This window comes from Stomoxys calcitrans, chromosome 4 (assembly GCF_963082655.1).
Source record: "Stomoxys calcitrans chromosome 4, idStoCalc2.1, whole genome shotgun sequence".
In the NCBI taxonomy this organism is placed as follows: Eukaryota; Metazoa; Arthropoda; class Insecta; order Diptera; family Muscidae; genus Stomoxys; species Stomoxys calcitrans.
In genome coordinates, this window is record NC_081555.1 from 36,757,697 (window position 1) to 36,888,650 (window position 130,954).

At 39.2% G+C, this 130,954-nt stretch overlaps 10 protein-coding genes across 19 annotated transcripts in view; 6 read left to right on the forward strand and 4 right to left on the reverse strand.

Moving 5' to 3' along the window:
• Positions 1-4,882, forward strand: part of LOC106085694 (Ca(2+)/calmodulin-responsive adenylate cyclase) — a 374,401-nt gene extending 369,519 nt beyond the window's left edge. For 3 of the 4 annotated variants that reach the window (XM_059368290.1, XM_059368291.1, XM_059368292.1), the window contains one exon: positions 1-1,102. This exon is cut by the window's left edge and continues 334 nt beyond it. In XM_059368290.1, coding sequence (XP_059224273.1) covers positions 1-34 — 34 coding nt within the window. In that variant the 3' untranslated portion in view covers positions 35-1,102. Of the gene's footprint in view, positions 1,103-4,271 lie in introns of those variants that run through there. The other variant, XR_009398222.1, reaches the window with a different exon arrangement.
• A 9,349-nt stretch (positions 4,883-14,231) lies between these two features.
• On the forward strand, positions 14,232-15,192 carry LOC106085691 (antigen 5 like allergen Cul n 1). The gene is made up of 3 exons (XM_013250040.2): positions 14,232-14,387; positions 14,445-14,836; positions 14,907-15,192. The coding sequence occupies exons 1-3, from the start codon at positions 14,268-14,270 to the stop codon at positions 15,157-15,159; spliced, it is 765 nt and encodes a 254-aa protein (XP_013105494.2). The 5' UTR covers positions 14,232-14,267; the 3' UTR covers positions 15,160-15,192.
• A 9,421-nt stretch (positions 15,193-24,613) lies between these two features.
• Positions 24,614-25,532, forward strand: LOC106085693 (antigen 5 like allergen Cul n 1-like). Its single transcript, XM_013250044.2, has 3 exons — positions 24,614-24,740; positions 24,809-25,200; positions 25,259-25,532. Exons 1-3 carry the CDS (start codon positions 24,621-24,623, stop codon positions 25,530-25,532), a joined length of 786 nt encoding a protein of 261 aa, XP_013105498.2. The 5' UTR covers positions 24,614-24,620.
• A 3,344-nt stretch (positions 25,533-28,876) lies between these two features.
• Positions 28,877-29,784, reverse strand: LOC106085682 (antigen 5 like allergen Cul n 1-like). Its single transcript, XM_013250021.2, has 3 exons — positions 29,648-29,784; positions 29,196-29,590; positions 28,877-29,135 (listed from the first exon to the last, which is right to left on the reverse strand). The coding sequence occupies exons 1-3, from the start codon at positions 29,762-29,764 to the stop codon at positions 28,877-28,879; spliced, it is 771 nt and encodes a 256-aa protein (XP_013105475.2). The 5' UTR covers positions 29,765-29,784.
• A 3,896-nt stretch (positions 29,785-33,680) lies between these two features.
• LOC106085689 (antigen 5 like allergen Cul n 1) lies at positions 33,681-34,639 on the forward strand. The gene is made up of 3 exons (XM_013250038.2): positions 33,681-33,839; positions 33,902-34,287; positions 34,357-34,639. The coding sequence occupies exons 1-3, from the start codon at positions 33,720-33,722 to the stop codon at positions 34,601-34,603; spliced, it is 753 nt and encodes a 250-aa protein (XP_013105492.2). The 5' UTR covers positions 33,681-33,719; the 3' UTR covers positions 34,604-34,639.
• Positions 34,640-43,665: 9,026 nt separating this feature from the next.
• On the forward strand, positions 43,666-91,740 carry LOC106085692 (NIF3-like protein 1). The gene is made up of 4 exons (XM_059366931.1): positions 43,666-43,939; positions 44,012-44,143; positions 44,206-44,350; positions 91,156-91,740. Exons 1-4 carry the CDS (start codon positions 43,773-43,775, stop codon positions 91,570-91,572), a joined length of 861 nt encoding a protein of 286 aa, XP_059222914.1. The 5' UTR covers positions 43,666-43,772; the 3' UTR covers positions 91,573-91,740.
• Positions 52,462-70,576, reverse strand: LOC106085684 (hepatic sodium/bile acid cotransporter). Of its 6 annotated transcripts, none has more exons than XM_013250032.2 (3): positions 70,513-70,576; positions 63,062-64,474; positions 52,462-52,911 (listed from the first exon to the last, which is right to left on the reverse strand). In XM_013250032.2, exons 2-3 carry the CDS (start codon positions 64,130-64,132, stop codon positions 52,537-52,539), a joined length of 1,446 nt encoding a protein of 481 aa, XP_013105486.2. In that variant the 5' UTR covers positions 64,133-64,474; positions 70,513-70,576; the 3' UTR covers positions 52,462-52,536. The 6 variants fall into 6 exon arrangements, with proteins under 6 accessions (XP_013105486.2, XP_013105487.2, XP_013105485.2 ...); XM_013250033.2 differs by having other exon boundaries at positions 63,062-64,467; positions 70,473-70,569; XM_013250031.2 differs by having other exon boundaries at positions 70,473-70,569.
• On the reverse strand, positions 84,124-85,780 carry LOC106085688 (hepatic sodium/bile acid cotransporter). Its single transcript, XM_013250037.2, has 2 exons — positions 84,533-85,780; positions 84,124-84,461 (listed from the first exon to the last, which is right to left on the reverse strand). The coding sequence occupies exons 1-2, from the start codon at positions 85,595-85,597 to the stop codon at positions 84,141-84,143; spliced, it is 1,386 nt and encodes a 461-aa protein (XP_013105491.2). The 5' UTR covers positions 85,598-85,780; the 3' UTR covers positions 84,124-84,140.
• A 490-nt stretch (positions 91,741-92,230) lies between the features above and the next one.
• LOC106092463 (actin-related protein 2) lies at positions 92,231-110,928 on the reverse strand. 2 transcript variants are annotated; one of them, XM_059366929.1, is made up of 7 exons: positions 110,630-110,928; positions 104,569-104,679; positions 104,326-104,340; positions 98,359-98,574; positions 98,079-98,288; positions 97,583-98,011; positions 92,231-92,699 (listed from the first exon to the last, which is right to left on the reverse strand). In XM_059366929.1, exons 1-7 carry the CDS (start codon positions 110,675-110,677, stop codon positions 92,529-92,531), a joined length of 1,200 nt encoding a protein of 399 aa, XP_059222912.1. In that variant the 5' UTR covers positions 110,678-110,928; the 3' UTR covers positions 92,231-92,528. The 2 variants fall into 2 exon arrangements, with proteins under 2 accessions (XP_059222912.1, XP_059222913.1); XM_059366930.1 differs by lacking the exon at positions 104,326-104,340 and having other exon boundaries at positions 110,630-110,927.
• A 975-nt stretch (positions 110,929-111,903) lies between these two features.
• On the forward strand, positions 111,904-114,241 carry LOC106092462 (serine/threonine-protein phosphatase 2B catalytic subunit 2). Its single transcript, XM_013259336.2, has 2 exons — positions 111,904-112,214; positions 112,272-114,241. The coding sequence occupies exon 2, from the start codon at positions 112,294-112,296 to the stop codon at positions 113,956-113,958; it is 1,665 nt and encodes a 554-aa protein (XP_013114790.1). The 5' UTR covers positions 111,904-112,214; positions 112,272-112,293; the 3' UTR covers positions 113,959-114,241.
• Positions 114,242-130,954: the final 16,713 nt, after the last annotated feature.

The following is a 130,954-nucleotide window of genomic DNA, read 5'->3' on the forward strand; positions in this document are numbered from 1 at the left end:
TCATAATCATGCCCCACATCAAGAACAAAGTTAATTAAAACGACAACAGCAGCTAAATTAAAATGTAAACTACTCTTAAAAAGAACTACCTACCAAACTTAAGGCAAATATACATCTCCTCTGTCACTCTCACATAATGGCGACAGAAGCAGAACATAGAGAGCCGATATCAATATGCGAACACATATATAGTAACTAAAAACTCCAACAACAAAAAGCAACATGAAAAATACTTTTGAATAATGTATGTATGTTTTTTTTTCAAAATTTATTAGAAATAAGTGTAAGGATTGGAAGAGATTTTTGAAATTGGATTACAAGATGCACAATGGGATGAGATGGGAGAAAATAATAAATAACATTGTAAGCTCTAAGTGCAAGGAGATATGAAAAAACAAATTCTCAAAAGAATTTATGGATGAAAAAGTCCCCTTCGATCACCAGAGACAGATCTGTTTTGGCAGAGTCGATTTTGCTTTTTTTGGGATAATTTTTTGAAGGACTTAAAAAGTACACCAAATCATATGAACTGAGATATCACAAAAGCAATTCATTTGTATATATTACTATTTCTTGACTCATTATGAATTATTTTTTTTAATTGATTTTTAGATTTAAGCATTCGAGTTTTGCACTTACTTTGGGTTCTTTCAGTTTGAAATTCCTTAAACAATTCATAAAAAATTAATAAATTGCTGTTCGGCTTAGATAGTTTTAAGAATTGGTTACAAGATGTTGAATACATTTAATATTTAATTTTCTAACATAAAAATTTTTCTTAAGATATCTCCTTACATTTAGGCTTTTCAAAATAATTCGTTCTTTTTTCAATCCTCTCCCATTACAAGTTGCTTCTGCCAGTGTTAAGATGCTCAAAGTATGGCAATTTAGAAATTCCCATGAAAATTCCTGTCCTTTTGTGTTTAATTTTCTTAGATTTTTTAAAACTTCAAAACGCTTAAAAACTCCCTATTCCATAGAACTCAACAACGCTAACTGACTTATCGGCTTTAATTTACTTACCAGCCGTAACTCACTTACCGGCTATAACGCTTTTACCGATTAACACTCTCTTACCGACTGTTACTCACTTATCAGTTATTACTTAATTATCGGTAATAACCCACCTATCGATTTTAACACACTTACCGACACGTACACTTGCCGATGAGAATTCCATCGGGTCAATCCGGTGCGTACAACCGGCTGCCATGGGATTGTAGCCGGTAGTTGTAGTCACTCTCGAACCCCGGTAGACGGGATGACAGGACCTTAGTCACTTTTGGCGAAATAACCGTGACTGATCCGAAGAGATGCGCCAGGTTGTTCAACCGTCAATTTATTGTGCATCCCGAGAGAGACAGGGCTAGGAGGAGAGCCATTCGCCGTATTCGTGGTCTCTCAGCCGATGAACAGCCATCACAATTTACCGTGGGCGAAGTTACGAATGTCATCCGTGGCGCCAAATTCTCTAAGGCGTTGGGCCCCCACGGAATCCCTATTTTGATGTTGAAGAATCTGGATTCACCGGGAGTTGAGACCTTACCACTGTCCTCAACCTGTCATTGAACACTCTTATAGTTCCCAATGTCTGGAAAATGGGCAGAGTGATCCCGCTACTGAAGCCTGGAAAACAACCAAGTTTCAGGGAGTCGTACAGACCGATCTCCCTTCTCTCACCAGTGGCAAAGACGCTTGAGGCATTACTCCTCCCGAGCCTCGTAGGAGAATTTCCATTCGCAGAGCATCAACATGGATTTCGAAGATTGCACAGCACAACAACAGCATGCCATCACCGCACACATTTGCCGTGGCTACAATCAGCCCAGGCCATGTGATAGGACGGTCCTTGTGGCACTGGACCTATCGAAGGCATTCGACACGGTCAGCCATGCCAAATTATTTGAGGACATCGCCAACACGTCCCTCCAGCCAGGCCTGAAACGATGGGTCGCGAATTATCTGTGTGATCGCCAGTCATTTGAGGATTTTAGGGATAAGAAGTCGAAACACCGTAGAGTGAAACAGGGAGTTCCCCAAGGTGGTGTGATATCTGCGGCACTGAAGATCGTGTCATATGCGGACGATTGTACGATCATGGCTTCAGGCCCCCACCCATTGATGACAGCATAGGTACTTGGGAAGGTAGATGAGGCGGCACATGAAGTGTTTGAGAGAAAAATCCTTCGTAAAATATATGGACACGTCTGCGTTAATGGAGAATATGGGCGCCGTTTGAACCATTAGTTGTGTGACGACGATAGCATAATGAAGCACATCAAAATACAATGGACGCATAAGCTCCAGCAATGTAGTCTTTTGAAGGCGACCATAAAAGAATACGCAAATGGGGAAGACCAAAACTCCGATGGAGTTGAGAGCGCCATCTCAAAACTGGCTGTGAAGCGCAGAAGATCGAGGTGCTTGGAAATCTATTCTAAGTTCGGCTAGAGAAATAAATTTTCTATAATGACCTATTAAAATTAAGTAAAGTACGTTTACATTGGACAATAAATCCGGATTTATGACCTTTTCCTGTTCAGCCATACGAAAGTAAGTCCATTATAACAGGATTTATTTTTAAATCCCAAAAAAATCTTTATCAAAGTCGACTTTTGCAAAAATTTCCCATAAGTGTTCGTAGACTTTTGTCATTAAGATATAATCATTTCTTTGTATTTTCATAAAGTTAAGTTATTAAGAAGAATTTAAAATGCAAAATTCTTAAAACCCAAGTATAACATCACGTTTTATGAACTTACAATATGAGTAACGAATTTTTATTCTCTATAACTTCCTCCATAAAACCCCAAAAGAAACACAAAATTATGTCTATTCTACCCGATTTTATGTATCCGGCAAAGACCATTTTTCAAAAATGAAATTACCCATGAAAAGAGACTGCCTTCACCAAATCGGAGTCGTATGTATTCTAAATTCCATCTCAGAAAAATTGAAAACAATTCTTACTTAGCAGCAACATAAGCAAAGCAAAACTTATATATCTGTGCAGTTTTTTTTTTCTTTGCAATTTTCTTTTCGACTATTCGACTTTTTAATCGTTGAAAGTTGGCTTCGAGTCGACTAATCGATTAGTCGAAAGTCGACTTCGGGATCCCTAATATATACGAGATGTTGATTTTCCCAAATTCGGCCCGGCTGAACTTAATGCTTTTTTTAATTTTTCTCTTCTACCCTCTTGTAGTGTGATAATGGACCTAAAGTCTCTGAGTGAATCCGCTAGCAATCGAGGTTGGTACCACCTTTCACTCCAACCTAACCAAATCTTGGTTACTCCTTAACTTTTTATTACTGCCTATACTAAGAGAAAATAACGTTAAAATCCAATATTATCGACAAATGGTAACATTATCGACATTAGTATGCACCGTGTATGTTATTATCGACTGTTTGCGTTATTATCAACCCTCGACAGTATTATCGGCGAATGGTCTATTATTGATAAATATATATATTGGCGACGATGTAAGGCCCTCGTCAGCTGATTTAATAATGGGAAAACAGATGATCGAGCAATTAAATCCGTATTTAAAAAGCAGTGTAAACGGGGTTTTAGGTTATTATTGGGACACAATAGTATCGAATGCACTTTAGGTTCATTATCTTGTGGTGCGATAATGAACCTAAAGTCTCGTAGTGAATTCGCTAGTAATCGAAATTGCTAGACCCTTCCTAGCTAGCTTAATGTATTCACTTTATCGATATTATTTTAATCTAAATCAATGTGCTTTTCGCTATTGATTTTGTTATGCCTCTCTGAGCACATTTTGTCCGTCTCTTAATCTTAATCAGATCTTTCAGTCCGTCGTTAAAATACTAAGAGAAAATACCGTTAAAAAGGAAATATTATCGACAAATGACAATGTTGTCCACCACACACTGTATTATCGACAGTTACAGTTATTGCCAATTATATACCGTATTATCAACATCTTATGTTATTATCAACTCTGGACCATATTATCGGAGATATATGCTATTATCGACGAATTACGCATTGATTATAGACGAATTACGGTATTATTGGGATACGATATTATCGACTTCAGATGAGGCTATTATCGACGGTAGTTATTAATGAGGACAGGAGTTCTTTTCAACAACTAATTTCTCTAAAAAATACTCTATTTTCCTTCAAAAAAAACAAAGTCTTCTTCTAAACCCTTAAAGAGAGTTAGTAGTAGCATTTCTCTAAGCAATAAAGTAAAAATTTATTAATTATATTAAAATTTTTAATATTTTTCCCCTAGTTGTCATGTTTTGAGCATCAACACTGTAATCATCATCAATCAAAACAATGTGAAATTCTAAAATCGATTGGTAATTAAGAAGGAAAATTTTTGAATATATATAAAATATTTATGTCTATGTGTTTAAGAAAAACTAAAATCACAACAAGAAAGTATTTTTTGATAGCAGTATATATATGTATGCAGTCTATATAAATAAAAACTTTACTAGAATTTAGTCATTGTGAAAAATGATTTGAGAGAAAAAGGTATTTTTTTAAGTTAAAAGGAAAAGAAAAAAAAGAATTGAAGATAAATTAACAAAAAATGCAATCCCAGTTCCCCAAAAGTAAAAACAAAAAGAAAACATAACCTTAATTAGATTTTACTTGAACTCTTGAATAGGATTACGAAGTGAGAAAAAAAAGCTATGGCATGAGTAAAGAAAAAATAAACTAAGAAAACTAATTAGACAAATAAAACTAAAAAATGTAACTTTTCATTATTATTATAATAATTGCTGTAAACATAAGAAAATGCTTTAAAGGAAAACCTACTTACGAAAAATACTTTTCAAAAAATTAGAAACAAGAATGGAAAAGATACCCCTGTGGCCCCCACCCATTTAAAAATTTGGAAAAAAACAAATCATTAAAAAATTATGTTTAAGATTAAAGGGCTTCATGACAATTTATTCTTATTTTTTTAGGAAAAAATTAATTTCATTACTTCTTTTGCTATCATATCAAAAACCAAATTCAGTTTTATAACTCCACCTTTGACACCTATAGCTTACCGCCCATATGCACAAAACTTATTGCAGCTTTAAAGTAGACAGGATTCACAGGACAGCCGACATACAGTTGGTGGAAAAAATAAGTTGTCAAGTCGAGCATTCTCACAAAAAAACGTCTCAGTCATTGTGTCCGTCATGACAGGTCATGATCGGAATCGGAAAACATGCTGACAGACTCAAGGTTGCCAGCAAGGACGTTTGCAGATGCTATGAGGACATCGAAGAAGAGGAGACTATAGAACACCCTCTGTGTGTGTGTCCCGCACTATCAGTCAGAAGGAGTTCCACTTTAGGTTCTCATTTCTTTGAGAACTTGTCTGATTTAGAGGATGTGAACATTCGCAAGTTATTGGGCTTTTTAAAGCGATCTGGTTGATTCAACGGTAGGATCTAGAAGGCATCTTCCTTCTTCTGTTCCTGTGGTATGACAATGGACAAAAACGTCTAAGTGAGTCTGATGGCAGACTGGCACTTAAACCTAACTAACCTATGTGATTTTTAAGAGGAATCGTATAAACTAAGGTTAAAATGCCTAAACTTAAACAACTAAAGGATGAAGAGGATGGGAGCAGCTCATACCTTCACGGTATAATCGAGGCGACGACCTGGAAGGAAGGGAAGAGATTTTCGATTGGATACCTGAGATGAACCTTGAAGTCGAGTGCGAGGCACTGCTGCCATCGGCACAGTCTTGGATTGACGGAACCCTAGTATTGCAATCTGGTAGATCATGTTACACGGATGGATCAAAGCTAGAGGACAGAATGGGCCTGGGGGTCTACATTGAGAACCCAGGGACCGAGATCTGTTTTAGACTTCCTGACCATAATACGGTCCTGCAGGCGGAGATCCGAGCGATCACGGAATGCGTGAAGTGGTGTGGTGCTAACGCGAGGACGTCGAGTGTAAACATCTTTACCGACAGTAAAATTGCCATAAGGGCAATAACAACCAGGACGGTATGGTCACCAACAGTCTTGCAGGGTAAAAAGGAGATAATGCCTTCTCTGAGGATGGCAAAATCTGCATCGTTTGGGTGCCCGGCCATAACGAAGTAAGGGGAAATGAACTTTCTTCAGTGTTGTTTCTGTTTCTTAACCGGTGTATAGATTTGAGTTTTGGAGACGGAATATTACAGCTTGTACAGATTTTTGTGAAAATGTTGTTTAGGTTTTTATTGAAAGGGATTCCATTTATAGGGATTCCATCTACACGATCACGTCTAACTATCCGAAACTTTTGACAAAAAATATTCATACACACTTTTTTAATAAAAAAAAGGGTGTCAACTTGTTCTCTTTATACCCAACACCACTACTGTGGTACAGGGTATAATAACTTTGTGCATTTGTTTGTAACACCCAAAATGGAAGAGAGATAGAGCCATCGACAAGTATACCGATCGACTCAGAATCACTTTCTGATTCGATTTAGCTATGTCCGCCTGTCTGTCCATGTTAATTTGTGTACAAACTACAGATCGCATTTTTCATCCGATCGCCTTAAAATTTGGTATGGGAATATTTTTCGCCCTAGAGATGAAGCCTATTGAAATTGGAAAAAATCGGTTAAGATGTAGATATAGCTCCCATATATATGTTCGTTCGATTTGCAGTAATACAGCAACAAAATGATCATTTGTTAACCGATTCTCTCGAAATTTGGCAAAAAGGATTTTCTCTTGACTCCTAATATTACTGGTGAATTTCATAAAAATCGTTGCAGATTTGGATATAGCTCTCATATATATGTTCGTCCGACTTGCAGTAATACAGCAACAAAATGGTCATTTGTTAACCGATTCTCTCGAAATTTGGCAGGAAGGATTTTCTCTTGACTCTCAATACTAATGGTGCATTTCATAAAAATCGGTGCAGATTTGGATGTAGCTCTCATATATATGTTCGTCCGATTTGCAGTAATATAGCAACAAAATGGTCATTTGTTAACCGATTCTCTCGAAATTTTACAAAAAGGATTTTCTCTTGACTCTCAATACTAATGGTGAATTTCATAAAAATCGGTGCAGATTTGTATATAGCTCTCATATATGTATATCGCCCGATTTTCACTCCTGGAGCCACAGCAAGCGCATTTATTGACCAATCTTCATAAAAATTTGGTACAACGCTTTCTCGACAACTACCACAATATCTGAGAAATTTGCTCGAAATCAGTTCAGATTTGGATATAGCTCTCATATACAGCGGTCAAAAAAAGTATTCATCATTCAATGTTTTTTTTTTAATAAGTCTACAAAAGACAATTGGAATAAAAACATATTAAACTAATGATGCAGTAGTGCTTGTGTGATATATATGTACACAATTTCATTGTTTTTAAAGAAAAAAATAGTATTTATTGGAACAAAAAGGGCCATTTTACAGCTGAACACAAAAAATTAAACAAAAAAAGTATTCATCATTGCAAAAAAACAAAAAAATAAATAACATAATTTAAAAAAATTAATACTTTGTTATTCGACCACCGCGTCTTATAACTTCTTTTAAACGGTTTGACATCGATTGGACTAATTTAGCGGTTATATTTTGGTCTATATTAGTCCATTCCTCCATTATCACCTGTTGCATTTGACTCTTGCTCGAAAAATTGGGCGTTCTCAATTTGCGTTCGAGATGTTCGCAAAGATGTTCAATTGGGTTCAAGTCGGGACTTTGAGGAGGAGTTTTAATGACTTTGGGGCAGTTATACAGCATCCACATCTTGGTATTTAAAGCAGAATGTTTGGGGTCATTATCTTGATAATATTGAAAGTTATTACCAAGCCCAAGTTTTACAGCACTATCTTTTAAATTCCTCTTTAAAATGTCAATGTAATACTTATGATCCATTACTCCATTAATAATTTCAAGATTTCTCGCTCCTGAAGCCGCCATACACCCCCAAACCATTAAACTACCTCCACCATGTTTTACAGTAGCAACTGTGTTTCGTTCTTCAAGCTCTGTATTTGGTTTTCTGTACACTATGACCTTTCCATCGCACCCAAAAAGATTAAACTTGCTCTCGTCTGCAAAAATGACTGTTTTCCAAAATGATTCGGGCTGTTTTACATACATTTTTGCGAAGTTTAGCCTTTTCACTCGGTTAATTTTATTTATAAAGGGCTTCTTACGTGCAGTTCTTCCTCTGTAACTATGCCTTTTGAGTGTATTTCGAATTGTTTGTGTAGTAACTTCCTTCCCTAAATATTCCATAGTGTTTTTACGAAGAATGGTCGCATTTGTCTTCGGAGTTTTCTGAACTTGCCGCACTAGCCAACGCACATCTCCAACTGAAAGTGCTTTTGGTCGACCAGATCTTGGTTTATTGTCAACAGTTTTCGTTTCTGTCCACTTTCTGATGATGGATTGTATAGTAGATCGTGGTCTATTTAATATTTCACTGATAGTTTTTTGAGTTAAACCATTCCTGTGGTGTTTTATTATCAAAACTTTTACCTCATCAGAAACCTCGTTTTGCTTACGACCCATTTTGACAAAAACTATATTTTCAATGAAATTAAATATTTGCTGTCAAGGGCAAAGCCTCCTTTACTAAATAAAACAGAAAAGGGGGATTCCCAAATAATATTTGAATTTGACTTTGATGATAGCACATCAATGATGAATACTTTTTTTGTTCTGTTTTTGGTGTTATTATATAAAATTGCATTTTTTGCGCTAATTAAATTTATTTTTTGAATTTATTTTAAAACATATTACGAAAAATAAACTATTGCATAAAACTGCATTATTTGTTTACTTTAAATTTTCTTCAATTACCCAAAATAAGTGAATTTATTATCAATTTTGCTAATGATGAATACTTTTTTTGACCGCTGTATATGTTCCTCCGATTTGCAGTAACACAGCAATAAAATTGTCATTTGTTAACCGATTCTCTCGAAATTTGACAGGAAGGATTTTCTCTTGACTCTCAATACTAATGGTGAATTTCACAAAAATCGGTGCAGATTTGTATAAAGCTCTCATATATATATATATATATATCGCCCGATTTTCACTCCTGGAGCCACTGCAAGCGCATTTATTGACCAATCTTCCCAAAACTTCGTACAACGCTTTCCTCGACGACTGTCACATTATCTGAGAAGTTTGCTCGAAATCGGTTCAGATTTGGATATAGCTCTCATATATATGTTCATCCGATTTTGGGTAATTTGCAATAATGTAATTATTTTGCTCGAAATTTGATAGGGATTGTTTAATAACACGTCTGAAAACATTTGCCGAGATCCATCAAAATTGGTTCAGAATTGGATATAGCTCCCATATTGTACTTATATGGTAGGTGTAGATTATTATACAGTCGGCTCCGCCCATCTTTTGCCTGTCTTTACTGGTTTTTTCTTCTTATGTTGTTATATATATATATATATATATATATATATATATATATATATATATATATATATATATATATATATATATATATATATATATATATAAACTTTTCGGAAGAACCTTTAAATAAAGAAGACAAATTATTATTATGTGACCTAATCTTCTATTAGTGAATCCTATAAAGTAGGTTTACTTGACAGTTCTTTAAAAGAAAACTGTCAAATAAACCTAATTTATAGCTGCAATAAGTTTTGTAAATGTAGGCCTAAATCTTTAATTCAAAATCTCTATCTTAAGGAAAAATATGAAAAAAACGATTTTATTTTTAAATTCATTTTCGACAAAAAGAGAATTATCCTCATCAATTTACTAAATAACTTAAAACCACAATCAAATGGTTTCTTTAAAAATTATTGGATTATATTTGAGTTTTGGTTAAAATTTTCAAAATTTTATTTTAAAACCTCATGATTTATCTTAGCTGTCATTCAAAATTGAATCTTTAAAAAATTATATTTTTGAAACATTCTCCAAGTTTATGTTTGTGGAGTTTTGTTCCCCTTTATTTTTGTTCTTCTTTCATACGCTTCCCTAAATGTTTTATGAGAAACAGAAAACTTTAAAAGTTTATAATACTGTCATGCTTTTGCTGCCAAATTTGAATCTTTGTTGGACGATGTTGAATTTTTTTTAATGTTTTCTAAATTATTTTTAATAACAAAAACGCTAAGCGTTTTTCCACTAAGTTAGTAGATTTATAGATGTTAATGTATGTATATATAATTTTGGATTAACTATAAGTTTCAGCTTTAATGTTAAACTACCTACTATACATATATAATTTGCCTAAAACGAAAACAAAACTAAATTTTAAAGCTTCCAATGAGATATGGTCAAACATATTGAAATATAAAGAAAAAAAAACCGAATAAAGTACTCCCCCCCAGAACTTGCATCTACAAAGCTTTTCCAAGAGCATCCAGGAGCTACGACCTCTTTTATTGCAACTAAATGATGAGTTCTAAAACATTTCCATCTCTCAAGCACAATTATCACTTGTCAAATGTATTGCTTTGATTTCGATACTTAGTTTCGTGTATCACAATAAATTGTATATATCACTCGTTATCATATATATATATATATTAAACATACTTATGTACTATAAATCAATACATTTACATATGTATTACTATATATGTACTATGTATAAATACATAAAATAATGCATTATGTAAGTACTTCCCATTTTAGTTGGTATGTTTTTTGCGATTTTCTTAACACTCTCTCTCTCTCTCTTTTTTGGAAATAATTTTTTGTAACGACTTTTTTTTCTCTTAAGTTTTAATACGAGATGTCAAACATATGATGATACTATACTAAATATTTACTTATACGGATGTATGTATGTACGAGTAGATTAATCGATCACTTCTATCTATTAAAAACAAAAAAAAATACTAAAACAAAGCAAAAAAAAACACAAACAACAACAATTATATACATATAAATAAACGCCTAAATCACTTACATACATACATACAACAACAAGAAGAAAAAAAGGTAAACTACTACAAGAAGATATGTATTATTCATGATATTAAGTTATTTACCAATAAAAATGGAATGAATATCAAAACTTACAAACATATATAAAAATGGGTATTTTTTATGGATAGAGAAAATGGGTTAGTAAAATTAAGACCTTCAGTTGGTGATGTTTATGTTTTGTGGTAATACTCGTACAAATATCTAAGAATTCTACATACCACTGCTGCACAATGCCTTTTTTACTTGTTACTTACAAAACAAGTAAAAAGGCGTTAAGTTCGGTCGGGCCGAACTTTGGATACCCACCACCTCGGCTATATATGTAAACCACCTTTCGTCAAAATGCGGTGAAAAATGCATACCTAATGCCCTATAGCAGCAATATCGAAATATGTTCCGATTTGGACCAAATACTAATAAGTACAAGTCATTGCTCCATTATGTAATACAAAATATTGGTCTTTTTAGTAGCTATATCTAAAAATAAACCGATCAGAACCATATACGACTCGGAAGTCGAGAAGCCTAACATAAGTCACTGTGTCAAATTTCAGTGAAATCGGATTATAAATGCGCCTTTTATGGGGCCAAGACTTTAAATCGAGATATCGGTCTATATGGCAGCTATATGCAAATCTTGATCGATCTAGACCAAATTAAAGAAATATGTGGAGGGGCTTAACTTTACTCTCTGTCTCAAATTTCGGCGAAATCGGATTGTAAATGCGCCTCTTATGGCCCCAAAACCTTAAATCGAAAAATCGGTCTATATGGCAGCTATATCCAAATTTAGACCGATCTGAGCCAAATTGAAGAAGAATGTCAAAGGACCTAACACAACTCACTGTCCCAATTTTCGGCGAAATCGGAAAATAAATGCGCCTTTTATGGCACCAAAACCTTAAATCGAGAGATCGGTCTATATGGCAGCTATATCCAAATCTGGACTGATCCGGGCCAAATTGAAGAAAGATGTCGAAGGGCCCAATACAACTCACCGTCTCAAATCTCAGCAAAATCGGAAAATAAATGTGGCTTTTATGGGCGCAAAACCTTAAATCCAGAAATCGGTCTATATGGCAGCTATATCCAAATCTATTCCGATCTAGACCAAATTGAAGAAAGATGTCGAAGAGCCTAACACAACTCACTGTCCCAAATTTCAGCAAAATCGGATTATAAATGTGGCTTTTATAGGCCTAAGACCCTAAATCGGCGAATCGGTTTATATGGCAGCTATATCCAAATCTGGACCAATCTAGGCCAAATTGAAGAAAGATGTCGAAGAGCCTAACACAACTCACTGTCCCGAATTTCGACGACATCGGACAATAAATGCGCCTTTTATGGGCCCAAAACATTAAATAGAGAGATCGGACTATATGGCAGCTATATCCAAATCTGGACCGTTCCGGGCCAAATTGAAGAAAGATGTCGAAGGGCCTAACACAACTCACCGTCTCAAATTTCAGCAAAATCCGGTTATAAATGTGGCTTTTATGGGCCCAAAACCTTGAATCGAGAGATCGGTCTATATGGGAGCTATTTCCAAATCTGGACCGATCCGGGCCAAATTGAAGAAGAATTTCGAAGGACCTAAAACAACTCACTGTCCCAAATTTCAGCAAAATCGGATAATGAATGTGGCTTTTATGGCCCTAAGACCCTCAATCGGAGGATCGGTCTATATGGCAGCTATAACCAAATCTAAACCGATCTGGGCCAAATTGAAGAAGAATGTCGAAGGACCTAACACAACTCACTGTCCCAATTTTCGGCGAAATCGGAAAATAAATGCGCCTTTTATGGCCCCAAAACCTTAAATCGAGAGATCGGTCTATATGGCAGCTATATCCAAATCAGGACCGATCTGGGCCAAATTAAAGAAAGATGTCGAAGGGCCTAACACAACTTACCGTCCGAAATTTGAGAGAAATCGGGTAATAAATGTGGCTTTTATGGGCCTAAGACCTTAAATCGGCGGATCGGTCTATATGGCAGCTGTATCCCAATCTGAACTGATCTAGCCCAAATTGAAGGAAGATGTCGAAGGGCTTAACACAACGCACTTTACCAAATTTCAGCAAAATCCGATAATAAACGTTGCATTTATGGGCCTAAGACCCTAAATCGACGGATCGGTCTATATGGCAGCTATATCCAAATCTGGACCAATCTAGGCCAAATTGAAAAAAGATATCGAAGGGCTTAACACAACTCACTGTCCCAAATTTCAGCAAAATCGGATTTTAAATGTGGCTTTTAAGACCCTAAATCGGCGGATCGGTCTATATGGCAGCTATATCCAAATCTGGATCGATCTGGGCCAAAGTGAAAAAGGATATCGACTGGCGTAACGCAAAGCACTTTACAAAATTTCAGCAAAATCGGAAAACAATTGTTGCTTTTATGGCCCCAAAACCTTTAATCTAGAGATCGGTCTATATGGCAGCTATATCCAAACCTGGACCGATCTAGGCCAAATTGAATTAAATTAAGTTCTTTATAGATTAAGGTTTTTTGAAGTTAAGACATTACTTTTTTTCAGTGTAAATGAAAATTTTGCCCATGAACATTCCACTAAGGAACAGGGGCAAACTTCTCACCTATCAATGAGTGCAGTCCGATGCAAGTTTAAGCTCAATGATTGGGGACCTCCTTTTTATAGCCGAGTCCGAACGGCGTGCGGCAGTGCGACACCCCTTTGGAGAGAAGTTTTACATGGCATAGCACCTCACAAATGTTGCCAGCATTAGGAGGGGAAAGCCACCGCTGAAAATTTTTTCTAATGGTCTCGCCAGGATTCGAACCCTGGCGTTCAGCATCATAGGCGGACATGCTATCCTCTGCGCTACGGTGGCCTTTACAACTATACAGTGTACAACTTTAAAATTCCGTATTAAATTTTTGATCAAATTCTTAAGTGATTGGGGCATCTCTCATTGATATAAGAAAACTCTCGGTTTCTTCATAAGAATTTGGTAAGAATATTCGCATATGAGTTAAATTTCTTTAAGTGTGCATGCATATGGCACACTTAAAATATATTTTGTTATAATACTTTTTCATAATTAATATTATAGTATAAAACAAATAAAATCAACAACTTAAATGACAAGCTTCGCAATAAATATTGTGGAAATATTATTTACCTTCTTTCACAAATCCCATAGAAATATGCTTTGCACTTTGTTTGTTCTACGTACTGGCCCAAGTATATAAGACACTTCATTTTGGCCAACTGTTATCAGTTGATATTCAATTGTTGGACTAATTTCTCTAACACAGCTGGCAAGAAAAGAAATGAAGCAAATTTTTGCATTTTTGGGTCTTATCTGTATGCTAGGTTTGGCCAAGTCTACGGATTATTGCGATCCTAAGCTATGCTCGGAGGGAACTCATATTGCATGTGGCCATAGTGGAGTAAGTTTGAAAATACCTATACTCGTTAAAACATACCAAATAAATACCCCTTTGCAGGAATTTGCTGCTTCGTGCCCTGCCAATGCTGAAATATTTAACATCACCGAGCCCTTTAAAGACTTTCTTCTGAAGTATCACAATGAGAAACGCAATTACATAGCCGGGGGCAATGATCCCAATCACGATGCAGCTTGCCACATGGGTACCATGCAATGGGACGATGAATTGGCCGCTTTGGCCCATTACAATGTGCTTCAATGCAAAATGGAACATGACGATTGTCATGACACTTTGGACTATCATGCGTCTGGACAAAATTTGGCCGAAAGATGGTATACAGGTGCTCCAAATATGGATAAATTGTTCCAGCAATCCGTTGACATGTGGTACAATGAGGTTCAATACAGCAACCGGGATTACATCAAGTCCTATAAACGCAACAAGGAACAGTAAGTTATTGTGGTTGTGATGAATGTCCAATGTGCCATGTTGATGTTTATCTCTCTCTCTGTTCCTCAGTGCCATTGGCCATTTCACGGTAATGATGTACCAGAATAATGTGCGCATGGGCTGTGCCGCTGCCAAATATGGAGATGAGAATCCCAAGAACAAGCAATACTTCTTGTTGGCATGCAACTATGCCAATACCAATTGGGTTGGATGGCCCATCTACAACAGCTGTAGCGAACCAGCTACAGCTTGTACCACCGGTACCAATCCAGATTATCCCAATTTATGTTCTCTCGAGGAATATTATGATTTTAATGCATAAAGCAAGCTGTGCTATGGAGTTTTTATGTGAAAGTACTCAGTTTGGGTAAAATTAGTTTTCCCTTTTTCCATGTGCATTAATAAAAAGATTTTTACCTAATATTAAAATTTCTTTAGGATTTTTTGGTTTGGATTGATGATGGCAATGCACATTTGACCAAAAAAATTCCATTAAGGAAAAGGGGCAAACTTCTATGTGGGAAGTTGGCCCCTATTCGGATTCATGATTAGTAGATGACAATTAAGCACCTACTTTTTTCATGTTCAGATATACACAGAAAAAAAACTCTTAGAAAAAACGAACGAAAAATATGCGTACTACCATGTAGAGCACAAAACTCCCATTCCATTTATGACTTGCAAACCCTGGTTCGAGTCCCCCAGTCAGCCAAAAATTTTTTTCTTTTTCATTGAACTTACTTTAGAAAATTCGGCATAAAAAATATGAATTTCGTATTCAGAAAAAAAAATCTCGCAAACAGTAACAAAATTGCCCGGCCATTTAAGTGCAAATCGGGTGATACATAAAGGGTGATTTTTTTTGAGGTTAGGATTTTCATGCATTAGTATTTGACAGATCACGTGGGATTTCAAACATGGTGTCAAAGACAAAGATGCTCAGTATGCTTTGACATTTCATCATGAATAGACTTACTAACGAGCAACGCTTGCAAATCATTGAATTTTATTACCAAAATCAGTGTTCGGTTCGAAATGTGTTCAAATTTTGACAAATTTTGTTCAGCGATGAGGCTCATTTCTGGTTGAATGGCTACGTAAATAAGCAAAATTGCCGCATTTGGAGTGAAGAGCAACCAGAAGCCGTTCAAGAACTGCCCATGCATCCCGAAAAATGCACTGTTTGGTGTGGTTTGTACGCTGGTGGAATCATTGGACCGTATTTTTTCAAAGATGCTGTTGGACGCAACGTTACGGTGAATGAACACATTTCGAACCGAACACTGATTTTGGTAATAAAATTCAATGATTTGCAAGCGTTGCTCGTTGGTAACAAAACATTCCGTGCCAAATTTGGTGCAAATCTGTTGAAAATTTTAGTTTCTACGGCCATTTAAGTGCAAATCGGGCGATACATATATATGGGAGCTATATCAAAATCTGAACCGATTTTAATGAAATTTTCCAAATATGTTTAGATCAGTAACAAAACAATCCATGCCAGATTTTGTGCAGATCGGTTGAAAATTGTAGCTACTACGGTCATTTAAGTGCCAATCGGGCGATACATATATATGGGAGCTATATCTAAATCTGAACCGATTTTAATGAAATTTTTCAAATATGTTTAGATCAGTAACAAAACAATCAATGCCAGATTTTGTGCAGATCGGTTGAAAATTGTAGCTACTACGGTCATTTAGGTGCAAATCGGGCGATACATATATATGGGAGCTATATCTAAATCTGAACCGATTTTAATGAAATTTTTCAAATATGTTTAGATCAGTAACAAAACAATCCATGCCAGATTTTGTGCAGATCGGTTGAAAATTATAGCTACGACGGTCATTTAAGTGCAAATCGGGCGATACATATATATGGGAGCTATATCTAAATCTGAACCGATTTTAATGAAATTTTGCAGGTATATTAAGATAAGTAACAAAATAATCCGTGCCAAATTTGGTGCAGATCAGTTGAAAACTGTAGTTACTTCGACCATTTAAGTGCAAATCGGGCGATACACATATATGAGAACTTTATCGAAATCAGAACCGATTTTTACCAAAATCAATAGCTTCCGTCCTTGAGCTAAAAAAGTGATATGTGCAAAAATTCGTGGTGATTGGGCAACAAATACGACCTGCACTTTGATAACAAAAATTCAAGGACTCACAGACGGACAGACGGATGGGTGGACAGACGGATGGACGGACAGACGGATGGACGGACAGACAGATGGATGGACAGACGGATGGACGGACAGACAGATGGATGAACAGACGGATGGATGAACAGACGGATGGACGGACAGTCGGATAGACGGACAGACGGACGGAGGGACATGGCTAAATCGAATCAGAAAGTGATTCTGAGTCGATCGGTATACTTAACAATGGGTCTAGCTCTTCTGCTTCTTAGCGTTGCAAACAAATGCACAAACTTATAATACCCTGTACCACAGTGGTGGTGTAAGGTATAACAAGTAAAACCGTGCTAAGTTCGGCTGGGCCGAATCTTATATACCCTCCACCATGGATCGCATTTGTCGGGTTCTTTTCCCGGCATCTCTTCTTAGGCAAAAAAAGGATAAAAGAAAAGATTTGCTCTGCTATTAGAGCGATATCAAGATATGGTCCTGTTCGGACCACAATTAAATTATATGTTGGAGACCTGTGTAAAATGTCAGCCAATCCAAATAGGAATTGCGCCCTTTGGTGGCTCAAGAAGTAAAATAGAGAGATCGATTTATATGGGAGCTGTTTCAGGCTATAGACCCATACAGACCATAATAAATACGTATGTAGAGAGAAACCGTTGTACAAAATTTCAGGCAAATCGGATAATAATTGCGACCTCTAGAGGCTCAAGAAGTCAAGACCCAAGATCGGTTTATATGGCAGCTATATCAGGTTATGGACCTATTTGAACCATACTTGGCACAGTTGTTGGAAGTCATAACGCAACACGTCGTGCAAAATTTCATTCCAATCGGATAAGAATTGCGCCCTCTTGAGGCTCAAGAGGTCAAGACCCTAGATCGGTTTATATGGCAGCTATATCAGGTTATGGACCTATTTGAACCATACTTAGCACAGTGGTTGGAAGTCATAACAAAACACGTCGTGCGAAATTTCATTCCAATCGGATAAGAATTGCGCCCTCTAGAGGCTCAAGAAGTCAAGACCCTAGATCGGTTTATATGGCAGCTATATCAGGTTATGGACCTATTTGAACCATACTTAGCACAGTGGTTGGAAGTCATAACAAATCACGTCGTGCGAAATTTCATTCCAATCGGATAAGAATTGCGCCCTCTAGAGGCTCAAGAAGTCAAGATGGCAGCTATATCAGGTTATGGACCGATTTAATCCATACTTACCGCACTTGTTGAAAGTGATACCAAAACACCACGTGCCAAATTTCAGTCAAATCGGAAGAGTATTGCGCCCTCCAGAGGCTCAAGAAGTCAAGACCCAAGATCGGTTTATATGGAAGCTATATCAAAACATGGACCGATTTGGCCCATTTACAATCCCAACCGACTTACACTAATAAAAAGTATTAGTGCAAAAATTTTAAGCGCCTAGCTTTACTCCTTTGAAAGTTGGAGTGCTTTCGACAGACGGACGGATGGACGGACGGACGGACAGACGGTCGGAAATGGCCAGATCGGCTTGAAACGACATGACGATCAAGAATATATATACTTTATGGGGTCTCAGACGCATATTTCGAGGTGTTATAAACAGAATGACGAAATTAGTATACCCCCATCCTATGGTGGAGTGTATAAAAATCAGCTCAAGTAAAACCCTGGCTGACCGGGAGATTTGCAACATTGGGAAAGAAGTCCGCGTACTTTTTAACACAGCACATTGCACAGTGGGGAGGCCACCGTAGCACATAGTTTAGCATGTCCGCCTATGACAGTGAACGCCAGGGTTCGAATCCTGGCGTTGCCAGCATTAGGAGGTTTTCCCCTCCTAATGCTGGCAACGTTTGTGAGGTACCATGCCATGTAAAACTTCTTTCCAAAGAGGTGTCACACTGCGTCAAGCCGTTCGGACTCGGCTATAAAAAGGCGGCCCCCTATCATTGAGCTTAAACTTGAATCGGACTGCACTCATTGATATGTGAGACGTTTGCCCCTGTTCCTTAGTGAAATGTTTATGGGTAAAATTTGCAATTTACGTTGCACAGTGGGCCAAACGGTGAAAATATTGGAAATAAGTTCACAACTTTTTATTTGCTGATCGGAGCGGTAAGATATGTTTCATATATTTGTAGAGGAGGATATAGGCTTTCAGGGCAAACGTTGAACGCCTGGGTTCGAATCCTGGCGAGACCATCACAAAAAAAATTTCACCGGTGGTTTTCCCCTCCTAATGCTGGCAACATTTGTGAGGTACTATGCCATGTAAAACTTCTCTCCAAAGAGGTGTCGCACTGTGGCACGCCGTTCGGACTCGGCTATAAAAAGGACGCCCCTTGTCATTGAGCTTAAACTTGAATCGGACTGCTCTCATTGATATGAGAGAAGTTTGCCCCTGTTCCTTAGTGAAATGTTTATGGGTAAAATTTGCAATTTACGTTGCACAGTGGGCCAAACGGTGAAAATATTCGAAATAAGTTCACAACTTTTTATTTGCTGATCTGAGCGGTAAGATATGTTTCATATATTTGTAGAAGAGGATATAGGCTTTCAGGGCAAATGCCCCACGTTTTCTCAATAACACGATTTCAATATTCGACAAGGTAAAATACTTAGGAGTGCTGTTGGACAGGAAACTGAATCGGAAGTGTCACTTTAGGAGCATACCGAGGAAGCTCACAGATGTTAGGCACTATGTAGGCGGACCTTAGCCTTGAAGTGGGGCCAGAATCGGAGGATGGAAAAAAGGTGCAACTTAAGGACAAAACTACAGGACGAAAACGACTAAATCTGATGGCAGATTGCTACTTAGACCTGTCCTGACCTATTTACGCCTCAGTAGTTTGGTGGACTGCGGTAGAGAAAAGGTGCAACTCAAGGATAAAACAACAGGTTCAGAGAACCTTTTGGCATAGGCTGTGGGGGGCTGATTAGGACCACGCTTTCTAGTGTACTGGAAATTATTCTAGATATCCTACCCACAAACATACATACTCAGTGTGAATGCGGCCACTGGGGCTTTGAGACTTAAGGCTATGGGAGTAAAGATAGAGAATAGTAGCAGGTCATAACATGGCGGTATAGTCGAGGCGACGTTAAGAAACCTGGGTGTAATGGAAGAAGTTTCCGATCGAATACCTGCGGCATCAGTTGAGATCGAGTGCAAAGCACTGCTGCCAGTGGCACAGACTTGGATTGGCGGAACTCTGGCATTGCCATCTGGAAGTTCATGCTACACCGAAGGAGCAATGCTAGAGGACAGAATGGGCCTGGGGATGTACATTGAGGAGCCAGGGACATAGATCTGTTTCCGACTGCCTGATCAAAATACGGTCCTACAGTCGTAGGTCCGGGCGATCACGCAATGCCTGGGATGGTATGGTATTAACACGAGGACATGGAGTGTGAACATCTTTACGAACAGTAAAATGTAACAAAGTACGACCACAAAAAGGTCTTGGAGTGTAAGGAGGAGATTAACGCCTTCTCTGAGGACGGCATGAACATCATCGGAGGATTAAGAGGAATGAAAGGGTTAACGATTTGGCCATGAAGGTCAGAGGACTACGGCCACATAGTGGGATGAGAAAAAAAACTAAGTGGAAATAAGTCTGCCATTTTGGAACGGATAGAGATATCTTCGTGTTTTCATCAAGAAATGTGGCCAAAATTTGTACTAATTTTTAAAAAAGATATTCATCTACAATTTTGTGAAAAATTAGAACGGCATCTTTAGTAGTTTTGGTTTTATAATATTTTCAATTTTAATTTTATTTTTCACAAAAGTGAAAAGAAAAATTTAAAATCGGACCATAAATGCGCTTTTGACAGGCCGCACTTTTATAGGGCCGAGGTGACCAACTTTGAAAGACCCCTGGGAATTCGGGGCCCCTGAAATTTTGCATATAAACTGGATAACACCTCAGCTATAACCATGTAAGATTTCATGAAGATATCTGTATCCGTTGGCAGGCTTATTTCCATTTATTTTTTTCCCATCCCACTGTGCGTCAGTAAATTTGGTTTATCCGAAGCATTAGGCTTGACGTAGTTTGAGTTAAGAGTGTGAGTGACAAACGCGTACGTAGTATTGTGGAACGGTCGTTAGTTTGTGTACAATGGCTGCTAACCTAGCTGACACCACCGGGAAGTCATTGTCCACAATTGAAATAAGGAAAGAACCCTGCATGACCTGGATTTTGCCAAGTTGAAGCTACTTAGAACCTTTGCTTGGTATCCCTCATCACCTGCGTCATCCAAAAAACGTATATGGCATATGTGGTATATTGATTTTATAATTAATAAAAGAATCTAAAATAAACTTTATCAGCACCTAATGAGCAGCAAAAAGTAAAAACGCACTAAGTTCGACCGGAACGAATTTTGGGAACCCACCACCATGAATTCTGCTAAAAATGTACACAAATGAACTTCGTTGAAAGGCATATGTCAACTTCACGTACCAAATTTCAGTAAAATCAGGGAAATTTAAAGTTTCTAGGGTCCGAAGAAGACTACTCTGCAGATCGGGTTGTATGGGAGCTGTATCAGTCTATGAATCGATTTGGCTAATACTAACATCACTAACACTACGTGTTAAAATTAGACAAAATCGGATAAAAATTGCGACTTTCAGGAGACCAATAGGTCAAATCAGGAGATCGGTTTATATGGTAGCTATATCAGGTTATTGAACGATTTGGAGCGTACTTGGCTCGGTTGTTGGAAGTCATGGCAGAAGACAATTTTATCAAAACGTTAGGGGTCTTAATGCTAAATTGAGGACTGTGTACCTCAAGAGTTTTAACTGCGATTACAAAATAAAGGATAGACTGCATAAACAGAGGGTGGAGTTCATAATTCCAGTTCATAATTCCATTCTTTCGGAGATGGTTGATGTTTCAACTTACTAGGATATTGGTATTCCTTGGTAGCACTATTTGCCTAACCTGTTCTTATATTGTACCCAATGCGGAACTTGGGATTTATTTATGCCATACCAATCTCATTGCTAAGGTATCTCACTTACTAACGGAGAGTTCTTCTTTGATTTGTATGGGTGACTTTAACCTTCCTAGTACTTAATGGATCTCCGGCGACAATGGGTTGGCCTATGTCCCCCCGACTTATCCAGTTGTATTCGTTGCCTTTTGCGATAAGATTTTTTTAACTTTTTTTATACCAGATAAATTTCTATTGAATACTATACACATTGATGGATTTAAGTTTCTCATCTTCATTGGATATTTCACTTTGTAGATGCCCTCCGTTTTTTATAGACCCTGAGGATATCTATGATCCTACACTCCTAATGAATCTTGAGTTGGGGCATACCTCACCCAATACTAGTTCTGCTAGGTCTTCGATTGGTAGATATAACTGTGCGAAGACTAACTTGACTCGACTACGTTCTCTTTTGTCCTGTTCCACGTGGTATCTTGGTAGTGACATCGATACCTGTGTCTTGGGATTTTACAAACAACTGAATTCTGCTTTGGATGACTCTGTACCTATAGTGAATCAGGTTGCTAATCAGGGTCCTGCTTGGTTTACACCTGCACTTAGACGTTTACGCAATATTAGAATTAGATTGTTCAGGAATTTTAAGAGATCGAATACTGCGGAGAATTACGCGAGTTTTTCATTAGCGAGAAGCAGGTTTAATACTAAGAACTCCAGATACAATTCTCGACATTTAGTCCATATGGGACAGGACCTTTTGCATAATCCCAAGAACTTTTTCAAGTTTGTTATACCCACCACCATAGGATGGGGGTATACTAATCTAGTCATTCCGTTTGTAACACCTCGAAATATTGATCTAGGACTCCCTAAAGTATTTATATTATGGATCATCTCCACATTCTGATTCGATCTAGCCATGCCAGTCCGTCCGTCGTAATCACTATAACGGTCGATCGCATAAAGCTAGCCGCTTGAAATTTTTCACAGATACCTTATATTGATGTAGTTCGTTGGGAATTGCAACTAGGCCATATCGGTTCAGATTTAGATATAGCTCCCATATAAACCGATCTGCCGATTTGACTTCTTGAGCCCCTGGAAGACTCAATTTTTGTCCGATTTGGCTGAAATTTTGCACGTAGCGTTCTATTATGACTTCCAACAGATACGCCAAGTACGGTCCAAATTGGTCAAGAACCTCATATGGCTCCCATATAAACCGATGTCCTGATTTCACTTCTTGAGACCCAGGAAGCCTCAATTTTCAACCGATTTGGCTGAGATTTTGCAGATAGTGCTCTGTTGTGACATCCATCAACTGCGCCAAGTACCGTTTAAATCGGTCAAGAGGCTAATATAGCTCCCATATTGACTCCCGATTGGACTTCTTGAACCCCTGGAAGCCAAAATTTTTGTCCGATTTGGCTGAAATTTTACACATAGTGTGGTCTACGGGTGCGGACTCATGGTTCACCGCCCCTACCGTCATGCGAGTTCGCACATGCATCCTTCAATGTCGCGAGCCGCTTGCTCTAAGATCCAACGCTCGCCTCCTGCCGTCCCTAACCGGGAAACAGACGCTTATATTGGCCATTGAAGGCACCAATAAGACGCCTTGTCATTTCAAGTATCATTGGCACTCACTATTTAAGTAAGAGTCAGTGTCACCTTGAAGGCCACCGTGGCGCAGTGGTTAGCATGTCCATCTATGGCGCCGATTGTGATAAGGATGAACACCACACAAGTCGAAGCTCATAGTTCCAGCCCGTGTGGTGCTCAAAGTTATCCCGTGTCCGCAATGTGTACTTTACGTACCAAATTGCAGCCAAATCAGGCAATATTTAAAGCTTCTAGGAGCCGTAGAAGACTAATCGGTAGATCGGTTTATATGGCAACTATATCAGGATATAGACCGATTTAGACCATACTTGCCAAGGTTGTTGGAAGTCGCAACAGAACACTACTAGAAAACTTTTCAGACGAATCGGACAATTAGGGTTTTCAGGGGCCCAATATTTCATTCGGGACACCGGTTGATATGGAGGCACTATCCAAATCTGAACCAATATGACCCATTTACAATCCCCAATGACCCACATAATAAGAATTATCTGTGCAAAATTTCAAGTGATCAGCTTCATTCAATCGATCGCTATCAAGATTTCGACAGAGGGACGGACATGGCTAGATCGACTTCGAATGTCACAAATCGATATTTCGAGTTGTTACAAACGGAATGAATTAGTATGCCCCCCATCCTATGGTGGTGGGTATAAAAATATTGGGTTGTCCAAAAAGTAATTGCGGATTTTTTAAAAGAAAGTAAATGCATTTTTAATAAAACTTAGAATGAACTTTTTACACTTTTTTTTCTAAAGCAAGCTGAAAGTAACAGCTGATAACTGACAGAAGAAAGAATGCAATTACAGAGTCACAAGCTGTGAAAAAATTTGTCAACGCCGACTATATGAAAAATCCGCAATTACTTTTTGGGCAACCCAATATATTCAAAATATTTATTAACTTCACAAATTCTATAGCAATATTCACCAAAACTGGGTTTGCTTCACAAGCCAAGACAAGTCTCTTTAACCAAGTGTTATAAGTTGGTATTCAATTGTTAGCTTCTTTAGTCTATCACAGCTGGCAGAAAGAGAAAAATGAAGCGATTTTTATCATTTTTGAGTATAATTTGTATAATAGGATTAGCCAAGTCCACAGATTATTGTAATCCTAATCTATGCAAAAAAGGAGCTCATATTGCTTGTGGGCATAGTGGAGTAAGTTGGAAATTTTGAACAATTTGACATCCTTCTAATTGAGTTACAAATTTTATGTCCTTGTGTAGAAATTTCATTCCTCTTGTCCTGCCAATGCTGTCCTATTCAACATCACCCAGTCCTTTAAGGACTTCCTTATCAAGTATCACAATGAAAAACGCAATTATATAGCCGGTGGCAATGATGCCCATCATGATGCTGCCTGCCAAATGGGAACCGTACAATGGGATGATGAATTGGCCTACCTGGCCCATTTCAATGTCCTCCAATGTAAAATGGAACATGATGCTTGTCATAACACCGCCAAATATCATTCGTCTGGACAAAATTTGGCCATAAGATGGTATAATGGCACACCAGATATTAAGAAAAGTTTCCAAAAAGGTGTCGATTCATGGTTCAATGAGGTGCAGTACAGTAACATGGATTTCATCAACTCCTATCGGCGCAACAACGAGCAGTAAGTCATTGTTGTTAGGATGAATGCCTTATGATATTTATCTTCCCTTGTCCCCTAGTGCAATTGGTCATTTCACCGCTATGATGGTACAGAACAATGTACGCATAGGATGTGCCGCTGCCACCTATGGAGCTAAGGATCCCAAGGGGAAGCAATACTTTTTGTTGGCATGCAATTATGACAACACTAACTGGAATGGCAATCCCATCTATGCGAGCTGCAGTAAACCAGCTGCTGCCTGTACCACAGGTACCAATCCAGACTATCCCAATTTGTGTTCTCTCAAGGAACATTATGATTTTAATGCAAAAAATCCAAAAATAAAAGCATAATAAATTTGTATTATGCATGTGCCAAAAATGTCAGTTGTCAGAACATAGGTGTTCATGCCAATAAAAATTAGTATTTTAGCCAAAATTGCCATTGAGTTCGCTCTTCAACATATTTAGGGTTGCCCAAAAAGTAATTGCGGATTTTTCATATAGTCGGCGTTGACAAATTTTTTCACAGCTTGTGACTCTGTAATTGCATTCTTTCTTCTGTCAGTTATCAGCTGTTACTTTTAGCTTGCTTTAGAAAAAAAGTGTAAAAAAAGTATATTTGATTAAAGTTCATTCTAAGTTTTATTAAAAATGCATTTACTTTCTTTTCAAAAATCCGCAATTACTTTTTGGGCAGCCAATATATCTGTATCTCAGAATAGCTATGTACTACATATTAGGCAAACATTTTAAAGACTCTCAGGAGTAGGGTCAAAGACCCAAGAGTTGCGGGCATCGTTAGGCTGCATTGAGTTTCCTGTCACTGCACTTCCTGTTGTTTCAATATTAGGATGTTTGCCTATACTAGTCTTCCAAATCTTGAGTAAATTGGCTTTTTGGGAGTTAGGTTCGAAATCCATCAAAGACCTTACAGCTGTGATGGCGGCATCAGACCAAAGTCCAAATGGTGTTTTATGCAGGCACCTGCCACGATGGCCTAATTCTGCAGGGTTCTTAACCCCGGGTGAAAACGATGCGTCTACCAACGCCCCCATACATAGCAGAAGCTAGCATGAGTTCCAATTCGAGTTCACATTGTCTGAACGTGTCCCCCCTTTTCGTTAGGAGCAGAGCACTATCCCAAACTCTTTTCGTTCAATGGGTCACGGCACCCGGCACCACAACGAACATCGAAATGCCCTTGCTGCGACTTTAGGTGTTAAACCACAGCCACCACGTTGCTCCCAACTGGGGCCTCACCAATAGTAAGGCTGGAACCGAAGCTCCAGGGGCTCCTGACTCCCGTGGTATCAGATTAAGGACTCTGGTTCAACCACGTAGTCCAACTTCAACCAGTTGAACTCCAGACAGTTCCGTACTGGTCACCATTTGGGATGATGCAAGCACCATTTCGTAGCAACACGTCATTCAGAAACAGTCAGAAATTAGGTGGCATAACCCGAAATGACTCAGTACAGGTCTGAGCCAAAGCAGGAGTGCACCGAAACATTCTCACACGCGGTATATAGTAGGGCTGCCCAAAAAGTAATTGCGGATTTTTTAAAAGAAAGTAAATGCATTTTTAATAGAACTTAGAATGAATTTTAATCAAATATACTTTTTTTTACACTTTTTTTCTAAAGCAAGCTAAAAGTAGCAGCTGATAACTGACAGAAGAAAGAATGCAATTACAGAGTCACAAGCTGTGAAAAAATTTGTCAACGCCGACTATATGAAAAATCCGCAATTACTTTTTGGGCAACCCAATAGTATGTTAGTCACGGGGAATTACATCGACACCCTGTTAAAACTTTCAAAACATCCGAAATCCACACACACCCACTCGACCAGCTCTAGGACTTCATGGTCCAATCATCTTCAACTCACCGACTCAGCTCGATGCAGCGTACTAATTGCTCATCCATTTATCGTCATTTGGCTTCACCCGTTCATCACCACATCCATCTCCTCACGACCAGCTCCGAAACTTCATGGTCCAATCATCTTCAACTCACCGACTCAGCTCGATGCAGCCTACTAACAGCTCATCCATCTATCGTCCCATCGCTTCACCCGTCGTCCTTCATGCCTTCCTTCCTACCAGGCAGTGCATTGGCATTGGAGGCCAATGTAGCGCAGAGCTTAGCATGTCCGCCTATGAGGCTGAATGCCTGGGTTAGAATCCTGCCAGGAACATCAGAAAATTTTTCAGCGTTGGTTATCCCTACTAATGCTACCGATATTTGTGAGATACTTTACCATGTAAAAACTTCTCCCCAAGGAGGTGTCGCTCTGCGGCACGCCGTTCGGACTCGGCTATAAAAAGAAGGTCCCTTATCATTGAGCTTAAAATTGAATCGGACAGCACTCATTAATTTTTGGGAAGTTTGCACCAGTTCCTTAATGGAAGTTTGCAGTACATTGGCGAGAGACTCAATACCGGCTAATGAACAGAGGCCCAACGGCGAGACCCAGACCCAGGCGTTCATCATCATACGTGGACATGCTAACCTCTGCGCTACGGTGGCCTCCGGTATGGCAGCCATATAAAAACTTCTACCCAAAGAGGTGTCGCACAGCGGCACGCCATTCTGGCTCTGCTACAAAAAGGAGGCCCCTTATCATTAGGCTTAAACTTGAATTGGACAGCACTCATTGATATGTGAGAAGTTTGCCAGTGTTCATGGGAAAATTTGAAATTTGACCACTAAACGGTCCTATAGGTGGCGATTCGGGCTATCACGGAAAGCGTGAAGTGGTTTAGAGTTAATGTCCGGACGTCGAATGTAAACATCTTTACGGACAGTAAACTGGCAATCAGGGCAATAGCAAGCAGAATGATAAGGTCACGAACAGTCTTGGTGTTGAGAGGAGATTAACGCCTTCTTTAAGGATGGCAGCCCATAGCGGAGTAAGGGGGAATAAAAGAACAGACGATTTGGCAGTGACGGCCAGTGGACTGCCCTCAATAAACTCGGTTAACGCGAATCCTTTAGGGTCGACGTAGTGCGAGTTAAGGGCGTGGGCGACGAACTCGTATGAAGTACTGTGTAACAGTGTAACGGCCGATAGGATGACGAAAATCTAATGGGGAGATCAGGATCGTGAGAAAATGTGGCTAATACTGAAAGGAAGTAAGACGGAGGTTAGTAGGTTTCTTAACGGGACACATGGGTCTACGAGCTCACTTATGCAAAATCGGTGCGGCAAGTGATGTGTAGGGCATGCGGGGAAGATGATAATGAGACGTTGGAGCATTTCCTTTGTCATTGTCCGGCTTTTGCGTCTAACAGATACCGGCACTTATGTGGAGACACAATACCAGACATGAACCAACTTAGGGGAGTGATATGGAAAACAATTAAGGATTTTGTAAGCAGCATGGAATTCCTTACTCAAAATCTTCTGTTTAGAGGTTACTTTATAGAGCGCACAACAAGCCGATTACTGACTTAGGTGTATGTCCATAGTGGCATGTAGTGGATTAATATCTACACCATCTTTTCAACCTAACCCATGGGCCATCTTGTGGTTTGCTATTGGCTTTAAGAGTAAAGAAGAGTCTTCGGCAACCCTAGGCATGTAATTTTAAATATTTTCCTAAAATTTTATTTAACTCTTTAGCCTTATAAAGCAAATAACAACAAAAATAAAATATTTTAACAAATTGATAACATAACAACAACTCTTATAGTCTATACAAACAAATTATTGACATCATAAGCTTCCGAGGTGGAACACAAATTGGTATACTTAGGATTACGTCCAGTGGTGCATTCGCTACCTCCCGAACTGCAGCTGGCATAAACGGGCAGAGTTGCCACATTGACTCTGGCATAGTTGCAGGCTATCAAGAAAATTTGTCTATCGCGACCAGTATCGGCATAAGTGGCTGCAGCACAACCCAGGCGTATGTTGGGCCCATTCATCATTACAGTGAAATGGCCAATGGCTCTGGAATTTGAGGATATTCAGTGGAAATTCTAAAATCGTAGGCAGTGCCATCAAACTTACGGTCCTGAGTAGCCCTGGGGGTAGGCATTGATGTAGTCCATGTTCATGTGTGCCACTTCATCATACCACATGTCCATGCCTATTTTTGCCAATTCCTGATAATTGGGGCTACCAGAATACGATCTCCAGGCCAAATTTTGACCCGAGTATTTAAAAGTGGCAGTATTGCGACATTTGTCATGGGCCATCTTGCATTGGCGCACATTGAGGGCAGCCAGATAGGCCAATTCTTCGTCCCATTGCATTGTAGCCATTCGACAAGCAGGCTGAAGATTGGGAGCACCACCACCTGCTACCAGATTACGTTTCTCATTGTGATAGTTTATAATGTAATCCCGCAAAGAGGGACTCATGTTCACTGAGGCGGCATTGGAAGGACATGAGGAATCAAATCTCTGCAACAGAGTCATTACAATTTACAAGTACATGTAGTGAATAGGTTTTTAACTTACCCCACTGTGGCCACAGGCTATATGTTGGGCACCGTTACACAGCGAAGGCGAACAATAGTCGGCCAAAGTGAATCCCATAAGGGCCAACAAGCCAATGGAAATAATCAAAGTATTCATTGCTCTAAAATTCTTTTAATTCAAACAACTGCTGAAGTTTTAATGATGTTATCTGCATAGCCACAATCTGCTTATATAGCAAACTTTTAAATGTGTTTCCGTTGAAAACTAAGTTACAAGGTAACAAGTGTTTTAAAGGCAGAGCATATCAATTACTAGGAATTTCCAGCCGTAAACATACAAACATAAATGATTTACAATTTTGTTGTTTTTTTTTCCTTTATCTAAGGTTTAGGTTTTATCATGTTTTGAAGAAAACAAAAACTATCAACATGTTTTCGACAACAGTTTTCTGAATTACTAATCTCAAGTAATTCTATAATTACAACTAAATAAAATTTTTCTAATAGGTGTTTTGTTTTGAAAATAAAATTTCTAAGATATGTTCTCTAAAGACAAAATGACTGAGCAAATTTTCCCTAAATACAAAATTTCACTAAAATGTTTACTAAAGACTATAATTTCGATAAAAATTAACTAACAAATACCACGGCCTTAAGTCGGTTCATGTCTGGTTTTGTGTCCTCACCTAAGTGCCATAGGAAATGCTTCAATTGTAGTCCTATGTGTCCCGTTATGACGCCAATAGCTATACTGACCTCCTTCTTAGGTCAGGCGTTTGTCGCCCACGCCCTTAAATCGGATTGCGTCGACCCGAAAGGCTTCGGTTTAACCAAGTTTATCGACGACAGTTCTCTGGCCTTCACTGCCAAATCGTCTGCCGTTTCATTCCCCCCGTATTCCGATATGGCTCGGCACCCAAACGATGCGGATTGTGCCATCCTCGGAGAAGGCGTTAATCTCCTTCTTACACTGCATGATTGTTCGCGACCTTACCCTCCTGGTTGTTATTGCCTTATGGCTATTTTACTGGCCATAAAAATAAAAATGTACGGACACCCTGGACGTCCTCGCGTTAGTACCAGAGCTGACTTACAGTCCATATAAATACTGAGTTTCAAGTTTCCGTAACGCTTCTAATTTGTACAGAGACGTACAGCGAATATGAACATATGCCATTCAGAAACAAGCATCCGATACATTTTTGGAATGATTTTTTTACCTCTAATAGATCTGGCGAAATCAATAAATCCATACAGATATTGTGGTGCCTGCGTGTAGATCAGTTTATGCAGGAAAGTAAGCGATCTCAGGTACAACAAGTGCTGTAAGGAGACGCCATACAGGGATAAAGAGTATTTAGAGATGGAGTCGCGCCGTCTCAAGCCAAATACATAACGAGTAACGCAATTAAAAAAGGTGTTTAGCTTACGTCTACTTACCGAGTCGCAGTTAGAAAACAACTCACAGCCGTAGAGAATGCCAGGAACAAGATAAGTCTTTGCCAAGAGAGACCTAATCCGCAGCGGAGTAACCGACTGAGTGGCCCAGAGAGCACGCAATTTTGAATATCCCTGACCAACGACAGAGTCAATATGATTACTCCGTAAGGGTGCTGTTCTGTTCCGCCCAAGTTCTTTGCATGAGGAACGATTTCCAATCTAGAGTCGTAATGAATATACCGACATCACATGAACAGCGAGACAGCCTGTTTCTGATAACAACACACTAGGACTTTACAGGGTTGAGACACAGGCCATTGGCTTTCGTCCATGTGCTGACTCTTGACAGATCATGATTAAGCAGACGTATGTTTTCAGCAATCTCATCCCTGGGACTTCCGATATATATCTGTACATCGTCAGCGTACATATGTACCTCACAATAAGACAATTGACTCGCCAAGTCGTTACTCTACAATGAAAAGAGAAGACGACCCAGAATTGATCCCTGAGGAACACCTTTTAAAACAAGCAGAGGTGACGATACAGAAGACTTATAACTGACGGACTGAGTGCGGTGTGACCGGTACGACAAAATAAGACGAACGGAAGTAGAAGAAAAATTGTAAAGATGTCTCATCTTATCACATAACAAGGAATGATCCACAGTATCAAATGGTCAAGAAGAACAAGGAAATTTTTCTTGTCATTCTCCAAATTGACCCTGATCCTCTCAGTGACCTCTGCCAAGGCAGTTACGCAGCTGTGATCGAAACCCGGACTGTCTCACATATAACAAAGAGTTCTCGTTGACAAAAGACGATTTGCAAATACAGCAATTTCTCAAAGACCTTTGACAAGTAACAAAGAATCGCAATTGAAATTCTTAGGCAGTGGGATAACCTTGGCATGTTTCCACGCTAATGGAAAGTAACTCGTGGTCAAACTCCTATTGAAAACATAGGTTACATGAGGAATAATAAGGGGCAGCAAGGGTCTTACAAATCTAGGATCAATGCCATCAAATCCGACAGCGTTAGACTTTACAGCCGCGACACACTCAAGGACATCGGCGGGACCAATACGGCTGAAGCCAAAACCAGAGTCGTCATCGAGATGGGTGGAGATTTTGAAGCCATAGAAATTGAGATCAACTGGGATCTTTGGGATATTAACAAAGGCATCATTAAGCCCATTGATGTCCAAGTTTGTTGAACATCTATTAGTATCTTTCCCAATTCCTATGTCTCGAATAACCTTCCACGTTCTCTTGGAGTCTATTGCAGAAGTAAAGCGTCTGTAATAGTAGTCTTTCTTTGCTATACTAATCAACTTATTGACGTGGTCTCTTGCTTAGCGAAGGGCATCATGTAACTCAGTCGTCCTGAAACGTCTCCACCTGCGATGCGACATATTCCACTCGTGAATAGCCGAACGAATATCCCGTGAGAACCACGGTTTCGATCTGGAAGACACTTCTCTAGTATTGAGTGGAACCGTAAGATCCTGTAGGTCACGGATATTCCTCTGTAGAAAGTCAGTTTGTTCAACGATAGTTTCCATACGAAATATCAGATCCCAGTCGAGGAGCACAGCACTCGAAAGCAAAAAATAATGGTCGAGACTGGCAAAATCTCTATATGTATAAGGTTCCCTAGGCCTGGTGAGCTCAAATTCATAACATAAAAAGATCAAGTCATGATTCGAAAAACATTAGGCTGACAGTTGGTCGTATAGGAGGACTTTAGAAGTGTCACTAACAAAGTATAGATCGAGAAGCGTGTTGGAGGATGAGGAAAAATGCATAGGAATTGTTGAATTGACAGGCAAAAGCCCCACGGAAAACATTTCAAACGTCAAGCCTGTGTCCTGTAAAACGTTAGAGTTGAAGTCCCCAGCAACCACAATGTCTGAGTAAGCAAGAGAGAGAGGTTCAAGGACAGAGAAAAATCTCGCGTATCCGTACGGTTGTTTCTAATCCAGCCTGTGATAAAGGTCTATACGATCTTTGGCTAGGCAGGATTTTATCTGGACTTTCTCGAACTTCTTCTGGGGCGCTCCAACATATCAATGCCCCATATGTCAGTATAGGTCACAAGATGAATGTATGCCTCCACTCAATCCTTTTTACAAAACACTCTTCTAAAGAAGTCGAAGGCTCTGCCCTCTGTATTCTTTTCCATGATAGCTTCAAATCGAAAGCATGTGCACCTTTTCTGTTATTTCTAAGACCTTAATTAGAAATCGTTTATTCAACTTGATCTTTCCATCAAAGTTTCGGTCTTCCCTGGCGCATGAGTCATCTTTCTATCCAAATTTGTTTCATAGGGCTTTTCAATGAAATTGTCTACACTCATGAATGACAAATTACGTTGCTCGTAAACATGGCAATCTTTACAGCTCGCACTTACTCAAACAAAAGATCAGCCCCAACTTTGTAAACACAATAAAACATGTTTGGGGGGAAAAATAGCAAAACATTTGGTTAATATAACCCTGAACTTCATGGGATATCTAATCAGTTGGAACAGCTGTTTACACGTTTTGTAATATAAATTTGTCCAAAACAAAACCTGCAAGAAGGTCTAATCCCAACTATAAAAAGGGGCACGCTTTGACGAGACAGCATCAGTTTCCATCTCCACCAAAGACAAAGAGTAGCACACTTCAAAATGTATCCCATAGCAGTTTCAATGTGCTTCATGGCCATTTTGGGCATGGCAGTGGCCACCGATTATTGTTCCTCATCACTGTGTGGAGGCAGTACCCACATTGCGTGTGGCAATAATGGGGTAAATGCTTAATTTCTATTTTTTGGCATCATTTTTTGAAAAGTCGTTTTCTTTTTTTTTAGCAATTTGCTTCCTCATGTCCTTCAAATGCAGCTCTGGTCGACATCAACCCTTATAAATCCTACATTCTTGATTACCACAATGAAAAACGTAATTTGATAGCTGGAGGCACGGTGGCAAATCATGATGCTGCCTGTCGCATGGCCACCACACAATGGGATGATGAGTTAGCCAAACTGGCCGCCTTGAATGTTCGCCAATGCAAAATGGCCCATGACAAATGCCGCAACACCGATACCTTCCATTATGCTGGACAGAATTTGGCCTACAGAACTTATTCGGGTTCGCCAAAATATGAGGAATTGCTGAAAATCACCATGGACATGTGGTATGACGAAGTGTCGTTAAGTAACATGGGTTATATTAATTCCTATCCCTCAGCAGGAGTGTAAGTATAGCTTTGATGAGGAGAAGATAAGTAAGATCTTCATTTTTCCCCCTTCTCTTCTCGCTTTAGTGGCATTGGCCATTTCACTGTTATGGTTAATGAAAAGAATATACGTGTGGGCTGTGCTGCTGCCACCTACGGCACCTCCAAGCAAACCTTCTTGATAGCCTGCAACTATGCCAGAACCAATGTGGCCACTTTGCCCACCTACACCAGCTGCGGCACTCCCGGATCCTCTTGTGCAAGTGGTAAAAATTCCAAATATCCCAACTTATGCTCAGAATCCGAATCCTATGATCCCAATAACTTGTCCTAAGGATTATGGACTTTAACGTTTTTTTTAAGTTTAATTTCATGTTAATTTTGTTGTTAAATAATTTGTAATTTAGAAAAATAAAAAAAAAATCAAGAAAAATTATATATGTGAATTATTGGGTTGCCCAAAAAGTAATTGCGGATTTTTCATATAGTCGGCGTTGACAAATTTTTTCACAGCTTGTGACTCTGTAATTGCATTCTTTCTTCTGTCAGTTATCAGCTGTTACTTTTAGCTTGCTTTAGAAAAAAAGTGTAAAAAAAGTATATTTGTATATACATTTTATATTATTAAAAATGCATTTACTTTCTTTTAAAAAATCCGCAATTACTTTTTGGGCAACCCAATATTTTATCCTTAAGAACCTTCATCCATATCCTCAAAATTAGGATAACGTGAAATTAACGGCTAGTTGGGAATGTAAAAACCCCAAGGGAGCTCTCTGTGGTTTCAGAGAAATGTCTACTTTAAGCAAAAAGGGAAGTCATTAAAGCCATCAAAGGACCTTCGAGCGTTCAAGCACCATACATACACCATGTCAGCCGGTTGTACTCACCGGATTGACCCTATGAAATCATCATTGGCAAGGGCTCCGTGTACGTGTTCGTTCTTTTTTCGTCATGAGAGAGGCATGTCCCAAAGTGCCTCCTCCTCACGCTTCTAGTGCGAAGCCAGAACTGCCTTCATCATCGGTCGGTGTCGGATAGGTGTACATTTCCGATCTTGCTCTGGCCTTACGTCATTACGGGAGTACAGTCATACTGAATATGTTGCAAGGTGCTGTGCGCACATAGACAGCGGTGGGTCACAAACGTCGTCGTCGTCGCCTTCTGCATCCTCGTAGTCGGACTATGTGACCCCCCGACCTCTCCCGTGCGCCAATATACGCAACAGCAGCATCCCAGTCCCAATATTGGCAGGCCAGTGCCGGGAAGTGTATATTTTGGCAATTGAATGGCAACGGTCTCGATGAGATTGGGGATTTTATGAGTCGGAACAAGTAAATGTGTGCTAAGATTATATAACCTCCACTATGGGTTGCATTTGTCGAGTTCTTTTCCCGGTATCTCTTTATAGGCCAACAAAGGATAAAAGAAAAGTATTGCTATGCTATTGGTGCTATATCAAGTCATGGTCTGATTCAGGACATAATAGAAGTCATTGTGTAAAATTTCAGCCAATTCGAATAAGAATTGCGTCATTTAGGGGCTCAAGAAGTTGTTCAAAATTTCAGCCAAATCGGATAATAATTACGCCCTCTAGATGTCAAGAACCCATATCGGTTTATATGGCAGCTATATCAGGTTATGGATCGATTTAAACTATATTTAGCCCAGTTGTTGGAAACCATAGCAAAGTGCCTCATGCTAAATTTCAGCCAAATCGAATAAGAATTGCGCCCACTAGCGGCTCAAGAAGTCAAGACCCCAGACCAGTTTATATGACAGCTATATCAGGTTATAAACAGATTTCAACCATACATAGCACAGTTATTGGAAACCTTAACAAAACACTTCATGAAAATTGTCAGCCAAATCGGATAATAATTGCGCCCTCTAATGGCTCAAGAAGTCAAGATTCAAGGTCGGTTTATATGACAGCTCAGGTTATGAACCGATTTGAACCATACATAGCATAGTTGTTGGAAACCATAACAAAACACATCATGCAAAATTTCAGCCAAATCGGATAGAAATTGCGCCCTCTAGTGGGTCAAGAAATCAAGATCCAAGATCAGTTAATATGGCTGCTCGTGTTATGGATTTGAACCATACTTAGCACAGTGGTTGGAAGTCAAAGCAAAACACGTCATGCAAAATTTCAGCCAAATCGGATAATAATTGCGCCCTATAGAGGCTCAAGAAATCGGGACCCCCGATCAGTTTATATAACAGCTATATCAGTTTATAGACCGATTTCAACCATACTTAGCACAGTTATTGGAAAACTTAACGAAAAACATCATGAAAATTTTCAGATCAGCTAATATGACAGCTTTATCAGTTTATAAACCAATTTCGACCATACGTAGCACAGCTGTTGAAATCCTTAATGAAACACGTCATGAATATTTTTACCCAAATCGGATAAGAATTGCGCCCTCTAGCTGCTCAAGAAGTCAAGACCCCAGACAGCTGTATCAGTTTATAGACCGATTTCAAACATACTTAGCACAGTTGTTGGAAATCATAAAAAAACACCTCATGCAAAATTTTAGCCAAATCGGATAAGAAATGCTCCCTCTAGCGGCTCAAGAAATCAAGATCCAAGATCGGTTTATATGACAGAGATATCAAAACATAAACGGGCTAACTTTACTCCTTCGAAAGTTAGCGTGCTTTCGTCAAATAGACGGACGGCTAGATCGACTTAAAATGTCAGGACGATCAACAATATATATACTTTATAGGGTCTAAGACGAATATTTCGAAGAGTTACAAACAGAATGACGAAATTACTACACCCCCATCCTATGGTGGAGGGTATAAAAGCATATTGGTTGCAGCGATCCAGGAGACAAAGCTGACCAACACCTGCAGCTTGCACAGTTGTCACGTATACAATGTGCTACGTAACCATTGCTTGCGGTATAGACCAATCTCGCGTGCGCCTGGTGCTAGTGACCCCTACATGGAGTGGATAAGAATTGCGCCCTCTAGTGGCTCAAGAAGTCACGACCCCAGATCAGTTTACAAGACAGCTATATCAGTTTAGAAATCGATTTCAACCATACATAGCACAGTTGTCGTGGATACAATGTGCTACGTAAGGATCGCTCAAAGAATGGAGGTGGGGGATTGGACTGCGTGATACACCATTCCAGTATAGACCAATCTCGCCTGCACCTGCACCTGGCGCTAGTGAACCCTACATGGAATGCATGGGGATAGCAGTCAGGTCCGGTACTGCCTAGTGTGTACATACCGCCGGTTGGTAGCTGTGTCCCAATTAAAGCCAAGCATACAACCCCGATATAAGTGGGTTACTATCTGGCCATAATCGTCTGATTCTAGGGGACTTTAATGCGCATCACAATTCATGGCATTCTTCCTTAGGAGACGGCCAGCAGGGCAGAGCAGCGAATGAGGATGCCGCTACTAGGATTGCGAAGAGGTGTAGCATATCGCCAGACATTTCCATTGCATCCCCTGATCTCCTGAGTGGCATATCCTGGCAAGCCGTCATTTCTTTGAAATGAGACCACCTCCCCATAATTTTCACCATCGACCGACCACCCGACTTCATAACCTCTGAGCGCCGGACGTTTATCACTCAAAAAAAGGCCGACTGGGTCGGATTCAAAGAGTACACCAATCACCGCTTCAGTGAAATGACAACCCCCTCGAATGTGCTTGCTGCCGAGAAGAAATTTTGAGACATCATTAATGCAGCAGCCGCTCGCTTTATACCAGCCGGGCGAATACCCCAAGTGCGGACCAATTTCCCGGCGCAGCCAGTGGTACTCGCAGACGAGCGTGATGGGATTCGTTGTACTGATTCCACTAACCTCAGAATCTACGGTGGCCTCCTAGAAATAAGGAGGCCACCGTAGCACAGAGGTTAGCATGTCCGCCTATAACACTGAACGCCTGGGTTCGAATCTTGGCGAGACCTCCAGAAAAACATTTTCAGCGGTTGTTTTCCCCTCCTAATGCTGGCAACATTTGTGAGATACTATGCCATGTAAAACTTCTCTCCGAATTTTCTCTCCTTCTCGCCGTCCGGACTCGGCTATAAAAAGGAGACCCTTATCATTGAGCTTAAATCTGAATCGGACTGCACTCCTTGATATGTGAGAAGTTTGCACCTGTTCCTTAGTGGAATGTTCATGGGCAAAATTTGTAATTTGCAATCTAGAAATAAACAGGTTAGTCAACGAACATAAGCAGAATTTGTAGCTGGAACACTTGGAGTAATGTGAATTAGGTACCGGTTTAGGCAAGCTGTGGTCTACTGTTATGTCACTCTCGAACCCCGGTAAACGGAATGACAGGACCTCAGTCACTTTTGGCGAAGTAACTGTGACTAGGATGTTCAACGGTCAATTTATTGCGCATCCCGAGAGTGACAGCCTTAGGAGCAGAACCATTCGTCGTCTCCGTGGTTTCCAAGCCGATGGATAGCCATCACAATTTACCGTGGGCGAAGTTTAGAATGTCATCCGTGGCGCCAAATCATCCAAGGCATTGGGCCCCGAAGGAATCTCTACACTGATGCTGAAGAATCTGGATCTACCTGAAGTTAAGCACCTTACTACTGTCCTCAACCTGTCTTCGAACACTCTTATAGTTGCCGATATCTGGAAGTTGGGCAAAGTGAACCCGCTACTGAAGCCTGGAAAGGACCCGAATTTGGGGGAATCGTACAGACTGATCTTCCTTCTCTCACCAGTAGCCAAGATGGTGGAGGCACTACTCCTCCTGACCCTTGTAGGAGAATTTTCATTCGCCGTTGCCAATATTTCTTCTTGGCTTCCGAAATCAACCAAAAGCGAACGTTGTATTGTGCATCCATCTCTTATATGTATATAAAAATCAATTTGTTTGTATGTTTGTGTGTTCCTTATAAACTCAGAAACGGCTGAACCGATTTTCTTGAAATTTTCACAGATGGTGCATAATGACCCCGTGGTGAAAATACATTTTTTTGATATCTAAAGGGTGGTGCGGAACCTCCACCTTACCCTAATTTTCAGAAACGCCAGATCTCGGAGATGGGTGGTGCGATTGTGTACTCTCATATAGTACCCTAAAAATAAAAATTTGATATCCAAATTTCGGATGGGGTACCAAGGGGCGCTGCCCCACCCTAAAACCTACCAAACATATATTATGACCAATCACGACAATATGGGACTCAAATGAAAGGTATTTAGGATAAGAAAACGTATCTTATATCCAATTGTCGGACCAAGTGCTAGGCGGACCACCCCAACCCCCAAAACACTCCTAAGTCGGACATATTTACCGACCATGGCAATATGGGACTCAAATGAAAGGTATTTGCGAGTAGAGTACGAGTCTGATATCCAAATGTGGGACCACGTTTCTGGGGGTCCACGACTTTCCCAAAACACCCCCCAAACAGGACTTATTTACTGACCATGGGAATATGGGGCTTAAATAAAAGGCATTTGAATGTAAAACACGAATCTGATATCCAAATATGGGACCAAGTGTTTGGGGGGCCGCCTCTCACCAAAAACATCCCCCAAAGGGTACAAATTTACGACCATTGCAATATGGGGCTCAAATGAAAGGTCTGATATCAATATTCGGGAAAAGTGTCTATGGGGCCACCCCACCCCCACAACACCAACCAAATAGTAAGTACTTTCTGACTATTGCAATATGAGGCTCAAATAAGAAGGCTTTTAAAGTGGAACACGAATCCGATATATATTTTCAAGGCCAACTCACTGAGTGGCCTCCCATCCCCCCAAGTCGGTCATGTTTGCCGACTATGGAAATATGGGGCTCAAATTAAAGGTATGTGGGAGTAGACCATGTATATGATATCAACATTAGGGGCCAACTGTCTAGCGGACGTCCCTCCACCATAACAACCTCCAAATAGGACGTATTTGCTCACCAAGACAATTTGGGTTTTTAGGGCCAATACCCCAAACCGGACATATTTGCAATAAGGAGTTTAAATGAGATTAGAAAACGAATTTGATATCCAATTTTGAGGGCAATGACTATATGGGGTTCAAATAAATGATATATAGATATATGAGAATAGAGCACGTGGGGGGACCACCCCAATCCCCAAAACACCCCTAAATCTGGCATATTTACCGACCATGTCAATGTGGAGCTTAAATGAAAGGTATTAGGAGGTAGAGCAAGAATTGATACCCATTTTCGGGAACAATTTTCTGGAGGTCTACCCCTTTCCCAATATACCCCACAAACATCAATTTTTTAGTGACCAGCGCAATATGGGGCTCAAATAAAGGTATTTGGGAGAAGGATACGAATTTAATATCCAAATGTAGGACCATATATTTAGAGCATCACCCCTTTCCCAAAACATTCCCAAAGGGGAAAAACTGTTCGTATTGTATTTGAGATAAGAAAACAAATTTGATAACCTATTTTGGGGCCATGTTTTGGGGACGCCTCATCCTGTAAGCCAATGGCAACATGGGGTTTAAATAAATGGTATTTTAGAGAAGAGCACGATGCTGATATTTTTTCAGGGCCAAGTATCTCTCCACCGAAAACCACCTCTCCACCGAAAACACCACTAAATCAGACATCATGAGATTATAGGGCTGAAATGATGTATTTTAAGAATGGAGTACACATTATATCCAAACTTAAATTCGTAGACCAATAAAGACCATATGGGAATTAGATAAAGGCACTTTTATTGTTAAGCTGTTAGTCAAGTTAGCATATTTCATTAAAAGATCTTTATTGTCGAAAATAAATATTCCAAGGAAACTTTTGTTCCATATAAAGTAAAAGAAGACGCTTCGGAGCGGGACCGGGTCTAGTCTTATATAAGCTTGAGCTTCATTTAAAAAGGTAAGTTGATGGTCATGTAGGACAGATTGATATTCTGCGTTAAGCTTGTCCAACTCGTGGCCCAGCACTTTCATTTTTGCATCCATTTTACGAATATATGCTACGCTGATGACGCTAAATGGTAAAATTCTATTTAGTTTTATAATCTTTCTTATATTTCCAAGTTTTTACTCTGTATTTCTAAAACAAATAATTCCAGATTACCTTTAGATCCTTGTTAAACTCGCGATACAACGTGGTTGGATATCTGGGTATTTTGATTTTCGGTAGTTCCCCGAGGTTTTAAACTGTAAATCCTAAATAATCGATTTTTGGCATATCTAATCGATTTTGTTATCGTAAAGACTTGAAGGAAAAAAAACAGAGTCCGCATTTATTCGATTATTTTGCATCATTCAAATACTTGATTCTGTTGAGTGTCAAGACCCAGGAACTCTGCGACTGAGATGGGGTGCGTCCACATGGATCTAGGTCTGAGTCGAGTAGGTCTGGCTGGGCAGTTATACAGGTGATGTGTATCGTGCGGTCCCTGGTTACAAATCTTGCACGCCGGCATCAATCCTTGCTCTGTAGGAGTTGAGGTGGCTGCGTCTGTCGGAACGTAATTGAGCCAGAACTACTCTGGTTTGTCGGGGCAGGTCACTTTCTTCAGGTGCAATGGGGGGCGGGCGTTCTCCAAGGACTACATACACCCGGTATCTATTTACCGCATCTGCTACCGTGTCTTCATGAATGTTTTTTAGACCCGATTGATATGCCGCTTGATCTAGAGGTTCTCTCTTGTAGCGCTGAACCTCACTCTCTAGATCATGTGGAGATCTACCTTAAGGCTTCTGGGCGGTGGATATCTATCCACAAGATGATGGTTTGGATGGTTTCTGCGATAACAGCCCAAAAGGTATTGCTTGGACAGCATGTAGAAATGTCTTCGCACTGCTAGGATCTTTGTCTCCTGATAGAGGTGGTCCACATGAGAACTGAGGAGACAGCCCGTCACAGTTCGGAGGGCGGCATTCTGACAGATCTGAATATTATTCCACTGCGTGTCACAAAGTTGACGAGACCACACTTGCGCTGCATAACTTACCACAGACCGGCCAATTGCTTTGTATGTGGTCAACAAGGTTTCTTTGTCTGCAGCCCAAGTGCTGCCAGCAAGTGACTTGAGGACCTTGTTTCTACTTTTGACTTTATCACAAATTGCTTTGGCATGTGAGGAGAATGTGTAAGAGCTGTCAAATGTGACGCCAAGTATTTTGGGACACTTGATGGTCGGAATGATTTCTCCATCGACCATCACAGTCAGCTCAGTATTCGCCTCAGGCGTATTTGTGGTGAACAATGTGGCTGAAGATTTGGTGAGAGATATCTTCAGATTTCTTGCAGCGAAATATGAGGCAATTTCCTTGAGGTAGACGTTCAACCTATCGCAGATGTCATCAACGGGTGGGGGGCCTGATACCATGATCGTACAATCGTCAGCATATGATACGATCTTTATGCCGTCTGGAGGGGGTGGAATGGAGAATAGGTATACGTTAAACAATGCCGAAGATATCCCCACCTTGTTTCACTCTACGGTGATTCGACTTCTTATCCCTAAATTCCACAAATGACTGGCGACCACACAGATAATTCGCTATCCAGCGTTTCAGGCCTGGCTGGAGGGACGTGTTGGCGATGTTCTCAAATAGTTTGGAATGGCTGATCGTGTCGAATGCTTTCGATAGGTCCAGTGCCACGAGAACCGTCCTATCACATGACCCGGGCTGGCATGCAAAGTTGTTGTTGTGCTATGCAGTCTTCGGAATCCATGTTGATGCTCGACGAATGGAAATTCTCCTGCGAGGCTCGGGAGGCGTCTTTGCTACTGGTGAGAGATGGGAGATCGGTCTGTACGACTCCCCCAAACTCGGGTCCTTTTCATGGACTGACTGGGGGAGTCGTACAGACCGATCTCCCATCTCTCACCAGTAGCAAAGGCGCTTGAGGCAATACTCCTCCCGAGCCTCGTAGGAGAATTTCCATTCGCCGAGCATCAACATGGATTCCGAATAATGCATAGCACAACAACAACTTTGCATGCCATCACCGCACACATTTGCCGGGGCTTCAATCAGCCCAGGTCATGTGATAGGACGGTCCTCGTGGCACTGGACCTATCGAAGGCATTCGACACGGTCAGCCATTTGCAGCGGGATCACTCTGCCTATTTTCCAGAAAGCATACGGTGGAAATTATTGCTTATCATCATTAGGATTTACAAAATGGCATTTTTATATGCTTTGACAGTAAGACAGCAAAGATCTGTTAGTTATTTTAATGCCGCCAAGTTAGACTAGTTGGCATCGCGAAAATACCCAATAATCGATGTACCTTGAAGTTTGCTTATTGCAAGTCTGTTATCGATAACTTTTCTCAACGACTAGTTTATACAATTCGTCTAACAGTGGGAGCAGCTGTTATAACACTTTTTTGACAGACGCAAGCGTATATTGTAAGCAAAGTAAGTCCATACTCCCCATGCCGATAATATTCATCATCTGTTATTTGTTTATTTGTAATTCAATTTTAGAATTTCGGGATAGACCCTCTTAGTCACATTTTTAATTCATGTGATTACCAGCGTACCTATGCTAAAGTCTGTTGGAAAAAATCAAAACTTTCTACGCTTTTACTCAAATATGGCACAAGGATTAGCCCTTAAAGACATCATCTCCAGGTTGGAGTCATTTGCTCCACTCTCCTATGCCGAAAAATGGGATAATGTGGGACTATTACTAGAGCCATACAATCAAGCGTAAGTGGAAAAGTTTAAAATAAAATTCCTTTCCTAAATTGTATTCCTATTGCGCAATCTTTTTTGTTTTAGTTCTGTCGAAAAAATCCTGTTGACCAATGATTTGACAGAACGTGTCATGAAGGAAGCTGTCGAGAAGAAGGTTAATATGATTGTATCATATCACCCACCAATTTTTGCTCCTATGAAAAGAATAACGCAAAGGTAGAGTTGAGCTTATTAAGAAATTTCCCATTATTGTCTAATTGACATGTGTTTTGTTTTAGCAATTGGAAGCAACGTATTGTGTCCATGTGCTTGGGTCAAGGTATTGCTCTCTATTCGCCCCACACTGCTTGGGATTCAACACTTGGCGGTGTAAATGATTGGTTAGCAAGTGCTTTGCCCGTTAAAGATATTCAACCCATACAGGTAATAAATAGAAACCTAAAAATAAAAACGATAATTGGCGTTTAGGGTAGGTAAAAAATCTTGTAGCTACTTCCCTCTGTTCCACTAAATAGGGGAATGCTAAAAACTTAAGAACCATAAGGTCATAAAAACTTAAAAATGTTCAAATGGTTTGATATATGCTTACACCGTTTAATGATTTCTTCTTTATATTATGAAGCTAAAGACCCAATGGGTTTTGTTTTTATATAAAAAAGCAACAGATTAAGCAAGGTTTTCTTTGCTTAATGAATTGTTAGACTCGGTATATCGGGATATCCCTTCAGCGAGGCAGATTAGATCAATTGTCAGATGACGTAGCTATAGCGTATAGGAGAATGTTTCCCGGCAATCTTCACGACATACTTCAGAGAGTTCTGACGCTGAATTGGACGGCACGGGATTGCTAGGAGCGCAACACAGGTAACAACTTTCAGCTCTGATTTGTGTTGTGTTCATCGTCATCAAGAAAAGCTACGCTGAGAGCTACGGCGCGTCTAAAGGTTTCAGTTTTCCCGGCACGGGATAGCTGTTAGCATCACACAGGCTGGAACATTGAGGTTCGATCTGTGTGTCATGCATTGCTGTCCCGAGAAGCTTAGGTGCGAACTACAGGGCGCGTCCACAGTTGGCGGATGGTGGATTGCTCTATACGGAGTAGCTGCAACGGCAGTCGCGGACAATCAGCGGTATCCAGCGGAGAGTCTCAGTGAAAGGTCGGGCGGCACCGACTCTTGCACAAATACTGAAAGCCTATGATGCTCGATATGACAAGGCGGATTATTGGGCCTTTAAATAACCAATGGTCACTCTGTTCCCGCGGCGATACGTCCTTAGAACCCGAACGAGCTTGCTCACCTATAGGAGCTTGACGAGGATCGCCACCTCCACATGAAAATGTGGTTACAACAACAACAATTGATATATACTGATGCTGAAGAACCTGGACCTTCCTGGAGTTGAGTAACTTACAACTGTCCACAAACTGTCTTTGAACACTCTTATAGACTTCGGGAACGTCTGGAAGATGGGCAGAGTGATCCCGCTACTGAAGCCAGAAAAGTTGGAGAATTTCCATTTGCCGGGCATCAGCATCAATTTCGAAGACTGGACAGCACTACAACTTCTTTAAATGTCACCACCGCACACATTTGCTGTGGCTTCAATCAGCCCAGCCCATATGATAGGACAGTCCTCGTTGCACTGGATCTATCGAAGACATTCGACACGGTCAGCCATGCCAAACTATTTTAGGACATCGCCAATTTTGTTCCTCCAGCCAGTCATAAGAAATCAAAACAGGACAGGTTTCGAAGTCACGCGAGTAACAACCTCAGTTGCTAAGTGCTTCGTTCAGAGGCATTTTATCCATTGTGTTCGTCCTAAAATTAGGTAGAAAAGAAACGCAGATAGAGATACACACCAATACAGCAGAAAAGAAAAAAAGGAAACCAACGTATAAGACAAAAAATGGGAAAACTAGAGAACCAGGTGGACCGGGACGAAACTCTCACTGGCGAGAGTATGGTGCGGTCAGCCAATGCAGCCCTCTCCATAATGGCAAAATAATTGTCTGGAGGGTATATAGAGTCTATATACCCATTATACAGGCTCAGAATGTGTTTATCCATTATTCTGTGCTTTTTCTTACTATTGCGGGGCAGTGACACAAAGGTGCTCAACCGTGCTCCAACTGTACTCGACTATGTCATCGCACACGCTACAGAAGTCCGTCCCTCCTGAGCCTAAGGGCCTCCCCAATGTTGTTGTTGTTGTTGTAGCCCCATTTGCATGTGAAGGTGGCGATTCTCGTTAAGCTATTATAGGCGACCAAGCTCGTTCAGGTCTATACGACCGATAGTGGTGCCAATAACTCGCCTTGCCATATCGAGCATCACAAGCACTCAGTAATTATGCTAGAGCCGGGGCCGTCCGGCCTCTCACTGAGATTTTCCACTCAATACCGCTGATTGTCCGCGACTGCCGTTGCAGCTACTCGGTATGGAGCATTCCTCTACCGCAAACTGTGGACGCGCCCGGTAGCTCGCAGCAAAGCTTCTCGTTACAGCGATGAACACCATTTCATAGAAATTTTGTCTTTAGAGAAAATTTCATACAAATTTTGTCTTCAGAGAAAATTTCATACAAATTTTGTCTTTAGAGAAAATTTCATAGAAATTTTGTCTCTTTAGAGAAAATTTCATAGAAATTTTGTCTCTTTAGAGAAAATTTCATAGAAATTTTGTCTCTTTAGAGAAAATTTCATAGAAATTTTGTCTCTTTAGAGAAAATTTCGTAGAAATTTTATATCTTTAGAAAAAATTTCATAGAAATTTTGTTTCTTTGGAGAAAATTTCATAGGAATTCTGTCTCTTTCATAAAATTTTATCTCTTAAGAGAAAATTTCATAGAGATTTTGTTCCTTTAGAGAAAATTTCATAGCAATTTTTTCTCTTTAGAAAAAATTTCACAAAATTTTATCTCTTAAGAGAAAATTTTATAGAAATTTTATCTCTTAAGATAAAATTTCTTTGAAATTTTATCTCTTTAGAGCAAATTTCATAGAGATTTTGTCTTTGAAGAAAATTTTATAGTCTTAAGAGAAAATTTCCTAGAAATTTTGTCTTTAGAGAAAATTTCATAGAAATTTTGTCTTTAGAGAAAATTTCATAAAAATTTTGTCTCTTAAGAGGAAATTTCATAGAAATTTTGTCTTTAGAGAAAATTTCATAGCAATTTTGTCTTTAGAGAAAATTTCATAGAAATTTTGTCTTTAGAGAAAATTTCATAGAAATTTTGTCTTTAGAGAAAATTTCATAGAAATTTTGTCTTTAGAGAAAATTTCATAGAAATTTTGTCTTTAGAGAAAATTTCATAGAAATTTTGTCTTTAGAGAAAATTTCATAGAAATTTTGTCTTTAGAGAAAATTTCATAGAAATTTTGTCTTTAGAGAAAATTTCATAGAAATTTTGTCTTTTTCGAGAAAATTTTAAAGAAATGTTGTATCTTTAGAGAAAATTTCATAGAAATTTTTTCTTCTGGGGGAAAATTTCATAGAAATTTTGTCTTCTGTGGGAAAATTTCATAGAAATTTTGTCTTCTGAGGGAGAATTTCATAAAAATTTTGTCTGTAGAGAAAATTTCATGGAAATTTTATTTCTTTTTATTGATATGATTGTTTTTGAAGAGAAAATCGGATTCCAAACAAAATTAGCTTTCAATTGTTTCCTGAGGAAGTCAAAAACAAAGAACATTTTCAATGACTTGACAAAATACCTATTTGCGTTATGTTCGATAAAATGTAATAAATGTTTATTATTAAAGCTATCACGAAAAATAGTCATCCAGCTATAAAAACCCTCATTTTAATAACCTATGGTATCACAAGAAAGCTTTAAAATTCCTTTCAGTTATGGCCGATAATTTTGAGTTCAATGGTGATGTTGCCAGTTTTCGTATGTAAGATGTTATTGGGTTGCCCAAAAAGTAATTGCGGATTTTTCATATAGTCGGCGTTGACAAATTTTTTCACAGCTTGTGACTCTGTAATTGCATTCTTTCTTCTGTCAGTTATCAGCTGTTACTTTTAGCTTGCTTTAGAAAAAAAAAGTTTAAAAAAGTATATTTGATTAAAGTTCATTCTAAGTTTTATTAAAAATGCATTTACTTTCTTTTAAAAAATCCGCAATTACTTTTTGGGCAACCCAATATGTATGAACTCAATGAATAAGTTCAATTCAAAATCTTAAATGCTCTATCGGTATTACGGGAAATCGTTCATAACTCATGTTCGAATTTGCCAATCGTACCTTATTTCGAAAAAGTTCGACATTGTTCATGGAGAGATTCAGTGTCAAAAGTCGACTTTTCAAACTAATAGAATAAACATATTCCAAGGCCTGATTATGTCTCAAGCTCTCAGAAACGCAATTGGGTCTCTTTTAATCAACGTATTGCTCTCATACATTGGTACATCGATGACTATGAATATCTTACAATGTTATTCTGTACTTCAGACAGTTAAAATTCAATAATATCCAACATGAATTATCTCTCTTGATATTAAATGGCAGTAGCGGTTATTGTCTACTTCCAGCTTAAATAAAATTCTTTGCTCCCCCTTTTAATCAAGTAGCATTTCTTTATGCTTGCCACTATTTGCCATATTTAATTCCATAATAAAGTTTGGATTCATTTAAAAGATTGACGATCTTAAAATTCTTGATAAGAAATTCAAGTTCATGTACGGCTTTTGATCTTCCAGGTGAGTAAATATTCTTTAGTTGCTATTGGATATCTTTTATTGCATTACTTTTAGGTCATCATAAAGACTAGCATCTCCTGATGTGTTAAGTATTATTTGTTGTCTTTAAAATAATTCTTATTTGCTATAGAGTTAGCAAAAATGACAAGAAGCTTATTCATTAAACTTGAAGTTAAGCCAAATCTTCTTTCTGTAATATAATTTATTTATCAGGTGTAAAGTGTACTTCCAAAAGATTTGATTATCGATGTCATTCAACACTCGAAGACAACGGTATAGCCCTATAAATGGCAAACAAGCCAAATACAATAGTTTGATGCCACTGATACCATGCAACCCACATTCCGAGAATTGTGAAGGGAAACAAAAAAGTGGGTTAACCTATTATCTTCAATTTACACTTGTGTCCTTTGGACACAATCCTATAGATTGGGTTTTATTAGCAGTCTGCTACCAGATTCATCTATGCATTATAGTCTATTGTAACATCACAGAAATAGGGGAAATGAAAAGCCTTATAGTTCCTATCATTGAACCAGCAAGGTCACTTTAAAAAGCTCTACAACTCAAAGGGCTCAAAGAAAGAAGACGGGCTATATCCTTATAAAGCCCCTACTCTAGAGGGAGCAAATCTCAATCGGTCCAAAACAGTTTGTAGCCCCCAAATAAACCAATTTCCTGATTATACTTCTTGAGCCCCTAGAGGGCCCAATTCTAATCCACTTTGGGTTAAATTTGGCACAATTTCTCCTTACGCCTCCAACTTTCGTATAATCCGACCTCCCAATTTTACTCCCTAAGCGTCCAGAGGGTGCAATTATTATTTGATTTAACCGAAATTTTGCACAGTCATTACTCCTATAACCTCCAACATCCATGGCAAGTATGTTCCGAAATCGTGTCTATTGCTCCTGTATAAACAGATCATCCGATTTTATTTCTTAAGCATATACCGGAAGCAATACCTAACCAAATTAAAAGAAAAAAAAAAGAAACTTTGAAAAAGACGTTAAGTTCGGCCGTGCCGAACTTTGGATACCCACCACCTCGGGTGTATATGTAAACCTCCTTTAGTCATAATCCGGTGAAAAGTGCATAATTTATGCCCCCATAGCAGCTTTATCGAAATATGGTCCAATTTGGTCCAAATTCCACACGGATACTGAGAGTACAAGTCATTGTTCAATTTTGTAGAACAAATTATTGGTCTCTTTGGTAGCCATATCCAAATATAGACCGATCTGAACCATATACGACACGGATGTCGAAAATCCTTACATTAGTCGGATTATAAATGTGCTTTTTATGGGGTCAAGACTTTAAATCTAGAGATCGGTCTATATGGCAGCTATATCCAAATCTGAACCGATCTGGACCAAATTGAAGAGGGCTGTCGAAGGGCCTAACTCAACTTCCTGTCCCAAATTTCGGCAAAATCGGAAAATAAATGCGCCTTTTATGGGTCTATAACCTTAAATCGAGAGATCGGTATAGCTGCCATAGGGCAGCTATATCCAAATCTGGACCAATCTGGGCCAAATTGCAGAAAGTTGTTGAAGAGCCTAACGCAAATCACTGTCCCAAATTTCGGCAAAATCGGAAAATAAATGCGCCTTTTATGGGTCTATAACCTTAAATCGAGAGATCGGTATAGCTGCCATAGGGCAGCTATATCCAAATCTGGACCAATCTGGGCCAAATTGCAGAAAGTTGTTGAAGAGCCTAACGCAAATCACTGTCCCAAATTTCGGCAAAATCGGAAAATAAACGCGCCTTTTATGGGTCTAATACCTTAAATCGAGAGATCGGGCTATATGGCAGCTATATCCAAATCTGAACCGATCTGTGCCATATTGCAGAAAGATGTCGAGGGGCCTAACTCAACCCCCTGTTCCAAATTTCCGCGAAATCGGGCAACAAATGCGCCTTTTATGGATCCAAAACCTTAAATCAAGAGATCGGTCTATATGGCAGCTATATCCAAATCTGAACCGATCTGGGCCAAATTGCAGAAAGTTGTTGAAGAGCCTGAACCAAATCAGGAGATCAGGGGATGCAATGGAAATATCTGGCGAACTTCTACACCTCCTCGTAATCCTAGTTGGGGGCATCCTCATTTACCATGCAAAATATGGAGTCTTCAATCTGCTCTGCCGAAGCCATACCGCGCTGGTAGTTACCTAGGAGAGAATGCCATGAAATGTAAAGTCCCCTAGAACTAGAAGATTATGGCCAGATAGTAACCCACTTATGTCGAGTTTGTAAGCTTGGTCATTAATTGGGACACAGCTACCAACCGGCGGTATGTACAACTTCTGTGTGTGTGTGGCCTGCACTGGCAGTCAGAAGGAGTCCCACTTTAGGTTCTCATTTCTTTGAGAAACTGTCTGATTTAGCGGAGTCGTTGGTCTTTTCAAAGCGATCTGGATGGTTCAACGGTAGGTACTAGAAGGCATCTTCCTTCTTCTGTTTCTGTGGTATCATAATGGATGAAAACGTCTATGTGAGTCTAATGACAGACTGTCACTTAAACCTAACGTAAACTATATACATGTTGTAGAGCTCTATCTCGGTAGTACTGGATTTGACTGCCATCTCCATGCTCTCCATGTTGGGGTTGCTAGCGCCAGTATCAGGCGAAATGGGTCTATACTGCACGGAAATGGGTCTATACCACCTCCAATCCTCAAGCGATCCTTACTGACTGCCACTTAAACCTAACTTAAACGATATACACATTGTATATCTTTATCTCGGTAGTACCGGATTTGACTGCCATCCCCATGCTCTCCATGTTGGGGTTGCTAGCACCAGGCTCAGGCTAAATGGGTTTATACTGCACGGAATGGTATATCACGAAGGCCAATCCCACACCTCCACTCCTTAAGCGATCCTTACGTAGCACATTGTATCCGTATCCTGGATCGCTGCAACCAATATCTTTTTCTGACTCAAAAAATTCCCAATCTTGTCGATTTTGTCACGGAGACCCTTACAATTCAATTGCAAAAATGATACACTTCCAGGCACAGGCCTGACAATATTAGGGCTGGGATGCTGCTTTTGCGTATATTCCCGCACGGAAGAGGTCGAGGGGTCACATAGTCCGATGACCACGATGCTTGTGACCCACTTCTGCACAGCACCTTGCAAAATATTCGGTATGACTATACTCCCGTAGTGATGTAAGGCCAGAGCAAGCTCGGAAATATAACCACTCCATGCACCGGTTACACCTCACCGGGACCAACCGATGATGGAGACGGTTCTGGCAAACCAAACAGAACCAGGATCCGGACACGGACCAGAAGCGTGCGGAGAAGGTACTCCGGGATGTGCCTCTACCATGACGCAAAAAGGACGAACACGTACACTGAGGCGGCAGCCCTTGCCGATGACGGATTCCATCGAGGTAACCCGGTGCGTACAACCGGCTGCCATGGGATTGGTCTGTGTATTATAGTGCGTCTCCCGGATTTTTCTACTCTTTTTCGTTTGAAATATAGGGGTTGGGAAATTAACGATAGTATCGATATTATCGATATTTATTATTAGCAATACCGAAAATATCGAATGTTGCAATTATCGATAGTTCTCCAGCTCTAAAGTGAAGATGTATATGTGAATGTACCGCAAAAAATCATTCTCAATCCAAGTAGGGAGGGTGTTTAAAATCCTTTGCGAGCTGAGTAACAAATTTACGCGCAGTCAAACTTTTTGTTTAATTATAGAACAACAATTTATTTATTTTAACTAAGGCTTAAACTTAATGACTACTTAATATAGTAACATTTATATATATATACATACATACATATATGTATATATAAAATTTATTTCTTGGAAATAATAACATCACAATTTTATCACATAATTGTATAAATGTAGGCAATTTCGTTGTTTTCATTTATGCCAATCGGATTTTTCACTTTTCTCCATCATGGCTTCAATTTCTGCGAGTTTGGTATCTTTGGTAATGGCGCTAGATGATTTCTCCACTCGTTCCATGCTGGAGCGACAAAAGATTTTCCTTATCACATAGATCACCAGCAATGGCAATGGCGTGACCATTGAACTTGCCACCGGTACAGCACTGGTCATATCAGCCTGGGGTTGTGGCAAGGCAAAGTTTAACATGAAAATTGCAATACCGGTATTTTGTATGCCCGTCTCAATGGCAATGGTTAAGGCGTCACGTGGCGATTGTCGACAAATGATGGCCATCAACCAACCGATTACATAGCCTATCCATGGCAATGCACTGCTGGCAATTAAAATCTAAAATGGAAGGGAAAGAGAATAACAATTTTTTTATTAAACATGGGTTTTCAGGTTAATAATATTAATTGATAAATTATGAAAGAAATAGAAAATACGAAAAAGATCTTAAAGTCTATGGAAGAATAATGCAATTGAGACTAGAGCTGGAAAACTATCGATAATCGTAACATTTGATATTTTATCAAATACTATCGTTAATATTCCATCACTTATGTTTCAAACGAAAATGAGAAGTAAAAATCAGGAGATCGATTTATATAAAGGGTGATTTTTTTGTGGTTAGGATTTTCATGCATTAGTATTTGACAGATCACGTGGGATTTCAGACATGGTGTCAAAGAGAAAGATGCTCAGTATGCTTTGACATTTCATCATGAATAGACTTACTAACGAGCAACGCTTGCAAATCATTGAATTTTATTACCAAAATCAGTGTTCGGTTCGAAATGTGTTCATTCACCGTAACGTTGCGTCCAACAGCATCTTTGAAAAAATACGGTCCAATGATTCCACCAGCGTACAAACCACACCAAACAGTGCATTTTTCGGGATGCATGGGCAGTTCTTGAACGGCTTCTGGTTGCTCTTCACTCCAAATGCGGCAATTTTGCTTATTTACGTAGCCATTCAACCAGAAATGAGCCTCATCGCTGAACAAAATTTGTCAAAATTTGAACACATTTCGAACCGAACACTGATTTTGGTAATAAAATTCAATGATTTGCAAGCGTTGCTCGTTAGTAAGTCTATTCATGATGAAATGTCAAAGCATACTGAGCATCTTTTTCTTTGACACCATGTCTGAAATCCCACGTGATCTGTCAAATACTAATGCATGAAAATCCTAACCTCAAAAAAATCACCCTTTAGAAGCAAGATCAATGCACAGACCAAATAATACCGATAAAACCAAAAAAAAAAAAAAAATTGCGCCCTCTATAGGCGCAATGTATCTTAGGTGAAACATTCAGTGTCGGATAGATGAATTTTGTTTTCGAAGAAAATTAACTTTTGCGATAGTATCTATCGGAAAATATCAACCGATATTCAGTCAAAAAAATTAATATCGATGTAGCCATCGATATTTAGCCAGCTCTAATCCAGACGAATCTTTTATACCCATCACCATAAATTGTTATTTGCACATTGTTTTTCATGATTTCCCATTATACGTATGGAAGTTATATCAGAACTCCACCCACTTAATACTTGATTGTAATTAATTAAGCTTTTTTTTTATACCCTACACCACTACGGTGGTACAGGATATTATAACTTTGTGCATTTGTTTTCAACTCTAGGAAGGAGATAAGTATACCGAACGGCTTTGAATCACTTCTTGATTCGATTTAACTATGTCCTTCTGTCACATGTCACTTCTTTGGCCCAAGGACGTACGCTATTGATTTTGAACAAAATCGGTTCAGACTTAGATATAGCTTCCATATATATCTTTCATCCCATATGGATAGAGATGGGTTTCTACCGGGTAAATAACCAACGGTTGGGTATATATAGCAGCTATATCCAAATATGGTCCGATCTGGACGATATTCAACAAAAAGGGGTACCGGAACTCGCTGTGCCAAATTTCATCGAAATAGGATGAAAAATGCTCCATTTATAAGCTCATTACACCATAGCGGAAGATCGGTATATATGGCAGCTATATCCAAATATGGTCCGATCTGTACCACATTTGACAGGAATGGATAGGGGTCTACAAGAACACACTGTGCCAACTTTAATCGAATTCGGGTAATAAATGGATCTTTTATGGCCTCGATACCCCATATCGGAAGACCGGGTGGTCGGTCTGATCAAAAACGCACTTCACAGAAATGAAAGGGAATCTACCAGAACTCACTGTGCCAAATTTCATCGAAATCGGATGAAAAATTACCAATTTATTGCCTCAAGACTTTAAGTCTATATAGCGGCTATATATTGGGTTGCCCAAAAAGTAATTGCGGATTTTTTAAAAGAAAGTAAATGCGTTTTTAATAAAACTTAGAATGAACTTTAATCAAATATACTTTTTTACACTTTGTTTCTAAAGCAATCTAAAAATAACAGCTGATAACTGACAGAAGAAAGAATGCAATTACAGAGTCACAAGCCATTGAAAAAATTTGTCAACGCCGACTATATGAAAAATCCGCAATTTTTGGGCAACCCAATAAAACTACAATCCGATTTTATGAGATCAGAAGATCAGGTTTATATTCAAAGAATACGAAATCATAAAGTTTTTTTTTTTGACAAATGTTTTTATACCCAAGATGTCTGCAAAATTATAAATACCCAGCGTTTGGGTATAAATGGATACATACCCAATTTACCGGGTAAATACCTTTTGGGTATTTATCAATCGCCCTTTTCCAGATATGGCCTTTTAAGGCTGCAGAAGCCACAATTTTGGTCCGAACTTTTGCATGACGTCGTCATATGTGTGCAAAATTTCATCAACATTGGTCCAGAATTTCATAAGAATCGGCCCAGATTTAGATATAGCTCCCATATATATCTTTCAACCGATATGGCCGTTTTAGGCTGTAGTAGCTCAGCTCAATCAGACAACATTTGCCGAATCGGAAGATTGGCAGCTATATCAGTTTATTGACCAATTCGGACCATAATTGACACGACTGTTAAAAGTCATAACAGAACACTACGTGTAAAATTTCAGCTCAATCGGGCAATAATTGTGGTTTCTAGGGCCTCAAGAAGTCAAATCGGCAGATTGGTTTATATGGGAGCTCTGTCAGGTTAGGAACTGATTCGGACCATATTTGGCACTTTTGTTGGAAGTCATAACAAAACATTCCGTGAAAAATTTTAACCAAATCGGATAACAATTGTGGCTTCCAGGGGCACAAGAAGTCATACCAGGGGATCTATTTATATGGGAGCTATATCAGGTTATTGACCGATTCAGAGATTACATTGCACAATTGTTGGGAGCCGTAACAGAGGGCAACAATTGCGACTTCTAGGGGTTCATTAAGTCAAATTGGAAGATCGGTTTATATGGGAGCTATATCAGGTGGATCGCACTCGGCGCGATTATTGAAAGTTGTAACAGAAAACTGCGTGCAAAATTGCAGCTCAATCGGGCAATAATTGTGACATCTGGGGGTTCAAGACGTCAAATGGGGAAATCGGAATTATTAGCCGACTTGGACCGCACTTGGCATGATTTTTGGAAGTCGTAACAGAAAACTGCGTGCAAAATTGCTGCTCGATCGGGCAAAAATAGCGGCTTCTGGGTACTCATTTTACCCATCCTACCGTCTGTCTATAGTACGCCAACTTTCGAAGAAATATAACGCTAGGTGCTTGAAATTTTGCATGAATACTTCCTATTAGTGTAGATCGGTGGAGATTGCGAATGGGCTGTATCATTCCATATTTTGATATAGCTGCCATATAAACCGATCCTGGATTTTGACTTCTTAAGCCTCTAGGGGGCGCAATTCTTATCCATTTTGTCTGAAATTTAGTATGAGGTATTTTGTTATGACAACTCTGAGGGGTATGATCAAAATCGGTTCATAACCTTATGTAGCTCCCATATAAAACTATCTTTGATATTGACTTCTTGAGCCGCAAGAGGGCGCAGTTATTATACAATTTGGATGAAATTTTCCACGAAGTGGTATATATGTACTTCCAAGAACTGTGCCAAGTATGGTCAATAGACCTATCTCCTAATAATACTTTTTGCGGCACTAGAGGGCGCAATTCTTATCCGATTTGGTTGAAATTTTGTACAACGACTTCTTCTATAATCTAAACCAAACGTGTTAAACATGGTCCAAATCGGTTCATAACCTTATGTAGCTCCCTTATAAAACGATCTCGGTTCTTGATTCCTTGAGCCGCAAGAGGGCACAGTTTCATCAAATTCCAATGAAATTTTGCACGAAGAGGTTTATATATACTTCCAAGAACTGTGCCAAGTATGGTCAATAGACCTATCTCCTAATAATACTTTTTGAGGCACTAGAGGGCCCGATTCTTATCCGATTTGGTTGAAATTTTGTACAACGACCTCTTCTATAATCTAAACCATACGTGTTAAACATGGTTCAAATCGGTTCATAACCTCATATATAGCTCCCATATAGATCTGATCTCCTTATTATAGTTTTTGAGGAAGTAGAGGGCGCAATCTTATCCGATTTGGCTGACTTTTACTTTGGTCTCCAACAGCCAAACCAAGTAAGGCCCCAATCGGTTCATAACTTTGTACAGCTACAATATCATAGAAATTCTTATTTATTGTCTTTTGTTTGTCCATAAAGCGATATCGGTATATAAGTCTCGGCTCGGCCGAACTTTTTACTTGTTGTCTTCAACTTAACTAGTAATTGGCCTATTTATCTCTTTTGTTCTTGCCAATTGTTTTAATAACTAATAATATATGTTAAATAGTCTTTCTATTAAGTATAGTATGAATTTATATATGTGTCTGCCTTATCAAACACTTGTCGATAAAAGCACATCTGTCGTAAGCATGTAGAGTTATGTGAATTTAAGCAAACAAGCGTTTTCAGTATCGCAACTTCAAATTGTTACTTAAAATTTTTAAAATCAAGAAATCCTTATTAAAGTACTACTAAATACTAATATAATACTTTACCAGTACTTTCTGAGTCCTAGTGAATGACCAACCAAAACCTATACCACACAACTGGTGGACGCGTTTTGATGAGTGGTTAGGTCATCTTTGTCATGCACCATCGTACAGCCTGTTGTTTGTTGTTCTTATCATTAGGGGACAGATCCCAAACCTGCCACGGGATAGGTCCTCTTGTGATAGGCACCGTTCCCAGTTCTCATCCCCTTACTTGGAAGAAACCTATCACTTTTATAAGGGTTTGTCGCTCGAGGTGAAGAATTGTCACCATTCTAACACCGTAGGATAGGTCCTGGAGCAGTTCGAAAGGGTTGAGTATACTTTGCAAGTGTTTTTAAGGGAGATAACTTTAGTTAGCAATTAAATTTAATGGATAAGCAATTTTTAACAGACTTTTTAAAAAATAATTGTAGTAACTGTAGGATATGTCCTGTGAAAGGTGACTAATTCCCCAGTATAGGACCGGCATATTTGGGGAAGTTGACTACACGTTTCCCGTAGGGTAATAACAAACCGTAGGCTAACTTTTCACTGGGTAATATCTCTTCAAAAAACTCCAATTCCCCTCTATGGTTTTTTTCCCTGTCACCGTGGCAAATCTCTGCCTGCCGACGTCAACATGACCACCAAAAAATGTGACGCTGTTAATTTGTTTGGCTTGTAAGCAAATACTTTACTTCTACTATAGAATGAGAGCTATATACTCGTATAATAACTACTTCATTTTCCAATTGCTGGTAGCTAGTTTCGAGATGTCTGTCTCCATTTGCCCATGTTTCTCACCAGGATAACAAAAAGGTCTACGTTATCGTCAGCTTACCCCTGTTAATCACTCTTTTGATATCCAGCAAAACCTGTGACTTTACAGCCCTTAGTGTTATCGCCATAATAGCCATGTGACTACTCTTCAACACGTTCGGAAATGCAGGTCTCGTGTGAGCACCGTATCAATTCACCAGGTCTGTGACTTTACCTTCCTGGTTGTTATCATCCTAATAACCATTGAACCTTCACTTCGTTCACATGCACATCTCGTGGTAGTACGATACCAGTACACGCATTTCGTGATGACTCGTATCTTCACCTGAATCAATAATTATCAGGTATCCTGTTTGATTCCTCTTCACCTCGAATTCGTACTGTCACCTTGATTATTCGACGATATTGTTATCTACTCCTACCTTCAAAATATTCCCCATCATACTTAACCTCGTAGTAACAAGTGTTGGTTCTTACTTCAACCATACAAGGGCTATCCCAAAAGTAACCAACCTAACATATAGATGGCGGTAGTAATATGAAAACAAGTGAACGCTAGCTAAGTTCGGCTGATCCGAATCTTATATAATATTCACTATCGATCGCGTTTGTAAAGTTCTTTGCACGATTTCTCCTTACAGGCAGAAACTTATGGGAGGCCATAACAAGAAAAACCATGGAATCCTTATATTTGGATAAGAATTGGCCTCATACCTTACAGAGCTATTGGAAGTCATAGCAGGAGTTTTTGTGCGAAATTTCAATTGGTATTAGAATTGTGACCTAGAGAGGGTCAAGACTTCAAATAGGGAGATCTGTTTATATGGGAACTAATCAGGATATGGACCGATTCGAATCATTCTTAACACAGATGTTAGAAGTGATGAAAAAGCTCGTCGTACAAAATTTCTGCCAAATGAAATCAGAATTGCGCCCTCTAGAGGCTTAAGAAGTCAAATCGGAAGACCGGTTTATATGGGAGCTATATCAGCTTATGAACCGATTCAGATCATATTTGGCACAGATGTTAAAGACCATTAGAGAGCACTTCGTGTAAAATTCAAGCCAAATGGAATAAGAATTGCGCCCTCAAGAAGCTCAAGAAGTACTATCTGGAGATGGGTTTATATAGGAGCCATAAGTGTAGAAAGGCTAAGCACCCCACAAAATAGTTTTAGCCCCCACCCTCCGTATTTAAAAAACTACGTTCCTCTGTGATATGGAATCGGAAAAAAAATAACGGAACTTCTGCTGACCCATCTCGTATTATACTCTCAATGTCCAAAGATGTTGAGACCTACTTCTACCTTTAATGTATTTCCCCATAAATCATAAATCCCCTTACCGCTATTGCTACCTCATACTTCATCAGTAAGCCTATTGAACTTTGTCGCCCTGGTAGCAATTTAAGCAAGTTCACAATTGCAGGTCTCGTACCGTTTACACATGTCAGACCTGTTCGCGAATTCCCAGCATGCTGGGATCTTGTAGAATGTAATGATCGGTCAGACTTTATAAGAGATCAGATCTATTATATAGACTGTAATACCCATTCTATGCCCTAGCTTCGAGCCATAACCGTAATCCCTACTAGCATAGATCAGATGGAGGAAGCTTTAATAATTGTCGCAGTTAAGGCAAATTTGCCCATGAACATTCCTTTAAGAAACAGGGCACTCTTCTCACATATCTATGGCTACTATCCGATTTAAGTTAAAGCTCAATAATATTTCCAACAATTTTCAACTATTGGAACTATTTCCTTTCTTATTGACTTAGCTCAAGCAACCTATACCAACCGCATTTACAGACCCTTAACCGTTTCTTTAACAGTACACATTAATTAATTTTAACACCCTCGACCATAGATTGTGGCATACTTTCGATGGAGTAAAGCTAGGCGCTTGAAATTTTGCACAAATACTTCCTATTAGTTGGAGGCCAACGTGGCGCATAGGTAAGCATGTCCGCCTATGACGCTAAGTGCATTGGTTTGAATCCTGGCGAGAACATCAGAGACAATTTCCATCGGTGGTTATCCCCTGCTAATGCTGGCGAGACTTGTGAGGAAATATGTCATTTGAAAAAAATGGTATGGCAGCCATGAAAACACTTCTCCCCAAAGAGGTGTCGGACTGCAAAGGAGACCCCTTATCAATGAGCTTAAAACTTGAATCGGATAGCACTCAATGATAAGGGAGAAGTTTGCCCCTGTTCCTGAATGGAATGTTCATGGGCAACTTTGCAAATTTTACTTCCTATTAGTGTTGGTCGATTGAGATTGTAAATGGGCCATATCAGTCCATGTTTTGATATACCTGCCATATAAACCGATCTCGGATCTTGGCTGAAATTTTGTACTATGACGTTACCTATGACATTCAATCTGGTATAGCTCCCATATAAACCGATCTCCAGATTATACTTTTTGAGCCACTAGAGACCGCAATTCTTATCCTATTTGGCTGAAATTTTGCACAATAACTTCTCCAGGTTTGACCTGAATCAGTCGAAAACCTGATATAGGTCCCATATATACGGATCTCCCGATTGCTCCTAGATGGCGCAGTTCTTGTTTGATTTGGTTAAAATTTTGCAGAACGATTTCTCAGATGACCGCAATTCTTACCCTATTTGGCTGAAATTTTGCACAATAACTTCTCCTATGACAAAAACGTGCCAGGTTTGACCTGAATCAGTCAAAAACCTGATATAGGTCCCATATAAACGGATATCCCGATTATATTTCTTGAGCCCCTAGATGGCGCAGTTCATGTCTGATTTGGTTGCAATTTTGTGCAACGACTTCTTGCAAGACCTTCAACATATGTGCCAAGTATGGTTCGAATCAGTGGAGAGTAAATATTGGGCGCCCCGGTAGCCGAGTTGGTAGCGTGCTTGGATTACCAGTGTAGGGGTCGTGGGTTCGATTCCCGCCAAAGCCTTGACCTCGCTACTTGGTATCACAATGAACTTAAAATTGTCTAAGTGAGTCTGTAAAGGACTGCCACTCTTACCTAACCTAACCTGCTTGCTTAATTATAACTGTTTTTTTGTTGCAAGAAAAGCTAGATCCATTCCCGGTCCCCAATCGACTTGGAATTATTTACTGAATTCACTTTGTCATCTGTCTGTCAGTCCATAAAATTTTATGATCAAGGTACAAGTTTTATGTTTCTTCAGATTGTCATTAAATGTTTCATTCCACTTTTTTACCCAGCGGTAAACGCTATTGATTTAGGTTTCGTTTGCTTAAATATCCAAATTGTGGCCTTCCGTCTGTCTGTCGATAGCACGCAAACTTTCAAGCACTTGAATTTTTCCACAAATACTCCTTACGGATGTAGGTCGGTTGGGATAGTGAATGAGCCAAATCGAACCATATTTATATAGAGCTCCCATATAAACCTATCTCCGATGTGACTTCTAAAGACCCTTGAGGGAGCAATTTTTATTCGATTTGGCTGAACTGACAATGACTTTCAACAATTCTTCCAAGTATGGTCGAAATCAGTCTAGAACCCAATTACCCAATTTGACTTCTTGAGCCTCTAGAGGGCGCAATTCTTAAACAATTTGCGCAATAGCTTTTGTGTAAGACTTCTAATAACTGTGCAGTATATGAACCAAATCTGTCTATAACCTTATATATCCCCCACACAAAAACATCTTTCGTTTAGACTTCATGATCACCCAGAGAGCGCCATTGTTAACCAATATGGCTGAAGTTTTGCACAATGACTTCTATTGTGACTTTCAATAACTCTGCCAGGTAGTGAGCAATGACTTCTGTTTGGACTTTCAACAATTCTTCCAAGTGTGGGCAAAATCCGCTTATAATCTGATATAGCACCCACATAAACCTATCTTCTGAATTTGGCCTCTAGAGGGCGCAATTCTTAACCAATTTGGTTGAACAATGATTTCTTTTATGTCTTTCTTCAACAACTCTTCCAAGAATATGGTCAAAATCGGTCTATAACCTGATATGGCTCCCATATAAAAACCGATCTCCTGATTTTACTTCTTGAGCCTTTAGAGGATAAAATTGTTAACCAATTTGGCCTCTAGAGGGCGCAATTCTTAACCCATTTGGTTGAACAATGATTTATTTTATGTCTTTCTTCAACAACTCTTCCAAGTAAGGTCAAAATCGGTCTGCAACCTGATATAGCTCCCATATAAAAACCGATCTTCTGATTTTACTTCTTGAGCCTTTAGAGGATAAAATTTTTACCAATTTGGCCTCTAGAGGGCGCAATTCTTAACTAATTTGGATGAGCAATGATTTCTGTTATGTCTTTCTTCAACAACTCTTCCAAGAATATGGTCAAAATCGGTCTATAACCTGATATGGCTCCCATATAAAAACCTATCTTCGGATTTTACTTCTTGAGCCTTTAGAGGATAAAATTGTTAACCAATTTGGTCTCTAGAGGGCGCAATTCTTAGCCAATTTGGTTGAACAATGATTTATTTTATGCCTTTCTTCAACAACTCTTCCAAGAATATGGTCAAAATCGGTCTGCAACCTGATATAGCTTCCATATAAAAACCGATCTTCTGATTTTACATCTTGAGCCTCTAGAGGCCAACATTTTTAACCAATTTGGCAAAAATTTTGCACATAGTTTTTTTTGTTATATTGTCCAACATTCACGGCAAGTATGGTCCTTAGCGGTCTACATTCATGGTGGTCCCGGTGGAACCTAACACATTCTTACTAGGTTAATACTTTAAACTTACCTTCCATGAGAACAATTTGAACATGTAGGAATTAACAGTAAATGCAAACACCATAATTATCAGAATAAATCCAAAGGCGAAGGGTTTTAACAGCTTAGACATTTTCTTGGCCATATTGGGATAATATTTCTGCATAGCAATGCCAATACTCAGCGGGATGACCAATGAGAAGGACATGGTGGCAATGGTCTTATAAGGCACCACCAAATTACCATCCTTGAAGATTAAGGCTCCCAAGGTGAATATCCACAAGGGCATCATGCCAAAGGCAGCCAAATTACTTATGGCCGTCATGGTTATGGACAAATTCAAATTTCCATTAAGAACCACAGTGAATATATTTGAAGCACCACCACCTGGTGTAGAGCCGGTAAAGAATAGACCCAGACGCAATTCAATCATATCGCGAAACAGCAAATAGCCTATGAAAAAACTCAATACAGGCATAACCACAAACTGGCCCAAAAATCCAATAAGAGGTCCAATTGGTCGAATAAGTATCTGCTTGAGGGCATCCAACTCTAGCACAGCTCCAAAGTTTGTATACAAGGCCATGACGAAAATTCCCACTAGAATTTGAAATACATAATCCATGGTGCCAATTTTACGTAAAACAATGAGTTGCAGCTTTTCCAAGGCCACTTCTGGCTGCTGTTGAGGTCTGCGCAGTTCCACATATATGGGACTGTGGCCAATAAATAAACCCTCGGCGGTGAAATTTCCATGCCATGTGGTGTCTCCAGGCTTAATATCTTTGGATTTTATAACATTTTGTGTTAGCAACACTACTTCATTATCCTCGGCTAGAATGTGAAATTCATAGTCAGATCCCCAGGCTGGGTCTATATCCGTGATTGTTAGCTGAATAATGCTAATATCGGTCATGGACATGTTTAATTTCTTTTCTGAGAAACTAACCGACCATGCTGGGCCACTGACAAAGTCATCCAGTGTAAACAGAACTTCATCCTCGAGGGGGGAGGTTCCATTTATAATACTTTGTGTATGGGATAAGTCTAACAATTGGGTAATTAATACACACAGAACTAAAAGTTTTTTGAGGGAATTCATTTCTTAGTTGTGCTGTGGTATTTTTTGTACACTGTTGTTTAATTTCGAACTTATTCGAGTTGTGTTTTTGTTTTTTGTTCACTAAAGGACTTTATCCTTTTCAAGCTTGGATGTCTATCCGCCCGTTCATCCAACTCTTAATTTGATTTATGTTCTCCAATATCAATTTTTTAGTTATTTTTTCTTAATATTTCAATTATTTGACGAGTATATTTTTGGGCTCTTTCGTTGCCGCAACTGTGGACAACTTCTTGATAATCGTGGTATTTAAACGAAAATTTTCTGATATGATCTTTATTTTTGGCAGCACGCTTTTTATTGTACTCGATCGCAGTCTATTTGCTGATATGCATGGAAATTTATCATTACCGAACTGATACGAAAGGTTATAAACTTAAAAGGAAAATATTGGCCTAACCTACACCATTTCCTGCGAAATTAAGATGTAGTTGGAATTTACAATGAAACATGAGAAATAATTTTTTATCAGTCTATATGAAATTTGGCAAAAGAAAATTTGGTTTAATTTAAAGATTCTCCTAGGTTCAGGTAGGGTAATGCGAAAATTAGCACATTAAGGCTCGGCTGAGACGAGTCTTTTTATACCCTACACCACTACTGTGGTACAGGGTATTATAACTTAGTGAATTAGTTTGTAACACCCAGAAGGAAGAGAGATGGACCCATTGATAAGTATACCAATCGACTCAGAATCACTTTCTGATTCGATTTAGCCATGTCCGTCTGTCTGTCTGTCTGTCCGTCCATCTGTCTGTCCGTCTGTCCATGTTAATTTGTGTACAAAGTACAGGTCGCAGTTTTCATCCGATCGTCTTCAAATTTGGTATGGGCATGTTTTTCGGCCTAGAGACAAAGCCTATTGAAATTGGAAAAAATCGGTTCAGATTTGGATATAGCTCTCATATATATGTTCGTCCGAATTGCAGTAATACTGCAATAAAATGGTCATTTGTTAACCGATTCTTTTGAAATTTGTTAGGAAGGATTTTCTTATGACATCCCGACATTCATAGAAATCGGTTCAGATTTGGACATAGCTCCCATGTATATATTAATTTGTGTACAAAGTACAGGTCGCAGTTTTCATCCGATCGTCCTATTGAAATTGGAAAAAATCGGTTCAGATTTGGATATAGCTCTCATATATATGGTCATTTGTTAACTGATTATTTTGAAATTTGTTAAGAAGAATTTTCTCTTGACTCTTGACTTTTATTGGTGAATTTCACGGAAATCGGTTCATATTTGGATATAGCTCTCATATATATATCGCCCGATTTTTACTCCTAGAGCCACTGCAAGCGCATTTATTGACCAATCTTCCCAAAAATTCGTACAACACTTTCTTCAATGACTGTGACAATATCTGAGAAGTTTGCTCGAAATCGGTTCAGTTTTAGATATAGCTCCCATATATATGTTCGTCCGATTTGCAGTAATATTGCAATAAAATGGTCTTTCTCTCGACATTCGGCAGGAAGGATTTTCTTATGACTCTCGATATTACTGGCGAATCTCATAGAAATCGGCTTAGATTTAGATATAGCTGTCATATATGTATTGCGTTGCCCAAAAAGTAATTGCGGATTTTTCATATAGTCGGCGTTGACAAATTTTTTCACAGCTTGTGACTCTGTAATTGCATTCTTTCTTCTGTCAGTTATCAGCTGTTACTTTTAGCTTGCTTTAGAAAATAAGTGTAAAAAAAGTATATTTGATTAAAGTTCATTCTAAGTCTTATTAAAAATGCATTTACTTTCTTTTAAAAAATCCGCAATTACTTTTTGGGCAACCACATATATCGCCAGATTTTGACCCCAAGAGCCGCTGCAAGCGCATTATTTGACCAATCTTCCCAAACGCTTTCCTCGACGACTACCACATTATCTGAGAAGTTTGCTTGAAATCGGTTCAGAATTAGATATAAAGGGTGATTTTTTTGAGGTTAGGATTTTCATGCATTAGTATTTGACAGATCACGTGGGATTTCAGACATGGTGTCAAAGAGAAAGATGCTCAGTATGCTTTGACATTTCATCATGAATAGACTTACTAACGAGCAACGCTTGCAAATCATTGAATTTTATTACCAAAATCAGTGTTCGGTTCGAAATGTGTTCATTCACCGTAACGTTGCGTCCAACAGCATCTTTGAAAAAATACGGTCCAATGATTCCACCAGCGTACAAACCACACCAAACAGTGAATTTTTCGGGATGCATGGGCAGTTCTTGAACGGCTTCTGGTTGCTCTTCACTCCAAATGCGGCAATTTTGCTTATTTACGTAGCCATTCAACCAGAAATGAGCCTCATCGCTGAACAAAATTTGTCAAAATTTGAACACATTTCGAACCGAACACTGATTTTGGTAATAAAATTCAATGATTTGCAAGCGTTGCTCGTTAGTAAGTCTATTCATGATGAAATGTCAAAGCATACTGAGCATCTTTCTCTTTGACACCATGTCTGAAATCCCACGTGATCTGTCAAATACTAATGCATGAAAATCCTAACCTCAAAAAAATCACCCTTTAGCTCCCATATATATGTTCGTCAGATTTTGGGTCTTTTGCAAAAATGTTGTCATTTGTCAACCGTAGTTATTACTGTTTGACATATATATTTGATCGCCGAGGTCCATCAAAATTGGTTCAGAATTGGTAATAGCTCCTACATTGTACTCATAGGGTAGGTGTAGCACCGCCCGACTTTTGCCCTTCCTTATTGGTTATTTTCTATGTTTGGAAAATAATGGCTTCCAGTAGGTGTTCAAGATGTGAAATCGAGAGATCTACAATATTTATATAGAAGCTACTTTAGGTTATGGACCAAATTGGTATAGATATTGGAGATCATAAATGAAGTCATTGAGCACAATTTCAGACAAATCGGCTATTAAATTCGACCCCATAGAGGCTCAAGAAGTATAATCAGGAGATCGGTTTATATGGAAGCTACTAGGTCACCCGGGACCGCTCCGCTGCGCCTTCTTTTACTTTATATGGAACAAAAGTTTCGTTGGAATATTTATTTTCGACAATTAACGATCTTTTAGTGAAATACCACGCTAACTTGACTAACAGTTTTACAATATAAGTGCCTTTGTCTGAATCCCATATGATCTTTATTGGTCTACGAATTTAAGTTTGGATGTAAGGTGTACTCCATTCTTAAAATACTTCAAATTTCAGATCGATATTCTCATGATGTCTGATTTAGTGGTGTTTTCGGGGGAGAGGTAGTCCCCCTGATACTTGGCCCTGAAAAAAATATCAGCATCGTGCTCTTCTCTAAAATACCATTTATTTAAACCCCATATTGCCATTGGCTTAAGAGGAGTTTACAGGATGAGGCGTCCCCCAAACACATGGCCCCAAAATAGGTTATCAAATTCGTTTTGTAATCTTAAATACCTTTCATTTGAACCACATATTGGCATGGTCGAAAAATTTTAACCCTTTGGGGAAGGGGTGATGCCCTAAATACATGGTTCTACATTTGGATATCAAATTCGTATTCTACTCCCAAATACCTTTATTTGAGCCCCATATTGCGATGGTCACTAAAAACTTGCTGTTTGTGGGGTATTTTGGGAAAGGGGTAGACCCCCAGAAAATTGGTCCCGAAAATGGGTATCAATCTTGCTCTATCCCCCAAAACCTTTCATTTAAGCTCCACATTGACATGGTCGGTAAATATGACCGATTTAGGATTGTTTTGGGGATTGGGGTGGTTCCCCAAACACTAAGCCCGGAAAATATATCAGCAACGTGCTCTATTCTCATATATAATTTATTTTTACCCCATATTGCCATTGCCTTCAAATTGGGTATCAAATTCGTTTTCTAATTTCATTTAAACTCCTTATTGCAAAAGTCAGCAAATATATCCAGTTTGGGGTATTGGCCCTAAAAACTATGAATATTTAGTTCCACTCTCTTTAGGACCCAAATTGTCTTGGTGAGCAAATACGTCCTATTTGGAGGTTGATATGGTGGTGGGACGTCCGCTAGACAATTGGCCCCTAATGTTAATATCAGATACGTGGTCTACTCCCACATACCTTTAAGTTGAGCCCCATATTTCCATAGTCGGCAAACATGACCGGCTTGGGGGGTGTTTTGGGGGATGGGCGACCACTCAGTGAGTTGGCCTTGAAAATATATATCGGATTCGTGTTCTACTTTAAAAACCCTCTTATTTGAGCCTCATATTGCAATAGTCAGCAAATACTTCCAATTTGGGTGGTATTGTGGGGGTAGGGTGGCACCATAGACACTTTTCCCGAATATTGATATCAGATTCGTGCTTTACTTCCAAAGACCATTCATTTGCGCCCCATATTTCTATGTTCGTAAATTTGTCCCCTTGTCCCCAAACACCTTGTCCCATATTTAGATATCAGATTCGAATTCTACACTCAAATACCTTTTATTTAAGCCCCATATTCCCATGGTCAGTAAATAAGTCCTGTTTGGGGGGTGTTTTGGGGAAGGGGTGGACCCCCAGAAACGTGGCTCCACATTTGGATAATAGATTCATATTCTACTCGCAAATACCTTTCATTTGAGTCCCATATTGCCATGGTCGGTATATATGTCCGATTTAGGGGTGTTTTGTGGGTTGGGGTGGTCCCCCTAGCAGTTGGTTCGACAAATGGATATCAGATACGTTTTCTTATCCTCAATACCTTTCATTTGAGTCCCATATTGTCGTAATTGGTTTAAATATATGTTTGGTAGGTTTTAGGGTGGGGCAGCCCCCCTAGGTACCCCATCTGAAATTTGGATACCAAATTTTTATTATTATTATTTTTAGGGTACTATATGAGGGCACACAAAATTTCGCTTAAATCGCACCACCCATCTCCGAGATCTGACGTTTCTGAATATTAAGGTAAGGGGATATCAACAAATGAAGTACCCTATTTTCACCACGGGATCATTATACAGCATGTGGGAAAATTTCAAGAAAATCGGTTAAGCCGTTTCTGAGTCTATAAGGAACACATAAACAAACAAACACAAATTGATTTTTATATATAAGATATCAGGCCTTAGACTGACTCGGACCATACTTGGTACAGCTATTGGAGTTCATAGAAAAGGTCATCGTGCTCATTTGTGCTCAAGCAGCGTAATCAGGAGATTGGTTTATATTGGAGCTATATCTTAACATGGACCGGTTCGGCTCATTTGCAATCCTATAGGATCTATATCAATTAGAAGTGTATGTGCAAAACTTCGAATGGCTAGCTTTACTGTTTTTATACCCTCCAGCATAGGATGGGGGTAGACTAATTTCGTCATTCTGTTTGTAACTACTCGAAATATTCGTCTGAGACCCCATAAAGTTAGTGTTTGAAATTTTGCACAACTACTTCTTATTAGAGTAGGTCAGTTAGGATTGTAAATGGGCCATATCGGTCCATGTTTTGATATAGCTGCCATATAAACCGATCTTGGGTCTTGACTTCTTGAGCCTCTAGAGGGCGGAATTCTTATCCGATTGGAATGAAATTTCTCACGACGTGTTTCGTTATGATATCCAACAAATGTGATATAGCTGCCATATAAACCGATCTTGGGTCCAAATCGCTTTATAACCTGACATGGCTCCCATATAAACCGATTTCCCATTTTGTCTTCTTAAGTTCTTACAAGCCGCAATTTTTGTTCGATTTAACTGAAATTTTGCATGCAGTGTTCTGTTACGATTGCCAACAACTGTGCCAAGTTCGGTCTAAATCAATCATTAACCTTATATAGCTCCCATATTAACTGGTCTCTCAATTATCCTTGTTCGGTTCCTAGAAGTTATAATTTTTTCTGGTTTGACAAAAGTTTGGTATGTAGAATAAGATTATGCCCTTCAACTGAATTTATTTTGTATCAATTTTTAGCAGAATCAATGGTGGTGAGTTCCCAAGATTCGGCCCGGCCGAACTTAGCACTTTTTTACTTTTTTGATTTAAGACAGGGTACACTTAAGGCCCGATAAAAAAAAATTATTTCTCTGTCTCAATGTCAACTATTTATTATTTACGAAATTTAAGAATCTAATTGAAGATAGACCATTATTTTAGCTGGTTATGGTCAGCTTCACTGTTTATTTGTCCAAATATCTTATCAACTGTTTTTTGTCACTGCAACGCAATCATTAGTATGAAAACGGTCAAAAACAAAACAAAAAAACACGCAAGTCATTTTAAAACAGTTGACTTCCTCAATTTTAGACCAAGTTCGTCGTATCCTTATCATTTTTTTTATTAAATTTGTTCGGAAATTTAGTTGAGAACTACGTTATCGCCTAAATTACTTTAGTTCTAAAGTGGCCGATATATATTTTTGCTCTTCACCGTCGGATTTTGCCGCCAATAAACGAATTGTAGTGCAAACGCTTTAAGCAATCCCGTGCAACTAACGGCTTGTTAATGCAATAAATTGTTAGGCAAATCGAATGATTGCCCGTGGAATTGATAAATGTACAAAATATGACAATTCATAATTGTTTCAAGTGAATAGTTTTTTGTTGTCAATTAAAAGTTCCTTTTCAATGACATTTGAGGGTAATAAGATGTGTGCACTCATCACACTTTAGAGCAGAAAGAAATGTGAAGAAATCCATCTAATGCCTTGTAATGTAAGTTCGGCCGGGTCGAATCTTATATACCCTCATGGATCGCATCTGTCGAGTTCTTATTTCAAAGAATAATGGATAAGAATTGTTATGCTATTGGAGCTATATCAAGTTATAATCCAATTCAGACCATAAATGAATGCTGAACATTCTAGAAGTCATTGTGTAATATTTCAGTTCATTCCGATAAGAATTGCGCCTTGTAGGGGCTCAAGAAGCAAAATCGGGAGATCGATTTATATGGGAACTGTATCAAGCTATTGATCGATTCAGACCATATTAAACAAGTATGTTGAAGGTCATGGGAGAAGGCGTTGTACAAAATTTCATCCAAATCGGATGAGAATTGCGCCCTCTAATGTCTCAAGAAGCCAAGATCCAAGATCGGTTTACATGCCAGCTATATCAGTTTGTGGACCGATTTAAACCATACTTACCACCATTGTTGGAAGTCATAACAAAACACTTTATGCAAAATTTCAGCCAAATCGGACGAGAATTGCGCCTTATAGTGGCTCAAGAAGTCAAGATCCAAGATCGGTTTATATGGCAGTTATGTCAGGTTATGGACCGATTTGAACCATACCTAGTGCAGTTATTGGAAATCGAAGCAAAGCACTTAATGCAAAATTTCAGCCAAATCGGATGAGAATTGCGCCTTTTAGTAGCTAAAGAAGTCAAGATCCAAGATCGGTTTATATGGCAGCTATATTTAGTTATGGGCCGATTTGAACCATACCTAGTGCCGTTGTTGGATATCGAAGCAAAACACTTCATGCAAAATTTCAGCCAAATCGGATAAGAATTGCGCCCTCTAGTGGCTCAAGAAGTCAAGATCCAAGATCGGTTTATATGGCAGCCATATAAGGTTATGGGCCGATTTAAACTATACAATTATTGGAAGTTATAGCAAAACACTTCATGCTCAATTTCAGCCAAATCGGATGCGAATTGCGCCCTCTAGTGGCAGCTATATCAGGTTATGGACCGATTTGTTAGAAGTCATAACAAAAGATCTTATCCCAAATTTTAGGCAAATCGGATAAGAATTGCACCCTCTAACGGCTCAAAAAGTCAAGATCCAAGATTGGTTTATATGGCAGCTATATCAGGTTGAGGACTGATTTAAACTAGTGGTTGGAAGTCATAGCAAAACCCTTCATGCTCAATTTCAGCCAAATCGGATGCAATTGCGCCCTCTAGTGGCAGTTATATCAGGTTATGGACCGATTTCAACCGAACTTACCATAATTGTTGGAAATCATGACAAAAGATCTTATGCCAAATTTTAGCCAAATCGGATAAGAATTGCGCCCTCTAGTGGCTCCAAGATCGATTTATATGACAGCTATATCAAAACTTGGACCGATGGAGTCCATTTACAATCCCAACCGACCTACACTGATAAGAAGTATTTGTGCAAAGTTTCAAACGCCTTCGAAAGTTAGCGTGCTTTCGACAAATGGAAAGCCGGACGGACAGATGAACGGGCGGACATTGCTAGATCGACTGGAAATGTCACGACGATCAAGAATATATTGGGTTGCCCAAAAAGTAATTGCGTAATTAAGTAATTTTTAAAGTAAAATTTAAAATTTTTAAAATTTAGAATGAACTTTAATCAAATATCAAATATAACTGACAGAAGAAAGAATGCAATTACAGAGTCACAAGCTGTGAAAAAATTTGTCAACGCCGACTATATGAAAAATCCGCAATTACTTTTTGGGCAACCCCATATATACTTTATGGGGTCTTAAACAAATATTTCGAGGTATTACAAACGGAATAGTATACCCCATCCTATGGGAAAATTAGTATACCCCCACCATAGGTGTAGGGTATAAAATTGTTAATCCTCGATTCCCTTATCTGATTTTGATGAATTTTCATATATTCCTTATTTAAAGCATTTATATTGACGTAGGATAGGCGGTATATTCATTTAGTCGTTCCGTTTGCAACACATCGAAATATCAATTTCCAACCCTACAAAGTATATATATAGACGATTTAACGATGTCCGTGTGTCTGCCCGTCCGTACGTTCATCTGCCCGTTCGTCTGTTGCAATCACTCTACAACCTTCAAAAATTGGGATATTGAGCTGAAATGAAACAAAAATTTCTTCAATATTTTATAACCTTTTAGCGAAGAAAAGTGGATTTTAATGAATTTGACATAAAATCGTACCAGTTTTCAAAAGTTGAAGGCTGACCGCCATAAATGTATTTTTATACCCTACACCAATACTGTGGTTCAAGAGAGTATAAGGAAGAGAGATAGACTCAGAATCACTTTATGATTCGATTTAGCTATGTCCGTCTGTTTGTCTGTCTATCTGTCTGTCCATGTCGTAGTTTGTATCCGATCATCTTAAAATTCTCCCGAAATTTGGCAGGAAGGATTTTCTTACGACTCTCGACATTACTGGTGAAATTCATAGAAATCGGCCCAGATTTAGATATAGCTGTCATATATGAATATCGCCCTATTTTAACTCCTTGAGCCACTGCAAGCGCATTTGTTGACCAATCTTGCCACAATTTTGCACAAAGCTTTCCTCGACAACTACTCATTTGTCAAACGTAGTTATTACAGTTTTAACATATTTGCTCGAAATTTGAAAACATCCGCCGAGGTCCATCAAAATTGATTCAAAATTGGATATAGCTCCCACATTTTACTTTTAGGGTAGGTGTAGGGTATTATATAGGCGGCACCGTCCGACTTTTGTTCTTCCTTATTGGTTTCAATACAGAAACCAAAAAATGCAACAAGACACTAAAATGGTTTCCCTCAATCTCACTCCTAAGTATATTGAGAACATTTTTGTTTAACTTTTTGAGCTATAAAAATACGGTCATATATGTCGGGAACAATTTTTTTTAGCTAGTTTCGTTCGTCCACTGTACGCCAATCAAAATTTCATTAGAATACCTCTTCTTTCCTAACTCGAGCTAAAATTTTTCTTTTTGTATATACTCTTAAATAACTTTTATTGAGCAAAAAGGAGAAGTTATTTGATCAATATAACATAAATTTTTACTCTCAGAACGTGGGCAAGTGAAGAGGTTAAACGCGAATATCTACTCTGATAGCCAGGCTTTTATTATATCATTGACTTTCACAAAATTCATAATGAAATGTCAAAACAGTTTAAAATCCACATACGAGTATAATGGGCGAGACATTATTGATAAGATTAAGACCTCGAAAGTCATGCTGAATCAAAAAAAAAAAGTCACACCCACAAGAAGAAAAAATTTAATTCTACTTCTGAGTGTACACTTAAGGAATTTTGTAACGAAATGATATTTTTGTGTGACTGCTGTTTTAGCAAACATTTTGCTCTACTCTTGTGGCAAACTAAATTTGAGGAATCTGCTGTCATACCGAATCTCCTCAAACATCAAAAAACATCGCTCTTTCATTGCAATACACACATCACTATAGGATGGGGGTAAGCAGTCATTCCGTTTGTAGCACCTCGAAAATTTTATATATTCCTGAGCGTCTTGACATTCCAAGTCAATCTAACCATGCTCGTCGGTCCGCCTGTAGAAACCACAATAGCTATCGAACGATTAAAGATATGCACTTGAAATTGTTCACTGTTTTTTTTTTATTGATGCAACTCGTTGAGTTACATCTGTTCAGATTTTAAAGTGGTCCTTTGAATTGATTTCTTGAGCCCCTAGAAGCTTTAATTTTTAAGCGATTTAGCTAAAATTTGGTTGGTTAGGTCCATGCCACTATGGACATACACCTAAGCCAGTAATCGGCTGGCTTAGGTGTAAAATAAGGAAAGAAAGAAAATTTTAAGTTAGGAATTCCGTGCTACTTACAAAATCCTAAGTACAGGAATCTATTGGACGCGAAAGCCGGGCAATGACACAGGCCCTACACATTCTATCACTTGTCGCATCTGTTGGACGTGAAAGCCGGGCAATGACACAGAAAATGCTCCAAAGTCTCATCATCTTCCCCGCACATGCTATCACTTGCCGCACAGATTTTACATAAGTGAGCTCGTAGTCCCGCATGTGACCCGTTATGATACCTATAGCTATACTGACCTCCTTCTTGTTTCCTTTCCGTAATAGACTCATCTTCTTACGTTCTGGATCCCCCCATAGGATTCTCGCCGTCCTACCGACCGTTTCGCTCCACAATGTTGCATGTCCATAAATAAATATACCCCTATATAATTTGATCCTCCGATTTAACATCTTGAGATCCTAGAAGACCCAAAATTTGGTATCGAAACTTCTTTGCGCCTTTCAATACCCACACCGAATCCCGCTTTCATAAACCCCCAAATAGATATAGCCCCCATATGAACCGAACCACCGATTTGATTTCTTGAGCCGCCAGAAACCTAAAATTTTTGTACGATTTGGCTGAAATTCAACATCTGAATGAAGTAAGTTTATAAGCTCCAATATCCATACGAAATGCTGCCTAGATAGATCCATAAATAGACATAGACCTCATTTATTGTCATCCCGGAAATTCAGTTCTTAGGTATCTTGAAACCTCACTTTGTATCCGATTTATTTAAAATTTTGTAAATTTACTGGTACTGAATCCATGGTGGTGAGTACCCAAGTTTTGACTTGGCCGTATTTAGTACGTTTTTATTGTTTACTCACCATACCCATCCTATGGCGGATACATGTCATTCCGTTTGCAATACATCGAAATATCCATTTCGGACCCAATACAGTATATTATAGATCGTCGTACAATCCTAAGATAATTTAACGATGTCCGTGTATCTGTCACGTACCCCAATAGGCGGTCGCTTCACCTTTTCTCTGGAGTGGCAATTGATGCTGGCGGGCGCTGGCTGCTGGCGGTTGAGCTCCGGCTGTGGCTCAGTGGATGGGGTGCGGTTCTTTGCCAACACCTATTGCCAAAAAGGAGGGACAAAAAAACTAAAATCAACCAGCTTGTGGATGGTCAAATACAGCGGGTACGTAAACACTTGGAAATTAAACACACAGGACAATGTCTTTATCGGTTCGCTGGCATGCCGGTCTTCCATGTATTAAGATAAAATTTCTTACACAACATAGTGCCGAGTCACTGTCCGTGGTTGAGAACATGATAACGGAAGAGAGGATAGTCTGGACAGTGAATTCGTTTGAACCTATGCTATGCTGCAGGGGGCAGGACCTCTTGTCATACGACACCTTGACACTATTTTTAGGAGCTGCGTTTTGCTGGGCTATGTACCAATGGGGTGGCTGGAGGTTAGGCTGGTCTTAATCCCGAAAGCGGCAAAACCGATCCATTCTCTGCCCCTGTTCTTTAATGGAATGTTCATGGGAAAATTTGCAGTCCTTCCGTTTGCTACCCTTCAAAATATTGACCTGCGACCCCATAGTATATTCTTAATCATATTGACATTCCAAGTCGATATAACCATGTCCGTCCGTCTGTAGAAATCACGGTAGCGGTCGAACGATATCCGCCTGAAATTTTGCACAGATACTTCTTATTGGCATAGGTCGTTGGAGAATACAAATGGTGTATATGGAAGCTTTACCTAAATCTAAACCGATATAGATTTAGATATAGATATAGCTCCCATTTAAACAGATTTCCCGATTTTTCTAAAATTTTGCTCAGGTGGTCAGTTAGGACTTCTAACATCCGTAGTATGTATGATCCAAATCGGTCTATAACCTGATATACAAGTTTGAGTTCTAAGATCATTAGTTCGATGAGTTACAAACGGAAGGACGATGTTAGTAATACTTTGAAAGGGACAATATAGTTTTTGATGAATAATCAGACCTTGTACATAGATCCCACATCAACCGATCTCCCGATATAAAATCTTGAGCCCCTGGAAGCAGCAATTGTTATGCGATTTGTCTGAAAATTTCTATTTGCAATTTTGCCCATAAGCATTCCGTTGAAGAACAAGGGCAAACTTTTCACACATCAATGATGCATTCCGAATCAAATTTAAGCTCAATGATAAAGGGCTTACTTTTTATAGCCGAGTTCGAATGGCGTGCTGCAGTGCGACAGCTCTTTGGGGGAGAAGTTTTTACGTGGCATGGTACCTCACAAATGTTGCCAGCATTAAGAGGGGATAACCACCGCTGAAAACTTGTTTTTGATGTTCTCGCCAGGATTCGAATCCAGAAGTTCAGCGTCATAGACGGACATCCTAACCTCTGCGCTATGGTGGCGCACTTTTCACATTTCACTTTCACATTTGTCGTTTAAACACAATTATCAACCAGATCTGGCACATTATCAACCAGTGCTAGCACAGTGGATTTTCTTCAAGCTGTCGCCACCAAGGCTGCGGAGTCGACCGGGGTCGATGTTTTTAGGCCGGAGTCGGAGTTCAGTTCGGAGTTGAGCACGCTTGCCTCGACTGCTTACCGCTCTCCGACTCCGGCTTAATACCCCGACTCCGACTAGAGGTTGTCACAGAGCACGTATTTTGACAACATAATTCAACGATTTGCGTTATTTTCTCGTTTGTAGTTTTCCATCGAACTTTTGTCACAGATCACGAATTTTGACGATAAATTTCAACGATTTTCAGCCTTTGCTCTATTGTGAGTTGCTGCATGATGAAATATCAGAGTATACTGAACACTTTTCACTTTCACATTTGACGTTTAAACACAATTATCAACCAGTGCTGGCACCTCGAAAAGCTAACAAATCACCTTATATAATCACAATAAAATATAATTGAATTAAAATTGTATATGAACAGCCTTTTCGAACTCTTGAATGTAATGGAATGAGAATAAGTTTTTAATCACTAGCATCCTTCCTACTTTCACTCCACTATGGTGTGGTGCGTGCCGCCCCGTTATGGCATACAATGACCATAACTAATAACCTCTAACACCTTAATCTTCTAACATCGTAACTCAATAAAATATTTTATAACGTCATGCTCACATAATTGCCTTATCTTTGTTCTACGTGGGATTTGTAGCTGCTCTCTTCTACGTTTGTTATTCCCCAATACTGAGGAATAACAAACACCTAAATATACACATACTGTCCACTATTCATAGGATTTAACTCCCCTGGGCAACATCATTTACGATCCAAATTTTTCTTGCCGGCTGTTTGCCTAGTCTAGTTTGAAAGATATCCCACTTCAATTCGTTTTTTTAATAGCAAAAATTTAAATGCATTTACATTACTGGTAATGTTACTTCTAAAGCTACCATCTAATATTACAATATTAAAATTAACCCAAAATTTACATTATTTGTATATTGGGTTGCCCAAAAAGTAATTGCGGATTTTTCATTTAGTCGGCGTTGACAAATTTTTCACAGCTTGTGACTCTGTAATTGCATTCTTTCTTATGTCAGTTATCAGCTGTTACTTTTAGCTTGCTTTAGAAAAAAAGTGTAAAAAAAGTATATTTGATTAAAGTTCATTCTAAGCTTTATTAAAAATGGATTTACTTTCTTTTAAAAAATCCGCAATTACTTTTTGGGCAACCCAATACATACTTAAAACTTAAAAAAAAAAAAAAAATACTTAGATTTTTTTAAGTGTATCATTGAATTGATTTTGGTAAAATGTTATCTTATTAAACGCCTCAAAGTTGGCAACATTCTTAGCAGAGTGTTAGTAGAGTTGAATACATTTTTCTCTCGATGGAAACGCACCTTATACCAGTGGCTTTCACTTTTACCAATACCTCCGATAAGGTTACGACAGGCACACTAAGACATTTTAGCCCACTATTTAATTTTTTAAGCGACAACACAAAGGCTCTTGTGGCTATCGAACCCGACTCGAACCAAAGGAAACCAAAATGAAGCTCCTATCAAAAAAAGACAATTTTTTGGGTTCTCTAGAATTTATGCCAATTCTCTTCGAGCATGATTAAATAATTTTATTTGAAAAAAAACCTCTCTCCTGTAACCTTTCAGGCTGGGCAAGCCCTGAAACCAAGAAAGATATTTTTTAGATTTCATTATTGTTTCTATGCAACAGAATGAACGATTTGCAGCTGACGTCTGAGTCTTGGATGTGTGTCACATCGTTTAAATGAAAATCAAAGAACATGCACTTCAACAGTGTTTAAGTACCTTTATCTACGAGGTGACACCATAATATGCACCTAACGAGTGGTTTGTTGCACCTAACACGTGCATCATCAATCGATCTTAGACAAAATCTACTTGGATCGTAGTGTGCATTAAACTTTTTGTTACAATTTGCGTTACCCTGTATACCAGACTTAACCGAGGATCTTGACAATTTCAAGTTCAATATCGTTGATTACTTTATTTGCACAATTGATTGTTACATAAATTCTATTCCATTTCAGAATCAAATCGCGATTGTATGTCACACCGATTTTTAAACCATTCTAAATGAAAAGTTGACAGTGGGGCATAGTGTTGCATAGACGATTGTTTCAGATTTTGTATTTACTTCACCTACAATGTATTGTAGAGTGAAGCGGACGTGCTTTTATTTCGTTTCTCAAAGAAAAAATATATATCCGTATCTCGGAATAGCTACTACCTATTACGAAAAAAATTCTCTTTGGGAGTAGGCTAGAAATCGACTCCAAAGACTCAACATCTGCGCTGGTGGCGTCAGATCGTAAAGTGCTGTCCTCCCCTCCTACCGGTGTGGGTGCCTTGGCACCTATAGTCGAGAGCAATGCTTCAAGCGCTAATTAATAAGGAAGAGACGGATAAACCAGAGGGAGGCACAGTTCGTCCTCAGCCTTTAAGTAAAGATGGTGTTTCTGACTCGGATTCAGACAGCGACTGTGTCAATGAAACAGTCATCGCAGCCAAATCGAGAGATAAGGGCATCGAGATGACGACAGAAGTGAGCGATAGCTCTGCTAAGCTCACAAGCAGACCGAGAAAGCGATCCGGTACACGACGAAGGAGACAGAGGAGTATGTACTGGCAGCGTAATCGGACGAAAGTGCAGGATGCTGGAAGGGATAGAACTGACATTCCAAGCACTTTTGCGAAAGCTGGGAAAAGAATCAGATCTCCCGAAGAGCATAACACTGCTAAAATGCTGAAGAAGAAAAAGAACTTCCCGCTTTCGAGTACTCTGGGAAAACCAATCCAGCCATCCCGCAATGGAGACCCCAGACAGTGTCCTGCGGAGGTAGACAAAGTTGGAACAGGAACGAAGAAAGCGCGCACGGCCGCTGAGTCTTCATGGAGGACTGTGACTTCCAAAAGGAGACCACAGCCATCACGGAAGGGAAAGATGGTCGCTGAGAATGGCGAGGAGCCGCCCTCTTCGCATATCGGCTGTGCGAACTCTCACCATATTTCGTGGGGTAGTACCAGCATTAATAAGCGGGACCAAGCCCGGGGAGATTCGCAATATTGGGAAAGAGGTCCGCAGACTTCTTAACAGAGCACCTCGTAAAAAATCGGAAGTATATTGGAATGTGTATTACACACGGCTCAAGGAATACAATAAGCCCTGGATTACCGGGGAGATTCGCAACATTGGGAAAGAGGTCCGTAGAATTCTTAACAGAGCACCTCGTAAAAAATCGGAAGTATATTGGAATGTGTATTACACACGGCTCAAGGAATACAATAAGCGGCAAAACGTGCCTCCTGCAAGCTTTTCTGTGAGCGGGTTGATAGCGATAATGACGCCGCCAAGAAAGAAAAGGAAATCTAAGTTAGGAATTCCGTGTTACTTACAAAATCCTTAAAAATCCTATTCGAGAGATCGCAATCCGGATCTCCCCAATAGGATTTTAGTCGTTCTACCGACCATTTCGCTGTTCCACAGTGTTACATGAGCGTTCATATCCCACATCCTTAACTCTAACTGCGTCGTCCCGAAAGGCTTTGGGTAAACCAAAGTTATTGACGGCAGTCCTCTGGCCTTCATTGCCAAATCGTCTGCTTTCTCATTCCCCCTTACTCTGCTATGGCCCAGCAGCCAAACGATGTGAATAGGGCTATCCTCAGAGAAGGCGTTAATCTCCTTCTTACACTGCAAGACTGTTCGAGACCTTACCGACCTTATTGTTATTGCCCTGATGGCCAGTTTACTGTCCGTAAAGATTATCACACTCGAGGTACTTGCATTAACACCACACTACCTCACGTATTCCGTGATCACCCGGATCTTCGCCTGCAGGACCGTATTATTATGAAGCAGTCGAAAACAGATCTTAGTCCCTGGGTTCCCAATGTTGACCCACAGGCCCACTCTGTCCTCTAGCTTTGATCCATCTGTTTGATCTTTCAGATGTCAATACCAGGGTTCTGTCAATCCAAGACTGTACCGCTGGTAACCTCAAGTGGCGTTTTAGCTTTCCGATCGGAAACCTCTTCCATTCCTACCAGGTTTACTATGGTCGCCTCGATTATACCGCGATGGTAAGACCTGCTACTATTCTCTATCCATTCTCCCATCGCCTCATAGTCTCATAGCCAAAGTGGCTGCCTTACACTTACACTCTAAGAGATATACTTCAGGAAGCTGCAAAGTGCAACAGCAAAGTGGGCTACCGAAAGTGGTCTGGGTATAAATCCGTGCAAAACAGAAGTAGTTCTTTTCAGCAGGAGATACAAGTTGCCGACAGCGGAAACAGTCTCCTTGAGTGGAGAGAATGTTCCATTTACAGAAAGCGCAAAATACCTGAGTGTATTGCTGGACAGGAAATTGAACTTCAAATCCAACATTTTCGAAAGGGCAAGAAAGGCCACTCTTGCTCTATAAACCTGCGAGAGAGTCATTGGCAAAAGTTGGTCATTTAGACCTCGTATCATGCATTGGGTATATAATGCAGTTGTCAGACCTATTATGCTATATGGTGTTGTGGTCTGGTGGACGGTGCTTCAAAAATCCACCTACTGCTCAATACTTAACCGGATCCAAAGGATCGCTTGGTTGTGCATCACAGCCGCACTGAGGACGACACCATCTGATGCACTGAATTGAATGCTACATCTTATGCCTCTGGACATTGTGGCTACCCAAATTGCAGTGACCACTGCCGTGAGGTTAAGGGAGCTTTCTCATTGGTCATGTGGCGGCTACGGACACTGTGTTATCCTTGATACAATATCTTATGTTCCAGGCAGTGTGTAATCCACCCTACCTGAGCCGTTTTTTGATAAAAATTACTGTACCACTATTCCTGATAGAACCGATTGAAACGACGATATCCCTGGTAAATATCTTCTCAGACAGCCAGGCAGCCATTAAATCCCCGGAGAACGTATTTCCGAACACAAAAACCGCCCTCGACTGTCGCAGATCTCTCAAGGAAAAAAAATCAAATTTTGCCCATGAAAATTCCACTGAGGAACAGGGTCAAACTTCTCACATATCAATGAGTGCAGTACGATTCAAGTTTAAGCTCAATGATAAGCGGGCTCCTTTTTATAGCCGAGTCCGAACGGCGTGCCGCAGTGCGACACCTCTTTGGAGAGAAGTTTTTCATGGCATAGCACCTCACAAATGTTGGCAATATTAGGAGGGGAAACACATAGCTGACTATTTTTTCTGATGGTCTCGCCAGGATTCGAATCCAGGCGTTCAGCGTCGTAGGAGGAAATGCTAACCTCTGCGCTACGGTGGCCTGCTTGCAAATTGCTAATTCGTTTAATTCCATGTAGTGCAAATTTATGGGGGTATCCATCACCATAGGATGGGGGTATACTAATCTAGTCATTCCGTTTGTAACACCTCGATCTAGGACCCGATAAAGTATATATATTCTTGATCGTCTCGACATCCTTAGTCGATCTAACCATGCCCGTCCGTCCGTCTGTCGAAATCACGATAGCGGTTGAACGCATAAATTTAGCCGTTTGATATTTTGCACAGATACTTAATATCGATGTAGGTCTTTGGGGATTGCAAATGGGCCATATCGTTTCAGATTTGGATATAGCTCCCATATAAACCGATCTGCCGATTTGACTTCTTGAGACACTGGAAGCCGCAATTTTTGTCCGATTTGGCTGAAATTTTGTACATGATGTTCTATTATAACTTCCAACAACTGTGCCAAGTACGGTCCTATGCCAATCGGTCTATAACCTGATAGAGCTCCTGTATAAACCGATCTTCCGATATGACTTCTTCAGCCCTTACAAGGTGCAATTTTTGTCTGATTTGATTGAAACTTTGCACATATTGTTCTGTTATGATTTTCAACAACTGTGCCTAGTACGGTCCAAATGGGTCAAGAACCTGATATAGCTCCCATATAAACCGATCCCCGATTTGACTTCATGAGCCCTTGGAAGCCGTAATTTTTGTCCGATTTGTCTGAAATTTCGCATGTAGTGTTATGTTATGACTTCCAACAATTGTGCCAAGTACGATCCAAATCGGTCTATAACCTGATATAGCTCCCATATAAACCGATCTGCCGATTTGACTTCTAGAGACCCTCGGTCTTTAACCTGATATAGCTCCTGTAGAAACCGATCTTCCGATTTGACTTCTTTAGCCCTTACAAGCCGCGATTTTTGTTCGATTTGGCTGAAATTTTGCACATATGTTTCTGTTATGACTCTCAACAACTGTGCCAAGTACGGTCCAAATGGGTCAAGAACCTGATATAGCTCCCATATAAACCGATCTCCCGATTTGACTTCTAGAGACCCTGGAAGCCGCAATTTTTGTCCGATTTGGCTGAAATTTTGTACATGATGTTCTGTTATAACTTCCAACAACTGTGCCAAGTACGGTCCAAATCGATCTATAACCTGATATAGCTCCCATATAAACCGATCTCCCGATTTGACTTCTTGAGACCCTGGAAGCCGCAATTTTTGTCCGATTTGGCTGAAATTTTGCACATATTGTTCTGTTATGATTTTCAACAACTGTGCCAAATACGGTCCAAATTGGTCTATAACCTGATATAGCTCCCATATAAGCCGATCTCCCGATTTGACTTCTTGAGCCCCTGGAAGCCGCAATTTTCATCCGATTTGGCTGTAATTTTGCATGTAGTGTTCTGTTATGACTTCCAACAACAGTGCCAGGTACAATTCAAATCGGTCAAGAACCTGATATAGCTTCCATATAAACCGATCTTCCGATTTGACTTCTTGAGACCCTGGAAGTCGCAATTGTGGTCCGATTTTGCTGAAATTTTACATGTAGTGTTCTGTTATGACTTTACCAGATATTATCAGATATAGCTCCCATATTTTAGCACAATCCATGGTGGTGGGTTCCCAAGATGTGGCCCGGCCAAACTTAGCACGCTTTTACTTGTCTATTAAAACTTTCTCAACCTAGATTTCGATCTATAATATTCGTTATTTATTTTAAGGGATTATATCACAGCTTTTTTTATTTTACATTCAATTCAATCCTCTATTAAAAATGCTTTTTCATCAAAGCATTCTGAATCGTTGGTTGTATTCCAACCCAAGATTCGTCTTACTATATAGAATGCCACTACCAAGCACAAAGACACTAAGGCCGCTGTAATCGGTACTACAATCAGCATGTCAGCCATGGGTTGATCCATGGTGTTTTTCAACAGGACAATGGGCATTGTCATATTTAAAACACTGGTCTCTATGGATATAGTCATGGAATCGGTGGCGGTACGACAGAGCAATTTAGACAAAGCAAATGACAGGCCATAACCGAGAACCGGCAGACAAAAGCAGCATAGAAATATCTGAAACAGTTAAAAAAAAATTAAAGATTAAAGTTGGCCAACTTTTGTGGACATCATCGCATTGAGCTCACCATGAAGGTCATTTTTTGAAAGACAAAATAATTAATGCCCACTGTAAGGCCCACCAGACACAAGCTGAGTATTATCGATAGAGGTTTGAGGAAACGAAAGATGAATCGTGTCGTCTTGGGTATAAACATGCGTAGTAAAACTCCCACTATCAAGGCCATGCAAAGGCCAACACAACTCACAATCAAGTCCACAAAGGGTAAGTCAAACTCCTGGGTTTCATAAAGCGCAGGTCCCACTAGATAAACCCACATGGGCAGCATGCCCAGCACCAATATGGAGTTCACTGTTGTGGTGGCCAGCGAAAGATTCAGATTGCCCTTCAGAAAGACATTGCAGATATTGGCAATGCCACCGCTGGGCGCCAATGCCGTGAAGAAGAGAGCCAATTGCAAACCCTTATCATCTCTGAGCATTAAAGCGCCCAAGCCAATGGCCAGTGCTGGCATTATGATATAGCGGGCACAGAAACCCACCAAAGGCCCAATGGGCCGGCTGAAAATCGTCACTACACGTTTAAGATCCAGCACAGTGCCAAGATTTACAAACATCAGCAGGGCAATGGAGGCTGCAGTATATGTGAAGGTTTCATCGCTTACGCTTTTGCTACGTTTCACCATAACCTCTAAAGTATCGGGGCCACGCTCTTTGCCACCACTTCTCGGGTCATAAAGGGTTGCATACAGTTTGGTCAAACCAAAATGAATACCTTCGACCTGTATATCCCCTTGCCATGTTCCATCTTGAACTTCCGTTATATTTATAAGCTTGCTGGCTTGGGCTATTTTCGGATTTTCCATGTGAATTTCAAAATAAAGATCCATGTTATTTGTTTGCGTTATATTGTAAATGACCAGCGGCACAGTTTCCCTGTCCGAGGTCCACATACGTAATTCTTTGAAGTTTTCATTATGGCCATAGTTCACTCTCCATGCACCCAAAAGTGAACCATAATCATCTGCTTGTGCCAAATTGAATTTGCCAATTATCGTAATCACTAGCAGCAGGGTAATGCAGGGCGTAGTTAATCGATTGGCCGAAGCACTTTTTGATGTTTTAACTTTCATGTTTATTGGACGACTGTGGAGTGTTATTAATTTGTGCACTTCAAACACTTCTGAAGGGCCAAAAATAAACTGTTCCCATTCCTGACAATAACAGGCAGAATTTGCTTTGTTATTCGCCCCCCCCAGAAGACTGTTGGGCTAGCCTGAGCGACCACGATAACTACGATTGATTTATTTATTGTTAAATTGGCAATTTGCTTCTTTGTACAAATTTTTTTCTTCTTATCATGTGGTGTAGTCTTTTGTTTATAAACAGTAGCTAGAAATACCCATGGGTGGGGAGAATAATAGCTGCGTTTTTTTTTGCACACTACTACGCATTTATCAACGACCGGCACAGGATAACTATGAGCATCACGCAGGCCTCAATATTGAGCTCCAATCTGTGTGCGAGCTATGGGGGCGCGTCCACAGCTTGCGGATAGTGGCAGCATTCCACGGAGTAACTGCTACTGCATTCGCAGGCAAGAGTGGCACTGGCAAATAGCTAATTTTTCCCATCAACATTCCACTAAGGAACAGGGGCAAACTTCTCACATATCAATGAGTGCAGTCCGATTCAAGTTTAAGCTCAATGATAAGGGGCCTCGGCCTTTTTATAGCCGAGTCCGAACGGCGTGCCGCAGTGCGACACCTCTTTGGGGAAGAAGTTTTTACATGGCATAGTACCTCACAAATGTTGCCAGCATTAGGAAGGGAAAACCAACGCTGAAAATTTTTTTCTAATGGTCTCGCCAGGATTCGAACCCAAGCGTTCAGCGTCATAGGCGGACATGCTAACCTATGAGCTACGGAGGCCTCTGACTCTTGCTTAAACACAAAGTGCCTATGATGCTCGCTACGACAAGGCGAGTTATTGGCTCCGCGGCTATCGGTATTATAGATCGGAACTAGCTTGCTCGCCTATAAGAGCTTGATGAGGATCGTCACCTTCACATGCAAATGTGGCTACAAAAACCGTAGGGTCTCACTGTATACCATCAAAGAGAATCCAAGAATGCGTCATGCAGAGCAATCCTACAGTCAGTAGAAACGCACCCCACAAAGGGGTGGTATCAAGGGAGAAAAGATGAGAAAACCAACCTCTATTTCGCAGAAAGAAAAGTGAAATGGATTGTAGTGAGTGTAGGCGAATTGAAATGTTCAGGAGTCAAAATGAAATTCAACAAGTTTTTACTGCTAAAAGACCCGAGAAGGACAAATCAACACCTAAGGTATTTCAAGCCATGTCTGAGTTTGCATAATCCCTGCAAAATTAATAAGACTCTACTGCACGCGTTCCTCAGTAAGAATAGGTAAGAATCTCTCCGAGCCATTTAATACTAAATGAGGCTTCAGACAAGGAGACAGCCTATCGTGTGATCTCTTTAATATCCTGCTGGAGAAGATTATACGAGATGCAGATGAAAATAGATATGGCACACTAATCACAAGAGAACACATGCTACTCGCCTATGCCAACGACATCATAGGTCGGTCAACGGAAGTATTAGGTTGGGTTAGGTTGAAAAGAGGGTGCAGATATTATGGACATACACCTAAGCCAATAATCGGCTTGTTGTGCGCTCTTAAAAAAACAATAAAGTAACCTCTGACAAGTAAGAGCGTGCTAAGTTCGGCCGGGCCGAATCTTATATACCCTCCACCATGGATCGCATTAGTCGAGTTCTTTGCGCGGTATCTCTTTTTAGGCAAACAAACAAATATTGAATAAGAACTGTTATGCTATTGGAGCTATATAAAAAGTTATAGTACGATTCGGACCATAAATGAATGCTGAACATTGTAGAAGTCATTATGTAATACTTCAGTTCATTCGGATAAGAATTGCGCCTTGTAGGGGCACAAGAAGCAAAATCGGGAGATAGGTTTATATGGGAGCTGTATCAAGCTAATGATCGATTCAGACCATATTAGACACGTCATGAGAGAAGCCGTTGTACAAAATTTCACCCAGTCAAAAACAGATCTCAGTCCCTGGGTTCTCAATGTAAACCCCCAGACCCACTCTGTGCCCTAGCTTTGATCCGACCGTGTAACATGATCTTCTAGATGGCAATACTAGAGTTCCGTCAATCCAAGACTGTGCCGATGACAGCACAGCACCTCGCACTCGTCTTCAAGGTTAATCTCAGGTATCCAATCGGAAACCTCTACCCTTCCTTCCATAGTGCCCTTCCTTCTACATAGTGCCCAACATCTGTCGGCCTTCTCAGTACGCTCCTGAATGTGACACTTACAGTTCAGTTTCCAGTCCAAGATCACACCTAAGTATTTGACCCATTCAGATATCGAAATCGTGTTATTTAGGAAATGTGGTGCGTTAAATTGGTCCACCTTCGTCTTCATCGTGAACAGGCATATTTCAGTCTTCTCTAGGTTAACATTGAGACCTCTGGGTCTAGTCCAGTCATATGCCACATGCAAGGCCCTTTCGGCCCTTCTGCATAGCTCGTTCGGATCCTTACCCTTTAGAAATATTATAACATCGTCTGTGAAGGTTCAAATCCCTCCTCAGTCAGCATCCGTAATAGGTCATTTATGGTGGTCACCCATAGGAGTGGCGATAAAATGCCCCCCCTGTAGCGTGCCCTAAAAATAAATGTTTCTCTTGAGACAAAATTTTTCTCGATATGCAAGATTTCTATAAAAAGATTTTAAAAGGCATGATTTCAGTGATAATTGGGCAAAATCTTGATGAAATTTTCTCAAAAGACTAAATTTTCTGAAAACACAAAATTTGTACCAAATTTGAAAAATTTTCTCTAAACACAAAATTGTAATGGAATTTTTCTAAACACCAAATTTCACTGAAATTTTCTATAAAGACAATAATTTAATGAAATTTTCTCTATTTGATTTTCCCATCTAAAATATTGGGTTGCCCAAAAAGTAATTGCGGATTTTTCATATAGTCGGCGTTGACAAATTGCATTCTTTCTTCTGTCAGTTATCAGCTGTTACTTTTAGTAAGTTTTATTAAAAATGCATTTACTTTCTTTTAAAAAATCCGCAATTACTTTTTGGGCAACCCAATACATGCACGATACATATGACTAAAACGCGGCTAATATTGCTGGAAATTAATTTAAATTAAATATCTAAACCATTGTTTTATTGAAGTGTTGCAACATTTATAGGTCGCTGGCCTAATCTTGCTAAGAACTCTAATAACATCGCATATCAAGTGGCTTTAACTCAATTATGATTAAAAAAACTGCTAAAGATAATGAAGTGCTATAACCTTTTTAGAAATTACAAACAAATACTTTATTTGATTTGTGAATAACAAACTGTTTATATGCCGAATTCGGCACTCTCCGCTTTCTGTTATCAAATGAAACAAAAGTTTCTGAAAATGTTTGTGGTTCTTGGAAATGCAAATTGCAACACGAAATCCAAATTACGACTTTTCTTATAACAATAAGTGCTGTCCTATTAGCCTATGTATGGCCAAAATACGATTGGGACCCATCAAAGTGCATTGTTAAAAAAAGAGTCACTTATTAAAGTGAAAAGTGTTCAGTACACTCTGCCATTTATTAAAGTGAAAAGTGTTCAGTATACTCTGCCATTTCATCTTAAAGAAATTAAAATCAAAAAAGAAACTTTTATCGAAAAATTGTGTTCTGCGATGATTCCGACTTTTGGTAAAATGGATACATTAACAGGGAAAACTGTCGCATCTGGGGTTAAGAACAACCACATGCCGTAAAAGAGTTACCCATGCATCCCGAAAAAAAATACATTTTAGTGTGGTTTATTGGCTGGTGGCATCACCGGTCTATTTTTCTGAAAGAAATCTTGAATTTCTGTAAAACCCCTACATATTTACCCACACTAATGTAAATTCTTTCAAAAGCCAATATCCCTTCTCGCTCTCATACTATGCAAGTATGAAACATTTCTATTTCTTAAAAATTTTGTCGTCAGAGAAGTTTTGTCTTGAGAAATTTTGTCTTTAGAGAAAATTTCATAGAAATTTTGTCTTAGGGAAAATTTCATAGAATTTTTGTCTTTAGGTAAAATTTCATAGAAATTTTGTCTTTAGAGAAAATTTCATAGAAATTTTGTCTTTAGAGAAAATTTCATAGAAATTTTGTCTTTAGAGAAAATTTCATAGAAATTTTGTCTTTAGAGAAAATTTCATAGAAATTTTGTCTTTAGAGAAAATTTCATAGAAATTTTGTCTTTAGAGAAAATTTCATAGAAATTTTGTCTTTAGAGAAAATTTCATAGAAATTTTGTCTTTAGAGAAAATTTCATAGAAATTTTGTCTTTAGAGAAAATTTCATAGAAATTTTGTTTTAAGGAATATGTCATAGAAATTTTGTCTTTAGGTAAAATTTCATAAAATTTTGTCTAGAGAAAATTTCATAAAATTTTGTCTTTAGTTAAAATTTCATAGAAATTTTGTCTTTAGAGAAAATTTCATAGCAATTTTGTCTTTAGAGAAAATTTCATAGCAATTTTGTCTTTAGAGAAAATTTCATAGAAATTTTGTCTTTAGAGAAAATTTCATAGAAATTTTGTCTTTAGAGAAAATTTCATAGAAATTTTGTCTTTAGGGAAAATTTCATAGAAATTTTGTCTTTAGGGAAAATTTCATAGAAATTTTGTCTTTAGGTAAAATTTCATAGAAATTTTGTCTTTAGGTAAAATTTCGTAGAAATTTTGTCTTTAGGTAAAATTTCATAGAAATTTTGTCTTTAGAGAAAATTTCATAGAAATTTTGTCTTTAGAGAAAATTTCATAGAAATTTTGTCTTTAGAGAAAATTTCATAGAAATTTTGTCTTTAGAGAAAATTTCATAGAGATTTTGTCTTTAGAGAAAATTTCATAGAAATTTTGTCTTTAGAGAAAATTTCATAGAAATTTTGTCTTTAGAGAAAATTTCATAGAAATTTTGTCTTTAGAGAAAATTTCATAGAAATTTTGTCTTTAGAGAAAATTTCATAGAAATTTTGTCTTTAGAGAAAATTTCATAGAAATTTTGTCTTTAGAGAAAATTTCATAGAAATTTTGTCTTTAGAGCAAATTTCATAGAAATTTTGTCTTTAGAGAAAATTTCATAGAAATTTTGTTTTAAGGAATATGTCATAGAAATTTTGTCTTTAAGGAAATTTTCATAAAAATCTTGTATTTAAGGAAAATTTCATGAAAATCTTATATTTAAGGAAAATTTCATAGAAATTTTGTCTTTAGAGAAAATTTCATAGAAATTTTGTCTTTAGGTAAAATTTCATAGAAATTTTGTCTTTAGGTAAAATTTCATAGAAATTTTGTCTTTAGGTAAAATTTCATAGAAATTTTGTCATTTGTCTTTAGGTAAAATTTCATAGAATTTTCTCTTTATAGTAAATTTCTTAGAAATTTTGTCTTTAGGTAAAATTTCATAGAAATTTTGTCTTTAGAGAATATTTTCATAGAAATTTTGTCTTTAGAGAATATTTTCATAGAAATTTTGTCTTTAGAGAAAATTTCATAGAAATTTTGTCTTTAGAATTTGTATATATTTTAATTGTTTTTGTTTTATATTTTTTTAATATCTATTTTAGCCCTTGGAGGGTTGCGGCAATGAGAATGTTGGCTCTGGTAGAATTTTCTCCACAAAAATGCATTTGGACAACGTCATAAAAGCTGTGCAAAACCACATAGGTCTTGATGTGCATGTGGCAATGGGTGTTGAACACTCTGGCAAAAGTGAGATCAAAAAAGTAGCACTTTGTGCTGGTTCAGGAGCTACTCTTCTACGCGGTGTCAAAGCAGATCTGTACATTACCGGAGAGATGTCGCACCACGAAGTGCTAGATGCTAATCACAACAATGTCTCGGTTATATTGTGCAATCACAGCAATTCTGAGAGAGGCTTTCTAAAAACTTTCCAACCAAAGCTGGATGATATGCTAAATGGTCAGTGTGAGATTTTTGTGGCCGAAACGGATGAAGATCCCATCAAGACGTACAAGAAATAAAAGCATCACAACCAAAAAGGACCATCAGAGCATTTCTTTTGTTATTTTTCTCTTTTTGCAGATATTTTTATTATTTTTAGTTATTCTTTTTTTTTATAAATATGAACTAACTATAGTATAAAAATGGAAATGTGAAATTTTATTTAAAATAAAAATGACATAACTGAAGTTGGTGCATGAAAATGCTGTCTAACAAGTGGTTGTTTTGTTCGAATCTAAAGAGCGGAAGGGGAGGAGGGGCTAAGGTTTGAATGAAACAATAATCTGGAATGATTTCTACAAAAATACGACATTATTTTCTTTTATTAAAAAGTTAACTTTTGCTTATAACTTTATGTTGTTGTTTTAGGGGGGGTTTTTTAATATATATATAAAATACTAGAAAATACTTGAAAAATAATAAAAAAAAAAATATTAAATAAAATTTTGTTAAAAATTAAAGTATATGTATACACTCGTAAATATAATCAATAAACAAACAAACAGCAAGAGTTATCATCATGGATACAGAAAAGTTCGTTAGAAAGGATATCAACATAAATGCAATTTGTGTTTCAAGGAAGTGTGAAGACAAAAAAAGAAACTGGAAGGCAGTAGGGAAGAGAAAACAAAAGGCTAGAACTTAGAAAATACATTTGCATAACAATATGTTTGTTTGTGTTTTTTTGGGTTTGGGGAAATAACAAGGACTTAAGTTAAACGAGGAGGAGCAGAAGGAGCAGAAGTGTAAACAGCAAGTTTAGTTTAATTACAATCTGTGTGTGTGTGTTTTTTTTTTTGCATATGGAAGATTTGGAAAGATTTTTAGCATTATATGTTTGCAAGGACTACTGACTGCTTCGTAGTATATTGAAATGCCGAGCTTCTCAGTGGAGATACCTTTAGACTATTGTCACAAGTCTTAACGGAATTTTAAGATTAGTTTAAGGGCTCGTCCAACGAAATTACTTTCGTTTTCAGGCTGTTATTTTCTGCAGTTTTTGTAGCACTTTTAGACCTTGTTCCTGGTACTCCTGCTTTGACATCCAGAAAGCATCCCGATCTTTGGTTACTTCGGCCAATACAGCGCCACCAATGAAAACCATGTCTTTTCTTCGGGGTGGATCTTCAATGCGAATTTTGAATTTCTGCAAAAGGATAAAACGACAAAAATTATAAACAAACACAAGTAAAAGGCGTTAGTTGGTCCGGGCTGAATTTTTTATGCCCTGCCCTACACCATTAATCGATCAAAGAGATCAATATATACAAGAGCTACATCAAATAAACGACTAATATGGACCATTAGATGGCTGCTAGAAGTGATAAGAAAACATTTTGGCCAAATCGGATAATAATTACCACGGCCTTTAGAGGTCAATGTACCTATTTAGATCATAGTTTGCATACTCTGAACATTACATATAAAATATTGATTATTATTAAGCCCTCGAACTCAAGTCAGTCAAAACGGTCCATCGGTTTTTATGGCAGCTATCTTTTTCAGGTTATGTACCGATTTGTTTATTGAGAAGTCATAACGAAACATCACATTTCAGCCAAAACGGATGGTGTTGTTGTTGTAGCAGCAGGTTATGGTTCACCCTTTATTCTGCTCCAGATCTAGAAACTCTGCGACTAAGTTGGCGTGCCTCCAAAGGGATATGATCCTAAGACCAGTAGGATTGACTGAGCAGTTAAAATGATGGCGCGTGGCATTTGGTCCCAGGATACAACCGGGGCACATATCCAATACGCTGGCATTAATCTGTTGTTGTTGTTGTAGCTTTAAGTTGTACATTGAGGCCGCAGCCCTTGCCGATGAAGGACTCCATCGGGTCAATCCGGTACGTGCAACCGGCTGCCATGGGATTGACATTAATCTGTAATCTAGCTCTGTAGGGGTTAAACTGGTTGCATCTGCTGCAACGCAATCGAGCCAGAACTACCGGGGGAGGCTAAGTTCTTCAGGTGCAATGGGTGGCGGTTGATCTCCAAGAACTGCGTTCACTGCTACCATGTCTGGGTGAATGCTATCTAGACCTGCCTGAAACGTGGCCTGATCTAGAGATTTCCTCTTGTATCCCTGAATCTCTCGCTATAGATCATGTAGATCCAACCTGATAATTCCGACGGTGAATGCCTATCACCACAAGATGGTGATTGCGATGGTCTGTGCGATAGCAAATGGAAATTTGCCCATGAACATACCATGAGGGAACCGGGGCAAACTACTCACATATCAATCAGTGCTCTCCGATTTTAGTTTTAAACTCAATGATAAGGAAACTCCTTTTGTATAACCAATGGGTGGCGGTTGATCTCCAGGGACTGCGTTCACTGTTCACCGCTTCTGCTACCCCTGTCTGGGTGAATGCTATCTAGACCTGCCTGAAACGTGGCCTGATCTAGATTTTCCCTCTTGTATCCCTGAACTCTCGCTATAGATCATGTAGATCCAACCTGATAATTCTGACGGTGAATGGCTATCACCACAAGATGGTGATTGTCATGGTCTATGCGATAGCAAATGGAAATTTGTCCATGAACATACCATGAGGGAACAGGGGCAAACTACTCATATATCAATGAGTGCTCTTTGATTCTAGTTTTAAACTCAATGATAAGGGAACTCCTTTTGTATAATCGAGTCCGAATGGCGTCCTACAATGCCACATCTCGCTTGGGAGAAGCTTTTACATAGCTTAGTACACCACAAATGGCGCCAGCATTAGGAGAGGATAACCACCGCTGAAAAATGTTGTTCTCGCCAGAATTCGAACCCAGGTGTTCAGCGTCAGAGGCGGACATGCTTACCTCTGCGCTACGGTGTCCTCCGATAGCAGCACAGTAAATACTACTTAGACAGCATGTATTGGGTTGCCCAAAAAGTAATTGCGGATTTTTTAAAAGAAAGTAAATGCTTTTTTAATAAAACTTACTAAAAGTAACAGCTGATAACTGACAGAAGAAAGAATGCAATTACAGAGTCACAAGCTGTGAAAAAATTTGTCAACGCCGACTATATGAAAAATCCGCAATTACTTTTTGGGCAACCCAATAGTTGTGTCTACGCACGGGTAGTATCTTTGTCTTCTGATGGAGATGGTCCACATGAGAACTGGGGAGACAGCCCGTCGCAGTATGTAGGGCAGTATTCTAAAAGATCTGAATGTTTATCCAATGCGTGTGGTTCAGCTGGCGAGTCCATAGCGGGCCTGGGTAGTTTATCACTGACAGGCCAAGTGTTTTGTATGTAGTCAACAATGTTTCTTAGTAAGCACCCCAAGTGCTGCCGGCAAGTGACTTGAGGACCTTGTCTCTATTTTTTACCTAATCTCAAATTGCTGTAGCATGTGAGCTGTCAAACGTGACACCAAGTATTTTGGTAGTAGGAATTCTTATGCTTCGACTATCGCATTCAACACCTTATGTGGCTAAAGATTTGGTGGCGGATATCTGAAAACTTATGGCAGTAAAATAAACGGCAAGATCGACAAGCTTGTGGTTGAACTTCAGGCAGATGTCATCAGAGGGGACACGAAGCCATAAATTTTCCACATACGATACGATCTCGATGCCGTCTGGAGGGCGTGATAGTGGTTAAATCGTGCTGGAGATATCACCTCGCCTTGGGGAACTCCCTGTTTCCCTCTACGGGGCATCGACCTACGTTTTAGGACCGGCTGAAGGGATGTCCTCAAAAAGCATGACATGACTGATCATATCGAAGGCTATTCAAAGGTCCAGAGCGAAGAGGGCCTTCTTATTGCATGGCCTGGCCTGATTTATACTACGGTTAAAATGTATAGTAATGGCGAACAAAGCAGTCGTCTTGCTATGTCTATTGGCTCGGAGACCACGAATACGACAAATAGCTCTCCTCCTTGCCTTGTTTCTATCGGGAAACTCAATATATTGACGGTTGAACAACCTGGCGCATCTCATCGTATCAGTCACAGTAACGTCGCCAAAAGTGACTGAAGCCCTGTTATCTCTACTTCCGGGGTTCGAGAGCGACTTAAGAGTTGACCACAGCTTGCCTACACCGATACCTAAGTTACATTCCTCCCAGGTGTTCCAGCCACAAATTCCGCTTATATTCATTGACTTCCCTGTTTATTTCCAGGTTTAGTTCGTTCATTCTGGTTTCGACGAATCCCATTACGCTGTCTGCAAGGAGCACTGCTAGCGCTGGGAAATCTGCCGCATTAATGTCTCGGAATTTCTTGGATACTGGCGGTCTGTACGACTCTCATTTACAGGAGTCCTTTCCAGGTATCAGTAGCGGCATCACTCTGAACATTTTCCAGACATCGGAAACTATGAGAGTACCCAGAGACAGGTTTTAGGATCAGGTTATAGATACCTGGTACACCTAAGTTCTGTAGCGATTCTATCTGGCCCAGCACCTTGGACGACTTGGCGCTGGGTATTACATTACGCTCGTCTGCAAGGAGCTATGCTAGCGCTGGAAATCTGCCGCATTAATGTCTCGGAATTTCCTCTCGGTAATTTCTTGGATACTGGTGAGAGAAGTGAAATCGGTCTGTACGACTCTCATTTACTAGGGTCCTTTCCAGGTTTCAGTAGCGACATCACTCTGCCCATTTTCCAGACATCGGAAACTATGAGAGTGCTTAGAGACAGGTTTTAGGATCATGTACTTGATACCCGGTACATCCAAGTTCTACAGCAGCAGTGTAGCGATTCTGTCTGGGCCCTTGGACGACTTGGCGCTGGATATGACATTTGTAACTTTGTCCACTACAAATTGTGATAGTTGTTTAACAGCTCGGAGACCACAAATTGGACGAATGGCTGTCCTCTTTACCTTGTCACCTTTAAGATGCTCAATAAATTCGCGGTTGAATAACCCGGCATTTTTCTTCGGATCAGTTACTATTCGGCTTTGTTGTAGCCACATTTGCATGTGGAGGTGGCGGTCCTCGTGAAGCCCTTATAAGCGAGCAATTTCGTTCCGGTCTATACGACCGATCGCCGCGGATACATGATGGTCATTGATTATTTAAAGGCGCCTATAACTCGTCTTGTCATACCGAGCATCAAAGGCACTCAGTATTTAAATAAGAGCCGGTGCCATTCGGCCTCTCACTGAGACTCTCCACTCGATACCTCTGATTGTCCACGACTGCAGTTGAAGCTACTCCGTATGGAGTATTCCACTATTCATAACCTGTGGACGTGCCCGGTAGCTCCCAGCTAAGCCACCCGTGATAACGAAGAACACCACACAGATTGGAGCTCAAAGTTCCAGCCTGTGTGATGCTCAAAGTTATCCCCAAAGCCGGGATCGTTATTTTTATTGTGTATTGTGTTTATCAGGAGAAACACGTACACTGAGACGGCAATCCTTGGCCGATGAAGAACTTTATCGGGTCAATTTGATACGTAGAACCGCCTGCCATGGGTTTGATTACCGTAACGTTGCCAAGAGGGCTTGACGCTATCCCTCTTTCAGGGGTTCGAAAGTAATTTTACTGTAGACCACAACTTGCCAATGCCGGCGTCTTTCAGTTACATTGCCTCAGGTGCTCTATCCATATATTTCACTTATGTTAATAAAACCCCATTGATTTCCAGTATCAGTTCCCTGATTCTGGGGTTAGTCAAGTCAAATCGTTAGACCTTTTTATATGGCAGCTATATTAGAACATGGTCCGAATTAGCCGATTTACAATTCCGACTGAGCTACACCTATGAGAGTATTTGTGTAAAATGTCAAGCTCCAGGCTTTACTCCTTGGAACCAACTGGCTTGCTACCAACTGACAGACGAACGTACATGGCTAAATCGACTAGATACATACACTAAGATGGCTCATTCCCATGGCAGTCGGTTGTACGTACCGGATTGACCCGATGAATTCCTTTATCGGCAAGGGCTGCCGCCTCAGTGTACCACCACACACTGACAACTAAGATGGCTCTCAGATTAGTATCTCGACAAATAACGAACGTGATGTCCTATGGTGTAGGTTATAGTTATGAATTCCCAACTAAAAACTTACCGCTAATTTGTCAATATCGTTTTTCAAAACTCTTTCTAAATATAACTGCTTAATTTCACGCTCCAAACGACTAGGCAAGCCAGGATACATGGTAGAACCACCCGACAAAACAATGTGTTTATATAGCTCAGATCTCATATCAATATCGGCCGCTTGAATGGTATTAAATACCAGCTCGGCAATTCCCTGACCTTCCACATTGATTAAATGTGGCTGGAATAAAGCTTCGGGCGCTTCAAAACGTTCACCACCAACTTTTATCACACGACCATCGGGCAGGGTATAGGATTCTACCAGCACAGTGGTCTCCAAAGCCAATCGTTGTTCCATTTCAATGTTGTAGCCAATGTAGCAGAGTTTCTCCTTCATCATGCGCACCGTTTCAAAGTCAGCGGAATGATTAAAAGCATAGCCACGTAGTAAAAGTAACTAAAAGACACAAAAGGTGGAACAAATTAATCCCAATCAATATCAGAGACTTCAAGTGGTCACTAACCTTTATCAAATAACGTGTAATATCACGCCCCGCAATGTCCAGACGTCTGGTTAAATGTGGCAAAGCAAATTCTTCATAAACTGGACATATATGGGTAACACCATCTCCGGAATCTATAACTACACCAGATATTAAACCTTGGGCATATAACGTCAACACTGCTTGTATGGCAATGTAAGTGGAATCAAAACCATATTTCTCAAACATGACCTGTAAGTAAATCAAAAATTTTAGAAAATCTCTCGAAATTCTCTCTCCCTATGAATGCCAGCTTACTTACCTCTATCATTTTCTCACGATTCTTCAGAGGATTCATGGGGGGCTCTGTGAGTAGGATTTTCGTATTTGTTGGATCAATATTCATCTTCTTGGGCCCAAATGTATAGTCCCAAACATGGCACATATCCTCCCAATTTCGTACTACACCATTTTCCATTGGATATGAGACCTCCAACAATGAACGTAACTGCGACGCTTCATCGCCTACCATTAAATCCTAAAAATATTCCACATTATAACAAATTTAAAACCACTTCCAATCAACTCTCCCTCACAGAACGTTTTGGGGGAGAAAGAGAAACATAAAAAAATAATTACAAAGAAATTGAACAAAAGCAAACTCTAGAAAATATACAAACAACAAATAAAAAGTTCTTAGCTCATTAGGCAGCAATAGGAGGGTGATATAGTAAGGCACTAGACCGCATTTATTTTTGGCTCATTTTTAGACTATAGTGGTTATTTCGATTCGATAGATATAAAGAACAAACATTGAAAGTTAATTTGAAGTGACATTTCTAAAGCATTCTCTTAACTTTTTTTTTCCAAACAAAGCAAAAATTTCCTTGCCGAAAAAGTGTGCAAAGAATTTTAAGGATCACGAAAAGCTAGCTCACCCCTCTATAGCTAATCTAGGTCGTTACGGTACATAAAACCAATAGCTGATACCAATCGGAACATGACTAAGTTACTGAAATTAATTCCAATCTTTAGTTGGCACCTGGTCTATGAATGGTCCATTTCTAGTTAGCTCATCGGCAACCCTATTTCTTATGAATACCTTTGTCCCAACAACCTGACATAACCTCCTCATGAGGCCCCACTAAGGTGGAGGTTATACAACAAAGCCAGTCATACCAGGCTGAGTACGGATTGGGAGCTCTATAAGGAGTCCCTGAACCGGTACAATGGTAAGGTGAGATCGGCTAAGAAGAGCTAAGGGCTTCTGCGAATTGGTGGAGGGGGTAAACGAGTCCTCTAGGTTTCGGAAAGTGTTATCAATGAACCCCAAGACTATACTGGGAGTGTCCTGAGAGATGACAAAACTTAGTCGTAGACTATTTCCGAAAATCTTCAACTCCTGGCAACAAAACATTTTCAACGGTGCGCGAATTTGACCAGTGGGCGGGTGACTTCCGACGTTGCGCATGTCCCTCTGATACAAAACTGCGCTGAGGCGCTGTCGTATGTTGGCAGAATGATAACGGCCGCCATGCTGCGGAAAGCATGACCATATTTTATGAGGCTTCTGGACAGGGTTTTTGGGGCCTGTGTTTTGCTTGGCTTTGGGGCGAGAGAGGGGGAATAATCCGAATGGCATATCGCCTGCCATGCTGCAGAAAGCAGGACCATATGTTATGAGGCTTCTGGACAGGGTTTTTGGGGCCTGTGTTTTGCTTGGCTTTGTGGCGAGACTGATAACGGAGGGGGGATAATCCCGATGGCATATCGCCTGCCATGATCCAGAAAGCAGGACCATATGTTATGAGGCTTCTGGACAGGGTTTTTAGGGCCTGTGTTTTGCTTGGCTCTGTAGCGAGAATGATAACAGAGGGGGGGATAATCCGAATGGCATATAGGCTACCATGCTGCAGAAACCAGGACCATATGTTATGAGGAATCTGGACAGGGTTTTTGGAGCCTGTGTTTTGCTTGGCTTTGTGGCGAGAATGATAACGGAGGGGGGATAATCCGAATGGCATATAGGCTACCATGCTGCAGAAACCAGGACCATATGTTATGAGGCTTCTGGACAGGGTTTTTTGAGCCTGTGTTTTGCTTGGCTTTGTGGCGAGAATGATAACGGAGGGGGGGACTCTACGGATGGCATATCGCCTGCCATGCTGCTGAAAGCAGGACCATATGTTATGAGGCTTCTGGACAGGGTTTTTGGAGCCTGTGTTTTGATTGGCTTTGTGGCGAGAATGATAACGGAGAGGGGGATAATCCGGATGGCATATCGCCTGCCATGCTGCAGAAAGCAGGACCATATGTTATGAGGCTTTTGGACAGGGGTTTTGGAGCCTGTGTTTTGCTTGGCTTTGAGGCGAGAATGATAACGGAGCGGGGGATAATCCGGATGGCATATCGCCTGCCATGCTGCAGAAAGCAGGACCATATGTTATGAGGCTTCTGGACAGGGTTTTTGGGGCCTGTGTGTTGCTTGGCTTTGTGGCGAGAATGATAACGGAGAGGGGATGCTACGGATGACATATCGCCTGCCATGCTGCAGAAAGCAGGACCATATGTTATGAGGCTTCTGGACAGGGTTTTTGGAGCCTGTGTTTTGCTTGGCTTTGTGGCGAATGCATGGCGGGAGGTTGGGATTGTTTTCATTCCCAACGCGTGAAAACCGAGCCACTCTCTCTAGGCCAATCTGACTTTAATCTTGAAGACCCTTAAGAGATTGTTGGAAGTGCATATCAGGGATGTTTGGCTTTAGGCCAATCAGACTTTCGTCTTGAAGACCCTTGAAGATCCTCGCCTAAAAGCCGCCCACCCCAAAAGACAACAGTTCTCATGAAGACCACCTCCATCAGGAGATAAAGATCCTGCCAGTGCGAAGACATAACTACATGCTGTCCATCCAAATCATCATCTTGTGGATAGATATCCAACGCCCAGAAGCCTTAAGGTAGATCTACATGATCTAGAGCGTGAGGTTCAGCGCTACAAGAGAGAACCTTTAGATCAAGCGCCATATCAAGCAGGTCTAGACAAAATTCAAGCCGACATGGTAGCGGATGTGGTAAATAGCTACGGGGTTAATCGAGAACAACCGCCTCCCATTGCACCTGAAGAAATTGACCTACCCTGGCAAACTAGAGTAGTTCTGGGCAGATGCAGCCGTCTCAACTCCTACAGAGCAAGGATTGATGCCGACGTGCAAGATGTATGTCCCGATTGTAACCAGCGACCACACGATACACGTCAACTGTTTAACTGCCCAGCCAGACTCACTTGACTCAGACCCCTGTGGACGCACCCCATCTTAGTCGCAGAGCTCCTAAGTCTTGACCCTCAACAAAATCAAGCAGGCGAAAGATAGAACACAATCTGGTTTATTGATCACCATATTCTAAATATAAAGCAAAAGCTTTAACCCAATTTTCGAAAAGGCCTGGTGGATGAATTCTGGCGACATCTTGTACTTTACTTTTACTTTAATTGGCTATGACAGAATATTTGTTCCTCTAGCCGTACGTAGAATAGCGTTCCAAGCGCATTGATCTTCTGCGCTCATTCTAAAATCTCTGAAACCAAGTTTCGAGGTGTCTCCCACAACTTGATCTTTCCATCGGGCTTTTGGTCTTCCCGTGTTTGCCTTCAAAAGACTTCTTTGCTGGAGCTTCTTCATCCATTCTGACAACATGACCTAGCCAACGCAGCCGTTGTATTTTGATGCGTGTAACTATGCTATCGTCGTCATACAGCTCACACAGCTCGTGGTTCATACTTCGCCTATATTCTCTATTAACGCAAACTGGTCCTTATATTTTACGAAGAATCTTTCTCTCAAATACTCCAAGCACTGCCTCATCTGCTTTCACAAGTACCCATGCTTCAGAACCATATAACAGCACGGGTAGTATCAGTGTCTTGTATAGTGTAATCTTCGTCTGTCGAGAGGTGGCCTTGTTTCTAAACTGCTTACTTAGTCCAAAGTACCATCTGTTTGCCAGTATTATTCTTCGCTTTATCTCAAAACTGGTGTCATTCGTTTCGGTTACGGCGGTGCCGTGGTTGATAAATTTACTGACTATCTCATAGTTGTGGTTTCCAACTTTCTCCATTTTCTTTATCTGCTCGGTTGTGCAAGGCTTTTTGGGAGTTGAAAGCATCCATTTCGTCTTATCTCCATTTACTGCCAGACCCATTTTCACTGACTCTCTTTCGATTCTTTCAAAGGCTGCCGTTACTACATGCCAGACCCATTTTCACTGACTCTCTTTCGATTCTTTCAAAGGCTGCAGTTACTTATTCCGGTGACCGACCTATGATATCGATGTCGTCAGCATAGGCGAGTAGCATATGTTCTCTTGTGATTAGTGTGCCATATCTATTTACATCTGGATCTTGTATAATCTTCTCCAGCAAGATATTAAAGAGATCACACGAGAGGATGTCCCCTTGTCTGAAACCTCGTTTGGTATTAAATGGTTTGGAGAGATTCTTTCCTATTCTTACTGAGGAAGGAGTATCAGCAAGTGTCATCCTGCAGAGTCTTATTAATTTTGCTGGGATACCAAACTCAGACATGGCTTGAAATACCTTTGAACATAAAAGAGTATCGAAGGCGGCTTTGTAGTCAACAAAGGGATGGTCTTGTATGCACCACCCCAAAAATCTGATTCTGAAAAAAATGCGATCAAGTGTTCGGAAGAAAATCTCATCCCCAAAAACCCCTACACCCCCATGTAACACAATGTTTGCCTTTTAATATGGAACGGAACAATCCTGGAGATTACTACAACAACGATGTTGGATGTCAAATGAATATGGCAACAGCATTTGTTGGACTTTCCAAAAATATCCTAAATAAACATGAAGAATGATAAGGATAAACGGGACTCAAATCAAAGGAAGTCTGGAAGTAAAGGTAAAATCTGATATTTATTTGGGACCAAATGAATGATGGATATCGAGCCACACCAAAAAATAAACCAAAACGGATATGTGTGCCGATCCCGAAAAGAAGCGAAAGTTCTTTGAGAGTAAAGTACGAGTTTGAAAACCAAATTTGAGGCTAAATGTGTGCCGATCCCGAAAAGAAGCGAAAGTTCTTTGAGAGTGAAGTACGATTTTGAAAACCAAATTTGAGGCTAATGTGTGCCGATACCGAAAAGAAGCGAAAGTTCTTTGAGAGTGAAGTACGATTTTGAAAACCAAATTTGAGGCTAAATGTGTGCCAATACCGAAAAGAAGCGAAAGTTCTTTGAGAGTGAAGTACGATTTTGAAAACCAAATTTGAGGCTAAATGTGTGCCGATTCCGAAAAGAAGCGAAAGTTCTATGAGAGTAAAGTACGATTTTGAAAACCAAATTTGAGGCTAAATGTTTGCCGATACCGAAAAGAAGCGAAAGTTCTTTGAGAGTGAAGTACGATTTTGAAAACCAAATTTGAGGCTAAATATCTGGTGGGCCGCCCACTTCAAGAAAAATCCTTACGTTCCTGACCATTTTGATTTGTTTTGTTCAAATAAAATACAGAAAATTGTTTTCATATGGCCACTTTTTACGACTTGTCGTTTCAGTAAAAATTAAAAAAAAAAATTGAAAACATCTTTTTAGGATTTTTTTTTCTATTAATTAAGTAAATAAACACCGATACTTATCATCATGCATTGTAGGGAACTGTGATGTTAGTACAAATAAAACGATATTAAATTAAAAAAAAAAACCAAACTGAACTATGAAACAACAAACATTCATAACAAAAATAAAAGAAATAACCACAAACTAATTTCTTTTTTTAAACTTTCTTTTATAAAATAAAGAAGAAGCATTCTAAAAAGTTCAACATTATGGCGAAAGTTTTGATTCAAAACAAACATTGATAAACAAACGCTTAGAGGGAGAGCAACGTCCAGGTTGCCCAAAAAGTAATTGCGGATTTTTTAAAAGAAAGTAAATGCATTTTTAATAACACTTAGAATGAACTTTAATCAAATATACTTTTTTACACTTTTTTTCTAAAGCAAGCTAAAAGTAACAGCTGATAACTGACAGAAGAAACAATGCAATTACAGAGTCACAAGCTGTGAAAAAATTTGTCAACGCCGACTATATGAAAAATCCGCAATTACTTTTTGGGCAACCCAATATTTAGCTAAATCAAAGTTGTTTTTCTTCTTTTTTGGTTAGTAGGGAAACGGACAACTATTAAAATTCTCGGTTTTTTTTTGTATTTTATTGCAACAAAATAAACAATGGGGTAATTAAGTGAAATTAGGAGACTATAGACTTACATCAACGTGTAAATCCTGTAAAAATATTCAAAACAGATTTTTCCAAAACAATTTTTTTATACATATAAATAAAGAAGAACGAAAAAAAAGAGATTTGTATATATGTATTTTGTTTGTTTTCTTTTGCTGATATTTAATTGATTATAATTTGTGGATATGTATGTATGTATATCAACTAAACTAATCGGTATAGCAATATGTTGCTATGCTTTATTTGCAATCCGATCAGTTGAGAGAACTTACCTTAACTTCAATGTCGCCAATTTTGTTAACAGCACGTATGATTGGCCTGCCAACCATGGAGGGGAAAATATGAGCAGGAAAATTGCTACCGGCATAGCCACATTTGACAAACTGGAAAATAAGATACGAGGGTTAAAAAATGTAAAAACTTTAGTTAAGAAGTTTGCAAAAGCTAATGCAAGAGGTGTAGGGAAAAGGGAAACCAAGTAAACATCCGATTGACATGGTGTCAATCATTCGTACCAAAACTTGCAGGATGATAAGTGCCGTAATGTTCCCTTGAAAAAAGTCGACAACATGATATTGGCCACTCTGCTATGGTTGCCCAAAAAGTAATTGCGGATTTTTTAAAAGAATGTAAATGCATTTTTAATAAAACTTAGAATGAACTTTAATCAAATATATATATATGCCATTTTGTTCGATAACCTTTTGCCATCTTCGTGGCAAATTTAGTATTCCACGCTCATATAACTTCTGGCCTTTATCTGCAAAAAACTGAACCAAGTGCGATTTTATAGCCTCATCTTTGCCGAAAGTTTTACCATTTAAGGAGTTCTGCAAAGATCGAAATAAATGGTAGTCTGATGGTGCAAGGTCAGGGCTATATGGTGGATGCATCAAAAGTACCCAGCCAAGCTCACTCAGTTTTTGGCGAGTGACCAAAGATGTGTGCGGTCTAGCGTTGTCCTGGTGGAATATGACACCTTTACGATTGACCAATTCTGGTCGCTTCTCCTTGATGGCTGTATTCAATTTGTCCAATTGTTGACAGTAAATATCCGAATTAATCGTTTGGTTCCTTGGAAGCAGCTCAAAATATACCACACCCTTCCAATCCCACCAAACAGACAGCATAACCTTCTTTTGGTGGATATCAGCCTTTGAAGTGGTTTGAGCTGGTTCACCATGCTTGGACCATGATCGTTTTCGACTAACGTTGTTGTAAACAATCCATTTTTCATCTCCAGTTATGATTCATTTTAAAAACGGATCGAATTCATTGCGTTTAAGGTGCATATCACAAGCATTGATTCTTCGGTTTGTTAAATGAATTTCTTTCAATACATGTGGTACCCAAATATCAAGCTTTTTCACCAGTCCAAGACTTTTTATGTGATAATGAACGGTTGATTTTGGTATATTTAACTTCTCTCCTATCTCACGCTCAGTTACATGACGATCCAATTTGATTAATGCTTTGATTTGGTCATCATCAACTTCATTTGGCCGACCTGAACGTGGCTCATCTTTAAGTGAAAAATCTCCAGAACGGAATTTGCGAAACCAATTTTGACACTGTCTTCCTTTTAAGGCTTTATCACCATACACATCTCGTAACTTTTTAGCAACCTGCTCCGCGTTTTTTCCTTTACGGAAATAATAAAGTAAAATATGACGAAAATGCTCCTTTGTGGGCTCCATATTAAAATTGACGCCAAACAAACAAATGTAAACAAAATTTCGCGCACTTTTTTTTAAAGCAAGCTTAGATAAACAGCTGATAACTGACAGAAGAAAGAATGCAATTACAGAGTCACAAGCCGTTGAAAAAATTTGTCAACGCCGACTATATGAAAAATTACTTTTTGGGCAACCCTACTTACGCCCCATTTATGCGGCCATAGCAGCTGGCACAAGGGTAGGTTCCTATATGTCGGGGACAATCATCTCAAAACTCATATATATCGTCATCCACAGCCTTAAGAAACGCTTGACTGTCTATGTATATCATTATAGCCCGATCGGTCAGCCACTCCTGCATTGAAATTTTCTGCAGGGTTTGAAGAACTCTGCATATAAGTCGGTATGTCCGAATGAAAGCCTGCCCCGTTGCCACTATCCAGCCTTGAGCCATATCTCTCCGCGAAAACGACCCCCTCCAGGGAGATCCTTTCCGAAATGTGTGGTGTTCATTTCTGTTACGAGAAGCTTAGCTTCCATCTACCGGGTCAACAGGTTGCGGATAGTGGAATACTCCATACGGCTAACTGCAATGGTAGTCGCGGACAATCAGCGGTATCAGCGGTATCCGCGGCGGAACGAGCTTGACGAGAATCGCAACCTACACATGAAAATGTGGATACAACAACACCAGCCCCGGGTCAATCTCATGGCAGCCGGTTGTGCGAACCGGATTGACCCGAAGGAGTAATTCATCGGCAAGGACTGCCCTCTCAGCGAACAACACACTGCTACAACAACAAACTGGCCGGGGAGCGAACCAGACACCTCTGGACGCATCCCATCTAAGTCGCATAGGTCCTGGTTCTGGACACTGACACCATTTATGCGGCCATAGCAGCTGGCACAAGGGTAGGTTCCTCTATGCAGAAGCATGATCAGCACTCATAATCGATCCATTCCTTGGTAGTTGCCCAGGCGCTGCTTTCCCCGCCATTACTTTTTGACACAGAAACCAGTCAAGCCCCCTGATTCGAATATGCTCTTTCCATATCAAAACTCACATATTTTGACAACCAGAGCCTTAAGCACCGCTTGACTGTCTATGTATATCATTATAGTCCGATCGTATTTTGACAACCAGAGCCTTAAGCACCGCTTGACTGTCTATGTATATCATTATAGTCCGATCGGTCAGTCACTCCTGCACTGCAATATTCTGCAGGGCCTGAAGAACTATGCCTATACCGCGGTACGTCCGACTCATAGCCTGCCCTATTACCACAATCCAGCCTTAAGCCATACCTCTCCGCGAAAACGAACCCCCCAACTCGCCGGGAAGAATCTCCCTGGCATACATAGTTCGTCATAGAAACTTAATGCAACACTGAAATTGTCTGCAGAGCCTGAAGAACTCTGCCTAAAAGGCGGTACGTCCGACTGAAAGCCTGACCCGATGCCACTGTCCAGCCTTGAGCCATACCTCTCCGCAAAAACGGACTCCAAAACTTGCCGGGAAGGATTTCCCTGGAATACATAGTTCGTCATAGAAACTTAATGAAAACTCCTGCTCCGATGCGTCAATCCAACTTGGAGCCAGGTAGGATCCGCCTGATTTGTAATCCATCTCACCGCATATACTTGTACGCTGACCCAATGTCCCGGAACGGCAGCCGATTGTAAAGGGTGATTTTTTTGAGGTTAGGATTTTCATGCATTAGTATTTGACAGATCACGTGGGATTTCAGACATGGTGTCAGAGAGAAAGATGCTCAGTATGCTTTGACATTTCATCATGAATAGACTTACTAACGAGCAACGCTTGCAAATCATTGAATTTTATTACCAAAATCAGTGTTCGGTTCGAAATGTGTTCATTCACCGTAACGTTGCGTCCAACAGCATCTTTGAAAAAATACGGTCCAATGATTCCACCAGCGTACAAACCACACCAAACAGTGCATTTTTCGGGATGCATGTCAGTTCTTGAACGGCTTCTGGTTGCTCTTCACTCCAAATGCGGCAATTTTGCTTATTTACGTAGCCATTCAACCAGAAATGAGCCTCATCGCTGAACGGTGAATGAACACATTTCGAACCGAACACTGATTTTGGTAATAAAATTCAATGATTTGCAAGCGTTGCTCGTTAGTAAGTCTATTCATGATGAAATGTCAAAGCATACTGAGCATCTTTCTCTTTGACACCATGTCTGAAATCCCACGTGATCTGTCAAATACTAATGCATGAAAATCCTAACCTCAAAAAAATCACCCTTTACATACCGGATTGACCCGATGAAGTCTTTGATTTACCCGTTGGAGTCCTTCATCGGACTCCAGATTGACAACAAAAACAACCAGCCCCGAGTCCGTATGACTATGAGCACCACAAATTCCGGAACTGTGAGCTCTATGGCATGTAGGAAAGATGATGGGACGTTGAAGCATATCCTAGGTCATTGTCCGGCTTTCGCGGCTAACAGACACCTGTACATAGATGGGACTCAATACCAGTCATCAACCGAATTATGGATTTGGCAAGGAAAACAATAAGGGTTTTTTGTAAGTAGCACAGAATACCTGACTTAGGTTAGTTTAGATGGAAAAGAGGGTGATGACAATGAACACCTCGCGAATCTCAACTGAGAGCGTCCACAGTTTTCGGCTAGTGGAATGCTCAATACAAATTAGTGAGAAGAGCAGTGAGATCCTGGTCGGCAATGGTTCTTGCTTAAATACTGAGTGCCTATCATGCTCGATATGACAAGACGTGTTATTGGCGCCATTAAATAGCCAATGGCCCTAACCTTTCCGGGGCGATCGGTGCTATGGGCCGTAATGAGGATCGCTATTCCTACATAAAAATAACCACCAAACCCCACCCCAAATTTGAAGAACGCCAGGTTCGCCAATGACTCAATCTTCCCGCAAACACAACATGTAGGTGTCAATACTCCTTGGCCCTGATGATAGCACTAATGCGATTCCTTGTTTTCTAATTTATTCAACGAATACCACAGTTATCCAGAGCTTTATGCCAGACCACACATTCATAAATGAGTTTCGGTCAAACCACCGCTGTAAAAAACAGAGCACAGAGATCAATTTGCATTCAGATCTATTCGGCCATTTTTCTCGATTTTTATTCTCTTGGTCAAGATTCACGTTCAGAGGAGAGCTATTCCATGCACCACGAATCACCAGAAAATGGCAATCTTACTCTTTTTAGTAAATAGTACTAGCTCATTTTTCTGGGGTTTATGCCAAGCCACTTTGCCATTGCCCATGCAGATAGTTTCCTTTATAGATCTTGAGCGTGACCTGTGACTGTAGAGAGAGCCGCAAACCAAGGGCGGCAGCTCTTGCCTATAAAGGACTACAACAGGTCAATCCGGTACGTACAACCGACTGACATGAGAGGATAGATGACAACGTCATCAGCATAGGCAACAAACTTCAACATTTCCTCCTCAAAAAACCTGTGAATTCCATTGGGCTGGGAGCCAACAAAGGGTGATAAAACTCCCTTTTGTGGTGTTTCTCTAATCACCTATCAATCACTCCGCTAGTGATGCTTAGTTAATTCTAGCCTTCATTAGTCAAAAAGAAAAGAAATAAAAAAAAAACAAAATTACAAAGAGAAAAAGGTTTCTCATGCCCTTCAGAGAGCCATGTGTGTGAGTCAGACCTCTACACTGTTCCAGTATCACAAGGGCAACCATTGTTTGAAGCGTAGACTGGGAAAATGTTCACTTTTAAACCTATGCCATTGCGAAGCGTTGGCCCAGGATATGCTAGATATTATCAGTTGAGTTCAACTGAAAGTCGTAGCTTTGAGACGGTTTGTCCGTCGGAACTCCGCCTTTTAATGGACCCTTCATTTGTACGTACGAAAACGTTTAAGAAAAGGAGCCCTCAATGAGATCCTGGGGAATATTGTGTTATTCAAGCTGCCAAGAGATTTATGCCTTTATGCGGTCTTTAAGAGATTTTGCGACAGTAACATCTACTCCGAGGTAACCCAAGCAGTCTTAGTTTGGATCTTTATTATCGATGTGTGTGTTCAGTGCTACAAATGGGAGCCTCTAGATCCAGCAGGGCATTATAACATTGACGAGGATACGACGACCAAAACACCTGAAGAGGGAAATCTTCCCTGCCAACGTCTCCTTCCTCAGGATAAACTGCTTCAATGAATGGGCATAATCTAAGACTACAAGCACACGCGAAGAAATATAAAAAAGTTTTGCTTCAGTTTTAAAGATAAGATAAACTTCAAGCAACCAACAAAAATGGTATAACATTATGAAGATAACAAAACAAAAAAAAAACACTTTTTTCAAATAACATTCACAGTATGAGTAATCAACAACAATGAGCGTGCCGAGGGCGGCGGTTTGCCGTCATTTCTCTAAAATGAATATTACAAAACTTTAAAATAGCACCTAAAGTAACATTCGCCCATTCTTTTCCAAAGAGGAAGTCAAGAACAGCCATCGCACACTTAGCCAAGGTATTGTGACTTCTAAAAGTGTGTCACTGGAGATTTAAGTCATTGCCCTTTTCTAATCCCTTTTCACATTGTATCGGTTACCACGAACGAAGCAATGGAGAAGCAAAAACACACTATTTTCTTTCATGTTATGTCTACTTACGCCGGTTCCATTGTCGCAAACTATAACATTGCGTCCTTTGCTATCCATTTCTACTTTTTAAATCGCTGTTCTGCTTCTGCTGGCTGCTACGGCTTTATCTTCTGTGTGTGCAAAACTTTTTAAGGTGTGTTCTCTTGCCTGCAACCGTTGTAATGGCCTTACAACTTGTTACTTAAATATAGAATTTATAATCTTTTATTTAACTATGTATCTTATATATTAAGTGTTAGTTATTAACAGAACAGTAAAACAGTGGATTTGCTTTGCACAATAATTAATAAGATGACGAATAGTGTGTCAAACTAGCGATCTAAAAGTCGACTTTCGACTAATCGACTTTTTGTTTAAAAAAATCGAAAAGTCGAAGTTGACTTTCATTGAATAAAAATGTCGACAAATCGACTTCAAAGTCGAAATGTCAAATTAAGGATGGTACTATATTCGCTCTTAGCGACGTTTCGCCGATTACTTATTTTAGATAATAGATTTTAAAGCAGAAAAATTTCCTGATTTCATTCAGTAGGACATTACCTCATTACTTATGGTAAAATGACGATAAAATTGTTATTTTATCATTGCTATTTGTGTAGTGGTCCAAAAAAGTAATCGCGAAAAACATGGAGTTTCAACGGTGAAAAACGAACATAGTACCAGCCATAAGTCGAAAAAAACCCGAAAAAATCGAAATAAGTCGAAAAAAGTCTTAGATCGGCTTCGTACTCTGATCAGGATGCACAAGACATAATTACCAGGTAGTGTACCGTAAACAGCTGAGTACAATTTTTTCTCCGGAAGTTTCAACGAGTCAACGAGTTTTGGTTGTGTGTACACACACACAAGATATCAGATTTTTATTTGCATTCTCTTTGTTGTTAACTTCTTTCTCACATACTCTCTGCTCATTTACGTACACATGTACACACACAAACTTCTTTGATTGTGTTGGCAAAACACTTGATGGCAATATGGCGGATTTCACCATATGATTTGGGGTTGTTGTACAAATGAGACCACCTTTAATTGTTTTGCCATGATCCAAACCGTGCATTTGGCGTTCTAGTGTGATTTGGATACAACTCTGGAGTTGGACTATTCCATCAGCTGGGCAAGTGAGCTAGCCTTCTTTAGAGAACCCTGGTTATCATGCCTGGCGATAGTTATCCAATCTAGTGAATGGCTAATCCGAGTTGATTATTTTCGTAGCAGCAACGTTGCCAGATAAGCACATCACTGTATGGAACATTCAAGTGTGTGTGTGTGCGTTCACATTTAAACATGTGTGTGCTTTACAAGTAAATAAATAATACAGAAAAAAAATATAAAAAATAGTGGTGGTGGACTCGCAACAATTCGATTACAATTGTATTTATTAGAAAGTTAGCGGGTTTAGAAATACAACCTGAACGTGACCATACAAACTAATTTGCAAGAAATATTGTTAATTGTTCAGTGAATACATAGCTGGCTGGCTGCTGTTACTACTCCAAAAAAGGTGGTGAGAGTAAAGAAGGAGGAGAGAAAAAAAACGAAATTTTTCTTCTGGTTGAGGTGGAGGTGGAGTAGTCGAAAAAGTTCAACGTTAGAGGTGTGAGGTGTGTTAGTGTAAAAAAAAAATAGATTTTATTTGTGAATTTTTGTGCAGGACAATTGCTGATAGAGGAAACATGTCTTCAAATAATCAAACATCTGGAGGGGCACAAGGCAGTCAATCTACAGCTGGCCCAGGTGGATCCACAAGTGCCGACCAGCAAACGCCTACAGGCCAAACAAATCCAGACAGTCCCACACGTAGCAGTTTAAGACCCACTTCTAATACGACGGATCGTGTTGTAGACAATGTGCCATTTCCACCAAGTCATAAATTGACCATGTCTGAGGTTTTTCCTGATCCCCGATCGGGTAAGCCCAACCATGAGCTGTTGAAGCAGCATTTCATCTTAGAAGGACGAATTGAGGAAGCCCCTGCATTGAGAATTATCCAAGAAGGAGCAGCCTTGCTGCGCCAAGAGAAGACTATGATCGATATTGAAGCTCCGGTAACGGTGTGTGGTGATATTCATGGACAGTTCTACGATCTGATGAAGCTCTTTGAGGTAGGCGGTTCTCCTGCTACTACGAAATACCTCTTTTTGGGCGACTACGTAGATCGGGGCTACTTTAGCATTGAGTGTGTCCTCTATTTGTGGTCATTGAAGATCACCTATCCTAATACGCTATTTTTGTTGCGTGGCAATCACGAGTGTCGTCATCTCACCGAATACTTTACTTTCAAGCAGGAGTGTAAAATAAAGTATTCAGAACGAGTGTACGACACATGTATGGAAGCATTTGATTGCCTACCATTGGCCGCATTAATGAACCAGCAATTCTTGTGTGTTCACGGAGGTCTCTCGCCCGAAATCCACGAACTGGATGACATTCGCAGATTAGATCGCTTTAAGGAACCCCCTGCCTTTGGTCCCATGTGCGATTTGCTTTGGTCCGATCCCCTGGAGGACTTTGGCAACGAAAAGAATGCCGACTTTTATACGCACAATTCAGTACGAGGCTGCTCATATTTCTACAGCTATGCGGCCTGTTGTGATTTTCTGCAAAACAACAATTTACTGTCAATAATAAGGGCGCACGAGGCTCAAGATGCTGGCTATCGCATGTACAGGAAGAGCCAAACCACCGGCTTCCCCTCGCTTATTACAATCTTTTCGGCACCAAACTACTTGGATGTGTACAATAACAAAGCGGCTGTTTTAAAATATGAAAATAATGTTATGAACATACGTCAGTTCAACTGTTCACCTCATCCTTATTGGCTTCCGAACTTTATGGATGTATTCACCTGGTCATTGCCTTTTGTAGGCGAGAAGGTAACCGAAATGCTGGTCAACGTATTAAACATTTGCTCCGACGATGAGCTTATGACAGAAGAAAGCGAAGAGCCCCTGTCGGATGATGAGGCGGCTCTTCGAAAAGAAGTCATACGCAATAAGATTCGAGCAATCGGCAAAATGGCACGTGTCTTCTCCGTATTGCGTGAAGAGTCCGAATCTGTTTTGCAATTGAAGGGTCTGACACCGACCGGTGCATTGCCTTTGGGAGCACTCTCTGGCGGCAAGCAGTCATTGAAGAATGCCATGCAGGGCTTCTCACCCAACCACAAAATCACCTCATTTGCCGAAGCCAAAGGCTTGGATGCTGTCAATGAACGTATGCCTCCGCGACGCGATCAACCGCCAACACCCACAATTGAGGAGCAGCAACATCAAAATCAAGGAGGAAATACTACTACAGGATCAGGTAGCAACAACAATAATGTCTCCCATAGTGGGTAATTATTAGGCCATTAAGCAATAATTAGATACGATACCAAGAAAACAGTACATATAACAAACACAAAGAGTACACACACACTCACACAGACATACGCCCAGCCAAGAAGATTTACAGCTAACACAATTAAAGGCAAAACAAAAACAGTATAAATATGCGGAAATTAATTCTATAAAAAATCAACAAAATTTCCTTTTAAAGTCTTATCATAGTATAAAACATAAAAAAAAACAATATATATTCTTAGATAGTAATAAAACAGGTTTTCACAAAACTGGAAAAGAGCATAGAGGAACTTTTTGTCTGTCCAGCTTTATAAGCGACCCATTTAAGTTTTAGAGCCATTTTGAAAACTTCCAAAAGTGTTATACAGTATTGGCAGTCCAATTTTTACAAAAAGGCCACTTAAAAGTCTGAGTAGAGGAGTTAGTATAACTTTAACTGTTAAGAAGGAATGACTCAGAAGGTTGGATTTGTATGGCGGAGCTTAAAATTCCAAAAATCTTTTCAAAAAACAATACCTATATTGCCAAAAGGCTGTTGTTATCAGCGAATGACAAAGCCATTTGAAATATAAAGATTTGGATAACAGTTTTTGGCAAAATTAGGAAATTTCGATTGTCATAAAGTTTCTAAGACATTGTCGATACCATTTATGTACATGGTTTGGCAAACTAACATTCTTAAAGTCATATGTTTTCACACCTTGTTGTTTCAGTGCGTTAAAATTGTAAACCCAAAGCAAAAAATTTGCAAATTTTGCCCTTGAACATTCCACTTCTCACATATCAATGAGTGCAGTCCGATTCAAGTGTAAGCTCAATGATAATGGGCCTCCTTTTTAAAACCGAGTCCGAACGGCCGGAACATCAGATAAATTTTCAGCGGTGGTTACCCCCTCCTAATGTTGGCGACATTTGTGAGGTACTTTGCCATGAAAAACTTCTCCCCAAAGAGGTGTTGCTCTGCGGCAAGCCGTTCGGACTCGGACTCGTTCACCCGGCTGTCCACCGCAACTGCTGCCGTGTCGTTATGAATGTTGTCCAGCCCAAATACGCCTCTTTGTATGGTTAATTTCATGTGCTCCCAAACAAACAACAGCTTCTGTTTCTAAATCCATTTCTTTTAAATTTTCTTAAATACGAATTGGAGTTAAAAAATTCCAATTTGTTTCTAGTTTGGATGATAGTCGTATGATAACAATGATGTCAACATACAACTGTTTACTACCAAAAGAACGCTTTGAACGTCATAAAAAAAGTTTAATTACAACTTAACAAATTAGCAATACTGTTTGAAACATTGTGAGATTTCACAAAATTTAATTGATGTTTAGCAACATTTTCCGCACAATTGAAGTGAGCCGCTTATTGATAAAAGGCACTGTACCACTATTCCTGATAAAATCTTTTGGAACTACAATATCCCTGGTAATATAAGTAGCATAGACTTCTGCACGGATGGCTTTGTACTTAAAACTACCAATTTGTAGAAAAAATGTTTATAGCTTGTTTGACAGTGATATGATAACAATGATGTCAACATACAACTGTTGTCTACACGCCAAATAAAAAGTTTAATTACAATTAAACAAATTAGCTACACTGTTGGAAACATTGTGAGATTTCACAAAATTTAATTGATGTTTAGCAACATTTTCTGCACAATCGAAGTCAGTAATAGGCTTTAGACGGAGTTTCAAGTTTTTTCAAAGATTTTTTTGACTTTGAGACTACAAACGACATTTTTCCATCTGAAAATGTTTGCTGTCTTAGCAAAACTATTGGCCCATTTCAAAGAGACTTTACTGCTAATACCGCTAAACTGAAAAAGTCTTTACACCTCAAACTCCACTTTTATATGAAACTTAAATCGCAAAAGTGAAAAAGTTTTAAAAATTCGCGTCATCGGTAAAATTCACAAAAACATATTTTGATATATAGCTTGTGATTACCTCTGACTTTTGAAGAGTTTTACTGAGCATTGCTCTTCTTCAATTCACGTTATTTCATACATAATTAGTACGTTGACATGAAAACCGCTCGCTTTTATGCTTATACTGCTTCACTGAAAACTTATTTCACTTATCCGAACTACGCTTAACTGAAAATTACGGATAAGTGAAAGTGATTCATGTATTTTTAGCGTTTCACTTATCCGGTTTCGACTGTATTTTGGTGGCCTCGTGATATAGCATTTTTTTAGAATGATTACACGATAGGGTGAGAATTCGTGCTATATGCCTTATAACTGAGATGCCTCTGGGTCTGCTTATTGCTAATAATTCAATGTATATAGAATATTGGTATAGAGCTCCGCGTAGCAAGAGAATTTGTTTACCAAGGTTGTTCCACAACCATGCTGCAGAAGTTCCTGAGTAATCTCAGGATAGAAAGACAACGATTTGGGTGGAAATATTGATTAAAACCCAAAATTGAATTGTGGATATTTTTCACACAGTGCACTGTAGGGGTAAAATGATTCCATGCAAGCCTCCATTATTGAAAAAAATAATATGCCATTCTTCTGCAGATCACATGCCAACAGCTGATTATCAAATTTAATTTACCTATAACTCTCTTTTTTATGTTTTTATTTTACCTATACTCTTATCGATGACATCAAATAGACGCAATTTTGCTCTCAATAATTGGAACATTGATAAGCTTTATTTGTTTATAAAATCTCGTATCTATCAGTTTGATAATATATTAGGGAAACATTACTAGAGAGTCGCGGTTGTTTGTTCATGTTGACTTCTCTAGCATTCATTTTCTCTCTTATACTTTTTGGCGCCAAAAACAAATTTGGTCCTTGGCAACAGAATTGATGTTGGGTTGCATTCCACAATCTACCCATAAGCTTTGCTAACTGGCTCAGATGATCTAGTAATGTTGGATGTCGCTCATGATGGAAGAAGCGATTGCCTAGGCGCTTACTGGCTTAAGTCATAGGAAGTCAATAGGAAAAAATGCAAAGTTTGTATGCTAATTTGTTTTCGCATTTTCTGAATGTGCCTCCAAAGATTCATAACTTTTTCCGACACTCCCATAAAAATATCCATTTGCATATTTTTCCGCTGTCTATTGATTACTCACTTGACCACATAATAAAAGGCACAGACTTTGATTATCAGCACTGTTTATTGTTATTTGGCTTCATATCTTTATTTAGGAACAAAAATAAGAGTGCCGAGAGCAAGTGTACAAAACAATATTATGTATTGCTTTAGCGGCGGTTATGAGGTGCATAAATTGTACGATCTTAAGCTATTCCAACTCATATCAACGCATTTTTTGCAAGCGATTTTTTTCTCGATTGGATTTGATTAGAGTTGTTAGGCCACCATATATATAAAGTATTCTTTAAACAGCAGTTAAAGCATGCTTGTTCCTCTAACAGAAACGAGTTCTAACGGAAGGAATTCACATTTCAATCCTCCAGAAATGGGATGCAAAAGGTGTCTGCATCCCTAAAGACATCTAAGACGCCCTTCAGTCATAACTCAAGGACAGGTTGGAGAAGACGGCCCCCAACGCAGTGATGCCTGAAGTTGAGCGTCTCTCCAACTGAAGGAGTACGCAATATTGAGAGGGCATTTAACAACGAGGAGATGGGTGATGGGACAGTCACCGCCCTGAGCCGCACGGGGAGACAGAAAACGGCCAAGATTCCCTTCTGGACACTATGGATGCAGTGGGCAGGCTGAGGAAAGTTTCAGTAGACAGGGACTGGATTGGGACTATTCTGCGACACACACAACATTTCAGGGAGAGCAATGTGCCATAACGATAGACGCAAAAGAAATTCTGGGAAGGGATTTACAATTTTCGAAATCAGTTGTTGTTGATGATGTTGTAGACACATTTGTATGTGAAGGTAGCGATTCTCTTCAAACTCGCGGGAACGTTACGGACATTGGTTATCAAAAAAAACCGATAGATCGCCCTGTCACATTGAGTATAATAGGCACTCAGTATTTAAGCAAGAGCCGTTGCCGCCCGGCCTCTCAATTGCACCTACTCCGTATACAAAGCCTTTCACTAGGCGCAACATGTGGTCTCGCCCGGTAGCTCTTAGCTGAGTTTCTCGCAATGACGATGAACACCAAACAATTTGGAGTTCTGAGTTTCAACTGATGTGGTGCTTATAATCATCGCGTGCCGAGTCGAAATCAGTTTGAGTATATGGCGGCCCTGAAGACCGTGGGCTCGAGTACAGTGAGGTCGAAGCGTGTGGAGGAATGTGTGGAAACCCTGAATAGACCTCAGTTTCACGATATAACATTGATAACATGGATTAGAAGATACGACAGCGCCATATTGGCGCTTACCCCTACACTATTCTTGTAATTTCTTGTTATCACATATGTCTTACTTTTTTGGGCTTCCCAATGAACCTTTAACAATAATTTGTAATAAATGCCACAGAGAAATAAAAAAAGTAGAATAGCAGTCTTCTAAACATTAATTTTTGGTTTTGAAACTTCTTCAAACTTCAAATTTTATTACCTGACACAAAAACGGAACCTAAAATTTTGTTTTTACTCAATTCTACTTTCCGTTTATGGTCTACAGTCGTCCGTTTGCATGCGTTTTCATTAAGCAAAACAAAGCAGCTGACACGTTTTCCTACATTTACGGTATGTTTACGAGAGCATAACCAGGCCTTAACTCCCTCAATTAGGCGTCCTGGTAGCCGAGTTGGTAGCGTGCTTGGATTACCAGTGAGGGGGTCGTGGGTTCGATTCCCGCCAGAAGCCTTGGTCTGTCGCTACTGTCGTATCACAATGGACTTAAAAAATTGTTTAAGTGAGTCTGTAAAGGACTGCCACTCTTACCTAACTCTCTCATACTACTATTGAAAGTGTACTATTTTTTAAAAAAAATGTAAAATGATATTAAATCTACCGAAGGGCCTACTCTAGTAACAAACTCAAGTCTGAGTTGTACTAATCACTGATTTTGACAGATAGTGTACCCGATTTTTTTTGTTGTCGGCCAAATGTGTATCTTTTCGCGTATAAACTCATACCAGAAATTACGATCTAGGAGGCAAATCAAATGTTTGAATCAAAACATTTTATTTTTCTGTTTTGCTAGTTGGTTTTTAAAGAAATTCAACCAGGTGGTCTCAAGCTGGACAATAGGCTATATATTTTCATATGACTTTCAGTGCCCTCAATATGCTTCTTCCCGTTTTCAATAGCTCGTTATAAAATTCTATCTCAAAATTGGCATTCCAAAACATAATACAAATACAATAAACGGTATTCAAAAACTAAATTCCTTAAAATTTTATTCATATATGTTTCTCTTCTCTAATAAGAAATTGTATCAAAGTGCAATAATTAACCTTGTTCTGGTATGTTTTCATACAAAAAAATCAACACAAATTGTGAAAATTCTGATAAGATGTTTTAAAACAAAAAATTATAAAAAAAAATACAGAAGAAATCCTTACCTAAACATACACAGAAATAAACAGAAATACACAACCACAAATATACTATATAATTACTTAACGTAAATACATAATTACAATATAAACAAACAAACAGACATAATTGTTGTTTTTTAATTTAAGCTCAAGGTCTTTGTGGTTTTTCTATTTCCTTTATTATTTATGTATTGATATTTCGCATTTCAATGAAATGCATTTTCAAGATATGATCTACAACGAATTAAATTTATTTTTAAACTATTGACATCACTGTTTCTATTTTTTATTTAACTTACACATCTAAATGAGAAACAAAACACAAACAAAAACTTTATGCGACCGTCTTTAACAGTCGTTGTCTGCTTTGCTACTGTTTTGTAGTTTTTCTTATTGCACTTTGTTCACTCGTTGTACCAACAGTCTATAGTTGCTCGCGCATCCCTCTCTGTCTGCTTTGTAATTCATGCGCTTTGTCGTTGTCGTGTTGTTGATGTGTAGCGTTTCTAGTGTTAGTCTCTTGTTGTAATTTATCTCGTTATCTATTATTCTAACTCTCCCTAAGTCTGGCTCATGGTGTTATCTGCACACAGAGAGAGAACCAATAACATACAAATCCATAACATATGTACCAAAACTGTCAGAGAGATTTGAAAACGCAAATTCCATAGACAAATCAAAATACAAAATCGCACACAAAACTATAAACACACATATCCCTATTAACTGACTTTAAAAGATAATGAAATTAGATAATATGGAGATATCGAATGTAGTATACCAGATCAAATGCAATAGAGATGGAACTACCGGATGCCAAAAATTATGTATCGGAACCACCAAAAATAAACTAAAAACTAGACTGGCAGGGCATAAATCTGACATTAAAATAAGGAGTAAAAACACACACCAAAAAACGGTGTGCAACAGAACACCATGAGCCAGACTTAGAGAGTAAGAATATTAGATAACGAGATAAATTACAACAAGAGACTAACAGTACAACGAATGAACAAAGTCCAAAAAGAAATACGGCAAAACATTAGCAAAGCAGACAACGACTGTTAAAGACGGTCGCATAAAGTTTTTGTTTGTTTTGTTTCTCATTTAGATATGTAAGTTAAATTAAAAAATAGAAACAGTGATGTCAATAGTTTATAAATAATTTTAATTTATTGTAGATCATATCTTGGAAATGCATTTCATTGAAATGCGAAATATCGATACATAAATAATAAAGGAAATAAAAAAACCAGAAAGACCTCGAGCTTGAATTAAAAAACAACAATATTGAATAAATAAGGTCGAGTTAAAAATAATCAACAAACAAACAGACAAAAACATAGTAAAGTCAGAAAATCGAGTTTTATTTAATTCTCCTTCTATAACTTATTAAAATGAAATTATTTTTCGTTCTAAACGAAACTATCATGCATTTGCTTTACTCTCAAATTGTTAAACAATTCTTTATACTATAACAACTACAACTATATTATTATTATTATTACAACTATTATTATTATCATTACTATTATTATGTGTATGATGAATTAATTAATTACTATTATTATAATTATTATTACGATTCAATGATATATAGTATGTGCGTACATTTGTGTACACCTTACTACTCTATATCCGTTTTATATATATATATATATAGATATATAAACAAATAAGTATAATGTATGTGTATTTTGGTAGTTTATTGTGTTCCTTATTAACATGTAACAGCAAAAAACAAAACCAGAAACAAAAACAATGAAACAACAAAATATTACAAAAAAAAACAAAAAAAAAATTATGAAAATAATGTCATTCTAAATAAAACAGAAAAGCAAATAAAAATATACTATTATTTTTTTCTACTCTCCTGTATAGTGTTGTATTATACATTAAGTTTTTATTATAAATATTTGTACCTAAAGACTTTTTAAGTTTGAAGAATTCGTAAAAAAAAATCTCGTAAATGTGTTTTTTTTTATTTTTTGAAAATAAAAATAATAAGCATTTATAATTGTTATTGCATTAAAAAAACAACATTACTTATTGTAAACTAATTGATAGTTTACTTTAAAGGTTAATATTTAAATTAGTATGGACAGATAAGCATCACAAATGGGCAGTTGTTTTTTTTTTTATTAAACATTTACTAAGAACTTTATAAATTGTGAATAATCTACTAAAGCATCCATTGTTTTACCCCTAAACATTATATTAAATAGACAATTACTTATTATGCCAGTACTTATATGTTTAAAAATAACTGTTTTTCCCCCATTGGATGGGGGTATACTAATTTCGTCTAAGACCACATAAAGTAAATATATTCTTGATTGTCATGACATTTTAAGTCGATCTAGCCATGTCCGTCCGTCAGTCTGTCGAAATCATGCTTACTTTCGAAGGAGTCAAGCTAGCCGCTTGAAATTTTGCACAAACACTTCTTATTAGTGTAGGTCGGTTAGATTGTAAATGGGCAATATCGGTCCATGTTTTGATATAGGTGCCATATAAACCGATCTTGGATCTTGACTTCTTGAGCGTCTAGAGGGCCCAATTCCTATTTGATTTGGCTGAAATTTTACACGACATGTTATGACTACCAACAACTGTGCTATGTATGGTTCAAATCGGTCCATAACCTGATATAGCTGTCATATAAACTGCTCTGGGAACTTCTTGAGCCTCCAGAGGGCGTATTTCTCATCCGATTTGGCTGAAATTTTGTACAACGGCTTTTCTCATGACCTTCAACATACGTATTAAATATTGTCCGAATCGGTCTATACAGCTCCCATATAAACCGATCTCCCTATTTTACTTCTTGAGCCTCTAAAGGGCGCAATTCTTACTCGAATATCAAAAATATCGAATGTAAACAACCAGACGTACTTTTTTATATCACGGAAATAAACTCAACAAATACAATAATTTCGTTGTAAATAAACTGTGTATCAGGCATCTCACTTGCCAATATTCCAAATAAGATGCCTGGCTCTATACCCCACGACATGGACTGCAATGTTGCTGAGGAGGAGACTTCAACTTCGCAGCATCATTCGTTAAATGAAAATACCAACAACACAGGCGCGCCAACAAACGCTATTAAAAGGTAGCACAGTGAAGTAGCAGCGAATCTCAATGGCATGGAAATTTCCGAACTCAGGGAAAGACTGAAGAAACACAAACAGAGTGATGATAACCCATTTGGAATTCTGAGTGTTCTCAAAGTTGACTTTGCCTCAACTTCCACAGCAGCGTCCCAAGGAATCCAATCCAGCAATGGTAATAAAAGCAGCAAAAACAGCAACAACGATGGTGAGACAAAACTGAAATGGTGTCCACTAATTTTTATTTACAAGGTCTACATCAAGGTTCTTGTCGACACCTTGAAGGAAACTATACCGAAATTTTCTTTTAAGGTAAAAAACATTAATAATATTAAGAGTACATTATTCTTTTCTTATCCATCTGTCAATTCTTCTATGATGGCACTTCTGCGAGAGAAAGGCATCCACTCGGTATTACTCGTTTACACCCATCTTTAATTCTGAGAGGTGTGGCTTCTAGCACTGAAACGGAAGATATAAATATAAAGGTGTCCCGAACACAATTGCAAAGGTTATGATCTATAAAACTCAAAGGAATACAGATACAGGTCTGTTTTTAGTTTCACTATTGCCGGAGAAAAAGCTTTCTAATATATCTAATGATAGATCTATACAATACCAAATTGTTTCTTGGGAAAAACCAAGAAAAAAAGATTCCGAAATTCAATGTAGAAGGTGCCAAAATGTGATAAGGATCATGGTCCAGGGGAATGTCAGCGTACAAAGGATGACTCAAGTGATTCTTTCTGCAACAACTGTGGTGAGGCGGACCATCCACCAAACTAACGGGGATGGCCAATTTTTCCTGGATCCGGAAGAATTGACCTTGGAGCAAGAGGTCAAAATTTTTCTTTCTAAATATTCAAACATGCCAAAACCCGAGGCCACAGCTGTATTTTTACGCCTGTTGAACAAAGTTAGAATTAATTATAGGCCAAAGGATCGTGAAATTTCTAACTTACAATGTAAGACCTCTTGTCGATACCAGTCGCCAAATAGACCTAAAGGATACTCTCCATGTCATTCGAATCGACACTGACTTCATTCAGGAATGCCACCTGAAGGTAAAAAGAAAGGTTAAATTAGATGGATACAATTTTGTCTACGATAATTCAGCGGTCAGCGTTGCCTTTGTTATAAGGGATCCAATTCAATTTAATCGGATTTTTCTAAATGCCATTGGCTGTAATACGGCGCTTCTGCAAATAAAATTCTTGAGTAATGATACACGGAAAAAATTTTAATTGCATCAATATATGTTCCATGAAGTTATCCTCCTGAGAGATTTGTGGCGGATTTTTGCAGATTTGCATTTTCAACGCAACGCTCATTCGGGGTTTTCTAAATGCCGTTGGATTTAATACGGCGCTCCTGCAAATAGAATTCTTGGATAATGATACACGAAAAAAATGTTTAATTGGATCAATATATTTTCCATGAAATTATCCTCCTCAGAGATTTGAGGCGGATTTGTGCAGATTTGCATTCTTCAACGCAACGCTCATTCTGTTTAGGCGTTAACGGAAGCATGCTCGGATCCACTTTGACGAATGTCTGCTGCCTCCACAGAAATGGAATCGCAACGAGGTCGAGATTGGTTCAGTGCCGTATGCGACATCATAGAACCCGCAGTTACGGGTTCTGTCTTCTTTGTAATGCGCTAAACTTGGGAGCGCTAACCCGCAGTAAAGGATTAAACAGAGCGGTTTAAGCAGCGTCGCGTCGAGAAATGCAGTCTGCAAATAAATGTTAAAAAGCAATTCGCAAAATTTTAATATTTTTGACAAAGTTGAAATGTTTTTTTAACTTTACCACTTTGCTTTTGTGGGATTTGCGTGCAGAGTTGCATCTTTGCAACGCGACACTCAAAAACAAAGCTCATTCTGTGTGACCCACAATGTTGAAAATTTGTTCACTTTTACGCGTTGCTTTTGGGATTTTTGCAACGCGATGCTGAAAACCAAAGCTCAACGCGCTTATTCTGCGGAGCCGACTATATACAATAATACCCTACACCTACCCTTCAATTATAAATTCGGGCAATATATAAATACATATGTATATAAGAGCTATATGTATATCTGAACCGACTTTCAAACAAGCAAGCTTTATGGAACTTCCTGCGGATACAAGCAAAGTAAATTTCCCTAAGCCAGGGAGCCAGTTTCTCAGACACCGTTTGTAGTTCGAACGTTGATACATTATCAGGTCTTGACGATTTAAAGGAGTTGTTGTAGCAGCCACACATTTGCATGTGGGGGTAGCGATCCTCTTCAAGCTCCGTTAGGGGAGCAAGCTCGTTGCGGTTACCTTAACATTCTTAATAAGCTCTCTTTTGCAATTTATTCAGCTTTAACAGCGTTTTTGAACATCTACTTTTTTATACCCTCGACAATAGGATGGGGGTATACTAATTTCGTCATTCTGTTTGTAACTCCTCGAAATATTCGTCCAAGACCCCATAAAGTAGGTATATTCTTGATCGTCACGACATTTTAAGTCGATCTGGCCATGTCCGTCCGTCTGCCTGTCGAAAGCACGCTAACTTTTGAAGGAGTAAAACTAGCCGCTTAAAATTTTGCATAAATACTTCTTATTAGTGTAGGTCGGTTGGGATTGTAAATGGGCTATATCGGTCCGTAACCTGATATAGCTGCCATATAATCCAATCTGGGATCTTGACTTCTTGAGAGGACGCAATTTTTACCCGTTTTGGCCGAAATTTTGCACGACGTGTTTTGGGTATGACTTCCAACAACCGTGCTAAGTATGGTCTAAATCGGTCCACAACCTGATATAGACGCCATATAACCCCTAGAGGGCGCAATTCTAATCCGATTTGACTGAAATTTTGCACGTATTGTTTTGGTATCAATTCCAACAACTGCGCCAAGTATGGCTCAAATCGGTCCATGTTTTGATATAGCTGCCATATAAACCGATCTTGGTTCTCGACTTCTTGAGCCTCTAGAGGGCGCAATTCTCATCGGATTTCTGAGTGTTCTCACACAAGTTGACTTTGCCTCAACTTTCACAGCAGGGTCCCAAGGAACCCAATTCAGCAATGGTAATAAAAGCAGCAACAACAACGATGGTGAGACAAAACTGAAATGGTGTCCACCAATTTTTATTTACAACGTCAACATCAAGGTTCTAGTTGACACCTTGAAGGAAACTATACCGAAATTTTCTTTTAAGGTAAAAAAACATTAATAAGAATCAAACTAAATTATTTTTTTTTGATCCATCTGTCCATTCTTCAATAATGGCACTTCTTAGAGAGAAAGGCGTCCACTTTTACTCGTTTACACCGCAATTCTCATCGGATTTGACTGAAATTTTGCACGTAGTGTTTTGGTATCACTTCCAATAACTGTGATAAGTATGGTTCAAATCAGTCCATGTTTTGATATAGCTGTCATATAAACCGATCCGGGATCTTGACTTCTTGATCCTCTAGAGGGCGCAATTCTCATCCGATTTGACTGAAATTTTGAACGTAGTGTTTTGGTATCAATTCCAACAACTGCGATAAGTATGGTGCAAATCGGTTCAAAATCTGGTATAGCTTTCATATAAACTGATCTTGGCTCTTGACTTTTTGAGGCTCTAGAGGGCGCAATTCTAATCCAATTTGGCACACATTTTGTACAACGGCTTCTCTCATAACCTTCAACATACGTGTCTAATATGGTCTGAATCGATCTATAGCTTGATACAGCTGCCATATAAACCGATATCCCGATTTTGCTTCTTGAGCCCCTACAAAGCGCAATTCTTATCCGAATGAACTGAAATATTACACAATGACTTCTACAATATTGAGAATTCATTTATGGTTCGAATCGGACTATAACCTGATATAGCTCCAATGGCACAATAGTTCTTATTCAGTATTCATTGTTTGCCTAAAAAGAGATACTGCGCATAAAACTCGACAAATGCAATCCATTGTGGAGGGTATATAAGATTCGGCTATAACCTGATATAGCTCCAATGGCACAATAGTTCTTATTCAGTATTCTTTGTTTGCCTAAAAGAGATACTGCGCATAGAACTCGACAAAGGCGATCCATGGTGGAGGTTATGGATATTTTTCTATTACAAATAAGTGCTTATTCTTGAACTTTATCGAATGTTGTATGTAATGACATTTGTACTAACGGTAACACAGATGGTATTCCTGTTGATAACTCGTTATATTTTAGCAGCTAGTAAATCTGAGCATAATGAGTTATCCATTTTTTAACATGCCAAAAATAATGACATGTATTTACCAAGTTTTTGCTGGGAAGATTCGGCCTGGCCGAAGTTGGCAAGCTTTTACTTGTTTTCTATAGATTTTAATAGTTTTGCTCAAATATCTGCTACTTGGTTTTTCTCAATTTTAAAGTTCATTATCCAGCCACCTACCCCATCTTCAAGCCCTTGATTTTGTTGATTGCCTATTAATGCAACATACAATTAAGAATAAATCAAGAAACAAATTCACACTTAAAATCAAAATATTTGTAATAAAACATTTCACTTCAAGTCATGCAACAAATAAAGCGGAAATAAATGAGAATTGATTACAAAAAAAAAAAAAAAACAAAAAAAAAACTGTTGAAGAAAAGGCAAGAAAACATACAAAATTCGTACTTTTTAAAGCAATTCAAAATACAAATAATTATAAAACGAAAACTAAATAATTATAATATACAATATAATTATAAAAATATAATATATATAAATAAAATATACATATTAAAGATTTTACTTAAATTTCATTGAACTCTAAATATATATACATATATATATTTAAATTTATATATATGAAAAAAATCACAAAAAACAAACTCGTATTAATTACTTCAGAATATATAAGGAGAAAAGCAAAACATGAAACAAATTGAGGAAAATAAATTGTAATTGAAATTATGTTATCATTGCACGCTGTTTTAGATATGACATCAAACAAAACAAACATATATGCCTTATAAAAAAATATAAATTTTCAATTTTTACAATATCATAATGTGTTGTTAAGGACTTTCTTTGAAATTTATTTATTTTTCCTTACAAAAAAAAAACGAAAAACAATTAGATATACATATATAGACTTAATAAAAACAAAATAAATATGTAAATTCGGTTAGGTTTTTTTTGTGTTATTTTCATTGTTTGTTAGTTTTTGTAATAAAAAAAATTTTGACTGTTTTAAAAAGACTTATTGTTAGGCCATTAATAAGAATATATCCTTTTTAATTGAAAAAGGATTTGAATTTTGAATTGAAAATGTATGTTGTCTATGTTGTTAAATATACAAACCTAGGGAAGTCATATATATTTTACCTACATTCACTTCAAGCCAAACACAAACAGTATGCAAACAATTTTTTGATCAAATATTGCTATAAGAGTTTGTAGAGAAAAAAAATAAATTATTTATCTTTAACATGTAAAAAATATATTTAAGTACTAACCTAAGTGTCGGAATATTATAGCAGCGAAAGCCTGGCAATGACTTCTCATCATCTTCCCCAGATGTTCTAGACACATCTATTCTATATGTTAGGTTAGGTTGAAAAGAGCGTGCAGTTTTTCATCCGCCCCATGCCACTATGGACATACAGCTAAGCCGGTAATCGGCTTCTTGTGCGCTATAAATACAAACAAAGTAACCTCAAAAAAGAATATTTTAAGTTAGGAATTCCTTACTACTTATAAAATCCTTAATTGTTTTCAATACCCACTCCCCTAAGTTGGTTCATGTCTGGTATTGTGTCTCCATCTAAGTGCCGCTATCTGTTGGACGCGAAAGTCGGGCAATGACAAAGGAAATGCTCCAACGTCTCATAATCTTCCCAGCATGCCCTACACATGATGCTATCACTTGACGCAACGATTTTACATAAGTGAGCTCGTAGTCCTTTGTGTCCTGTTAAGATACCAATAGCTATACTGACCTGCTTCTTGCTTCCTTTCAGTTAATAGCCTCGTCTTCCTACGATCTGGATCCCCCCATAGCAATTTCGCCATTCTACCGAACGCTTCGCTGTTCCACAATGTTGCATGCGCATTGGTCGCTTTCTCCCTTAAATCGGATTGCGTCGACCCGAAAGGCTTCGGGTTAACCAAGTTTATTGACGGCAGTCCTCTGGCCTTCACTGCCAAATCGTCTGCCCTTTCATTCCCCTTACTCCGTTATGGCCCCAAACCAACCAACGATGAGGTTTTTGCCTTCCTAAGAGAAGGTGTTAATCTCCTTCTTACACTGCAAGACGGTTCGTGACCTTACCGTCCTGGTTGTTATTGCCCTAATGGCAATTTTACTGTCGGTAAAGATGTTCACACTCGACGTCCTCGCGTTAGCTACCACGCCATGCGGATTTTGCCATCCTCAGAGAAGGCGTTAATCTCCTTTTTACACTGCAAGACTGTTCGTGACCTTACCGTCCTGGTTGTTATTTCCCTTATGGCAATTTTAGTGTCGGTAAAGATGTTCACACCCGACGTCCTCGCGTTAACACCACACCACCTCACGTATTCCGTGATCGCCCGAATCTCCGCCTGCAGGACCGTCTTATGGTCAGGCAGTCTAAAACAGATCTCAGTCCCTGGGTTCTCAATGTAGACCCCCAGGCCCACTTTGTCCTCTAGCTTTGATCGGCGTGTCGTCTTCGATCTTAAATAGTTCTGCGGGTAACCTGTCGGCTCCTGCTGCCTTGTTGTTCTTTAGTCGGGTCACTGCCACTTGCCCCTCATTCTGACTAGGAGGTAAACATTCTATACCATCATCATTGCCATCAATGTCGGACACTAGCAATTGGGTAAAATGTTCTTTCCATATCCTCAGCATGCTATCTGTGTCAGTTACCAGATTTACTTCTTTTTCTCTGCAGGAGGATGTGCCTGCACCAAAGCCAACAGTTTGATGTTTAATTCTTTGGTAGAATTTTCGGTCTTCATTCTGACTCCTGTACACAACACAAATCGGATCTCAGAATTCCAAGCCGTGTGGTGCTCATAGTCATCCCGTGCCGGTTATCTTCATGGTGTCATCACAGTGTTTCTATTACATGGTTGTCATTAAATCATCCATCGTTTTTTCACTGGCAAATTGCAAATTTTGCCCATGAATGTTCATGGGCTAAGGAACAGGGGCAAACTTCTCACCAATGAGTGCAATCCGATTCAAGTTTAAGCTCAATGATAAGGGGCCTCCTTTTTATAGCAGAGTCCGAACAGCGTCCGCAGTACGACTCTACTTCGGAGGGAAGTTTTTACATGGCATAATACTTCACAAATGTTACCAGCAATAGGAGGGGAAAGCTACCGCTGAAAATTTTTTCTGATGGTATCGCCAGGATTCGAACTCAGGCGTTCAGCGTCATAGGCGGATGCTAACTTCTGCGCTACGGTGGCCTAACTTCTGCGCTACGGTGGCCTCCTCGTTTTTCTATTAAATTGTGAATATTATATATAGTAGAAGGATACCTAGTCTCTGGCATCTTCAAAAAAGTTCCATTACCCCATTTAGGTTAGGTTTAAGTGGCAGTGTGCCATCAGACTCACTTAGACGTTTTCGTCCATTGTGATACCACAGGAACAGAAGAAAGAAGATGCCTTCTAGTTCCTACCGTTGAACCATCTAGATTGCTTTAAAAAACCGCTAAATCAGACAGGTTCTCAAAGAAATGAGAACCTAAAGTGGAACTCCTTCTAACTGCTACTGCGGGACACACACACACAGAAGGTGTTTTAGAGCCTCTTCTTCCTCCATGTCCCTACAGCTTTTGCAAAAGTCGTTGCAGACAATCTTCAATCTGTCAGCATGTTTTCCGATTAGACAGTTACCTGTCATGACGAACACAATGACTGAGACGACTGTTCTAGCCAATGACAGCAAAGCAGTAGACCTCTTCAACTCTAGATGAGGCCACATAGTTTTGGAATGCTCACAGCCCCTCTTGTTGACCATCTATTATTCGTTGCCCTTCGGGCCTGGTACTGAAAACTTAGCTTACATGTCGCTAGAGGCATATCCACAGATTCTAGTTTCCCTGGAATGTGTAGGGTAATTCCTAGTGTCGCAAGCTCGTCCGCTTTAGAATTCCCTGGGATGTCTCTGTGGCCCGGCACCTAGAACAGGTGAATTTTGAACTGTTCAGCCAACTCGTGGAGAGATCTGCGTCAGTTGAGGGCGGTTTTTGTGTTCAGAAATACGTTCTCCAGGGATTTAATGGCTGCCTGGCTGTCTGAGAAGATATTTATGCCAATCGTAGTAATGACATTATATCTTAGCCATTCCACCACTTCCTTATTTGCAAGGATCCCCGCTTGATACACACTGCAGTGGTCGGGTAACCTCTTCGATATGACCAGTTCTAGATCTTTAGAGTACACCCCAAAGCCCACCTGGTGTTTTAGTTTGGAACCTTCCGTATAGAAGTCTATGTAACTT

Coding starts and splice junctions, on each gene's coding strand:
- LOC106085691 (XM_013250040.2), top strand. CDS start 14,268: ATGAAGCAAATTTTTGCATTTTTGGGTCTTATCTGTATGCTAGGTTTG. Junction 14,388..14,444: donor TTGCATGTGGCCATAGTGGA/GTAAGTTTGAAA, acceptor ACCCCTTTGCAG/GAATTTGCTGCTTCGTGCCC. Junction 14,837..14,906: donor TATAAACGCAACAAGGAACA/GTAAGTTATTGT, acceptor TCTGTTCCTCAG/TGCCATTGGCCATTTCACGG.
- LOC106085693 (XM_013250044.2), top strand. CDS start 24,621: ATGAAGCGATTTTTATCATTTTTGAGTATAATTTGTATAATAGGATTA. Junction 24,741..24,808: donor TTGCTTGTGGGCATAGTGGA/GTAAGTTGGAAA, acceptor GTCCTTGTGTAG/AAATTTCATTCCTCTTGTCC. Junction 25,201..25,258: donor TATCGGCGCAACAACGAGCA/GTAAGTCATTGT, acceptor CTTGTCCCCTAG/TGCAATTGGTCATTTCACCG.
- LOC106085682 (XM_013250021.2), bottom strand. CDS start 29,764: ATGAATACTTTGATTATTTCCATTGGCTTGTTGGCCCTTATGGGATTC. Junction 29,591..29,647: donor TAGCCTGTGGCCACAGTGGG/GTAAGTTAAAAA, acceptor ACTCTGTTGCAG/AGATTTGATTCCTCATGTCC. Junction 29,136..29,195: donor CCCCAGGGCTACTCAGGACC/GTAAGTTTGATG, acceptor CTCAAATTCCAG/AGCCATTGGCCATTTCACTG.
- LOC106085689 (XM_013250038.2), top strand. CDS start 33,720: ATGTATCCCATAGCAGTTTCAATGTGCTTCATGGCCATTTTGGGCATG. Junction 33,840..33,901: donor TTGCGTGTGGCAATAATGGG/GTAAATGCTTAA, acceptor CTTTTTTTTTAG/CAATTTGCTTCCTCATGTCC. Junction 34,288..34,356: donor TCCTATCCCTCAGCAGGAGT/GTAAGTATAGCT, acceptor TTCTCGCTTTAG/TGGCATTGGCCATTTCACTG.
- LOC106085692 (XM_059366931.1), top strand. CDS start 43,773: ATGCTAAAGTCTGTTGGAAAAAATCAAAACTTTCTACGCTTTTACTCA. Junction 44,144..44,205: donor ATGAAAAGAATAACGCAAAG/GTAGAGTTGAGC, acceptor GTTTTGTTTTAG/CAATTGGAAGCAACGTATTG. Junction 44,351..91,155: donor AAGATATTCAACCCATACAG/GTAATAAATAGA, acceptor TATCTATTTTAG/CCCTTGGAGGGTTGCGGCAA.
- LOC106085684 (XM_013250032.2), bottom strand. CDS start 64,132: ATGAATTCCCTCAAAAAACTTTTAGTTCTGTGTGTATTAATTACCCAA. Junction 52,912..63,061: donor TCAAATTGTTCTCATGGAAG/GTAAGTTTAAAG, acceptor CTTCCATTTTAG/ATTTTAATTGCCAGCAGTGC.
- LOC106085688 (XM_013250037.2), bottom strand. CDS start 85,597: ATGAAAGTTAAAACATCAAAAAGTGCTTCGGCCAATCGATTAACTACG. Junction 84,462..84,532: donor TTCAAAAAATGACCTTCATG/GTGAGCTCAATG, acceptor TAACTGTTTCAG/ATATTTCTATGCTGCTTTTG.
- LOC106092463 (XM_059366929.1), bottom strand. CDS start 110,677: ATGGATAGCAAAGGACGCAATGTTATAGTTTGCGACAATGGAACCGGC. Junction 98,289..98,358: donor ATCGTGAGAAAATGATAGAG/GTAAGTAAGCTG, acceptor ATTTACTTACAG/GTCATGTTTGAGAAATATGG. Junction 98,012..98,078: donor TTACACGTTATTTGATAAAG/GTTAGTGACCAC, acceptor TGTGTCTTTTAG/TTACTTTTACTACGTGGCTA.
- LOC106092462 (XM_013259336.2), top strand. CDS start 112,294: ATGTCTTCAAATAATCAAACATCTGGAGGGGCACAAGGCAGTCAATCT.